The 144179-nt window shown below is 52.5% G+C and overlaps 1 protein-coding gene across 1 annotated transcript; it reads left to right on the top strand.

The window, feature by feature from the left end:
* Window positions 1-40326: 40326 nt before the first annotated feature.
* Window positions 40327-129059, top strand: LOC142468786 (zinc-alpha-2-glycoprotein-like). The gene is made up of 6 exons (XM_075575333.1): window positions 40327-40479; window positions 43626-43787; window positions 44158-44433; window positions 102707-102976; window positions 124795-124905; window positions 128697-129059. Exons 1-6 carry the CDS (start codon window positions 40425-40427, stop codon window positions 128723-128725), a joined length of 903 nt encoding a protein of 300 aa, XP_075431448.1. The 5' UTR covers window positions 40327-40424; the 3' UTR covers window positions 128726-129059.
* The last annotated feature ends 15120 nt before the right edge of the window (window positions 129060-144179 follow it).

Raw genomic sequence — 144179 nt, 5'->3', positions numbered from 1 at the left:
TACGATCGGACAGAAATTGATCAAGCATTAGCCAAAGCACGTTTACCAACAAGGGGTGATCTACTGAAACCTACGGTGACAACCAAGGAAAATGATCGGTTTCACATAGTAACAACATATAGTACTGCCTCAAGCCAGATACAACGCAGTATAAAGCAAAACTGGCACATTTTGGCGAATGATAAATGTATCGGAAAACATTTTGAGTCCCCACCCCTCTTTTGCTATCGGCGGGGTCGGAATGTGGGGGATTACCTCATAAAGGCGGACCCAGTGGATAAATATGCAGCGAAAACGACCTGGCTCACAAAGGCTCCGGGGGTGCACAAGTGTAGAGGTTGTGTAAATTGCCAGTATTTAATGCTGGGCAACACTTTTATGCATCCGCATAAAGGTTATCCAATTAAAATTGTGGATTTCTCAATTGTGACTCAAAATTTGTAGTCTACATTATCAAATGCCCCTGTGGGCTTCTTTACGTGGGCAAGACATCGCGTATGCTTAAGGAACGAATAGCAATGCATCGTTCCACAATACGCAAGGCCCTTGCTGACCCCACCAATTCTGATGATCTTAAGCTGTTACCAGTGGCAAGGCACTTTAAGCTTAAACAGCACAGCTTAGCCACCTTTCGCTGTATGCCCGTTGTACAAGCCCATACTCCAACCAGGGGAGGAAATAGACACAGGCTTTTGCTCCAGCTTGAGGCGAGGATGATTCACAGACTGGATTCTATGGCCCCCAAAGGCCTGAATGAGGACATGAACTTGGGTTGTTTTTTGTAATTTTTTGTAATTTTTTGTAATTATTACTGTTCAACATCAACTGTATGTATACATGGATCAGCGTAGTTCAAAATGATTAGTTTAAAAGGCATTTATTATACAGTATATTTTACTACAGCTTGTATATTCTTGTCGTTCAGCTTCTTCCATTGATTTTATTTTCCCCTCCCGGTTCTCTTCACTTTACCCTCACTGTGTATTGGGTGTTCTTTATTCCACATTTTTGCAGGTCCGTATATTGTATATTTATGTAGTTCTACAGACAGTATGTTCCTTTATTTGATCGCACTTTGTGCCTTTAGCAGTACTGGTATACTAGGGGTTAACTAGCAACCTATGTATATCCATGCAGCATGTGACGCCGACAGGTTTATTATGGGTTACCCGACTGGGATTACAGCGGGTTCCATCTGTCATAGGTTTCTACTGATATACGCATGCCAGTATCTGTTATTCTTAGGTGCTGTTTAGAAGTAAATTCATCACTGCTACAGCACATACACATTTGCAGTGGTGTATCTGTACACGTGCAGTACACATGACAACCACCGGTGTCTGCTGCCTTTAAAGAGTTGAGCACACATGTTGTTGCCTTGAAAACCGGGCCTGCTGATGCAGCATCAGTTTGCTTACATGCAATCACACTGACAGCTTGGGTTTGATCATGTGACTTGGATTCCCCAATAGGAGTACAGACATGGAGTTGGAGCATGATCTAATTAAATTGTATTATGCACAGCTGTTTTGTCGCCCGATGATGATGCTTTCTGATGATGTGGAGATGTTTATGTCACTTGGGTGTTGGGGTATATAAGTCACTCACTGTCCTGTGTCTGTTGCACCACCCTGAGGAAGATCCCCCTGTGGGATCGAAACGTTGGAGTTATGTGCTGTATTTAATACATTTATTTTCATTCACCTGAGTGCTGTCTCCCTTTTTGCTGCTATGCGGTAATGTATAATTTTATATATATATATACACACACACACATGATGAACCAATATACAAATAAATGTAGAAGGGTTATCAAAACCATACTGTACTACAAATAACAATTCTCCATAAAGACACACTACAATAAAATTAATTTCCTTTCATAATCCTAACTGATCTTACAATCACAATCATCAAATGCCAATCAAATACCTCTAATGCCAATCAACACATTGCATTTACATAGTATATATGATGCATCCAATCTATGCAGCATATACATTCTGCAAATGAATGTTAACAATAACATTGCAAGCAAAATATAAATACCTCCAAACAAGTAAACTATTTTATCCAATCCAGTAAACATAAATCAATTACCATTCATTAATGACATCCCTAAACAATTTACATTCCATCCCTAACAATTAAACAATTAACAATTTCAAGCCTTTAACATAACAATTTAGCCTGTGAAAAAATATATGTACCAACAAGAATACAAAATACAAAACGAAGCCTAACCCTGACCTCAAGAACACAATACAATATCAACAATTACATCTATCTAATTGTAAAATACTTTAAACACAATAAAGCATAGCAGCATAGACAAATTATTTAAAAACACATCAAATCAAGCTTTTAAAACAACATCATTTCTTACCCTGTATGTATATATCTCTCTAGACATACATACATACATACATACATACATACATACATACAGTGGCAAGAAATTATATACCACCAAAAAAAAAACACATGTTAAAAAAGCTTTTAAAAAAATTAGCAAGTTAAATAAAATACATTTCTTTAGTTCACTTACCATTACTTGGCCCCACCGACTCCCGTTGCGCACCTTACTCACGTACAAAACCACCAGGCACAGGAACCCATAAAATAAAAAACCATAAAAAAATAAACATTACACTAAAAATCCAAATCAATCCACGGGTCTTCTAATTGTAATCCATCTTCATCTGTATTCTTCTTTCTTCTATCTTCTTCCGGGGTCTTCTTCCCGTCTTCGGCCACGCCCTGTCCTTCTTCTTCTGTAGGAGGTCCTTCCTCCTCGGCGTCTGGCTTCAAAATGAGACGACATAGGCTTTTAAAGGCCTATGACGTCACATTTTCGTCATGGTTCCCACGGTCCTGATTGGGCCGTGAAAACCATGTGTTTTGGCCGATAAAAATAAAAATGATGACGTCACTTAAAGGCAATGAAAGCACAGCCAATCAGAATGGCTTTGCTTCAATTGCCTTTAAGATGACGTCATGAAAAGAAACATGGCCGTCCCCACATGGTACGGTAGCCAATCAGAGTGGGAACTCCATCCCTACTCTGATTTGCTCTAGTATACCATGTGACAGAGTCTTGGGGGAGAACGGATGTGACGTCATTGAAAGCCTGTCACATGGTACTAGAGCCAATCAGAGTAGGGATAGACTCCCCACGCACTGATTGGCCCCCGTACCATGTGACAGGCTTTCAATGACATCACATCCGTTCTCCCCCAAGTCTCTATCACATGGTATACTAGAGCCAATCAGAGTAGGGATGGAGTTCCCATGCTCTGATTGGCTACCGTACCATGTGGGGACGGCCATGTATCTTACCAACTCACCAATACATACAAACCTATGTGTGTTTCCCCTTCCAATTAGACATTAGCCACCTGAGCTACCAAATTTGCTCAGGATACAACTGCTTCACCTTAAGAGCATCTATTAGACCCATACCATTGCCTGTTTCCAACTATTGTGCTCCCCCATCCCCCTTTTTGTATTCATCATCTTAAAGGCAATTGAAGCAAAGCCATTCTGATTGGCTGTGCTTTCATTGCCTTTAAGTGACGTCATAATTTTTTTTTTATCGGCCAAAACACGTGGTTTTCACGGCCCAATCAGGACCGTGGGAACCATGATGAAAATGTGATGTTATGGGCCTTTAAAGCCTATGTCGTCTCATTTTGAAGCCAGGCGCCGAGGAGGAAGGACCTCCTACAGAAGAAGAAGGACAGGGCGTGGCCGAAGACGGGAAGAAGACCCCGGAAGAAGATAGAAGAAAGAAGAATACAGATGAAGATGGATTACAATTAGAAGACCCGTGGATTGATTTGGATTTTTAGTGTAATGTTTATTTTTTTATGGTTTTTTATTTTATGGGTTCCTGTGCCTGGTGGTTTTGTACGTGAGTAAGGTGCGCAACGGGAGTCGGTGGGGCCAAGTAATGGTAAGTGAACTAAAGAAATGTATTTTATTTAACTTGTTAATTTTTTTAAAAGCTTTTTTAACATGTGGTTTTTTTTTTGGTGGTATATAATTTCTTGCCACTTTATGTTTGTATGTATGTCTAGAGAGATATATACATACAGGGTAAGAAATTATGTTGTTTTAAAAGCTTGATTTGATGTGTTTTTAAATAATTTGTCTATGCTGCTATGCTTTATTGTGTGTTTAAAGTATTTTACAATTAGATAGATGTAATTGTTGATATTGTATTGTGTTCTTGAGGTCAGGGTTAGGCTTCGTTTTGTATTTTGTATTCTTGTTGGTACATATATTTTTTCACAGGCTAAATTGTTATGTTAAAGGCTTGAAATTGTTAATTGTTTAATTGTTAGGGATGGAATGTAATTTGTTTAGGGATGTCATTAATGAATGGTAATTGATTTATGTTTACTGGATTGGATAAAATAGTTTACTTGTTTGGAGGTATTTGTATTTTGCTTGCAATGTTATTGTTAACATTCATTTGCAGAATGTATATGCTGCATAGATTGGATGCATCATATATACTATGTAAATGCAATGTGTTGATTAGCATTAGAGGTATTTGATTGGCATTTGATGATTGTGATTGTAAGATCAGTTAGGATTATGAAAGGAAATTAGTTTTATTGTAGTGTGTCTTTATGGAGAATTGTTATTTGTAGTACAGTATGGTTTTGATAACCCTTCTACATTTATTTGTATATTGGTTCATCATGTGTGTGTGTATATATATATATATATATATATATATATATATATATATATATATATATATATATATATATATATATATATATATAATCTGTGTATATATATATATATATATATATATATATATATATATATTTGCATGATGAAGCCACTGTACAAATTCATGGGTGAAGGGTGGGTATCGGGCCAGTGTGGCTTAACCCCTTAATTACCTTTGCGGTTATTATCCGATAAGGTGTTTAAGGGGTTAATTGATATCTGAATGCAATTACAATTTATTGGCTTTGTTTTGGCTATGTATTTTGTGGGCTAGACAAGGATGTTGCTGGTGACGGAGACTTCTTATTGATGAGGTCAGTAGTACTTTATTTATTTGAATATGCTAGTTAATGTTTTTAATAATGGGCAAATAATCTATTATCCCTATCTGGATAATAGTTATTTTGCACATTATTGTACTGTTGGTGTCGGGGGGGGTGTATGTATTGAATGTATAGGCCAGGTTTATTTTTTTTACATTCAGGGTTTGTTCCGTGGTTCTGCGTGGGACCTCTGGAGACCACCTGCGGGTCTCCTCGGGTATCTCACGGGTACCAGGCTGGTGGTTCCACGGGTGACACATGCGGGGATGAAGCGGTGGCCTCACATCTGTGGGGGCACCGCGGACCCGTAGTCTGCGGGGATGAAGCTGTGTGGTCCCACTTCTGTGGGGGCACCGCCGACCCGTAGGTGCGGGGATGAAGATGTGTGGTCCCACTTCTGTGGGGGCACCGCGGACCCTTAGTGAGCACCCGTGAGTTCCCCAGACGCCCGTGGGAACCACCCGAGGCCCCGCAGACACCTGTGGGTCTGACCCGGGGCTCCCAGACATCCTTGGGCCTACCGTGGGGACCCAATTGTGGCCCACGGTGACCCAAGGAGACCACCTGGGGGCCATGGTGCTGGCGGGACCCACCAGCAGGCCTCCAGAACCTGTTTGAAAAGGGCTGCTGGTACCCTGTAGGTCTGTCAGGTGCCCCGCCAGCCCACCGGGGACTCGCGTGGGGCTGCGTTATGAACCCTGTTTGTAAAGGGATAAATGTTGTATTTATGGGGGGGCACAAGGGGTGGGTAATGTATTTATTAAATATTATGATGTTTATTGTGGGTCACTGTATTGTTTTTATTGTGGGTACTGGGGGTGGGGGGTGGGGTTCCCCAACAGTATGTGGGTAGGCCTCCCTTGTGGGTAGTGGGTGAGGGTGGTTAGGCCTCACGGGGTCGTGGGTTATTGTGGGATGGTATGTAGGCATCCCGAGTGGTGTGTGAGGGTGGGTTAACCCCTTAATGACTGTAGCGGTTAATAACCGCTATGGTGATTAAGGGGTTAGGGGACATTACATTGGATGTTTTCATTATTGTGTCTGTTTTGCAGCAGCGGAGGGGGCCATGGGCAGGATGAAGAGGAGGATGGCCTTCATCGTGGCAGCCGGACATGGGTGGTAAGTGCTATATGTATTTAATGTATTGATTGGTGTTTATGTATTTAAAATGGGCACATTCACTATTATCCCTTTGTGGATAATAGTAATTGTGGCCATTACTATACTGTATGTGTTAAGGGGGGGGGGGGTATTTCTTTATAAGTATGTATGTGTTTAGACATTAATTTGGGGGGGCACATAATTGGTACTGTAGGCCTGCGGGTAACACCCGAGGGCCCCCGCCGGCATATAGTATCATTGATGTGCATATATGTGTATGTTAGGGGTTGTTGGGTTATATATATATATATATATATATATGCAAATATAGCTGTATGCTCATCTGCATGTCTTAGGCAGGTCTGCAACCCCGCCTTTCCCCATTATCTGCCTAAGACATGCAGATGAGCATACAGCTATATTTGCATATTTGCTTTCCTGTGGAGGGTTTTTGTCACTTTTTTTACTCACCATAACTTAACTCAGTATTATGGTTTATATATATATATATATATATATTTTTTTTTTATATAGAGATATTTATTTATTTATTTAGATATATTTACTTATTTATTTAGTGTGGGGCTGCTGTGTGTGATTATTTTTTATTGTGGCTAGCGGGGGTGGGTGAAGGGGGTATTAGCCCCAATGGTGTTTGTTTTGGCCTTGTGGGGGGTAGCGGGAGGGCTTAACCCCGTCATGACCGTAGCGGTATTAACTGCTACGGTCGTGAAGGGGTTAAGTGCACCTGCAACCCCCCCGCAAGTCCTAAACTCACATCGAGGGCCAAATACCCCCTTCACCCACCCCCGCTAGCCACAATAAAGCTGGCACGGTGGGTTAACCCATTCATTGCCTTAGCGGTTAGCCGCTAAGGTAATGAAGTGGGCTGTACATGTCTTTTTCCTGCCTCGGATGCATGCCGGGGGGCTCCGGTGCGGGTATCAGCTCCGGAGACCCCCGACATCAATCACAGACAGGAAAAAGGCCTGATTTTTTCTAAGTGTCGCCCTTACCGATGCTTCTCCTTCACCAAGTTGCCAACTTTAGTTGGCGGGCTGGATTCCCGATAAACTCTCCATTCTGGAGTGCCGATCAGCACCGAAAAGCTGATCGGGGCTACCTGAATTCAGCCGGGTTCAAAAAGTGCCGATAAGTGGCTTATCGGCAGCCGGCTCCAGATAATTTTTTATCGGGAGGAAAAGTTGGCGATAATTCCCACTTATCAGCGCTTACTGAATCTGGAGGGCAAAAAATGGCGAAAAAATGACGAAAAAGCCTTATCGGGGCTTACTGCATGAGGCCCTTAGTACCAAATGTCCTGGAACTGTTTTTGGCTTGTAATCCCAGCTGCGACCGCTACATTCTATTCTCAGAACTTGGCCCCGAAAAGTGGGACTTATAAAATATTTTGCCTTGAAATTTCTGAAGCCTATTTCTTCGAGAGCATCTTTAGGGATTTTCAAATTTACCACTGCTGTTCTCACGCTTAGAATCTCTCGTCCGGATTGGCTGAGGCATCCTTCTAGTATTTAAGAGTCATTCATGAAATACAGCAGCCAATTCAAGCGTGGGAAGAATCCTACCAGTCTATTAGAGCGTTGTAAGTCTAAGCCGGGCAAGCGTGGATTCAGATTTTGACAAGGGCGTGCGCCTACTTTGCACCTCTGCACATTGTCAGTCAGAAACCACCTGCTGAGTTAGGCTCCTCAAAGTCTGGTCTGGGGAAAATGGTGGTCCGATGGCTTCCATTCATCCCAGGACGTGAGTATTTCAGCCTAACTCCGGTACCCAAAGGGCTTTCACACCTTGGCAACTTCTGAAGCTTTCATATCCGGGTCCCGAGCAGACTTGATGGCACCAAGCTTGGTAGCCACATGGTCTCTCAGAACCGTGGACCTGGAAGTCCCCAGCTCATGTACTGTGCACAAGCATTATACACTTTAAACATACTGTTTAATAAAATATGCTTTACACTTTTATACTGTCTAAGTCTTTTGGTTATGAGGCAGAGAATGGGAATCTGTACTTTTATTCCAACTAGCCATATCCCTCACACACTGCAAACCTGACTTAGCTTTTAAAATCCTCACAGCCTTATGTATAGCTGGAGCACCCCCATAACTCCTATATCAGGTTCTGGGTGATATGGGCATTAACTGGGTGAAACGTTGCTGACTGCAAAACAGGATACGGGCCCGCAGGGCAGAGGTATGGAGTAATACACCGACCTTGGCCTGGGATTAGAGGCCTGGGATGCAGGGGTAATTAGGTACATTCCTGTCACGCTTGTGCTCTCCTCACAAGCACAGGGAGAAAGGGAAGGACCCGGTAGCGAGGTGGGGAGGCCGCAGGGGATACGAAGGGAGTAAGTTGGCGCGCAGCTTGGGATCGGCGCACGTAGTCACGTGACCGTGCCGCGCGCATGAGAATTCGCGATGCGTCCGGAGGTGCGGTGCCTACTCAGAGACATGAGTGATCCAGCTGCATGTGCGCGCATGCTCTGACAGCAGAGCGGGAGTGCGTGCATTCTCAGGCACCAACGCGGGGGTTGTGGGAAACCAACGCTTCAGCCGGGAGTCTGGAAACGGAAACCAGGAACATGGAACAGGAACATGGGCATGGAGTCCAGAGCACAAGGTAACAACCAGAGAAGGATTTCTTCTTGGAGGACGTCCAGCCTCCTTAAAGGCATAGTGCCAGAAACAGCAAGGTGCAGCGAAACTAAACATAACATAAGGGTTCTTAGTCTAATCCATTGGCCAAGGAATTATAAGCCTGCTACCACGTCAAGGTGAACCCTACTAAGCAGGTACCTACACTACCCGACGGTAAACTAACCTCAGTAGTATGAGTGACTGTCCCAGTCTTCCGAAATCCAAAGGAGATAAGTAAAGGTCCCAAGGAGGTCCAGTCAGGAACAGTATGCAATGAGTACTAGCAGGCACCAGGGCAGGCAGCAAAAGACTAATAGCAGAGAGAAAGTCAAAGAGAGGCTTACTTCCTGACAGGAGGAAGAGGGCAGGGTTTGCCAGAAAGCAAGATGGCGTTGCTTGCTTCAGAATCCTTAAAGACACAGGATCTTGACTCGCAGCTAGAGGGCGGCGATCAGAAGTAAACAGGTAAGGAAGGAACACGCCGCAGGGGCCGTGTTCCGCGCATCGTTACAATTCCGGGGTCGAAGCAGGCAGCAGGCAAAGGGTAGTTAGGTCCGGTTCTGAGGTCGAGGCAGGCAGCAGGCAAAGGGTAGTCAGATTCAGTTCCAAAGTCAAGACAGGCAGCAGGCAAAACAAAGGAAACGGAGAGCTCAGACAGGACAAGGTAACCAATATTTTGCATGAGCAAAGACTTGTAGCAACTGGCTGCTATTTAAGGCCAGATGCAGCTGCTGGCAATGAGAGCCAAAGAGAGGCTGATTTCCTGTCAGGGGAGTAAGGGCAGGCTTTGCCATGAAGCAGGATGGCCATGGTAGCTCCGGACCAGCTGATGTCACTTCCTGGGTGTTCAGACAGATCCCTTATAGTATCCTCCCCTTCAGGGTCGAACTCTGGGGTGACCAGATCCTGGTTTTTCTTGCAGATGACGCTGGAAAGCCTTGACTAGAGCTGAATCATGAAGATCCTGAGACTTCACCCAGCTCCTTTCCTCAGGGCTGTAACAGGGACAAATCCCTGTTAAGAAACTTCCTCTAATCCAGCAGTGTGCTGGTTAATTGCACACCAGCAATTAAACAACTTCACCTCCCTAATCAGAGCTCTGTGAAATAGTGTCATGTGAGACGCAGCAAGAGGATTCCTAAGCTCACAGTTGGAGCTGACCCAGGAAGGACAGACAAGATAGTTCCCTAGTCCACAACTGGGTTTACCTGGGGAACAAACAGATGTCTTGAGCTGCAAAAACACTGCAGGCTGACAGCAAGACAAAGGGGAGAAGATTTGTAAACCTGGATCCTGATATTGCTATAGCACACAAGGGTGCAGACCCAGGAGACCAGAGATGCCTTCCCCTACAGCTACAAGATACAGATAAGACTTTCTTATGGGACTGTTATATATCTATAAGTATATATATTTTGCTGTCCCTTTCACACAGCAAAACATTCAAAATAAGCCCAAGAAAAACCTACTACGCTTTGGAGGATATCTACACATGTAGCCCAGCCCTCTCTAACTGGGTGGATATATATATATATATATATATTTGGGCTGGTAATTAGCTTAGCTAACAACCCAGTTAGAGAGGGCTGGACTACATGTGTAGATATCCTCCAACGCGTAATAGGTTTTTCTTGGGCTTATTTTGAATGTTTTGCTGTGTGAAAGGGACAGGCGCAATAAAGCCTAATTTTACTTTCACTTGAAATGGACTCCATTGCGTACCTCTGCACACGTCTATTACATATGGTGTCAGAAGTGGGATGAGAGGTGGCCCTTGAAGTTTAAAGGGGTCTGTAGAAGGACGTGTGCAGAGGTATGCAAGGGAGACTTGTTAAGGTCAAATTAAATAAGGCTTTTATTGCGCCTGTTTCCTTAACATAAGAAAATCATCCAAACACGGGGTCAAACAAAGCTTCTGTTCACTTGGGAGTATGTCTAGTGAAACCTATGCAGTCCACAACTCCCTTTTAAATTAGCATGTCTCCCAGCCCCAAACATATATCTTGATATGAGCAGATACAAAGTCTTATAAAGGAAAGTCTTATCTGTTTTCTTGTAGTTGGAGGGAAAGTCTTCTCTGTTCCTGGGTTGTTGCCTTTTTCCTTAGGCTATATCAGGATTCAGGTTCAGAAGTGCTTTCCCCTGTGTCTTGCAATAAGCGTGCAGTTTTTCTTCTGGCAGGCTCAAGACATCTGTCCCTATGGTCAGTCCCACAACTTGTGAGACTCAGGAACAATCTCACTTCCTGTGTCAAAGACAGGCTTTTCTAAGAAACCTAATCAGGCAGGTGGTGCTGGTTAATTGACTACCAGCAGTTAACCATCACACTGCTGGATTAGAGGCACATTTCCTGAACAGGGATAAATCCCCTGTTACATAGCTCCCCTGTTTGTGGGAAGCTCGGCTTGCCACGGCCGAAGCCCATCCTTCCACTCTCATTCTAGATATCTCTGTGACTTGAATAAGAGTGGATGGAGAAAGAGAACCCTCAGTCCTGCTGGGATTGAAGCCCTTTCTCCAGTTTATTCGTGTCTCCTCCCAAAGGTGCTTGAGCTCAGCACTCCTCAGTCGCTCGAGGAGGACTTTTTCTAAGTATAGTCTTTTTGCTACGTGTGCGGTCATGAGATTTCCCTCGTGTCGGGTGCTCGTCTTATTGTAGGCAGACTGTATGGCAGCAGTTGCAGAGCGTTTAAAAACAGTCTTTTGAGTTTTCCGCTCTTGAAGCTGTCTCTCTGCACTTTTCCCACTCAATGGAGTTGCTAGTTCAGCCTCTTTGGGATTAAGTTGCAATTCCACATCCACTTCCAGAGAATGTCCCATCTTTTCAGCTTTACCAGCTAAGGATTCTTCTGGTTTTGATTCAGCACGTGTACCTTCTTTTATTGCCTGTTGGGTGGCTGAAGGTTTTGCTAGTGCTTGTTTAGGTGGTTCAAATTTTGCAAACTTGTTTTTCAGACGAGCGGTATTCCCAGCTCTCACTGTATCCTTGTCTTCATGGGTTTTTGTGGCTATGGGATACTGACGCTTAGTCAGGGTCAATACTTGTCCTTGTAGGACTGTAATCTCATCCGCGAGAGATCCTTGTTTTCTGAGTGCGTCTTGCAAGTCTTTTCTCGGGGAATTTATCTGCACACTTTGCTTTCTCTGAGCTTGCTTCCACATTTTCACTGCATTGTGAAGCACTATGAATTTCTTTGCTCGGGCCACAGTTACTTGTCTCAGTTTCTGGACCTTCTTGTGTTCCCTTTTGTGCCGAGTCACCTGGGTTCTAAGTTTGGCATCTAGCGATGCTTTGGTGATGCTCAGGGTAGCCTTCAGTTTCTCATGCTGCTTTGCGGGGACATACTGGGTAATCAGACGTTCCTGCAGCACTTGTATTTCTTTAACAGCCTGTAGATTGTCTTCCTGCAGAGTTCGCTGCTTCTCCTCAGCCTTCTGGAGGTGCGTACGCAGACCTTGCAGTTGGTTCTGCAGTCGGTGCTCTGCTTCAAACTTCTCACCTTCCAAAAGTCTATTTATTTCTTTAAGCTCGTGCAGCTTTTCATTCTTTTCCTTGACGTCGTCTGTCAAATGAAAATTTTCTTCTTTCAGTTTTAAGTTTTCTCTTTTTAATCTTACATTTTCTCCTTTCTCAGTCTCTGTAATATTCAGGGCCTCCTTGCAGTCCTCCTTCCATTTACGCAAATCTGCTTTGAGAATGACAGTCTCCTGGCGTGAGACTTCCTTCTCTAGGTTGAGGGTCTGAAGCTCCTTCTGAGAGACTTTGAGATCTGTATCAAGATTACCAATAGTTTCTTTAGATATGTCCAGCTCCTCAGTGAGACTGTGTAGTTCCTTTCTGGAGACTTCCAGGTCTGTGCGGCAGCTGATGGTCTCAGGGTGTGAGGCATCCAGTGCTCTGCGGCGTGTCTGAACCTCTTTCTGAGATACGTCCACCTCTGTCCGCACACTGTTGACCTCCTGTTGTGAGGCATTCAGCACTACGCGAAGACTGTGTACCTCTTGCTGAAAGACTGTCATCTGCTTCAGTGCCTACTCATACTTCCGCTTCAGCTTAGCCATAATTTTATCAGATTGGCTCTGCTTTTCATCCATGGCGGAAATAGTAACGTTTGCAGTATCTAGCTCAGTCTTAAGATCGTCCAATTCTGTCCTGGCCAAAGAGTAAATTGTGAGCACATCTTTCTGTAGCTTCACGACATTTTTCTGTAGCTCTGTGTAACCATCTTTCTTTTGTTTCAATTGTTCACGGAGCATATCACAGTCATGCCTGGCATTTTTCAGGTCATCTTCAGGGCTGGTCAAGGGATCGACACTCACTGGTTCCGGCTCCACTTCCCTGGGATGGTTGGTTGAGGGTTCCTCACTGTTGGCACCGGAAAGACACTTCTTTGGGGTACACGACTTCTGCCTTGGGCCCTCTGGATATTCGGTTATCCGCTGGACGAATTCTCCATTTTCTCTAGGCTGCAGGGCAACTCGGTCCCCCTTTTCCTCCACAGGATCTGCGGACGTGTCTGTTCCTTCCACGGTAAGTGAAGAACCGCTTTTCTTTTTCTTTTTCCGCCTTTTTGTTTTGGATGACTCTGTCCCATCAGGAATACTGGGGTCTCCTTCTTTATTTGATACTTTAGCAGCTTCATTGTGTACGCCAGGCTTTTCTTGCAGTTGCGTTAGCTGACAGAAATATTTGGCGATCTGCTGCTCCCGCTATTTCTCCTGTTGATCATATTCATCATCATAGAGAGCGGTCTTTTCGGTTCGTGCCGAGTTCAGGCATCCCCACCATTCTTGGGGTGTTTTGTGGGTGTGACTCGGTTCGGGTTCCCCGTAAGAGATGTCTTCCTCTTTATTGGACTGGAAGGGCCACTCTTCCGTGGGGTAGGGTTCATTACAGGAACGCTGCATCTTGTCCTCCATTTTTGGGCTCTCAGGTGTAATTTTCTTCCTGACCTCAGGAGGCGCTATTGCAGCTGTTGCCACTGTATTTGCTAGAACCCCCAATTGTGGTAGTCCTACAGGTGGGCGTATTTTGCTTGTAGAGGTCGTAGCTCTCACAGGCATCTCTGTAAACTTTTTCTTTTTCTTGGGTAAGTTCTACAATATCAGCAGTCTGTGCACGCATTCTCTCTCATTAGGTATACTGGATGTGCAGTTGCTAGGTAAAAACTTCTGTTTGCTTTACACCATTTACTTGCTAGGTATAATCTCTCATTAGGTATACTGGCTGTGCAGTTGCTAGGTAAAAAACTTCTGTTTGCTTTACACCATTTACTTGCTAGGTAAAATCCCTCCGCTTTAGCAAAATAATGTGCTTCAGTTCAGTAATTTTCAGTCTCAACTTTGGGTATTATGGCATTCACTCTTCACACTTTGGGATACCTTTACACAGCTCAGCAATTCGTTTTTCCCCAGTAGGGCAATTTTACCCTCAGCACTTGTTTACTGAAATTCTCCTGCTTCAACACAGTCTTGCATCAATTTTCACACTTTTCTGCATATACTCCATTCACAGCTGGTAGTCTTATGCGGAGTGGCAGCCGTTACTTGCCGAATCAGTACCGCTTGTGGGTCACCATCTGTATTCACTGCTTCAGCGAAACATTTGAAAACAACAAACGCTTATCCCTTTTAAGGGCTAACTTACTTCTTGAACCCTGACTATGGCTGGAAGGCAAAACCCCTATTTCAATGACCATATTACACTTTATTGTGATAGGCAAATAAGGTTTACCTGCTTCAGCACAGTCTCTCTCTCTCCTTTTGGAATCGGGGAAAAGAGTCCATCTGTGGTTTTGTGGGTTTCAGTGCAGTGTAGATTTCCTGCCTGGGTGTGTATCCCTTTAACTCTGGTGTCTGCTGCATGAGAACTTTGTTTATGTTGCTCAGGCTGTTTGTAGGCAAAAAGCACAAAACAAAATTTCACAGGCAATCTCCGGGACCCCTTTTAACTTCAAAGGCCACCTCAGTCCCGATTCTGACACCATATGTAGGAGGACGTGCGCAGTGGTATGCAAGGGAGACTTGTTAAGGTCAAATTAAATAAGGCTTTTATTGCGCCTGTTTCCTTAACATAAGAAAATCATCCAAACAAGGGGTCAAACAAAGCTTCTGTTCACTTGGGAGTATGTCTAGTGAAACCTATGCAGTCCACAACTCCCTTTTAAATTAGCATGTCTCCCAGCCCCAAACATATATCTTGATATGTGCAGATACAAAGTCTTATAAAGGAAAGTCTTATCTGTTTTCTTGTAGTTGGAGGGAAAGTCTTCTCTGTTCCTGGGTTGCTGCCTTTTTCCTCAGGCTATATCAGGATTCAGGTTCAGAAGTGCTTTCCCCTGTGTCTTGCAATCAGCGTGCAGTTTTTCTTCTGGCAGGCTCAAGACATCTGTCCCTATGGTCAGTCCCACAACTTGTGAGACTCAGGAACAATCTCACTTCCTGTGTCAAAGACAGGCTTTTCTAAGAAACCTAATCAGGCAGGTGGTGTTGGTTAATTGACTTAACAGTTAACAGCAGCAGTTAACCACCACACTGCTGGATTAGAGGCACATTTCCTGAACAGGGATAACTCCCCTGTTACAGGGCCCCGGATACTGCCTGTGAACATTTTTGTGCGTTTGCCTGCATAGTTCCTGCAACAGTCTGAGCAACAAAACAAAGAATCACATGCAGCAGTGACCAGAATTAAAGAGCTACACATCCAGGCAGGAAAGATACACTGCACTGAAGAAAGCCACAATGCGACAGTTGAACTGGGATGACTGCGACAGACGGAGACCCACACAAGGGATAGATGCTGTGACCAGAGTCTACACCACCAATGGTGAAAAAAACAAAACTCCATGGAATTTAAAATGGCCGCCCAGCTGAAGTCAAATACAGACTCTGCAAGAATGGGGAAGAACATGTGTTCCTGGTGTAAATAGCCCAGCCACACAGAGCAGTGTCCCTTCAGGCCTTATTCAGACGAAGAGGATGGCCCCAACGTGGCACCAGAAAAAGGGCAGCAGTAGAGGACTATTTTTTTCAATGAGCCAAGGAACTGCAGCAGCAAGCAGTGCACTGTGGACCCAAGGAAGGTACAGAAGATTTACTTAGCAACTGCACATCCAGTATCACTGATGAGAGAGAATGTGTGCACAGTACTGCTGATGTTGTAAAACATACCAAAGTAAAGAAGAAGAAATAGTCTACAGAGACGCCTGTGAGAGCTACGAACTCTACAAGCAAAGTCTGCCCACCTGTAGAACTACCACAATTTGGTGTTCTAGTGACAACAGCTGCAATAGCGCCTCCTGAGGTCAGGAAGAAAAATACACCTGATAGCCCCAAAATGGAGGAGAAGATGCAGCGTTCCTGTAATGAACCCTACCCCACGGAAGAATGGCCCTTCCGGTCCGATAAGGAGGAAGACATCTCTTATGGGAAATCCGAACTGAGTCACACCCACAAAAAACCCCGAGAATGGTGGGGGTGCCTAAACTCGGTACGTACTGAACAAACAGGTCTCTATGACCCCGAATATTCCTGCCAGTTAACGCAAGAAAAGCCTGGCGGATACAGCGAAGCTTCTGAAGTTTCAAATAAAGACGGAGACCCCAGTATCCCTGAAGGGACGGAAAAAGAAAAGCGGTTCTTCACTTACCGTGGAAGGAATAGACACGTCCGGAGATCCCGCAGAGATAAAGGGGGTCCGAGATGCCCTGCAGTCTAGAGTAAATGGAGGACTCGTCACGTGGATGACAGAATATCTAGACGGCCCAAGTCAAAAGTCATGTAACCCAAAGAAGTGTCTGTCCGGTGCTAACAGTGAAGAACCCTCAACCAACCATCCCAGGGAAGCGGAGCTGGAACCAGTGAGTGACGATCCCTTGACCAGCCCTGGAGATGCACTGCAAGCTGCCAGGCATAACTGTGATCTTCTCCGGGAAGAATTGGAAATGGTGAGAGGAAATAATGCTGAGCTACAGAAGACTGTGCTCGCAATTTAGTCTGTGGCCAAGACCAAATTGGAGGATATCAAGACTGAGCTAGCCACTGCAAACACTACTAATGCCACCATGGTGGAAAAACAAAGCAAATCTGATAGAATGATTGCTATTCTGAAGCAGAAGTATGAGGAAGCACTGAAGGAGATTACAGTCTTTCAGCAAGAGGTTCGCAAGTTCCACAGAGAGGTGGAAGTCTCTCAGAATGAGGTTCACACTCTCCGCATAGAACTGAATGCCTCACTGCAGGAGGTCAACAATGTCCAGACAGAGGTTGACATAACCCAGAAGGAGGTTCATATTCTCCGCATAGCACTGGATGCCTCACACCAAGATAGCAGCAGTTGCCGCACAGAACTGGAAGTCTCTAAAAAGGAACTTCATAGTCTCGCTGAGTAAGCTGGACATCTCTCAAAAAACTATCCTCAGTCTTAATATGGATCTCAAAGTCTCTCAGAAGGAGCTTCAGACCCTCAACCTAGAGATGGAAGTCTCACGCCAGGAGACCGGGAGTCTCAAAGCAGAAGTGCGTAAATGGAAGGAGGACTACAAAAAGGCCCTGAGTATTACAGAGACTGCAAAAAGAGAAAGTTTAAGCCTGAAAGAAGAAAATTCAATTTCGTATTCAATTTTATCCTCAACATTTACTGGACTAGGAGGGGTGGATCCTCAGAAAAGCGATTCCTCACCACAGGTTTCAGGAAGAACACATGGAAAGTGGTGGGAATTTTTAAAGAGGAGGGGAGCTCCAGCTGAAAGGTGACTTAATTTATCTTCCGGATGATGATGTACAGACCAATGAACCGTGGTCCGAGTTTAGCAGAACACTGGTGTAAACGGATGTTTCACGTTGAAAGCCATACCTTCTCCCCGACGGAGTATGGGTGTGATGGCCTCCGGTGCTTATCCGCTGATTTATTTTGTCTCTCGGTAGCCAAGCGAAGGGTTGTTTGAATCCCTTTCCAAAGGTCCTGTAAATTCTTTGCCCTGGTATCTGCCGCTGGGACATCTACTGGTGGAGAAAGAAGGGGAGGGTATGGGGATGGTAACCCCAAGCTGCAAAAAATGGGGAACAGCCTCATTAAATTTTGTTACGGTACTATACCATTGGCATTTTTATTATTTTATACATATCCCGTGACTGTGATTGATCCTTGTGGAGAGGGCCACTCTCACCACCTGAAAACCCACCGCTTTCCAGTCGCATACACCAGAGCACCAGCTAAAGATACCTTTCAAGGCCTCTTGCTATCTACTTTCATGTAAGTAGTTAGCAGCTGTGTGGGTGAGATCTCCAGTATCAGAGAGTACTGCACAATGGTTCCTTTGTCTTGTCTGATTTCAGATACACATTCACCAGCAAAGAATTTCTGAAAGACCATCTGTGAGATCTACAAACTGTTCCTTTATTCAGAGAACTGGGAACATACCCATCAGGTTTAATATACCTGGTAGTGCGCTGAGGACTTTTTCTCTTTGTTTGCTTTTTTGTCTCCAGCCTCTTGGATACGCTTGTTGTATATTCCTAGGCAGCCCCCTCCCCCTCCCCCTCATTTACTCTTGGTGACTGTGGGGTCTTTTTGCTATATTGTTTATCCTTGCACAATTAGGGTTAATCAATTTCACAATATTTGTTATCATTACATTGATTTGCATTTATGTTTGTTGAATATCACGTTATGTAAATAGGTTGAGCGCTTAGTATATGTTTTAGGTTCTCTTTTCCTTCACCATAGCCCCATCGTGCCTGTTTCCACCTCAGTGCCAGAGAGGTCTGTTTATGTACATATCCTCAGATGCCTGCTCCTCTTCTTCCCGCTGCTCCGACACTCCCCGGTGATCAGCCGGGACACATCAAACATGAAACAAAGGAAGGAGCGCCGCAGAGAAGGCAGGGCGGCAGGGAGATAGTTCAAATTTATTATAACACAAAGAAACTTAAAAACTTACAGTGACATTTAGCCACTTGCTCAATCCGATTCCCCACGCACCGCCGACAACACCGCCACGAGAATCCCCCCTGCTCCAGCTAACCCAAGTCACCTCACGGCGGTAAAACCGGAAGTGATTCAGGTGCTGGCTGCTAGGAAGGGGCTGTTCCTCTCGGGAGAGCTGCGTGCCTAGCTATGGCAGCGCTCACACACGGGTTGTTTTTAGGGAGGATAAACGCTTGAACTTGTCCCACTGCCATATAAGATCTTGGTTTGTGGAGGCCATGGGATATCCCTCTACGCGTTTCATGCTAATAGCACTTCTTCAGGAGTGTGTCTGAACACCTTTTGGTTGTGTCCCTTAAATAGTGTCTACACAAATTACCCCAGGTGCTCAGATTAAGGTGCATGATAAAGACAATTGCTCTTAAGTACCAGGTGGATACTGAGGATACTAACACACATACATTTAAAAGTGACACAGATGTAACATGACAACGTTATACAACATAATAAAAAAACACATTCTTTAAAGATAAAAAGCTGATTTTAAAAACCCTAACTTATAAAAACATGTTAACTGCTTAAAATTCTTAAATCAGACATTTCAACATATAGGAACCAGGAGAACCCCAGATACCAAATGGTCAGAGGTAGCATGAATTAGAAAAAGAAGATTAAGCAAGTGAAAAAGGAGGGGCTCAATATATGTCAGAGCAAATGCAGCACACAATCTCATTCAATGCGTTTCGTATCAGGTGCTACTTCATCAGGGATTGATTGTATAGTGACAATGTGTGCTATTTAAATCCCTCTGTATGCAAAAAAATTCCAAAAGACCAAAACTGGGGCTTCAAAAATATAGCAACAAAACTTGCCTAAGCAAGTAAAAAGACGCCTTTTGAACTAGCACTGCTATACTTAAGTAATAATCCCCGAAGAACAGGGCATTACTGGCCAATAATGCCCTGTTCTGAGGGGATTGTTACTATTATAGGCTAAATGTAGGATTATTTTTAATTTTTCATAAAAAAGATACATTTTTGTAGCCATATTGATTTTTATCAGCATGATTGTCTACATTCTTATGCTTTTACTGCAAGTTTATTAAAAGTAAATTGTACAGACAGACACACAGACAGACACACAGACAGACACACAGACAGACACACAGACAGACACACAGACAGACACACAGACAGACAGACAGACAGACACACACACACACACACACACACACTGCAGCTCCCCCTCTACAAGAACAAAACACACACAGCAGAAACACACAAACAAGACTCTGCTGCCCCCTCTACGCCCACAAAACACACACCAACAGAAGACTCAGACTTCCCTGTTCTTCTCCTTGGGGACTTCAATTGCCACATTGATGACCCCTCTCTCCCTTGGGCTTCCCGCTTTCTTTCTCTCTAACCTCTTCGTTTGGCCTTCAACAGTGGACTGCAGACAGCACCCACAAGGACGGCCACTACTTAGACCTGGTTTTCACTAAAAACTTCTCTCTCTCTGATTTCTCCATTTCCCATTTTCCTCTCTCTGACCATCACCTCGTCTCATTCTCTCTCTCGCTTCTCCCCTTCTCCACCTCCATCTACCCCCCGGTTCTGCAGAAACCTGCGCTCTATTCACTTACCTGACTTTGAGTCCACTTTACGCCCCTCCCTCTCCTCTCTCAGCTCTGCCACAGACCCTGACAACCTGGTCAGGAACTACAACTCTGCCTTGTCCTCCTCTCTTGATCTACATGCCCCGCTTTCTCTCTGCCGCCCTCGCCCTTCTAACCCTAGACCCTGGCTAAATTCCCACACGCGCATGCTGCGTTCCTCCACTCGTTCCTCTGAACGCCTCTGGAGGAAATCTCATTACTCTCGCAGACTTCCTTCACTACAAATTTATGCTATCCTGTTTCAACTCTGCCCTCTCGCAAGCTAAACAAGCCTACTTTTCTTCACTAATCAACATGCACAATTCTAACCCACGCCGACTGTTCTCTGTCTTTGATACTCTACTCAAACCACCCTCAGCTGCCTCTCCTTCCTCCATCTCCGCTCAGGACTTTGCTGATTATTTTAAGGAAAAGGTGGAATCCATACGGCAGAACATCCCCTCTGTTTCTTCCTCCCATCCTACACCTCTTCCTAACTCTCCTCCTGCCTTCCTTGACTCTTTTTCCACTGTCTCAGAGGACGATGTGTCACTGTTCATCGCCTCTTCTCCCTCTACCACTTGCCCTCTTGACCCCATTCCCTCCCATCTCCTAAAACCTCTTGCTCCTACTATAATCCCTACGCTCACACACATTTTTAACTCCTCCCTCTGCTCTGGTACCTTTCCATCCTCCTTCAAACATGCAACAGTCATACCATTACTCAAAAACAGCAAGCTTGACCCTACCTATCTTTCTAACTATCGACCTGTCTCCCTCCTGCCTCTAAACTCCTTGCACGTCTTGTATTCTCTCGCTTGCTCCATTTTCTCAACACCTATTCTCTCCTAGACCCTCTACAATCTGGCTTCTGCACTGCTCACTCCACGGAAACAGCCCTCACTAAAATAACTGACGACCTCCATGCTGCCAAAGACAGAGGTCATTACACTCTGCTCATATTACTCGATCTCTCTGCAGCATTTGACACCGTGGACCACCCTCTTCTCATTCACATTCTCCATACTCTTGGTATTCGGAACAAAGCTCTATCCTGGATCTCATCCTACCTCTCCCATCGTACTTTCAGTGTCTCTTCTGTTAACACCTCCTCCTCCTCTATTGATCTCTCTGTGGGGGTACCCCAGGGCTCTGTCCTGGGACCTCTTCTCTTTTCTCTGTATACACTCTCTCTAGGTGACCTAATAACATCTTTTGGGTTAATTATCACCTCTATGCTGACGATACACAAATATACTTTTCAACACCCAACCTTACACCTGCTGTACAAACCAAAGTTTCTGAATGTCTCTCTGCTATATCATCCTGGATGGCCCTCCGCCGCCTAAAACTCAACATGGCTAAAACAGAGCTCCTCATACTTCCTCCCAAACCTGGCCCTACTACCTCCTTCCACATTACTGTTGGAACTATGATCATTCACCCAGTAGCCCAAGCACGCTGCCTAGGGGTCACACTCGACTCCTCTCTCACATTCGCCCCTCACATTCAAAACATTTCTAAAACCTGACACTTTTTCCTCCGCAATATAACTAAGATACGCCCTTTCCTCTGTTGCTCGACTGCTAAAACTCTGACTCAGGCCCTCATTCTTTGACGTCTTGATTACTGTAACCTCCTGCTGTCCGGCCTTCCTGCCTCTCACCTGTCTCCCCTACAATCTACACTGGCGACACACTTTATTCGAGCTCGGCTAGTCCCACGAATTCGGGTATACCCGGGTGTATTGAGGTTTGTGACTGTTTTCTGCCCGAGTGTATTGGGTTATTTTCCAGGCAGGGATTGAAGCATTTTATTCCCGCTGGCTGCAATACTGCACAGTATATATATATATACTGCATTACAATTCATGAATTTATGCCATCTGGTAGACACGCGAAGCATTGCAGCCTATTAAATCCTAATCATTATCATTTTACAGATCAGCCGCCCGTCAGCCAGGCATGAACCCAGGCTGGGAAGGCAAATGCAACGGGGCTTGTCAGAGGTGAGGAGCGGCGCATTCCAGGTATCTGCCAGGTACATACTGGGTATTTGCTCGAATAAAGTGTGTCGGTGCAGTATCCTAAACGCTGCTGCCAGAATCACTCTACTCTTTCCTAAATCTGTCTCAGCGTCTCCCCTCCTGAAATCCCTCTCCTGGCTTCCGATCAAATCCCGCATCTCACACTCCATTCTTCTCCTCACTTTTAAAGCGTTACACTCTTCTATCCCTCCTTACATCTCAGCCCTAATTTATCGTTATGCACCATCCAGACTCTTGCATTCTTCTCAAGGATGTCTTCTTTCTACCCCCTTTGTATCTAAAGCCCTCTCCCGCCTTAAACCTTTTTCACTGACTGCCCCTCACCTCTGGAATCCCCTTCCCCTCAATACCCGACTAGCACCCTCTCTATCCACCTTTAAGACCCACCTTAAGACACACTTGCTTAAAGAAGCATATGAATAGCACTGTGGATATTCTGAACACATGATACATAAAGCTTGGCCCCCTGCAGACGCACTTACCAGAACTCCCTCCTACTGTCTCTGTACGTTCTCCCTACCTACCAATTAGACTGTAAGCTCCTCGGAGCAGGGACTCCTCTTCCTTAGTGTTACTTTTATGTCTGAAGCACTTATTCCCATGATCTGTTATTTATATTATCTGTTATTTATTTGATTACCACGTGTATTACTGCTGTGAAGCGCTATGTACATTAATGGCGCTATACAAATAAAGACATACAATACAATACAATAAAACACTCTGCTACCCCCTTTACACCCACAAAACACACTCAGGAGACACACAAACCTTTCCCCTCACTCTCCTGTGCGGAGCTCTCTGCAGACAGGGTGGGGGAGGAGTCAGAGCCTTCTGTCCAATCACCTCCCCTGTCTAAGTGCAAATTTTTTTGAATGAAACCTGAAAGCTGATTAGCTGAAAAACTTGGCAAGCTGTCAAAAATTCTGGGCCATTACTGATTGGATAATGCCCGGAATTTTAACCAATCAGAGAGCAGGGATTTCAATAATGCCCTGAATTTACCAGCTTTAGCCTATAATTAGGGATAATGAGAGATTTAAAACTTAACCTTTAATGATTGTATATCTAAAATAAAACGAGACAAAACATAACATATATGACGCACTGAAAGATGAACAGCTAGTCACATAAATAGTGACATAAATTAAGAAACTATTAAATTAGCCTCACAGGTCTGGTCCCCACTAGTAAGTATGTATGTTACCCCTAGACAGAAACTAGGGAATACAATGGTGGAATTAAGCAATAGCGCCACCTAGTGACTAGATCTTGCTTATATTTAAGAAGTCAAACGGAAATCTTGCCAGTTGGCTAGTGAGTGTAAACACACTGATGTAATAGTGAGTGTAAACACACTGATGTAACAGTAAGTGTAAACACACCGATGTAATAGTGAGTGCAAACACACCGATGTAATAGTGAGTGTAAACACACTGATGTAATAGTGAGTGCAAACACACCGATGTAATAGTGAGTGTAAACACACCGATGTAATAGTGAGTGTAAACACACTGATGTAACAGTGAGTGTAAATGGAGCAGATATTCCAACCCCATATACAGTAGATAAGCAGAGATCAGCACTTGGGGATCAGAGGCAAGGAATATATACCCAATAGTGGCTGTTCGGTTACAGACTTCATACTGTTAGTATTTACCTGCAGATCTGGTCAACATGTGTACACCTCGTGAGAAATGAATTAAAATGTAACACACAACGCAGATTAGTACATCTGGATGTAGAGGAAGACTATACCTAGATGTAGCATTTGAGAACATACTGGCTTCATTTAATGTTAATATATTAACATAGGGGACACGTGCATATATTGCATATCATTAGTGTGTTTCTATTCCCTTATTTCAGTGTCTATAGTCAAAGCCCAGAGTTGAGAAGCCACAAACAGAGACTTATCTCGCTAATATCAAATAAATCTCCAACACCTTGATTACACGGTCATTAGTATATAGATAGACTGTGTATATTGCACCTGCAAATACAGATGCAGGAATGGCGCTACAGGTGGTGATTGCAATAGAAAGGCAGAGACACAGTGAGGTGGGGGAAATCTCAGAGTAGTGAACAAATTACCTCTAGTGGTGAAAAGTGAACACGACACTACTAGTGAGAAAATTTAGAACAGACTCAGAAGTGGCACTCATAAACCCACAGGGGCACCAAATAATCACAAAAAAATCACAAACAAGTAGACACCAAATCAGGGCCGTTTTAAGACCTTCGTAGGCCCTGGGCACTTTTATTTCTAGAGGCCTGTGTGTCCGATATTTTTACAAATTTTTACGCTAATTTCATCGTTTGCTTGTTTCTTTCGATACTAGCGATATTTGGTATCGATACTTCGAAGGCATTTGGAATTAAAATTTGCTGTTTTCACTTATTTTGTGATTTTTTTTTTATAGGTATTTTTTCAAGTGAAATATTGTAGGCCCTAAAAGGTTCGTAGGCCCTAAAAGGTTCGTAGGCCCTAAAAGGTTCGTAGGCCCAAGGCCCTGTGCCTAGTCGGCCTAATGTATAAAGTGGCCCTGCCCCAAATAATCACAAAAAATAACAAACAAGTAGTCCCACTCGACCTACGTACGGGGAAAAGTCTTCTTTTTCTTTAGAGAACATGGACCAGACAGCGTATGGGAGCGGGACACACCATATGTGAAAAGATAAATATAACAGTATATAGTGCAACACTGTATGTAACAAATGCTGGATCAGCTTCAGGAACCTCCAGTGGTTACACTCACATATGTGTGAGCTGACTGAGCATGTCACACACAATAGTTAGATGTGCAGGAACACGGGTCCTGGGTGAACCACGTAACCGCTGGGATGAGGGGCGCTGTAGGGTGTACACTGTACTATAGTAGAAAACAAGAGCGCACCATTGCGCAGACTGTACATGTATGTAACGGGTATTCCACCTCTCCCAAGAGCATATGGTATATGTATGCGGGGGAACCCAGTGTTACCTGGTGTGGTGCTTTACCTGTTAGGCTCACAGGGGGCCTAAGCCTCCGCCACGGGGAGCCGGGGGCACGTATAATAACAATAGGAGTAACCTCATACTCGGTGCAGCGCCTCCACCTGCGATGGCTCCCACCAGAGGGGGAGTGATCCTCGCAGGACAATTTATATATATCACACAGCAGCATGTAAACCAACCAATAACTTTACTTGTGATCATAGGAACGTACTTATGCATATAACATCAACAGGTGTCCCTCCCTAGAGGAGACACTACTACTGCGTCTCGCCGGACGCTCTCCCCCTACACTGGGTGATCCCACCCTGTGTCCAACAATCCCCACACAATGTCCCGCACTCTTTCAGAGAGAGGATATGTGTGACTGCGCAGTCACTAATGAATATAATAGGATCGTTGGTGCACTTGTTGATAAGGTTATCTGCCGAGCACTCCAGTACTCCGGCCTGCAACGGGACTTCACAAAGGATCAGACGAGTTCCTACACGACATCCAGGATCCACCCGCGTGGTGATCCGTCAGAGGCGATCCCACCCTGAAGATAGTCCAGCTCTCTTTAATGGCAGAGACTTGAGCCCAAGTCTCTCAGCAGGAAACGCAGCGTCCGCTGTGTCCCTAACTAGCAAATGGCTAATGGGGCAGGGTCCCTAACCTAGGGCCTGTCCCTATGGCACTTAGCTCCTGGTTACTCAGGGCTTATCTGGGGCCTAGGGGGCTGCTGGCCTAGTGCAGGGAGACACTGACTCCTGCACCCTACCTCCTTCCCCTATCTGCTCCGGTCACCAACTGCCAAACGTGCTGCAAGCCCGCGAAATGTATCAATTCTCCCTTGCAGGGAGATCCTGTGGCCCTATTGGCTCCCTGGGGTCATGTGGCCCGCTCCTAAGGTTCATGGGAGCTGTAGTCCCTCTCTAGAGCCCTCTCCCAATTGGCCAGCGTTCGCGCGTTATCATTGCGCATGCGCAATGTCTCTGGCTGGCCGCCGCATGAATTGTGGCACTGCGCATGCGCGAACTGAACAAAGATGGTGGTGCCCTGTTTGGGAGCCGCCAGGAACTCGGAGACGCCAAAAGCGCTCCCTGCACTCTCCCCCACCCTCCAGAAGTGCCGGCGGGTCTGTCGAGTGACCCCCGGTGGCGGAGGAAACAAGGGGAGGGTCGCGGGTCAGCAGGGATGCAGAGGGGACCTGGCTACATGTAGAAAATGTATTAAACAATAACCTCACAACTGCGCACTCACATGATGTGCAATAACACCAAGCATATAACTGTTATACCGGAGTGGGGACGATCTCACCACTCCTCTCTCACTGTGTCAGGTCCGCGCTGGTAGACACGAACATCGAGCGGGTGCTGCTCCATGATGCGGCCGCTAGAAGCAGCAGGACTGCTCCACGAGGCTCTATCCTGCGGTGGCTCCGTCTCCTCTCAGATTCTACGCGTTTCGCAATCTAAAAATTGCTTCGTCAGGAGTCCTACACCCACAGCAGCTGACTGCCCTAATAAAGGAAGACGGGGGTCCCCATTGGTTCCTGACCGCAGTTTCCCAAACGTTGATTGGCTGCCTCTGATTATTCTCACCAACAGCATCCTGGTATACAGAACACTGCACCAATCAGAAGGGGCCCCGGTCGGGACAACCACAACTAACCCTAGAACGGTGTACATTCCTTCCTCTATACTTACATCCCTAAGTGGGCGGGCAACATAAACAATGACACTCTTTATTGCAGTTCTACTTTTTCGTGACCCTAAAGATCATATAAACAGTCACTTATATCACAGAATCCTAAGTCACTCTATGTATATTATAATTTTGCAGGGAGTGAGGGATCTGGTACATATATTATATATCCTTCCTAGGCTGATTCGCATTGATAATACATATAAAAAAAACATAGCCCCAATCCTAAAATGTATACATATAAATAATAAAACACTTCACAATAAAAAACACTAACACAGGTGGGACAGACTCTCACACAATGTAGCACATTCATTGCCCTATCAATCTTCATAACTGTGTAACCCAAAACTTAAACTTAATATACAGAGCTTGTTGATATTCCAGCAGGGGGAGCCAGGCAAATGACATGTAGGATACACAAAGAGGTCAGATGTAAAATACATTGATATTAATAATACACAATCATTAGAGGATAAACAGACATCCCTATATTTATTTGTGTGTGTGTATATATATATATATATATGTAGCCCTGGTTCCTATCGAACGCAGACCACTACCATGTGCTATATAACCTGTAGGCTCACAGGGCCTAAGCCTCTGCCACGGAGAGCCTGGGGTGCTCACAATACTTATGACTTGGTGCAGCGCCTCCACCTGCGACAGCTTCCGCCCTAGGGGAAGTGGGTCTTCGCAGGAACTTATATACATGAACACACACAGCGATATACCTTAACCAATATACGTTTACTTGTAGCAACCAACAGCTTAATTAACAGGTTTCCCTCCCTAGAGGAGACACTACTACCAGCGTCCGCTGAACGCTCACTCTCCCTCTCCCTTCACCGGGTGATCCCACCCCGTGCCCAGTTCCCGCGTGGAATACGTTCCCCCACCCCCAAGTGAGTCAGTGGATGTATAAGTGTGTGACTGCGCAGCCACCGTGTCCCGGAGTGAGAATGATACCGTTGGTGCACTTGGAGTTTACCTGCCGGGGTCTCCTGTACCCAGTTCTGCAACTATCTTCACAAAGGATCGGCGTGGGCGTAGATGACGTCACCCGTAGGTGTCCGGGGCGATCCTACCCAGACACGCTGCGACTTAGTAGCGGGGCCTGGTCCCAGGCCTCCCGCTGATTTAGAACTGTCCCGGTAGCGGTCGTATCACAGAAGGGGGTCCGGAACCTGACTATGGCCAGTCCCTAGCTCAGCTGCACTCTACTGGGGCTCAGGGCCTAACTGGGTCAGGGCATGTGGCCTAGGTAGGGGTGGCCTGCCTCCCTACACCGGAGCTCCTTCTCCTCCCTCCGACAGCTAGCTCTGACTCCTCGTGCGCCCCACCACTTCCTTTTCCTCCCTATTCTCGTACCTGATTGGTTTTGCCGTGTCACGGGGGACTGCGGGGGCTGCTGGGACCCGTAGTCCCCTAACTCCCCTCCTCCCCGAGCTCTCCTCCTTCGCGGGCTTTGTTACCCTGACCTGCGCATGCGCAACCTTCTGCCGGACCAGGTCTGCGCCGTCGCCACCCTAAACATGGCGGCTCCCTTAACGCGGAACCTCCGTTATTGGAGCTTTTCCTAGGTGCGACATATCCCACCCCACACAACAATTGGGGGAGAAAACGGGGTCCAGGCTACATCCTCCCCCCTGTGGATTCCAACGGCCCCGCTTGGACAATACCTTTAAACTGGTATAACGTTTATATAATGAAAATTTGCATAACAACGACATTTCTCTTCTAAATCAGATTGTACATTTCGCTAAACATCACAATCACTGATTTCATGCGGCTGCGGGCCCACTGCTGAGCCTCATAGTGGGGTGCCCCAAACTGATCATAGGCCATCTTCATGGGAGGTTGCCCGTTCTTTTGGCTTCGCCTTAAGTGTTGCTCGGTCACTCCCTTGGGAGAGTTACTATCTTGGTCTTGAATCTCGAGTTCTTCCCTTGAGGGGGTTACTGTCTCTAAATTATCCTGACTTGGTACAAAGCACGGGCTCAGTGGGTCCAGTGACGAATTTTCCGGAGCCACCCCCTGGGGTGAATGCTCCCCGCGCCCTTTACCCGTAGCTCCGCCGGGAGGTGCGCTCTGTTGAGGGCCCCTTTGTGAGGTTCCCTCTTGTGGATCTTCCTGAAAGGTTGAGTTCCCTAGCGTGTCGTCTCCCAATGTCCCCTCCCCATCCAAAGAGGATGCAGGCCACTCCAAATCCCCCTCCTCCACTCGGGGAATAGGAAGCAAATGATTTCGGTGCCATGTCTTCACCCGACCCTCCGAGTCCTTAATGCGGTAGACCGGAAGGCCGGGCATTTGTGAGGCTACCTCGTACACTCCCTCCATCGGTCAGCCAATTTATGTTTTCCCGGCACTCCCAGGTTACGGAGGAGTACTGCGTCGCCTGGTTTAATGTCTCTGTGTTTCACTTTATGATCGTATCGCCGTTTATTCCCGGCGTTCAGTTTTTCGGTAGATTTCTCAGCTTGTACGTAGGCCCGTTGCAGATTCTCTTGCAATTGCTGTACATATCGGAAATGAGTAGTATTATGCACCCCATCGGTGGAGACTCTCAACCGTATATCCACCGGCAGTCGTGGGTTCGGCAGACTGTACGGCCACGCTGTGCACCGCTGGGTGGCCTTTTGTTATTTTATTCAAGTGTTCCACAATCATTATTAGGAGGAAATGTTTCTTTCTTGTTCCTGTGCACTCCTGCAGAAAGACCACAGAGATCGTTTGGCCATTTATAAAATGTGTCACAGAGAACGTCTCATTAGTAACACTAACCGTGTAAACATTGTTGAAAATTGGGTTCCAGCCAACTGTGCTGGAATTGGGCTTGTCAATGAACCCTTTGTAAAAGAGTTGGCTGTTGCTGGAGAGACACATACAACAAGCTGAAGAGAACAGAAGGCAAAACGCCCCAGTGCTGCTGTACATTCAATATGACAAAAGATATAGTTACATACGTATCTGTTTATCTTTTCATAACCGAGGGTCATTTATGTCAATTCTTTGGCCAAAGCATTATAAGCTTCTAAACAACGCCAAGGTACCCCCCTAACATCACTGCACCCGCAGAGGTCTCTTATACTGTAACCTCTGTACTGGAGGAAGAACTGTCCCAATAGACTGCTCATTCAGAGCTGTACAGCAAGAACTGTCCCAATAGACTGCTCATTCACAGGTGCACAGCAAGAACTGTCCCAATAGACTGCTCATTCACAGGTGCACAGCAAGAACTGTCCCAATAGACTGCTCATTCACAGGTGCACAGCAAGAACTGTCCCAATAGACTGCTCATTCAGAGCTGCACAGCAAGAACTGTCCCAATAGACTGCTCATTCACAGGTGCACAGCAAGAACTGTCCCAATAGACTGCTCATTCACAGGTGCACAGCAAGAACTGTCCCAATAGACTGCTCATTCAGAGCTGCACAGCAAGAACTGTCCCAATAGACTGCTCATTCACAGGTGCACAGCAAGAACTGTCCCAATAGACTGCTCATTCACAGGTGCACAGCAAGAACTGTCCCAATAGACTGCTCATTCACAGGTGCACAGCAAGAACTGTCCCAATAGACTGCTCATTCACAGGTGCACAGCAAGAACTGTCCCAATAGACTGCTCATTCAGAGCTGCACAGCAAGAACTGTCCCAATAGACTGCTCATTCACAGGTGCACAGCAAGAACTGTCCCAATAGACTGCTCATTCACAGGTGCACAGCAAGAACTGTCCCAATAGACTGCTCATTCACAGGTGCACAGCAAGAACTGTCCCAATAGACTGCTCATTCACAGGTGCACAGCAAGAACTGTCCCAATAGACTGCTCATTCACAGGTGCACAGCAAGAACTGTCCCAATAGACTGCTCATTCACAGGTGCACAGCAAGAACTGTCCCAATAGACTGCTCATTCACAGGTGCACAGCAAGAACTGTCCCAATAGACTGCTCATTCACAGGTGCACAGCAAGAACTGTCCCAATAGACTGCTCATTCACAGGTGCACAGCAAGAACTGTCCCAATAGACTGCTCATTCACAGGTGCACAGCAAGAACTGTCCCAATAGACTGCTCATTCACAGGTGCACAGCAAGAACTGTCCCAATAACCTGCTCATTCACAGGTGCACAGCAAGAACTGTCCCAATAGACTGCTCATTCACAGGTGCACAGCAAGAACTGTCCCAATAGACTGCTCATTCACAGGTGCACAGCAAGAACTGTCCCAATAGACTGCTCATTCACAGGTGCACAGCAAGAACTGTCCCAATAGACTGCTCATTCACAGGTGCACAGCAAGAACTGTCCCAATAGACTGCTCATTCACAGGTGCACAGCAAGAACTGTCCCAATAGACTGCTCATTCACAGGTGCACAGCAAGAACTGTCCCAATAGACTGCTCATTCACAGGTGCACAGCAAGAACTGTCCCAATAGACTGCTCATTCACAGGTGCACAGCAAGAACTGTCCCAATAGACTGCTCATTCACAGGTGCACAGCAAGAACTGTCCCAATAGACTGCTCATTCACAGGTGCACAGCAAGAACTGTCCCAATAGACTGCTCATTCACAGGTGCACAGCAAGAACTGTCCCAATAGACTGCTCATTCACAGGTGCACAGCAAGAACTGTCCCAATAGACTGCTCATTCACAGGTGCACAGCAAGAACTGTCCCAATAGACTGCTCATTCACAGGTGCACAGCAAGAACTGTCCCAATAGACTGCTCATTCACAGGTGCACAGCAAGAACTGTCCCAATAGACTGCTCATTCACAGGTGCACAGCAAGAACTGTCCCAATAGACTGCTCATTCACAGGTGCACAGCAAGAACTGTCCCAATAGACTGCTCATTCACAGGTGCACAGCAAGAACTGTCCCAATAGACTGCTCATTCACAGGTGCACAGCAAGAACTGTCCCAATAGACTGCTCATTCACAGGTGCACAGCAAGAACTGTCCCAATAGACTGCTCATTCACAGGTGCACAGCAAGAACTGTCCCAATAGACTGCTCATTCACAGGTGCACAGCAAGAACTGTCCCAATAGACTGCTCATTCACAGGTGCACAGCAAGAACTGTCCCAATAGACTGCTCATTCACAGGTGCACAGCAAGAACTGTCCCAATAGACTGCTAATTCACAGGTGCACAGCAAGAACTGTCCCAATAGACTGCTCATTCACAGGTGCACAGCAAGAACTGTCCCAATAGACTGCTCATTCACAGGTGCACAGCAAGAACTGTCCCAATAGACTGCTCATTCACAGGTGCACAGCAAGAACTGTCCCAATAGACTGCTCATTCACAGGTGCACAGCAAGAACTGTCCCAATAGACTGCTAATTCACAGGTGCACAGCAAGAACTGTCCCAATAGACTGCTCATTCACAGGTGCACAGCAAGAACTGTCCCAATAGACTGCTCATTCACAGGTGCACAGCAAGAACTGTCCCAATAGACTGCTCATTCACAGGTGCACAGCAAGAACTGTCCCAATAGACTGCTCATTCACAGGTGCACAGCAAGAACTGTCCCAATAGACTGCTCATTCACAGGTGCACAGCAAGAACTGTCCCAATAGACTGCTCATTCACAGGTGCACAGCAAGAACTGTCCCAATAGACTGCTCATTCACAGGTGCACAGCAAGAACCGCCATATAAAAGGTGGGATTCGTTCGCTTGAAACCAGTGAGGAGGGGTCACTAACCGCAAATTATTTACCGATTGAATTTTACAAACCCACACAACCCCTGTAAGCTCAGAACCCAAACCCAGCACCATCATATATATCTGTGTCAAGAAGGAGCGCTAGTGGCATTGTGACCTCTTGTGTAGAACAAAAGACAGGAAACCTCAGTGCTACATCCAACATGACACATTACATAGTTATATACTCATCTGGTTATCTTCTCATTGGCAATGATCATTTAGTAAAACTTTACATTTAAAGCTGTTAAACTTTTAAACTAACACAGTATAACTTTGTAGCTGTGAGCACAGCGGAGCCTTGTTACGTGGCAACATCTTCTACGCTGCCCCGCTCGGAGAGAGGACGTTAATAATAATAATAATAATAACTTTATTTCTATAGCGCTTTTCTTCCAATGAGACTCAAAGCTTCACAGTTACAGAAAGGGAAAAAGAAGAAAACATTTAAGGTTATAAACGATACCAAACACAAGAAAAGATACGATACAGGGTGGGACGGTGCTGTATCTATTACATGCTATTGATGGTGGGTTGTCCTATAGTCTGGATGACCTGCTGCCACCAGATACCGTGGTTGAGCCAGGGTGCAGGTCCTCAATGGCGTTCTGGATGACACAAACCAGCTGGTTGGTCTGGCTGATGAGGGCATTGATCATGGAATGCCCCATGGCCATGAGCTCATGGTGCTGCCTCCGTGAGTCCCGGAGTCCAAGGCGCATGTAGCAACTTTGCCACCTTTGGTGAGACCGACTCCGGTGCCTTTTCCTCACAGATTCTGTGCTGTACAGCGAGGTGCTGAAGCATCATGTGCCCCAGCTGGCGTGCCCACTTCTGCTTGCAGTGGTGCCATAGAGGGAGGCACAACTAAGGCCGCCACATCCATGGGCTCCGCTTCCTCCATCAATGCTGATGACCCCGTGTAAAGGTAAAAGTTACGAGAGGAATCACACTATTTACATGTATTAGTGGTGAGCTAAAATTATACACCGACTAAATCCTGGATTTCCTCTGTATACAATGTTTGCCCATTACGGTACCCTCCATACTGTGGTACTAGGGTTAATTTCCTCAAGCATTTCATAATATGAACGTATTTACTCGTCTGCTTACACCAGGGGTGACTTCATGAGCATGACATTAACAATTAAGGCCAATTATGTCAGTAAACAATAACTATATATGTTATTATTTTTTCATACGCGAGCAGCACTGTGTGTAACCTTGTCACGCTCTCTCTTCCTGAAATCACCGTATTGCACATTCAAAATGTGCAGTGTCACGTACTCCTACTGCATCCCGTGATGCAGTAGATATGTTTAAATGTTTATGTAACTTGGAAATCATTTAGAATGTGCTCTGATGTAATGTGTTTGGAGCTGATGCTACAGTACTGTACATCATTGAACATTGCTTTGACCCAGGACTTTGAATCACGGTATTGGGCCACACTGTAGATTACATCTTAGCATTCTAGGATATAGACTCAAGTCATAGTACTCACCTTCTTCAGGCTCAGCCTCACTGTGCCCAAGTCCAGCGGCAAGCCAAAGACTCCCTCCGACCTGAAGATGGAGCTCAGTCACTCCTCCATTGTGGTCAATTGCATGTGTCGGGGGGGGGGGGAGGTGAGCCTGTGTCACAGGAGACCAGGCAATTTACACCTTTATACCGAGATCATTCATTGAGCAAAACCAAGGAGTAAAACAAATTGTGTGTATTCCTTGGAAACAGACGTACTGCTGCGACACACTTTATTCGAGCAAATAACCAGTTTGTACCTGGCAGATACCTGGAATGCGCCGCTCCTCACCTCTGACAAGCCCCGTTGTGTTTGCCTTCCCAGCCACGGTTCATGCCTGGCTGACGGGCGGCTGATCTGTTATTTGATAATGATCTGGATTTAATAGGCTGCAATGCTTCGCGTGTCCACCAGATGGCATAAATTCATGAATTGTAATGCAGTATATATATATATACAGTACTGTATATACACAGTATATATATATATATATATATATATATATATATATATATATATACACTGTATAACAACAACCCCTATAACCCCTAACATACAGTACTGTACACATACAGTACTGTATATGCACATCAATGATACTATGGGCCGGCGGGGGCGAGATGTGTTTGCAGCAGAGAGAGATCCGCTGCTCTCTCTTTGCGCAAACATCGGCACATTAAAAATTATTTTAAATACATTTTTATTTATAGTGTAGATGTGCAGGGGGTCTCGGGAGCTGAACCGCACTGGTTTCAGGTCCGGGGACCCCCTGCTCCCCGAGATACAGACCACTTTATGAGGTGCCGGTATCCCTCTGCGTTTAAAGGGCCCGATCACGTGATCGCGGCCTGTAAACCAAGCAGAGCAGAGGGATACCGGCACCCCCTAAAGGGGCCTGTATCTAGGGTAGCAGGGGGTCCCCGGACCTAAAACCACAGCGGTTCTGCTCCGGAGACCCTCTGCACATGTACAGTATAACTGCCTTGTGTTAAATAGTCCCTTTCACCAATAAAAACGTTTCTCCACAGCTGTGTTTGGTTCCATTATTATCATTGGGCTGATCTCTATTACCTGGTGCAATACTGTAGCTAAACAGTAAAGCTAACTAAATGAATTAAAAGGATAAACATAAGAATAATACAAATACCTGCAAACAATCACTCATTAGAATTAAGTGATAGACACTGAAATAGACATAGAGTATAGAAGACATGCAAAGGCTAATTGCTGATATGCATAGATGGTATTAAGGTATAATTACTATTAATGGATGTTCCTAAATAATAGCAGATGACACATTAAATATATTCTTAATCGAAATCAATTGATATTATCATAAAAATAGCCCTGCATCAAACAAAGAAATTAACATACAATTTATTATTAGAGGACAACATTGTGTATATTAAATATTAGTATAAACCAGAAGTTTGTATTCAATTGAATTCATGGTTAGTTTCCCATAGATGTGACTCCAATGGATACTAGTATTTAAATTATGTAATTTGATTTAATTTAATCAAGCTTGAATAAGAGAATCAAATGCTCATTATCGTTTGAACTGGAAGAGATGAAAAAAGCAAGTTATATATAGTATTGGAAGTTAAGTCTAAAAATAGTATTAATATTAATATTAATTTCAATATATAACAAATGTATACAGTCTATTTTTAGACTTAACTTCCAATACTATATATAACTTGCTTTTTTCATCTCTTCCAGTTCAAACGATAATGAGCATTCAGGACTGCAATAGATGTATATATATATATATATATATACATATATGGGTGGATGATGTTAAGATGGATATTGATTATACATGACACCTATTGATGAATTACTGGGACCCAACTTTATGTCCCTAATGTTGGGAATACCAGCAGCCCTGAATGTACTCATCAACAATAATTGCACAATTGGACAACAATGATGTAAATTGCTATTTGGACTCCTAATTGTCCGGATTTAACCATCCAACCCTATCGGTATGAATGGAACCTCAGACATGGGCTATTAGGATCTGTATCAAGATATACTGTGATATAAAATGGAAGAAATTAATAACCTGGAAATAATAATTTGGGATGTAGATATAAATCAATTATTTAAATGATTATATAAATATTTGTATGTGAATATATGTATAAACTGTGGCAATAAACTTTGACCTCTCTATAAGTGACTAATATAAATCCTATAGGAAATTATGAGGATGGATGTATATTATGTGATATAATCAGCAAAAGACCAGGAGAACTGCAGAATGAGTGAATGGCGAATGAGTATACTCATTATATGCTTTTATTTATCCTTTGTTTGTGAGTTCGCATTTGTTGGTTCATTTATTTTTATTAAATTGTATTTTTTTTCATGCTGCACTAGGATCGGCGCTTTCTTTTCTTGTTGTTCATACATATATATATATATACATATTACATATACATATATATATACATATATATGCCTTAGCGGCTATCCGCTATGGTAATGAAGCAGCATTTCTGTATTTTTAATAATATTGAGCAGGAGCAAGGGGGCCCCCTGAGCATTAATTTCTGGCTCAGGGAACCCCCTGCTCACTGTACAATATTATTAAAAATACAGAAATGCTGCTTCTTTACCATAGCCGCTAAGGTAAAGAACGAGTGTTTATTGATATGTGTGTTTTATTTATACTGTACATGTGCAGAGGGTCTCCGGAGCAGAACCGCTGTGGTTTTAGGTCTGGGGACCCCCTGCTCCCCGAGATACAGGCCCCTTTAGGGGGTGCCGGTATCCCTCTGCTCTGCTTGGTTTACAGGCCGCGATCACGTGATCGGGCCCTTTAAACGCAGAGGGATACCGGCACCTCATAAAGGGGGCTGTATCTCGGGGAGCAGGGGGTCCCCCGACCTGAAACCAGTGCAGTTCAGCTCCGGAGACCCCCTGCACATCTACACTATAAATAAAAATGTATTTCAAATGTATTTATTTATAGTCATTTATTTATTTAGATTTATTTATTTATTTTTTGGCGGCTGCTGTGTGTGAGTTTTTTTTTTATTGTGGGTAGCGGGGTGGGTGAAGGGGGTATTAGCCCCAACGGTGCTTGTTTAGGGCTTGCGGGGGGGTAGCGGGAGGGCTTAACCCCTTCATGACCGTAGCGGTATTAACTGCTACGGTCGTGAAGGGGTTAAGTGCACCCGCAACCCCCCCGCAAGTCCTAAACTCACACCAAGGGCCAAATACCCCCTTCTCCCACCCCCGCTACCCACAATAAAGCGAGCACGGTGGGTTAACCCCTTCATTGCCTTAGCGGCTATCCGCTATGGTAATGAAGCAGCATTTCTGTATTTTTAATAATATTGAGCAGGAGCAGGGGGTCCCCTGAGTTTAGATTTCTGGCTCAGGGAACCCCCTGCTCACTGTACAATATTATTAAAAATACAGAAATGCTGCTTCTTTACCATAGCCGCTAAGGTAAAGAACGAGTGTTTATTGATATGTGTGTTTTATTTATACTGTACATGTGCAGAGGGTCTCCGGAGCAGAACCGCTGTGGTTTTAGGTCCGGGGACCCCCTGCTACCCGAGATACAGGCCCCTTTAGGGGGTGCCGGTATCCCTCTGCTCTGCTTGGTTTACAGGCCGCGATCACGTGATCGGGCCCTTTAAACGCAGAGGGATACCGGCACCTCATAAAGGGGGCTGTATCTCGGGGAGCAGGGGGTCCCCAGACCTGAAACCAGTGCGGTTCAGCTTCCGAGACCCCCTGCACATCTACACTATAAATAAAAATGTATTTAAAATAATTTTTAATGTGCCGATGTTTGTGCAGAGAGAGAGCAGCGGATCTCTCTCTGCTGCAAACACATCTCGCCCCCGCCGGCCCATAGTATCATTTATGTATGTGCATATACAGTACTGTATGTGTACAGTACTGTATGTTAGGGGTTATAGGGGTTGTTGTTATACAGTATATATATATATATATATACAGTATATATACTGCATTACAATTCATTATAGGGGACGGCTTCAAAGAGAACAGCTCGCAAGCGCCCCCATGTGTTTTCACACGGCATTGCAGTATTGCAGCCAGCCGGAATACAATGCTTCAATCCCTGCCGGGAAAATAACGCTATACACTCCGGCAGAAAACGATCACAAACCTCAATACACCCGAGTATACCCGAATTCGCAGGACTAGCCGAGCGAGAATAAAGTGTGTCGCCACTGTATACACAATGGATGTACAGAAGAAAACACACTTACTGGGGGATCTGGGATAACAACTAACCTTTCCTAGCTCAGATAGTCCTTAAAACAAAGTCTTTAGGTTACCGGGATGTAAACGCAAATGTCCTGGAACTCAATTCGGCATGAATTACCAGACGCCACCGCTGTATCTGCTCTGCAGCTGCTGAAATCCCTTGGCTGGTCCTGGTACTGGTACTGGTCCTGGTACTCTTTTCGGTTTATAGTTCCAGCCGCGACCGCTACGTTCTATTCTTACAATTTGTCCCTGGAAAGCTGGACTTAGAATAAGAAAGCTGGACTTAGAAAAATAAGGCTTACATAGGTGGCCATTTACCCAGATTTAGGGGTAGCTAGCTGGGCTTCATCCCAGTTTTGTGATGCCAGCTACCACTACCGTCACACCAGGATCATATCACTGAGCAAAACCAACGAGTAAAACAAATTGCCATTTATCCCTTAGAAACAGACGTACACACAGTGGATTACAATATACAGGAGAAAACACACTTACTGGGGGTCTGGGCTACAATGATAACCTTTCCTAGTTGCAATAGCACAGAAAACAAAGTCTTTACAAGTCCTTTAGATGACCGGGACTAAGCTTGAGAAGTCCTGGAACTGATCTCGGCGTGCAGTTCCTGCCGCCGCCACCGCTCTCTCCCCTCTGGAGGCGCTGAAATCCCTTGACCGGGAGCGAGTACCAAACATCCTGGTTCTTTTTTCAGCGTGTAGTTCCAGCCGTGACCGCTACGTTCCCTTTTCAGAACTTGGCCCCAAAAAGTGGGACTTAGAAAATGTCTTGCCTTGAAATGTCTGAAGCCGGCTCGCGTCTATTTCTCACAGAGCGTCTTTTGATCAGTTCAAATTTTCTGCTGCTGTCTTGGCGCTTAGAATCTCCTGAGCTGATTGGCTGCTAGGTTTCTTATAGGATTTCAGTCCCATTCACAGAATACCTCAACCAATTAGAACGTGGGAATTTCCCCACTAGCCTATCAGCGATTTGCCGGTACCCTGAAGCTGGGCGGGTGCGGATTTCAATTCTGCAAAGGGGCATGCGCCAACTGGGCACCTCTGACTCTTAGCATATTGAACCCCCCGCTGGGCCAGGCTCCTCGGTGTCTGGAGAAGGGCAAATGGTCGCCGGATAGCCCTTATTCATGTTTAGATGTAGGTACTCAAGCATATCTCCGGTTCTCCGCCCGCCCTAACATCTTGGCATCTCTGTGGCTTTCAAGTCCGGGACCCGAGCAGACTTAGTGGCACTCACTTGGTAGCCAGCTGGTCTGTCTGAACCATGGACTTGGAAATCCCCCAGCTCATATCAAGTGCATAAACATATATATCTTTATACACCATGTTAATAAAAATATCACAAAATTCTTCTAAGTCCCTCGATCTACTGAAAAGACGCTCACGTTCATTTTCAGAGCTCCTAGACCTTCCTATAAGAAGTTTGATAAAAAAAGTACTGTATATATAAATACAACCCCAGAGAGAGAACAATCCAGCCTGTATTTATCCGTATTACTCACAATCACAGGGAGAACAGACACAATACAGTCACTTATTTCTGTCTGCATCAGCCCGTTCCTCCTCCTCCTCCTCCTCCTCCTCCTCTGCGTCTATGTTCCCACTTTCTATCAATGTCTTATTCTTTCCCGTAATCTCTTTATTTCTTGTGACTGAATATTACACATTCAGAGAAAACCAATCCGAATAGAGACTAGAACCCCCCTGCTTTCATCTGTCCTGCCTGTGAACCCCTAACCGTGGCCCTCCCTGGGCCAACAAGCAAGGACTCGTGAGGATGGAGAGGCTTTTTCTGGTCCTTTTTACCGCCTGGATTTCACGGGTACACTCAGGTGAGGAGAGGGATCTGTTAGTACCTGTTACTGCCATGTGGAACCTCAGTGTGGTGCAAAGCAGCTATATATTGCTGTAATGTGCTAAATAATGCACTGCAGGCCCTTCCGAGATTGGGTTTAATTATCCCATAGTTGGCAAATTAAAATGCTCAACATTTCTCTGCCTATAGCGACTGACAGCCAGATACTAAATGACTACCTATGTATAGACATAGATACATTGAATTCACGAGTAGCAGAGATATTTAGTATGTGCTACATATGTTTCATTATCTGCCACCAGGCAGCAGCAGTGCTATCTCACCAGCAAACCTTATTGTAATGATTCAGCCGCACGTAGTCTCTTGTGACCCTCACTTTATCATATGAGTGTTTGTCACCTTATGTATTAAAAGTTTCCCTGTGTTATATTTCATATACAGATACCGTAGTATTTCTCAGACGTACAGTATCTGCACGCTCACACAGCTTGTTACCTGATTACCAGGCGAGAGATCCGTGTTTTACCAGACTGAGGTGAGAGAGAGAGACAGAGACAGAGAGAGACAGAGACAGAGACAGAGAGAGACAGAGAGACAGAGAGACAGAGAGACAGAGAGACAGAGAGACAGAGAGACAGAGAGACAGAGAGAGACGCTGACCATTAGTAATAGTGGATATATACTGTATATATAGCAAATGGAAATATAACTGTATGCTCATCTGCATGTCTTAGACAGGTCTGCAACCCCACCTTTCACCATTATCACCCAGCACTTCCACTGCAGCAAAGGATTCTGGGAAATGACATGCAAATGAGCACAGTTTTTGCTTCAAAACCATTTTTAACATGGTTCCCTAAATATATATATATATGCTAATTAGTGTGGTTATCGATTGAAAGGTCTCTCCTACTTGTGTGAAACTTACTCTAGTCTCGTGAAATATAGGAATCTGTACTTTCCTTGGTATCACTGTGATATAATATATACCAAAGTACAATCTGTATTAAAGGGATTAGTATAGGAGTGCAGCCACTCCCAAGGAGTTATGTTCTCCCATTTGTCTGTATAGCATTGGTCCTGTTTAGCTTCCTAGGAAGTGACGGTCCTCGAGCAGCCCCCTCTCAGTATACAGCGAGTGTAAATCTTCTATTGTTTCAAATGAGCCTTTACCATAAGTACAAGACCCCGTACAGGGCGGAGGTTCGGAGAGATTTAACGCATACGCCGGGACTCACTAACCACCAACACGCGTTGTCACACCGCGATCCCGCGGTAACTGCTGCTGATTGGAATATGGGTTTATGTGGTATTACGGTGTAATTACCCGCAACTTAGGTTAGTGAATCTCATCCCAATAATCCTCTTGTAATCTGCAAGCAGTTGGACACAAACTACCCTGTATTTCCTATAACCGGGGTGCGCAAACTTTTTCCTCCACGCCCCACTGCCTGGCCCCCCCTGCTTGCGCGCCCCACCCCCCCATTCTTATCTTGTCTTCTGCGTCACAACGTCACGTGACATCACATTGCCATGGCAATACGCCATCATTTGACGCGTTGCCATGGCGAAGAACGGCCAGAAGTCGCCGGAGACAAGATAAGGGAACTAACAGAGGCCTTGAGTGCGCTCCCCGGCATTTCATTGAAATGCTTCGGAGAAGAGCGCGGGACTCTGTAAGTGCCGCACCCCAGACAATCTCGTGCCCCCCAGTTTGCGCACCCCTGCCCTATAACCTCTAGGTGCAAATGTAATATGAACGTACTGATCGTAGCGATGAATATAATGTGTATCTGACGTGGTAAGAAAAAATGCACAGATGCGCACCAGGGATTAGTTAATGGTAATTTATTAAAAAATACACAGGTACTGAGGGGATCCAACCCCACCTCAGCTAAAAATACTATGCAACTGAAACTCAGTAATCATAGAGAGTAACCTCTGATGCTAACTAAGCCCTACGCGGCACAGCATACAAAATACAATAAAATGCATGTAATAAAAGAAACAAAATAATGAAACGTCTATCTAACAATTTGGAATGAAACCGCCATAGAAATATAAACAACTGGCAAGGGGAGACGGACGCTTACACTGAGGCAGAGAGCGGGTTCACGGTGACCGCAAAAGGATCCGGATCTCGGCACCGTGAAGATGGAACACACCGCTTGTGCCTCTTGCAGGCTCAGCTAGTCAGGAAACACGCGCAGGATGACCTGTCGTGACCTCTACGCGTTTCGCACCACGTGCTTCGTCAGGAGGTCACGTACAGCGTCATCCGCGCGCATTTATAGGCGGCACACAGTCAGATGGGACGGCCCCCAAAACTGACACCCTTAATATGCCTAATTGTTGCGATCGTGATAAAACCTCTTACTCTATACAAATGATAGAGATAAAGCAGATGATAAGCAACTAAGTGTTATAAAGCTCATACAAAAGGTACATAAATCGCTCATATTGTATAAAACATTCCATTTACAACAGAACCCTTATAATATGAAAAAATATATATAAATGACCTCTAGTACTATGTCTATGCCTTATATTAGTACAGGCAATGATGGAATTTAAGCAAAACATAGTACTGTTATATATATATATATAAAAAAAGAGGGAAAAAGAAGAAAAAGAAAATATGTATACATGTATAAATGAACCTCTAATACAAATTCAAGTTAAAAAAACATTATACATCATCTTAAAAAAGGAGTTAATTCAATAAGTTCATTGAAACCAGTAGGATGTCTAGTTAACATTTCATATATCCAAAATTGCTCACGTTTTAATAAATGATTTTCTCTATTTCCCTGTCTACTATTTAGTGATACACTTTCAAGTCCCTTGAATGTCTGACGTGGTATGAAGGACATTCCGTGCTATTCTGTAGTTAAGATAACATTGCTACAGGAAGCGTGTCTGCAGAATGACCAGACATACGTAAATACAGGACATGCGTACATACAGGACATGCGTACACACAGGACATGCGTACACACAGGACATGCGTACACACAGGACATGCGTACACACAGGACATGCGTACATTAGGCAGTTAAATCATTTCTAAGTGGCAATTAAAGTATATGAATGATATATAAACTGGTTATTATTCGTGCCGCGATTGTACATGAGTATCTTTGTGCTGATGTCCCCTGGCAGGCAGCTACTCTTTGCAGTACTGGTTTTCGTGCGTCTTCGATCCCATCGATGGGATACAGCAGTTTGCTATCGCTGGATACTTGAATGGGAAGCAGATCATGTCGTACGACCTGGACACCCACCGAGCACAGCCGCGAGCTGAGTGGATGGAGAATAATGCAGGTCCGGAATACTGGGAGAGAGAGACCCGGATCCTGAGAGGCTATGAAGAGATGTACAAACTCAACATGAAGAAAGATGAGATACAATTCAATGAGAGAGAGAGAGAGAGAGAGAGAGAGAGAGAGAGAGAGAGAGAGAGAGAGAGAGAGAGAGAGAGAGAGAGAGAGAGAGAGAGAGAGAGACCGTTTTATGGGTTTGGGGTTTGCACAAAAGTTAGAAATAAGTTGTGTTACAGAATCTGACCCACCGGGTTTCTCCCTTTAAAGTTTGTTTGTGGAAAAATGATAGAAAATAATCATTTGAAGAATTATATGGGTTGCTTGTGGCTTTCTGCGCGTCTTTTCTCACGGTTCTGATCCATTTGCCGTAGGATTGTTCGTAGTCCAGACACAGTACGGCTGTGAGCTGCGTGAGGACGGCAGCACCGGAGCGCATTACGTGTTTGGTTACAATGGAAGGGATTATATGATGTATGACAAGGAAACCCGCGCCTGGAAACCATTAGCGAAGGAAGCCGCGGCTGTGACAAGAACCTGGAACAATGACCGGATGTTTGCGGAGAGGCTAAAGAATTACTTGGAGCAGGGGTGCGTGGGGGAGCTGGAGACATTTGTCGGTTACGGAAAGGAGGCCCTGGATAGGAAAGGTAAGAATGTCATGTCGTTGGTGGGCGGGGAGGGGTCAGGTTTAATTCCCACCTCAGACACCTTGGAGGTTACATACTCTATCAAAGTTTCTCTTGTACAACATGGGGATAAAAACAGCAGCACATTTATGAAAAAAAAATTTAAAAAACGATCGCTGGTTTCAGATTTTCTCTTTCATTGATACACCTGGTGTCCATCTCCGAACCGGGCGTCTTCCATACGCAGCTTTCTCATTCTCACCGTATCCACAGACACTCGGTATCTGGGAACTAATATCTACCGGTCCTCTGTCCCATTTCCTGATATGTGACTGTGACGGGAGACGCGCTTAATAACACATTTATATTTCGTGGGTCCTGATTGAGCCGAACAGGTTGAGCAAAATAAACTGAGATTTATTCCCTTGATAGGCAAACACACGACAACTGCAGAATAAACTTAATAATTACACTCACGGGTAGAGAAACAGAGGATAATGTCCAGAAAGGTGCAAAACACCAGGAGATTGTCTTTTAAAATGTAGTCCCTTTGCAAGGGCACAAATTGCCAGCCCCAATCCTTCTGTGAATGTGCAAAGTCTTTTCTGGTTCTTTATGGGTTCGGTCTGGACTCCCCAGGGCTAACGAAATCCTGAAGCAGGACAAGTTTCCTTGTTGCGATGTTTTTTAACCCCTTGCGTTCTGGAATCGTAGCCGCTGTACATAGGTCTTATCCGCTTGAAGATATCAGGTAACAACAGCAGGAACAACAACAACACAGGAATGAGGGGTACAGGCCTTTTTAAGGACAAGGGCCTGTGAAGTGTTACATTAGCCTCATCCCATTGGCAAGGAATTATCTTCCTCCTATCAGAACCTGCCAGGTCACATGGGCAAATCCTACAGCCAGCTCAGGTAACTCTGAGCATGCTCAGTAAGCAGCTTGGTAGCACTGCTAAGTAAAAAGGGGCCATTCATTTCTGGGCACGCAATGTCTGGAGTTTGGTCCCAAGGTGTGAAATAGCCAGGATGAGTAACAGGACCTGCTACTCAGAAACATCCTGATTAAGTGACACTTTAAGAATCTGGGGTCTTTCATCTATGCATAACATTTGTTCCTTAATGCATTACAAAGGCAGGCAGAAAAAAACAGCATCCTGCCGGTACATTTTAACTGCCCCAGAAAGGCACTTCATCAAAAATATATGTTTCCCTTATGACAAAGTTATATTTTTAATATGTGTGTACTTGGGGGGTTACACTGAGATGGCACCCCAAAAATCAGGGTGCTGGCTCACTCCATTCCTAAATTAGCAGTCTTAAAAGGGGAACAGCATATAATATTAACCCCTTCATCCCCAATACGAAATAGGGGTAACCAGCCGAGCCCACTGCCTTTATTAATGCGCTGATTACCCCCCATTTTTCGCCACAGTGACACCCTGTTTCCACCACACGTATGGCCCCTAAAGCAGGGGAGCGTAAACTGGGGGGCGCGAGATCTTCACGGGGGGGAGGGGGAGGCAGTTACAGAGGTCCGGCGCTTCCACATAGGGGTTTAAATTAAATGCCGGGGGACCGCTCGAGGCCTCTGTAACACACTTACCTTGGCTTCCTGCCTTAGGTTTACGTGCCGCCACGTTACCATGACAACATGATGTCACATGACCCCGCTGCGTCATTTGATGCCGGAGGCAAGGTAAGGGGTGGGGCGTGAGCAGGGGGGGAACAGCATGCAGGGGGGAAAGTGTGTGCACCCCTACTCTAAAGTGTAACAGTGAAACATGGCTGCATCGTGTACAAACTTCCGTCTCTATGTAATACGCCATAATCAGCCATTAAAACCCCAACCCTAACCCATATCAAAGCAGGAATTGTATTGTATGTCTTTATTTATATAGCGCCAAAAGTGTACTCAGCGCTTCACAAAGAATACAGTACAGGGAATTATAATTATACAATAAGCGCAGCAAAAATCAGACAATGGGAAAGGAAATCCCTTCCCCCGAAGAGCTTACAATCTAAGAGGTTTGAGGGGAAACTTGCAGAGACAGCAGGTGAGGGAATAAGTGCTGTAGATGGGTGTGGTTGGTCACAATGGGTGGTATAAGTGACTGAGTGTGGGACAATAGCCATGAGTGCAGGCTGTTGGGATGCTTGATTTGTGGGGCAAGTTTTAAGGTTAGTCAGTGTTAAATGAAAAGGCTAACACCATTTACAGGAGAAGAGATGGCAGGGAGGTGTGGGTGACATCAGGTGAGTATGTCTGGCTTCAGGCTTAGGGGAGATCCCCAGCAGCAGGAAGGAGTAGATAGAGGGTGTGAATAGAGGATTTGTGTGGGTGTTTTTTTTATTGAGGGTTGTTGGGAGAGTGGTGTATAAATAATGGATCAGTGGGGAGTGGGGAAATTGGAGAGAACAGAGACATTCACCAAGGAGTGAGAAAACAGTAAACATAAAAAGCAATAGGGAGGGCATAGTGAGATACAGGAGGAGAGACATCCCAGTTATTGGAGGATAGTAAGAGTACAATTAATCACAGCTTTTAGAAAGTAAAGTTCTCACAGTTGTAAAGTTGTTGTTCAGAGTCCAGATCTTCCTCAAATCTTCACCTCCAATTTCAACTCCAAGATTAACTCTGCCACACACTTAAATGTTACACACAGCCATATGGCTTACAGCCAAGGTATCCTGCCTTAAGTATTCTAAAACACAGCCACATTGACTAATAATTAAGGGAGGGGTCTGCCTAATCAACTCAGACACACCAAATTGTTAATTAAATTTTAGGATCTTGGCAATTGATAGTAGAATCCAGCTCACACATACCTGTTTGAGTTGTATGAATTGTGCGAATAAGTTTAGCTTTAAAAAAATTAGCTTTTTTTTAGTTTAAAAAAATTGTGCGAATAAGTTTAGCTCAATCAAGAGTCATTCAATAGTAAAAAAAGTCAGTGAATTCCAAACAAGAGTTATGGAGTTACAAATGAATATAAATATATTATTAAACAAATGGATATATACTGTACATTATTATACAAATGGAAACCCATACACTGATTATTAGCTTTTAATAGGATCATGAGCATGTGCAGGTATGTACTGTATACAGTATATATTTCGTTATTTATATAGCGCCATCCGCGTACATAGCGCGTCACAGCAGTGATACGCGGGACATAATAATATAACACACAGTGGGAATAAGAGCTTCAGACATAAAAGTAACATTAGGAAAAGGGAATCCCTGCCCCGAGAAGCTTACAATCTAATGGCTATGTAGGGAGAACGTACAGAGACAGGAGGAGCGTGTTTTGGTAAGTGCTAAATTCTCAGAAATGAGGGGAGCAGAGGATGATGGGAGAGAAGAGAACAAGGAAAACCACTGGCGCAGAATCGCAGCACAAGGTGAGGGGTCTGTGGGACGTCTCGTGTTACTGGCGCAGTATCGCAGCACAAGGTGAGGGGTCTGTGGGGGCGTCTCGTGTTACTGGCGCAGTATCGCAGCACAAGGTGAGGGGTCTGTGGGGGCGTCTCGTGTTACTGGCGCAGTATCGCAGCACAAGGTGAGGGGTCTGTGGGGTCGTCTCGTGGTTACTGGCGCAGTATCGCAGCACAAGGTGAGGGGTCTGTGGTGACGTCTCATGTTACTGGCGCAGTATCGCAGCACAAGGTGAGGGGTCTGTGGGGGCGTCTCGTGTTACTGGCGCAGTATCGCAGCACAAGGTGAGGGGTCTGTGGGGACGTCTCGTGGTTACTGGCGCAGTATCGCAGCACAAGGTGAGGGGTCTGTGGGGGCGTCTCGTGTTACTGGCGCAGTATCGCAGCACAAGGTGAGTGGTCTGTGGGGGCGTCTCGTGTTAATGGCACAGTATCGCAGCACAAGGTGAGGGGTCTGTGGGGACGTCTCCTGGTTACTGGCGCAGTATCGCAGCACAAGGTGAGGGGTCTGTGGTGACGTCTCATGTTACTGGCGCAGTATCGCAGCACAAGGTGAGGGGTCTGTGGGGGCGTCTCGTGTTACTGGCGCAGTATCGCAGCACAAGGTGAGGGGTCTGTGGGGGCGTCTCGTGTTACTGGCGCAGTATCGCAGCACAAGGTGAGGGGTCTGTGGGGGCGTCTCGTGGTTTCTGGCGCAGTATCGCAGCACAAGGTGAGGGGTCTGTGGGGGCGTCTCGTGTTACTGGCGCAGTATCGCAGCACAAGGTGAGTGGTCTGTGGGGGCGTCTCGTGTTAATGGCACAGTATCGCAGCACAAGGTGAGGGGTATGTGGGGACGTCTCCTGGTTACTGGCGCAGTATCACAGCACAAGGTGAGGGGTCTGTGGGGGCGTCTCGTGTTACTGGCGCAGTATCGCAGCACAAGGTGAGGGGTCTGTGGGGACGTCTCGTGTTACTGGCGCAGTATCGCAGCACAAGGTGAGGGGTCTGTGGTGACGTCTCATGTTACTGGCGCAGTATCGCAGCACAAGGTGAGGGGTCTGTGGGGGCGTCTCGTGTTACTGGCGCAGTATCGCAGCACAAGGTGAGGAGTCTGTGGGGGCGTCTCGTGTTACTGGCGCAGTATCGCAGCACAAGGTGAGGGGTCTGTGGGGGCGTCTCGTGGTTACTGGCGCAGTATCGCAGCACAAGGTGAGGGGTCTGTGGGGGCGTCTCGTGGTTACTGGCGCAGTATCGCAGCACAAGGTGAGGGGTCTGTGGGGCGTCTCGTGTTACTGGCGCAGTATCGCAGCACAAGGTGAGGGGTCTGTGGGGGCGTCTCGTGTTACTGGCGCAGTAACGCAGCACAAGGTGAGGGGTCTGTGGGGGCGTCTCGTGGTTACTGGCGCAGTATCGCAGCACAAGGTGAGGGGTCTGTGGGGATGTCTCGTGTTACTGGTGCAGTATCGCAGCACAAGGTGAGGGGTCTGTGGGGGCATCTCGTGTTACTGGCGCAGTATCGCAGCACAAGATGAGGGGTCTGTGGGGACGTCTCGTGGTTACTGGCGCAGTATCGCAGCACAAGGTGAGGAGTCTGTGGGGACGTCTCGTGTTACTGGCGCAGTATCGCAGCACAAGGTGAGGGGTCTGTGGGGGCGTCTCGTGTTACTGGCGCAGTATCGCAGCACAAGGTGAGGGGTCTGTGGGGTCGTCTCGTGGTTACTGGCGCAGTATCGCAGCACAAGGTGAAGGGTCTGTGGGGACGTCTCGTGTTACTGGCGCAGTATCGCAGCACAAGGTGAGGGGTCTGTGGGGACGTCTCGTGTTACTGGCGCAGTATCGCAGCACAAGGTGAGGGGTCTGTGGTGACGTCTCATGTTACTGGCGCAGTATCGCAGCACAAGGTGAGGGGTCTGTGGGGGCGTCTCGTGTTACTGGCGCAGTATCGCAGCGCAAGGTGAGGGGTCTGTGGGGGCGTCTCGTGTTACTGGCGCAGTATCGCAGCACAAGGTGAGTGGTTTGTGGGGGCGTCTCGTGTTAATGGCACAGTATCGCAGCACAAGGTGAGGGGTCTGTGGGGACGTCTCCTGGTTACTGGCGCAGTATCGCAGCACAAGGTGAGGGGTCTGTGGTGACGTCTCATGTTACTGGCGCAGTATCGCAGCACAAGGTGAGGGGTCTGTGGGGGCGTCTCGTGTTACTGGCGCAGTATCGCAGCACAAGGTGAGGAGTCTGTGGGGGCGTCTCGTGGTTACTGGCGCAGTATCGCAGCACAAGGTGAGGGGTCTGTGGGGGCGTCTCGTGTTACTGGCGCAGTATCGCAGCACAAGGTGAGGGGTCTGTGGGGACATCTCGTGGTTACTGGCGCAGTATCGCAGCACAAGGTGAGGGGTCTGTGGGGACGTCTCGTGTTACTGGCGCAGTATCGCAGCACAAGGTGAGGAGTCTGTGGGGGCGTCTCGTGTTACTGGCGCAGTATCGCAGCACAAGGTGAGGGGTCTGTGGGGGCGTCTCGTGTTACTGGCGCAGTATCGCAGCACAAGGTGAGTGGTCTGTGGGGGCGTCTCGTGTTAATGGCACAGTATCGCAGCACAAGGTGAGGGGTCTGTGGTGACGTCTCATGTTACTGGCGCAGTATCGCAGCACAAGGTGAGGGGTCTGTGGGGGCGTCTCGTGTTACTGGCGCAGTATCGCAGCACAAGGTGAGGGGTCTGTGGGGGCGTCTCCTGGTTACTGGCGCAGTATCGCAGCACAAGGTGAGGAGTCTGTGGGGGCGTCTCGTGTTACTGGCGCAGTATCGCAGCACAAGGTGAGGGGTCTGTGGGGGCGTCTCGTGGTTACTGGCGCAGTATTGCAGCACAAGGTGAGGGGTCTGTGGGGGCGTCTCGTGGTTACTGGCGCAGTATCGCAGCACAAGGTGAGGGGTCTGTGGGGACGTCTCGTGTTACTGGCGCAGTATCGCAGCACAAGGTGAGGGGTCTGTGGGGGCGTCTCGTGTTACTGGCGCAGTATCGCAGCACAAGGTGAGGGGTCTGTGGGGTTGTCTCGTGTTACTGGCGCAGTATCGCAGCACAAGGTGAGGGGTCTGTGGGGACGTCTCGTGTTACTGGCGCAGTATCGCAGCACAAGGTGAGGGGTCTGTGGGGGCGTCACGTGGTTACTGGCGCAGTATCACAGCACAAGGTGAGGGGTCTGTGGGGACGTCTCTTGTTACTGGCGCAGTATTGCAGCACAAGGTGAGGGGTCTGTGGGGGCGTCGTGTGGTTACTGGCGCAGTATCGCAGGACAAGGTGAGGGGTCTGTGGGGGCGTCTCGTGTTACTGGCGCAGTATCGCAGCACAAGGTGAGGGGTCTGTGGGGGCGTCTCGTGGTTACTGGCGCAGTATCGCAGCACAAGGTGAGTGGTCTGTGGGGACGTCTCGTGGTTACTAGCGCAGTATCGCAGCACAAGGTGAGGGGTCTGTGGGGACGTCTCGTGTTACTGGCGCAGTATCGCAGCACAAGGTGAGGGGTCTGTGGGGACGTCTCGTGTTACTGGCGCAGTATCGCAGCACAAGGTGAGGGGTCTGTGGTGACGTCTCATGTTACTGGCGCAGTATCGCAGCACAAGGTGAGGAGGGGTCTGTGGGGGCGTCTCGTGTTACTGGCGCAGTATCGCAGCACAAGGTGAGGGGTCTGTGGGGGCGTCTCGTGTTACTGGCGCAGTATCGCAGCACAAGGTGAGGGGTCTGTGGGGGCGTCTCGTGTTACTGGCGCAGTATCGCAGCGCAAGGTGAGGGGTCTGTGGGGGCGTCTCGTGGTTACTGGCGCAGTATCGCAGCACAAGGTGAGGGGTCTGTGGGGGCGTCTCGTGGTTACTGGCGCAGTATCGCAGCACAAGGTGAGGGGTCTGTGGGGACGTCTCGTGTTACTGGCGCAGTATCGCAGCACAAGGTGAGGGGTCTGTGGGGGCGTCTCGTGTTACTGGCGCAGTATCGCAGCACAAGGTGAGGGGTCTGTGGGGTTGTCTCGTGTTACTGGCGCAGTATCGCAGCACAAGGTGAGGGGTCTGTGGGGACGTCTCGTGTTACTGGCGCAGTATCGCAGCACAAGGTGAGGGGTCTGTGGGGGCGTCACGTGGTTACTGGCGCAGTATCACAGCACAAGGTGAGGGGTCTGTGGGGACGTCTCTTGTTACTGGCGCAGTATTGCAGCACAAGGTGAGGGGTCTGTGGGGGCGTCGTGTGGTTACTGGCGCAGTATCGCAGGACAAGGTGAGGGGTCTGTGGGGGCGTCTCGTGTTACTGGCGCAGTATCGCAGCACAAGGTGAGGGGTCTGTGGGGGCGTCTCGTGGTTACTGGCGCAGTATCGCAGCACAAGGTGAGTGGTCTGTGGGGACGTCTCGTGGTTACTAGCGCAGTATCGCAGCACAAGGTGAGGGGTCTGTGGGGACGTCTCGTGTTACTGGCGCAGTATCGCAGCACAAGGTGAGGGGTCTGTGGGGACGTCTCGTGTTACTGGCGCAGTATCGCAGCACAAGGTGAGGGGTCTGTGGTGACGTCTCATGTTACTGGCGCAGTATCGCAGCACAAGGTGAGGAGGGGTCTGTGGGGGCGTCTCGTGTTACTGGCGCAGTATCGCAGCACAAGGTGAGGGGTCTGTGGGGGCGTCTCGTGTTACTGGCGCAGTATCGCAGCACAAGGTGAGGGGTCTGTGTGGGCGTCTCGTGTTACTGGCGCAGTATCGCAGCGCAAGGTGAGGGGTCTGTGGGGGCGTCTCGTGGTTACTGGCGCAGTATCGCAGCACAAGGTGAGGGGTCTGTGGGGGCGTCTCGTGTTACTGGCGCAGTATCGCAGCACAAGGTGAGGGGTCTGTGGGGACGTCTCGTGGTTACTGGCGCAGTATCGCAGCACAAGGTGAGGGGTCTGTGGGGGCGTCTCGTGTTACTGGCGCAGTATCGCAGCACAAGGTGAGGGGTTTGTGGGGGCGTCTCGTGTTACTGGCGCAGTATCGCAGCACAAGGTGAGGGGTCTGTGGGGGCGTCTCGTGGTTACTGGCGCAGTATCGCAGAACAAGGTGAGGGGTCTGTGGGGGCGTCTCGTGGTTACTCGCGCAGTATCGCAGCACAAGGTGAGGGGTCTGTGGGGACGTCTCGTGTTACTGGCGCAGTATCGCAGCACAAGGTGAGGGGTCTGTGGGGACGTCTCGTGTTACTGGCGCAGTATCGCAGCACAAGGTGAGGGGTCTGTGGGGGCGTCTCGTGTTACTGGCGCAGTATCGCAGCACAAGGTGAGGGGTCTGTGGGGACGTCTCGTGTTACTGGCGCAGTATCTCAGCACAAGGTGAGGGGTCTGTGGGGTAATCTCGTGATTACTGGCGCAGTATCACAGCACAAGGTGAGGGGTCTGTGGGGACGTCTCGTGTTACTGGCGCAGTATCGCAGCACAAGGTGAGGGGTCTGTGGGGGCGTCTCGTGGTTACTGGCGCAGTATCGCAGCACAAGGTGAGGGGTCTGTGGGGACGTCTCCTGGTTACTGGCGCAGTATCGCAGCACAAGGTGAGGGGTCTGTGGTGACGTCTCATGTTACTGGCGCAGTATCGCAGCACAAGGTGAGGGGTCTGTGGGGGCGTCTCGTGGTTACTGGCGCAGTATCGCAGCACAAGGTGAGGGGTCTGTGGGGGCGTCTCGTGTTACTGGCGCAGTATCGCAGCACAAGGTGAGGGGTCTGTGGGGACGTCTCGTGTTACTGGCGCAGTATCGCAGCACAAGGTGAGGGGTCTGTGGGGGCGTCTCGTGGTTACTGGCGCAGTATCGCAGCACAAGGTGAGGGGTCTGTGGGGACGTCTCGTGGTTACTGGCGCAGTATCGCAGCACAAGGTGAGGGGTCTGTGGTGACGTCTCATGTTACTGGCGCAGTATCGCAGCACAAGGTGAGGGGTCTGTGGGGGCGTCGTGTGGTTACTGGCGCAGTATCGCAGCACAAGGTGAGGGGTCTGTGGGGGCGTCTCGTGTTACTGGCGCAGTATCGCAGCACAAGGTGAGGGGTCTGTGGGGGCGTCTCGTGTTACTGGCGCAGTATAGCAGCACAAGGTGAGGGGTCTGTGGTGACGTCTCATGTTACTGGCGCAGTATCGCAGCACAAGGTGAGGGGTCTGTGGGGGCGTCTCGTGTTACTGGCGCAGTATCGCAGCACAAGGTGAGGGGTCTGTGGGGGCGTCTCGTGTTACTGGCGCAGTATCGCAGCACAAGGTGAGGGGTCTGTGGGGGCGTCTCGTGGTTACTGGCGCAGTATCGCAGCACAAGGTGAGGGGTCTGTGGGGGCGTCTCGTGGTTACTGGCGCAGTATCGCAGCACAAGGTGAGGGGTCTGTGGGGGCGTCTCGTGTTACTGGCGCAGTTTCGCAGCACAAGGTGAGGGGTCTGTGGGGGCGTCTCGTGTTACTGGCGCAGTATCGCAGCACAAGGTGAGGGGTCTGTGGGGGCGTCTCGTGTTACTGGCGCAGTATCGCAGCACAAGGTGAGGGGTCTGTGGGGACGTCTCGTGTTACTGGCGCAGTATCGCAGCACAAGGTGAGGGGTCTGTGGGGACGTCTCGTGTTACTGGCGCAGTATCGCAGCACAAGGTGAGGGGTCTGTGGGGGCGTCTCGTGTTACTGGCGCAGTATCGCAGCACAAGGTGAGGGGTCTGTGGGGACGTCTCGTGTTACTGGCGCAGTATCGCAGTACAAGGTGAGGGGTCTGTGGGGGCGTCTCTTGGTTACTGGCGCAGTATCACAGCACAAGGTGAGGGGTCTGTGGGGACGTCTCGTGTTACTGGCGCAGTATCGCAGCACAAGGTGAGGGGTCTGTGGGGGCGTCTCGTGTTACTGGCGCAGTATCGCAGCACAAGGTGAGGGGTCTGTGGGGACGTCTCGTGTTACTGGCGCAGTATCGCAGCACAAGGTGAGGGGTCTGTGGGGGCGTCTCGTGGTTACTGGCGCAGTATCGCAGCACAAGGTGAGGGGTCTGTGGGGGCGTCTAGTGGTTACTGGCGCAGTATCGCAGCACAAGGTGAGGGGTCTGTGGGGACATCTCGTGGTTACTGGCGCAGTATCGCAGCACAAGGTGAGGGGTCTGTGGGGGCGTCTCGTGGTTACTGGCGCAGTATCGCAGCACAAGGTGAGGGGTCTGTGGGGGCGTCTCGTGTTACTGGCGCAGTATCGCAGCACAAGATGAGGGGTCTGTGGGGACGTCTCGTGGTTACTGGCGCAGTATCGCAGCACAAGGTGAGGGGTCTGTGGGGACGTCTCGTGGTTACTGGCGCAGTATCGCAGCACAAGGTGAGGGGTCTGTGGGGACGTCTCGTGTTACTGGCGCAGTATCGCAGCACAAGGTGAGGGGTCTGTGGGGGAGGTCTCGTGTTACTGGCGCAGTATCGCAGCACAAGGTGAGGGGTCTGTGGGGACGTCTCGTGGTTACTGGTGCAGTATCGCAGCACAAGGTGAGGGGTCTGTGGGGGCGTCTCGTGGTTACTGGCGCAGTATCGCAGCACAAGGTGAGGGGTCTGTGGGGACGTCTCGTGGTTACTGGCGCAGTATCGCAGCACAAGGTGAGGGGTCTGTGGGGGCGTCTCGTGGTTACTGGCGCAGTATCGCAGCACAAGGTGAGGGGTCTGTGGGGGCGTCTCGTGGTTACTGGCGCAGTATCGCAGCACAAGGTGAGGGGTCTGTGGGGACGTCTCGTGGTTACTGGCGCAGTATCGCAGCACAAGGTGAGGGGTCTGTGGGGGCGTCTCGTGGTTACTGGCGCAGTATCGCAGCACAAGGTGAGGGGTCTGTGGGGGCGTCTCGTGTTACTGGCGCAGTATCGCAGCACAAGGTGAGGGGTCTGTGGGGGCGTCTCGTGGTTACTGGCGCAGTATCGCAGCACAAGGTGAGGGGTCTGTGGGGGCGTCTCGTGGTTACTGGCGCAGTATCGCAGCACAAGGTGAGGGGTCTGTGGGGACGTCTCGTGTTACTGGCGCAGTATCGCAGCACAAGGTGAGGGGTAGTGGGGACGTCTCGTTTTACTGGCGCAGTATCGCAGCACAAGGTGAGGGGTCTGTGGGGGCGTCTCGTGTTACTGGCGCAGTATCGCAGCACAAGGTGAGGGGTCTGTGGTGACGTCTCATGTTACTGGCGCAGTATCGCAGCACAAGGTGAGGGGTCTGTGGGGACGTCTCGTGTTACTGGTGCAGTGTCGCAGCACAAGGTGAGGGGTCTGTGGGACGTCTCGTGTTACTGGCGCAGTATCGCAGCACAAGGTGAGGGGTCTGTGGGGGCGTCTCGTGGTTACTGGCGCAGTATCGCAGCACAAGGTGAGGGGTCTGTGGGGGCGTCTCGTGGTTACTGGCGCAGTATCGCAGCACAAGGTGAGGGGTCTGTGGGGACATCTCGTGGTTACTGGCGCAGTATCGCAGCACAAGGTAAGGGGTCTGTGGGGACGTCTCGTGGTTACTGGCGCAGTATCGCAGCACAAGGTGAGGGGTCTGTGTGGGCGTCTCGTGGTTACTGGCGCAGTACCGCAGCACAAGGTGAGGGGTCTGTGGGGACGTCTCGTGTTACTGGCGCAGTATCGCAGCACAAGGTGAGGGGTCTGTGGGGACGTCTCGTGTTACTGGCGCAGTATCGCAGCACAAGGTGGGGGGTCTGTGGGGGCGTCTCGTGGTTACTGCCGCAGTATCGCAGCACAAGGTGAGGGGTCTGTGGGGGCGTCTCGTGGTTACTGGCGCAGTATCGCAGCACAAGGTGAGGGGTCTGTGGGGGCGTCTCGTGGTTACTGGCGCAGTATCTCAGCACAAGGTGACGGGTCTGTGGGGGCGTCTCGTGGTTACTGGTGCAGTATCGCAGCACAAGGTGAGGGGTCTGTGGGGGCGTCTCGTGGTTACTGGCACAGTATCGCAGCACAAGGTGAGAGGTCTGTGGGGGCGTCTCGTGTTACTGGAGCAGTATCGCAGCACAAGGTGAGGGGTCTGTGTGGGCGTCTCGTGGTTACTGGCGCAGTATCGCAGCACAAGGTGAGAGGTCTGTGGGGGCGTCTCGTGTTACTGGCGCAGTATCGCAGCACAAGGTGAGGGGTCTGTGGTGACGTCTCGTGGTTACTGGCGCAGTATCGCAGCACAAGGTGAGGGATCTGTGGGGGCGTCTCGTGGTTACTGGCGCAGTATCGCAGCACAAGGTGAGGGGTCTGTGGGGACGTCTCGTGTTACTGGCGCAGTATCGCAGCACAAGGTGAGGGGTCTGTGGGGGCTTCTCGTGGTTACTGGCGCAGTATCGCAGCACAAGGTGAGGGGTCTGTGGGGACGTCTCGTGGTTACTGGCGCAGTATCGCAGCACAAGGTGAGGGGTCTGTGAGGACGTCTCGTGGTTACTGGTGCAGTATCGCAGCACAAGGTGAGGGGTCTGTGGTTACTGGCGCAGTATTGCAGCACAAGGTGAGAGGTCTGTGGGGGCGTCTCCTGGTTACTGGCGCAGTATTGCAGCACAAGGTGAGGGGTCTGTGGGGACGTCTCGTGGTTACTGGCGCAGTATCGCAGCACAAGGTGAGGGGTCTGTGGGGACGTCTCGTGTTACTGGCGCAGTATCGCAGCACAAGGTGAGGGGTCTGTGGGGACGTCTCGTGTTACTGGCGCAGTATCGCAGCACAAGGTGAGGGGTCTGTGGGGGCATCTCGTGGTTACTGGCACAGTATCTCAGCACAATGTGAGGGGTTTGTGGGGACGTCTCCTGGTTACTGGCGCAGTATCGCAGCACAAGGTGAGGGGTCTGTGGGGACGTCTCCTGGTTACTGGCGCAGTATCGCAGCACAAGGTGAGGGGTCTGTGGGGGCGTCTCGTGGTTACTGGCGCAGTATCGCAGCACAAGGTGAGGGGTCTGTGGGGACGTCTCGTGTTACTGGTGTAGTATCGCAGCAGAAGGTGAGGGGTCTGTGGGGACGTCTCGTGTTACTGGCGCAGTATCGCAGCACAAGGTGAGGGGTCTGTGGGGACGTCTCGTGTAACTGGCGCAGTAACGCAGCACAAGGTGAGGGGTCTGTGGGGACTTCTCGTGTTACTGGCACAGTATCGCAGCACAAGGTGAGGGGTCTGTGGGGACGTCTCGTGTTACTGGCGCAGTATCGCAGCACAAGGTGAGGAGTCTGTGGGGGCGTCTCGTGTTACTGGCGCAGTATCGCAGCACAAGGTGAGGGGTCTGTGGGGACGTCTCGTGGTTACTGGCGCAGTATCGCAGCACAAGGTGAGGGGTCTGTGGGGACGTCTCGTGGTTACTGGCGCAGTATCGCAGCACAAGGTGAGGGGTCTGTGGGGCGTCTCGTGTTACTGGCGCAGTATCGCAGCACAAGGTGAGGGGTCTGTGGGACGTCTCGTGTTACTGGCGCAGTATCGCAGTACAAGGTGAGGGGTCTGTGGGGGCGTCTCTTGGTTACTGGCGCAGTATCACAGCACAAGGTGAGGGGTCTGTGGGGACGTCTCGTGTTACTGGCGCAGTATCGCAGCACAAGGTGAGGGGTCTGTGGGGGCGTCTCGTGTTACTGGCGCAGTATCGCAGCACAAGGTGAGGGGTCTGTGGGGACGTCTCGTGTTACTGGCGCAGTATCGCAGCACAAGGTGAGGGGTCTGTGGGGGCGTCTCGTGGTTACTGGCGCAGTATCGCAGCACAAGGTGAGGGGTCTGTGGGGGCGTCTAGTGGTTACTGGCGCAGTATCGCAGCACAAGGTGAGGGGTCTGTGGGGACATCTCGTGGTTACTGGCGCAGTATCGCAGCACAAGGTGAGGGGTCTGTGGGGGCGTCTCGTGGTTACTGGCGCAGTATCGCAGCACAAGGTGAGGGGTCTGTGGGGGCGTCTCGTGTTACTGGCGCAGTATCGCAGCACAAGATGAGAGGTCTGTGGGGACGTCTCGTGGTTACTGGCGCAGTATCGCAGCACAAGGTGAGGGGTCTGTGGGGACGTCTCGTGGTTACTGGCGCAGTATCGCAGCACAAGGTGAGGGGTCTGTGGGGACGTCTCGTGTTACTGGCGCAGTATCGCAGCACAAGGTGAGGGGTCTGTGGGGGAGGTCTCGTGTTACTGGCGCAGTATCGCAGCACAAGGTGAGGGGTCTGTGGGGACGTCTCGTGGTTACTGGTGCAGTATCGCAGCACAAGGTGAGGGGTCTGTGGGGGCGTCTCGTGGTTACTGGCGCAGTATCGCAGCACAAGGTGAGGGGTCTGTGGGGACGTCTCGTGGTTACTGGCGCAGTATCGCAGCACAAGGTGAGGGGTCTGTGGGGGCGTCTCGTGGTTACTGGCGCAGTATCGCAGCACAAGGTGAGGGGTCTGTGGGGGCGTCTCGTGGTTACTGGCGCAGTATCGCAGCACAAGGTGAGGGGTCTGTGGGGACGTCTCGTGGTTACTGGCGCAGTATCGCAGCACAAGGTGAGGGGTCTGTGGGGGCGTCTCGTGGTTACTGGCGCAGTATCGCAGCACAAGGTGAGGGGTCTGTGGGGGCGTCTCGTGTTACTGGCGCAGTATCGCAGCACAAGGTGAGGGGTCTGTGGGGGCGTCTCGTGGTTACTGGCGCAGTATCGCAGCACAAGGTGAGGGGTCTGTGGGGGCGTCTCGTGGTTACTGGCGCAGTATCGCAGCACAAGGTGAGGGGTCTGTGGGGACGTCTCGTGTTACTGGCGCAGTATCGCAGCACAAGGTGAGGGGTAGTGGGGACGTCTCGTTTTACTGGCGCAGTATCGCAGCACAAGGTGAGGGGTCTGTGGGGGCGTCTCGTGTTACTGGCGCAGTATCGCAGCACAAGGTGAGGGGTCTGTGGTGACGTCTCATGTTACTGGCGCAGTATCGCAGCACAAGGTGAGGGGTCTGTGGGGACGTCTCGTGTTACTGGTGCAGTGTCGCAGCACAAGGTGAGGGGTCTGTGGGACGTCTCGTGTTACTGGCGCAGTATCGCAGCACAAGGTGAGGGGTCTGTGGGGGCGTCTCGTGGTTACTGGCGCAGTATCGCAGCACAAGGTGAGGGGTCTGTGGGGGCGTCTCGTGGTTACTGGCGCAGTATCGCAGCACAAGGTGAGGGGTCTGTGGGGACATCTCGTGGTTACTGGCGCAGTATCGCAGCACAAGGTAAGGGGTCTGTGGGGACGTCTCGTGGTTACTGGCGCAGTATCGCAGCACAAGGTGAGGGGTCTGTGTGGGCGTCTCGTGGTTACTGGCGCAGTACCGCAGCACAAGGTGAGGGGTCTGTGGGGACGTCTCGTGTTACTGGCGCAGTATCGCAGCACAAGGTGAGGGGTCTGTGGGGACGTCTCGTGTTACTGGCGCAGTATCGCAGCACAAGGTGGGGGGTCTGTGGGGGCGTCTCGTGGTTACTGCCGCAGTATCGCAGCACAAGGTGAGGGGTCTGTGGGGGCGTCTCGTGGTTACTGGCGCAGTATCGCAGCACAAGGTGAGGGGTCTGTGGGGGCGTCTCGTGGTTACTGGCGCAGTATCTCAGCACAAGGTGACGGGTCTGTGGGGGCGTCTCGTGGTTACTGGTGCAGTATCGCAGCACAAGGTGAGGGGTCTGTGGGGGCGTCTCGTGTTACTGGAGCAGTATCGCAGCACAAGGTGAGGGGTCTGTGTGGGCGTCTCGTGGTTACTGGCGCAGTATCGCAGCACAAGGTAAGAGGTCTGTGGGGGCGTCTCGTGTTACTGGCGCAGTATCGCAGCACAAGGTGAGGGGTCTGTGGTGACGTCTCGTGGTTACTGGCGCAGTATCGCAGCACAAGGTGAGGGATCTGTGGGGGCGTCTCGTGGTTACTGGCGCAGTATCGCAGCACAAGGTGAGGGGTCTGTGGGGACGTCTCGTGTTACTGGCGCAGTATCGCAGCACAAGGTGAGGGGTCTGTGGGGGCTTCTCGTGGTTACTGGCGCAGTATCGCAGCACAAGGTGAGGGGTCTGTGGGGACGTCTCGTGGTTACTGGCGCAGTATCGCAGCACAAGGTGAGGGGTCTGTGAGGACGTCTCGTGGTTACTGGTGCAGTATCGCAGCACAAGGTGAGGGGTCTGTGGTTACTGGCGCAGTATTGCAGCACAAGGTGAGAGGTCTGTGGGGGCGTCTCCTGGTTACTGGCGCAGTATTGCAGCACAAGGTGAGGGGTCTGTGGGGACGTCTCGTGGTTACTGGCGCAGTATCGCAGCACAAGGTGAGGGGTCTGTGGGGACGTCTCGTGTTACTGGCGCAGTATCGCAGCACAAGGTGAGGGGTCTGTGGGGACGTCTCGTGTTACTGGCGCAGTATCGCAGCACAAGGTGAGGGGTCTGTGGGGGCATCTCGTGGTTACTGGCACAGTATCTCAGCACAATGTGAGGGGTTTGTGGGGACGTCTCCTGGTTACTGGCGCAGTATCGCAGCACAAGGTGAGGGGTCTGTGGGGACGTCTCCTGGTTACTGGCGCAGTATCGCAGCACAAGGTGAGGGGTCTGTGGGGGCGTCTCGTGGTTACTGGCGCAGTATCGCAGCACAAGGTGAGGGGTCTGTGGGGACGTCTCGTGTTACTGGTGTAGTATCGCAGCAGAAGGTGAGGGGTCTGTGGGGACGTCTCGTGTTACTGGCGCAGTATCGCAGCACAAGGTGAGGGGTCTGTGGGGACGTCTCGTGTAACTGGCGCAGTAACGCAGCACAAGGTGAGGGGTCTGTGGGGACGTCTCGTGTTACTGGCACAGTATCGCAGCACAAGGTGAGGGGTCTGTGGGGACGTCTCGTGTTACTGGCGCAGTATCGCAGCACAAGGTGAGGAGTCTGTGGGGGCGTCTCGTGTTACTGGCGCAGTATCGCAGCACAAGGTGAGGGGTCTGTGGGGACGTCTCGTGGTTACTGGCGCAGTATCGCAGCACAAGGTGAGGGGTCTGTGGGGACGTCTCGTGGTTACTGGCGCAGTATCGCAGCACAAGGTGAGGGGTCTGTGGGGCGTCTCGTGTTACTGGCGCAGTATCGCAGCACAAGGTGAGGGGTCTGTGGGACGTCTCGTGTTACTGGCGCAGTATCGCAGCACAAGGTGAGGGGTCTGTGGGGGCGTCTCGTGGTTACTGGCGCAGTATCGCAGCACAAGGTGAGGGGTCTGTGGGGGCGTCTCGTGGTTACTGGCGCAGTATCGCAGCACAAGGTGAGGGGTCTGTGGGGACGTCTCGTGGTTACTGGCGCAGTATCGCAGCACAAGGTGAGGGGTCTGTGGGGGCGTCTCGTGGTTACTGGCGCAGTATCGCAGCACAAGGTGAGGGGTCTGTGGGGACATCTCGTGGTTACTGGCGCAGTATCGCAGCACAAGGTGAGGGGACTGTGGGGACGTCTCGTGTTACTGGCGCAGTATCGCAGCACAAGGTGAGGTGTCTGTGGGGGCGTCTCGTGTTAATGGCACAGTATCGCAGCACAAGGTGAGGGGTCTGTGGGGACGTCTCGTGTTACTGGTGCAGTATCGCAGCACAAGGTGAGGGGTCTGTGGGGGCGTCTCGTGGTTACTGGCGCAGTATCGCAGCACAAGGTGAGGGGTCTGTGGGGGCGTCTCGTGGTTACTGCCGCAGTATCGCAGCACAAGGTGAGGGGTCTGTGGGGGCGTCTCGTGGTTACTGGCGCAGTATCGCAGCACAAGGTGAGGGGTCTGTGGGGACATCTCGTGGTTACTGGCGCAGTATCGCAGCACAAGGTGAGGGGTCTGTGGGGACGTCTCGTGGTTACTGGCGCAGTATCGCAGCACAAGGTGAGGGGTCTGTGGGGGCGTCTCGTGGTTACTGGCGCAGTATCGCAGCACAAGGTGAGGGGACTGTGGGGACGTCTCGTGTTACTGGCGCAGTACCGCAGCACAAGGTGAGGGGTCTGTGGGGACGTCTCGTGTTACTGGCGCAGTATCTCAGCACAAGGTGAGGGGTCTGTGGGGGCGTCTCGTTGTTACTGGCGCAGTATCGCAGCACAAGGTGAGGGGTCTGTGGGGACGTCTCGTGTTACTGGTGCAGTATCGCAGCACAAGGTGAGGGGTCTGTGGGGGCGTCTCGTGGTTACTGCTGCAGTATCGCAGCACAAGGTGAGGGGTCTGTGGGGGCGTCTCGTGTTACTGGCGCAGTATCGCAGCACAAGGTGAGGGGTCTGTGGGGACGTCTCGTGTTACTGGCGCAGTATCGCAGCACAAGGTGAGGGGTCTGTGGGGACGTCTCGTGTTACTGGCGCAGTATCTCAGCACAAGGTGAGGGGTCTGTGGGGGCGTCTCGTGGTTACTGGCGCAGTATCGCAGCACAAGGTGAGGGGTCTGTGGGGGCGTCTCGTGGTTACTGGCGCAGTATCGCAGCACAAGGTGAGAGGTCTGTGGGGCCGTCTCGTGTTACTGGCGCAGTATCGCAGCACAAGGTGAGGGGTCTGTGGGGGCGTCTCGTGGTTACTGGCGCAGTATCGCAGCACAAGGTGAGGGGTCTGTGGGGGCGTCTCGTGTTACTGGCGCAGTATCGCAGCACAAGGTGAGGGGTCTGTGGGGGCGTCTCGTGTTACTGGCGCAGTATCGCAGCACAAGGTGAGGGATCTGTGGGGACGTCTCGTGGTTACTGGCGCAGTATCGCAGCACAAGGTGAGGGATCTGTGGGGGCGTCTCGTGGTTACTGGCGCAGTATCGCAGCACAAGGTGAGGGGTAGTGGGGACGTCTCGTGTTACTGGCGCAGTATCGCAGCACAAGGTGAGGGGTCTGTGGGGGCTTCTCGTGGTTACTGGCGCAGTATCGCAGCACAAGGTGAGGGGTCTGTGGGGACGTCTCGTGGTTACTGGCGCAGTATCGCAGCACAAGGTGAGGGGTCTGTGGGGACGTCTCGTGGTTACTGGCGCAGTATCGCAGCACAAGGTGAGGGTTCTGTGGTTACTGGCGCAGTATCGCAGCACAAGGTGAGGGGTCTGTGGGGGCGTCTCGTGGTTACTGGCGCAGTATCGCAGCACAAGGTGAGGGGTCTGTGGGGACGTCTCGTGGTTACTGGCGCAGTATCGCAGCACAAGGTGAGGGGTCTGTGGGGACGTCTCGTGGTTACTGGCGCAGTATCGCAGCACAAGGTGAGGGGTCTGTGGGGACGTCTCGTGGTTACTGGCGCAGTATCGCAGCACAAGGTGAGGGGTCTGTGGGGACGTCTCCTGGTTACTGGCGCAGTATCGCAGCACAAGGTGAGGGGTCTGTGGGGACGTCTCGTGGTTACTGGCGCAGTATCGCAGCACAAGGTGAGGGGTCTGTGGGGACGTCTCGTGGTTACTGGCGCAGTATCGCAGCACCAGGTGAGGGGTCTGTGGGGACGTCTCGTGGTTACTGGCGCAGTATCGCAGCACAAGGTGAGGGGTCTGTGGGGGCGTCTCGTGTTACTGGCGCAGTATCGCAGCACAAGGTGAGGGGTCTGTGGGGCGTCTCATGTTACTGGCGCAGTATCGCAGCACAAGGTGAGGGGTCTGTGGGGACGTCTCGTGTTACTGGCGCAGTATCGCAGCACAAGGTGAGGGGTCTGTGGGGGCGTCTCGTGGTTACTGGCGCAGTATCGCAGCACAAGGTGAGGGGTCTGTGGGGGCGTCTCGTGTTACTGGCGCAGTATCGCAGCACAAGGTGAGGGGTCTGTGGGGATGTCTCGTGGTTACTGGCGCAGTATCGCAGCACAAGGTGAGGGGTCTGTGGGGACATCTCGTGGTTACTGGCGCAGTATCGCAGCACAAGGTGAGGGGACTGTGGGGACGTCTCGTGTTACTGGCGCAGTATCGCAGCACAAGGTGAGGTGTCTGTGGGGGCGTCTCGTGTTAATGGCACAGTATCGCAGCACAAGGTGAGGGGTCTGTGGGGACGTCTCGTGTTACTGGTGCAGTATCGCAGCACAAGGTGAGGGGTCTGTGGGGGCGTCTCGTGGTTACTGGCGCAGTATCGCAGCACAAGGTGAGGGGTCTGTGGGGGCGTCTCGTGGTTACTGCCGCAGTATCGCAGCACAAGGTGAGGGGTCTGTGGGGGCGTCTCGTGGTTACTGGCGCAGTATCGCAGCACAAGGTGAGGGGTCTGTGGGGACATCTCGTGGTTACTGGCGCAGTATCGCAGCACAAGGTGAGGGGTCTGTGGGGACGTCTCGTGGTTACTGGCGCAGTATCGCAGCACAAGGTGAGGGGTCTGTGGGGGCGTCTCGTGGTTACTGGCGCAGTATCGCAGCACAAGGTGAGGGGACTGTGGGGACGTCTCGTGTTACTGGCGCAGTACCGCAGCACAAGGTGAGGGGTCTGTGGGGACGTCTCGTGTTACTGGCGCAGTATCTCAGCACAAGGTGAGGGGTCTGTGGGGGCGTCTCGTTGTTACTGGCGCAGTATCGCAGCACAAGGTGAGGGGTCTGTGGGGACGTCTCGTGTTACTGGTGCAGTATCGCAGCACAAGGTGAGGGGTCTGTGGGGGCGTCTCGTGGTTACTGCTGCAGTATCGCAGCACAAGGTGAGGGGTCTGTGGGGGCGTCTCGTGTTACTGGCGCAGTATCGCAGCACAAGGTGAGGGGTCTGTGGGGACGTCTCGTGTTACTGGCGCAGTATCGCAGCACAAGGTGAGGGGTCTGTGGGGATGTCTCGTGTTACTGGCGCAGTATCTCAGCACAAGGTGAGGGGTCTGTGGGGGCGTCTCGTGGTTACTGGCGCAGTATCGCAGCACAAGGTGAGGGGTCTGTGGGGGCGTCTCGTGGTTACTGGCGCAGTATCGCAGCACAAGGTGAGAGGTCTGTGGGGCCGTCTCGTGTTACTGGCGCAGTATCGCAGCACAAGGTGAGGGGTCTGTGGGGGCGTCTCGTGGTTACTGGCGCAGTATCGCAGCACAAGGTGAGGGGTCTGTGGGGGCGTCTCGTGTTACTGGCGCAGTATCGCAGCACAAGGTGAGGGGTCTGTGGGGGCGTCTCGTGTTACTGGCGCAGTATCGCAGCACAAGGTGAGGGATCTGTGGGGACGTCTCGTGGTTACTGGCGCAGTATCGCAGCACAAGGTGAGGGATCTGTGGGGGCGTCTCGTGGTTACTGGCGCAGTATCGCAGCACAAGGTGAGGGGTAGTGGGGACGTCTCGTGTTACTGGCGCAGTATCGCAGCACAAGGTGAGGGGTCTGTGGGGGCTTCTCGTGGTTACTGGCGCAGTATCGCAGCACAAGGTGAGGGGTCTGTGGGGACGTCTCGTGGTTACTGGCGCAGTATCGCAGCACAAGGTGAGGGGTCTGTGGGGACGTCTCGTGGTTACTGGCGCAGTATCGCAGCACAAGGTGAGGGTTCTGTGGTTACTGGCGCAGTATCGCAGCACAAGGTGAGGGGTCTGTGGGGGCGTCTCGTGGTTACTGGCGCAGTATCGCAGCACAAGGTGAGGGGTCTGTGGGGACGTCTCGTGGTTACTGGCGCAGTATCGCAGCACAAGGTGAGGGGTCTGTGGGGACGTCTCGTGGTTACTGGCGCAGTATCGCAGCACAAGGTGAGGGGTCTGTGGGGACGTCTCGTGGTTACTGGCGCAGTATCGCAGCACAAGGTGAGGGGTCTGTGGGGACGTCTCCTGGTTACTGGCGCAGTATCGCAGCACAAGGTGAGGGGTCTGTGGGGACGTCTCGTGGTTACTGGCGCAGTATCGCAGCACAAGGTGAGGGGTCTGTGGGGACGTCTCGTGGTTACTGGCGCAGTATCGCAGCACCAGGTGAGGGGTCTGTGGGGACGTCTCGTGGTTACTGGCGCAGTATCGCAGCACAAGGTGAGGGGTCTGTGGGGGCGTCTCGTGTTACTGGCGCAGTATCGCAGCACAAGGTGAGGGGTCTGTTGGGCGGCTCATGTTACTGGCGCAGTATCGCAGCACAAGGTGAGGGGTCTGTGGGGACGTCTCGTGTTACTGGCGCAGTATCGCAGCACAAGGTGAGGGGTCTGTGGGGGCGTCTCGTGGTTACTGGCGCAGTATCGCAGCACAAGGTGAGGGGTCTGTGGGGACATCTCGTGTTACTGGCGCAGTATCGCAGCACAAGGTGAGGGGTCTGTGGGGATGTCTCGTGGTTACTGGCGCAGTATCGCAGCACAAGGTGAGGGGTCTGTGGGGGCGTCTCGTGTTACTGGCGCAGTATCGCAGCACAAGGTGAGGGGTCTGTGGGGACGTCTCGTGGTAACTGCCGCAGTATCGCAGCACAAGGTGAGGGGTCTGTGGTGACGTCTCATGTTACTGGCGCAGTATCGCAGCACAAGGTGAGGGGTCTGTGGGGACGTCTCGTGGTAACTGCCGCAGTATCGCAGCACAAGGTGAGGGGTCTGTGGGGACGTCTCGTGTTACTGGCGCAGTATCGCAGCACAAGGTGAGGGGTCTGTGGGGGCGTCTCGTGGTTACTGGCGCAGTATCGCAGCACAAGGTGAGGGGTCTGTGGGGGCGTCTCGTGTTACTGGCGCAGTATCGCAGCACAAGGTGAGGGGTCTGTGGGGGCGTCTCGTGTTACTGGCGCAGTATCGCAGCACAAGTTGAGGGGTCTGTGGGGACGTCTCGTGGTTACTGGCGCAGTATCGCAGCACAAGGTGAGGGGTCTGTGGGGACGTCTCGTGTTACTGGCGCAGTATCGCAGCACAAGGTGAGGGGTCTGTGGGGGCGTCTCGTGTTACTGGCGCAGTATCGCAGCACAAGGTGAGGGGTCTGTGGGGACGTCTCGTGTTACTGGCGCAGTATCGCAGCACAAGGTGAGGGGTCTGTGGGGGCGTCTCGTGGTTACTGGCGCAGTATCACAGCACAAGGTGAGGGGTCTGTGGGGACGTCTCGTGTTACTGGCGCAGTATCGCAGCACAAGGTGAGGGGTCTGTGGGGGCGTCTCGTGTTACTGGCGCAGTATCGCAGCACAAGGTGAGGGGTCTGTGGGGACGTCTCGTGGTTACTGGCGCAGTATCGCAGCACAAGGTGAGGGGTCTGTGGGGGCGTCTCGTGGTTACTGGCGCAGTATCGCAGCACAAGGTGAGGGGTCTGTGGGGACGTCTCGTGGTTACTGGCGCAGTATCGCAGCACAAGGTGAGGGGTCTGTGGGGGCGTCTCGTGGTTACTGGCGCAGTATCGCAGCACAAGGTAAGGGGTCTGTGGGGGCGTCTCATGTTACTGGTGCAGTATCGCAGCACAAGGTGAGGGGTCTGTGGGGACGTCTCGTGGTTACTGGCGCAGTATCGCAGCACAAGGTGAGGGGTCTGTGGGGACGTCTCCTGGTTACTGGCGCAGTATCGCAGCACAAGGTGAGGGGTCTGTGGGGACGTCTCGTGGTTACTGGCGCAGTATCGCAGCACAAGGTGAGGGGTCTGTGGGGACGTCTCGTGGTTACTGGCGCAGTATCGCAGCACAAGGTGAGGGGTCTGTGGGGACGTCTCGTGGTTACTGGCGCAGTATCGCAGCACAAGGTGAGGGGTCTGTGGGGACGTCTCGTGGTTACTGGCGCAGTATCGCAGCACAAGGTGAGGAGTCTGTGGGGACGTCTCGTGGTTACTGGCGCAGTATCGCAGCACAAGGTGAGGGGTCTGTGGGGACGTCTCGTGGTTACTGGCGCAGTATCGCAGCACCAGGTGAGGTGTCTGTGGGGACGTCTCGTGGTTACTGGCGCAGTATTGCAGCACAAGGTGAGGGGTCTGTGGGGACGTCTCGTGGTTACTGGCGCAGTATCGCAGCACAAGGTGAGGGGTCTGTGGGGACGTCTTGTGGTTACTGGCGCAGTATCACAGCACAAGGTGAGGGGTCTGTGGGGGCGTCTCGTGTTACTGGCGCAGTATCGCAGCACAAGGTGAGAGGTCTGTGGGGGCGTCTCGTGTTACTGGCGCAGTATCGCAGCACAAGGTGAGGGGTCTGTGGGGGCATCTCGTGGTTACTGGCGCAGTATCGCAGCACAAGGTGAGGGGTCTGTGGGGGCGTCTCGTGTTACTGGCGCAGTATCGCAGCACAAGGTGAGGGGTCTGTGGGGGCGTCTCATGTTACTGGCGCAGTATCGCAGCACAAGGTGAGGGGTCTGTGGGGACGTCTCGTGTTACTGGCGCAGTATCGCAGCACAAGGTGAGGGGTCTGTGGGGGCGTCTCGTGGTTACTGGCGCAGTATCGCAGCACAAGGTGAGGGGTCTGTGGGGACGTCTCGTGGTTACTGGCGCAGTATCGCAACACAAGGTGAGGGGTCTGTGGGGGCGTCTCGTGTTACTGGCGCAGTATCGCAGCACAAGGTGAGGGGTCTGTGGGGACGTCTCGTGGTAACTGCCGCAGTATCGCAGCACAAGGTGAGGGGTCTGTGGTGACGTCTCATGTTACTGGCGCAGTATCGCAGCACAAGGTGAGGGGTCTGTGGGGACGTCTCGTGGTAACTGCCGCAGTATCGTAGCACAAGGTGAGGGGTCTGTGGGGACGTCTCGTGTTACTGGCGCAGTATCGCAGCACAAGGTGAGGGGTCTGTGGGGGCGTCTCGTGGTTACTGGCGCAGTATCGCAGCACAAGGTGAGGGGTCTGTGGGGGCGTCTCGTGTTACTGGCGCAATATCGCAGCACAAGGTGAGGGGTCTGTGGGGGCGTCTCATGTTACTGGCGCAGTATCGCAGCACAAGGTGAGGGGTCTGTGGGGACGTCTCGTGGTTACTGGCGCAGTATCGCAGCACAAGGTGAGGGGTCTGTGGGGACGTCTCGTGTTACTGGCGCAGTATCGCAGCACAAGGTGAGGGGTCTGTGGGGGCGTCTCGTGTTACTGGCGCAGTATCGCAGCACAAGGTGAGGTGTCTGTGGGGACGTCTCGTGTTACTGGCGCAGTATCGCAGCACAAGGTGAGGGGTCTGTGGGGACGTCTCGTGTTACTGGCGCAGTATCGCAGCACAAGGTGAGGGGTCTGTGGGGGCGTCTCGTGTTACTGGCGCAGTATCGCAGCACAAGGTGAGGGTTCTGTGGGGACGTCTCGTGTTACTGGCGCAGTATCGCAGCACAAGGTGAGGGGTCTGTGGGGGCGTCTCGTGGTTACTGGCGCAGTATCGCAGCACAAGGTGAGGGGTCTGTGGGGGCGTCTCGTGGTTACTGGCGCAGTATCGCAGCACAAGGTGAGGGGTCTGTGGGGACATCTCGTGGTTACTGGCGCAGTATCGCAGCACAAGGTGAGGGGTCTGTGGTGACGTCTCATGTTACTGGCGCAGTATCGCAGCACAAGGTGAGGGGTCTGTGGGGGCGTCTCGTGGTTACTGGTGCAGTATCGCAGCACAAGGTGAGGGGTCTGTGGGGGCGTCTCGTGTTACTGGCGCAGTATCGCAGCACAAGGTGAGGGGTCTGTGGGGACGTCTCGTGGTTACTGGCGCAGTATCGCAGCACAAGGTGAGGGGTCTGTGGGGACGTCTCGTGTTACTGGCGCAGTATCGCAGCACAAGGTGAGGGGTCTGTGGGGGAGGTCTCGTGTTACTGGCGCAGTATCGCAGCACAAGGTGAGGGGTCTGTGGGGGAGGTCTCGTGTTACTGGCGCAGTATCGCAGCACAAGGTGAGGGGTCTGTGGGGACGTCTCGTGGTTACTGGTGCAGTATCGCAGCACAAGGTGAGGGCGTCTCGTGGTTACTGGCGCAGTATCGCAGCACAAGGTGAGGGGTCTGTGGGGACGTCTCGTGGTTACTGGCGCAGTATCGCAGCACAAGGTGAGGTGTCTGTGGGGACGTCTCGTGTTACTGGCGCAGTATCGCAGCACAAGGTGAGGGGTCTGTGGGGGCGTCTCGTGGTTACTGGCGCAGTATCGCAGCACAAGGTGAGGGGTCTGTGGGGACGTCTCGTGTTACTGGCGCAGTATCGCAGCACAAGGTGAGGGGTCTGTGGGGGCGTCTCGTGTTACTGGCGCAGTATCGCAGCACAAGGTGAGGGGTCTGTGGGGACGTCTCGTGTTACTGGCGCAGTATCGCAGCACAAGGTGAGGGGTCTGTGGGGGCGTCTCGTGGTTACTGGCGCAGTATCGCAGCACAAGGTGAGGGGTCTGTGGGGACGTCTCGTGTTACTGGCGCAGTATCGCAGCACAAGGTGAGGGGTCTGGTGGGGCGTCTCGTGGTTACTGGCGCAGTATCGCAGCACAAGGTGAGGGGTCTGTGGGGACATCTCGTGGTTACTGGCGCAGTATCGCAGCACAAGGTGAGGGGTCTGTGGTGACGTCTCATGTTACTGGCGCAGTATCGCAGCACAAGGTGAGGGGTCTGTGGGGGCGTCTCGTGGTTACTGGTGCAGTATCGCAGCACAAGGTGAGGGGTCTGTGGGGGCGTCTCGTGGTTACTGGCGCAGTATCGCAGCACAAGGTGTGGGGTCTGTGGGGGCGTCTCGTGGTTACTGGCGCAGTATCGCAGCACAAGGTGAGGGGTCTGTGGGGACATCTCGTGGTTACTGGCGCAATATCGCAGCACAAGGTAAGGGGTCTGTGGGGACGTCTCGTGGTTACTGGCGCAGTATCGCAGCACAAGGTGAGGGGTCTGTGGGGACATCTCGTGGTTACTGGCGCAGTATCGCAGCACAAGGTGAGGGGTCTGTGGTGACGTCTCATGTTACTGGCGCAGTATCGCAGCACAAGGTGAGGGGTCTGTGGGGACATCTCGTGGTTACTGGCGCAATATCGCAGCACAAGGTGAGGGGTCTGTGGGGACATCTCGTGGTTACTGGCGCAGTATCGCAGCACAAGGTGAGGGGTCTGTGGTGACGTCTCATGTTACTGGCGCAGTATCGCAGCACAAGGTGAGGGGTCTGTGGGGGCGTCTCGTGGTTACTGGTGCAGTATCGCAGCACAAGGTGAGGGGTCTGTGGGGGCGTCTCGTGGTTACTGGCGCAGTATCGCAGCACAAGGTGTGGGGTCTGTGGGGGCGTCTCGTGGTTACTGGCGCAGTATCGCAGCACAAGGTGAGGGGTCTGTGGGGACATCTCGTGGTTACTGGCGCAATATCGCAGCACAAGGTAAGGGGTCTGTGGGGACGTCTCGTGGTTACTGGCGCAGTATCGCAGCACAAGGTGAGGGGTCTGTGTGGGCGTCTCGTGGTTACTGGCGCAGTACCGCAGCACAAGGTGAGGGGTCTGTGCGGACGTCTCGTGGTTACTGGTGCAGTATCGCAGCACAAGGTGAGGGGTCTGTGGGGGCGTCTCGTGGTTACTGGCGCAGTATCGCAGCACAAGGTGAGGGGTCTGTGGGGACGTCTCGTGGTTACTGGCGCAGTATCGCAGCACAAGGTGAGGGGTCTGTGGGGGCGTCTCGTGGTTACTGGCGCAGTATCGCAGCACAAGGTGAGGGGTCTTTGGGGGCGTCTCGTGGTTACTGGCGCAGTATCGCAGCACAAGGTGAGGGGTCTGTGGGGACGTCTCGTGGTTACTGGCGCAGTATCGCAGCACAAGGTGAGGGGTCTGTGGGGGCGTCTCGTGGTTACTGGCGCAGTATCGCAGCACAAGGTGAGGGGTCTGTGGGGGCGTCTCGTGGTTACTGGTGCAGTATCGCAGCACAAGGTGAGGGGTCTGTGGGGACGTCTCGTGTTACTGGCGCAGTATCGCAGCACAAGGTGAGGGGTCTGTGGGGGCGTCTCGTGGTTACTGGCGCAGTATCGCAGCACAAGGTGAGGGGTCTGTGGGGGCGTCTCGTGGTTACTGGCGCAGTATCGCAGCACAAGGTGAGGGGTCTGTGGGGACGTCTCGTGTTACTGGCACAGTATCGCAGCACAAGGTGAGGGGTAGTGGGGACGTCTCGTTTTACTGGCGCAGTATCGCAGCACAAGGTGAGGGGTCTGTGGGGGCGTCTCGTGTTACTGGCACAGTATCGCAGCACAAGGTGAGGGGTCTGTGGTGACGTCTCATGTTACTGGCGCAGTATCGCAGCACAAGGTGAGGGGTCTGTGGGGACGTCTCGTGTTACTGGCGCAGTGTCGCAGTACAAGGTGAGGGGTCTGTGGGACGTCTCGTGTTACTGGCGCAGTATCGCAGCACAAGGTGAGGGGTCTGTGGGGGCGTCTCGTGGTTACTGGCGCAGTATCGCAGCACAAGGTGTGGGGTCTGTGGGGGCGTCTCGTGGTTACTGGCGCAGTATCGCAGCACAAGGTGAGGGGTCTGTGGGGACATCTCGTGGTTACTGGCGCAGTATCGCAGCACAAGGTGAGGGGTCTGTGGGGGCGTCTCGTGGTTACTGGCGCAGTATCGCAGCACAAGGTAAGGGGTCTGTGGGGACGTCTCGTGGTTACTGGCGCAGTATCGCAGCACAAGGTGAGGGGTCTGTGTGGGCGTCTCGTGGTTACTGGCGCAGTACCGCAGCACAAGGTGAGGGGTCTGTGGGGACGTCTCGTGTTACTGGCGCAGTATCGCAGCACAAGGTGAGGGGTCTGTGGGGACGTCTCGTGTTACTGGCGCAGTATCGCAGCACAAGGTGAGGGGTCTGTGGGGGCGTCTCGTGGTTACTGCCGCAGTATCGCAGCACAAGGTGAGGGGTCTGTGGGGGCGTCTCGTGGTTACTGGCGCAGTATCGCAGCACAAGGTGAGGGGTCTGTGGGGGCGTCTCGTGGTTACTGGCGCAGTATCTCAGCACAAGGTGAGGGGTCTGTGGGGGCGTCTCGTGGTTACTGGTGCAGTATCGCAGCACAAGGTGAGGGGTCTGTGGGGGCGTCTCGTGGTTACTGGCACAGTATCGCAGCACAAGGTGAGAGGTCTGTGGGGGCGTCTCGTGTTACTGGAGCAGTATCGCAGCACAAGGTGAGGGGTCTGTGGGGGCGTCTCGTGGTTACTGGCGCAGTATCGCAGCACAAGGTGAGAGGTCTGTGGGGGCGTCTCGTGTTACTGGCGCAGTATCGCAGCACAAGGTGAGGGGTCTGTGGTGACGTCTCGTGGTTACTGGCGCAGTATCGCAGCACAAGGTGAGGGATCTGTGGGGGCGTCTCGTGGTTACTGGCGCAGTATCGCAGCACAAGGTGAGGGGTCTGTGGGGACGTCTCGTGTTACTGGCGCAGTATCGCAGCACAAGGTGAGGGGTCTGTGGGGGCTTCTCGTGGTTACTGGCGCAGTATCGCAGCACAAGGTGAGGGGTCTGTGTGGACGTCTCGTGGTTACTGGCGCAGTATCGCAGCACAAGGTGAGGGGTCTGTGAGGACGTCTCGTGGTTACTGGTGCAGTATCGCAGCACAAGGTGAGGGGTCTGTGGTTACTGGCGCAGTATTGCAGCACAAGGTGAGAGGTCTGTGGGGGCGTCTCCTGGTTACTGGCGCAGTATTGCAGCACAAGGTGAGGGGTCTGTGGGGACGTCTCGTGGTTACTGGCGCAGTATCGCAGCACAAGGTGAGGGGTCTGTGGGGACGTCTCGTGTTACTGGCGCAGTATCGCAGCACAAGGTGAGGGGTCTGTGGGGACGTCTCGTGTTACTGGCGCAGTATCGCAGCACAAGGTGAGGGGTCTGTGGGGGCGTCTCGTGTTACTGGCACAGTATCTCAGCACAATGTGAGGGGTTTGTGGGGACGTCTCCTGGTTACTGGCGCAGTATCGCAGCACAAGGTGAGGGGTCTGTGGGGACGTCTCCTGGTTACTGGCGCAGTATCGCAGCACAAGGTGAGGGGTCTGTGGGGGCGTCTCGTGGTTACTGGCGCAGTATCGCAACACAAGGTGAGGGGTCTGTGGGGACGTCTCGTGTTACTGGTGTATTATCGCAGCACAAGGTGAGGGGTCTGTGGGGACGTCTCGTGTTACTGGCGCAGTATCGCAGCACAAGGTGAGGGGTCTGTGGGGACGTCTCGTGTTACTGGCGCAGTATCGCAGCACAAGGTGAGGAGTCTGTGGGGGCGTCTCGTGTTACTGGCGCAGTATCGCAGCACAAGGTGAGGGGTCTGTGGGGACGTCTCGTGGTTACTGGCGCAGTATCGCAGCACAAGGTGAGGGGTCTGTGGGGACGTCTCGTGGTTACTGGCGCAGTATCGCAGCACAAGGTGAGGGGTCTGTGGGGCGTCTCGTGTTACTGGCGCAGTATCGCAGCACAAGGTGAGGGGTCTGTGGGACGTCTCGTGTTACTGGCGCAGTATCGCAGCACAAGGTGAGGGGTCTGTGGGGGCGTCTCGTGGTTACTGGCGCAGTATCGCAGCACAAGGTGAGGGGTCTGTGGGGGCGTCTCGTGGTTACTGGCGCAGTATCGCAGCACAAGGTGAGGGGTCTGTGGGGACGTCTCGTGGTTACTGGCGCAGTATAGCAGCACAAGGTGAGGGGTCTGTAGGGACGTCTCGTGGTTACTGGCGCAGTATCGCAGCACAAGGTGAGGGGTCTGTGGGGGCGTCTCGTGTTACTGGCGCAGTATCGCAGCACAAGGTGAGGGGTCTGTGGGGACGTCTCGTGGTTACTGGCGCAGTATCGCAGCACAAGGTGAGGGGTCTGTGGGGCGTCTCGTGTTACTGGCGCAGTATCGCAGCACAAGGTGAGGGGTATGTGGGACGTCTCGTGTTACTGGCGCAGTAACGCAGCACAAGGTGAGGGGTCTGTGGGGGCGTCTCGTGGTTACTGGCGCAGTATCGCAGCACAAGGTGAGGGGTCTGTGGGGGCGTCTCGTGGTTACTGGCGCAGTATCGCAGCACAAGGTGAGGGGTCTGTGGTGACGTCTCATGTTACTGGCGCAGTATCGCAGCACAAGGTGAGGGGTCTGTGGGGACGTCTCCTGGTTACTGGCGCAGTATCGCAGCACAAGGTGAGGGGTCTGTGGGGGCGTCTCGTGGTTACTGGCGCAGTATCGCAGCACAAGGTGAGGGGTCTGTGGGGGCGTCTCGTGTTACTGGCGCAGTATCGCAGCACAAGGTGAGGGGTCTGTGGGGACGTCTCGTGGTTACTGGCGCAGTATCGCAGCACAAGGTGAGGAGTCTGTGGGGGCGTCTCGTGTTACTGGCGCAGTATCGCAGCACAAGGTGAGGGGTCTGTGGGGACGTCTCGTGGTTACTTGCGCAGTATCGCAGCACAAGGTGAGGGGTCTGTGGGGACGTCTCGTGGTTACTGGCGCAGTATCGCAGCACAAGGTGAGGGGTCTGTGGGGCGTCTCGTGTTACTGGCGCAGTATCGCAGCACAAGGTGAGGGGTCTGTGGGGGCGTCTCGTGGTTACTGGCGCAGTATCGCAGCACAAGGTGAGGGGTCTGTGGTGACGTCTCATGTTACTGGCGCAGTATCGCAGCACAAGGTGAGGGGTCTGTGGGGACGTCTCCTGGTTACTGGCGCAGTATCGCAGCACAAGGTGAGGGGTCTGTGGGGGCGTCTCGTGGTTACTGGCGCAGTATCGCAGCACAAGGTGAGGGGTCTGTGGGGGCGTCTCGTGTTACTGGCGCAGTATCGCAGCACAAGGTGAGGGGTCTGTGGGGACGTCTCGTGGTTACTGGCGCAGTATCGCAGCACAAGGTGAGGAGTCTGTGGGGGCGTCTCGTGTTACTGGCGCAGTATCGCAGCACAAGGTGAGGGGTCTGTGGGGACGTCTCGTGGTTACTTGCGCAGTATCGCAGCACAAGGTGAGGGGTCTGTGGGGACGTCTCGTGGTTACTGGCGCAGTATCGCAGCACAAGGTGAGGGGTCTGTGGGGCGTCTCGTGTTACTGGCGCAGTATCGCAGCACAAGGTGAGGGGTCTGTGGGGACGTCTCGTGGTTACTGGCGCAGTATCGCAGCACAAGGTGAGGGGTCTGTGGGGCGTCTCGTGTTACTGGCGCAGTATCGCAGCACAAGGTGAGGGGTCTGTGGGACGTCTCGTGTTACTGGCGCAGTATCGCAGCACAAGGTGAGGGGTCTGTGGGGGCGTCTCGTGGTTACTGGCGCAGTATCGCAGCACAAGGTGAGGGGTCTGTGGGGGCGTCTCGTGGTTACTGGCGCAGTATCGCAGCACAAGGTGAGGGGTCTGTGGGGACGTCTCGTGGTTACTGGCGCAGTATCGCAGCACAAGGTGAGGGGTCTGTAGGGACTTCTCGTGGTTACTGGCGCAGTATCGCAGCACAAGGTGAGGGGTCTGTGGGGGCGTCTCGTGTTACTGGCGCAGTATCGCAGCACAAGGTGAGGGGTCTGTGGGGACGTCTCGTGTTACTGGCGCAGTAACGCAGCACAAGGTGAGGGGTCTGTGGGGGCGTCTCGTGGTTACTGGCGCAGTATCGCAGCACAAGGTGAGGGGTCTGTGGGGGCGTCTCGTGGTTACTGGCGCAGTATCGCAGCACAAGGTGAGGGGTCTGTGGTGACGTCTCATGTTACTGGCGCAGTATCGCAGCACAAGGTGAGGGGTCTGTGGGGACGTCTCCTGGTTACTGGCGCAGTATCGCAGCACAAGGTGAGGGGTCTGTGGGGGCGTCTCGTGGTTACTGGCGCAGTATCGCAGCACAAGGTGAGGGGTCTGTGGGGGCGTCTCGTGTTACTGGCGCAGTATCGCAGCACAAGGTGAGGGGTCTGTGGGGACGTCTCGTGGTTACTGGCGCAGTATCGCAGCACAAGGTGAGGAGTCTGTGGGGGCGTCTCGTGTTACTGGCGCAGTATCGCAGCACAAGGTGAGGGGTCTGTGGGGACGTCTCGTGGTTACTGGCGCAGTATCGCAGCACAAGGTGAGGGGTCTGTGGGGACGTCTCGTGGTTACTGGCGCAGTATCGCAGCACAAGGTGAGGGGTCTGTGGGGCGTCTCGTGTTACTGGCGCAGTATCGCAGCACAAGGTGAGGGGTCTGTGGGACGTCTCGTGTTACTGGCGCAGTATCGCAGCACAAGGTGAGGGGTCTGTGGGGGCGTCTCATGGTTACTGCCGCAGTGTCGCAGCACAAGGTGAGGGGTCTGTGGGGGCGTCTCGTGGTTACTGCCGCAGTATCGCAGCACAAGGTGTTGGGTCTGTGGGGACATCTCGTGGTTACTGGCGCAGTATCGCAGCACAAGGTGAGGGGTCTGTGGGGACGTCTCGTGGTTACTGGCGCAGTATCGCAGCACAAGGTGAGGGGTCTGTGGGGGCGTCTCGTGGTTACTGGCGCAGTATCGCAGCACAAGGTGAGGGGACTGTGGGGACGTCTCGTGTTACTGGCGCAGTACCGCAGCACAAGGTGAGGGGTCTGTGGGGATGTCTCGTGTTACTGGCGCAGTATCGCAGCACAAGGTGAGGTGTCTGTGGGGGCGTCTCGTGTTAATGGCACAGTATCGCAGCACAAGGTGAGGGGTCTGTGGGGACATCTCGTGTTACTGGTGCAGTATCGCAGCACAAGGTGAGGGGTCTGTGGGGACATCTCGTGGTTACTGGTGCAGTATCGCAGCACAAGGTGAGGGGTCTGTGGGGGCGTCTCGTGGTTACTGCTGCAGTATCGCAGCACAAGGTGAGGGGTCTGTGGGGGCGTCTCGTGTTACTGGCGCAGTATCGCAGCACAAGGTGAGGGGTCTGTGGGGACGTCTCGTGTTACTGGCGCAGTATCGCAGCACAAGGTGAGGGGTCTGTGGGGACGTCTCGTGTTACTGGCGCAGTATCTCAGCACAAGGTGAGGGGTCTGTGGGGGCGTCTCGTGGTTACTGGGCAGTATCGCAGCACAAGGTGAGGGGTCTGTGGGGGCGTCTCGTGGTTACTGGCGCAGTATCGCAGCACAAGGTGAGGGGTCTGTGGGGATGTCTCGTGTTACTGGCGCAGTATCGCAGCACAAGGTGAGGGGTCTGTGGGGACGTCTTGTGTTACTGGCGCAGTATCGCAGCACAAGGTGAGGGATCTGTGGGGGCGTCTCGTGGTTACTGGCGCAGTATCGCAGCACAAGGTGAGGGGTCTGTGGGGACGTCTCGTGGTTACTGGCGCAGTATCGCTGCACAAGGTGAGGGTTCTGTGGGGACGTCTCGTGGTTACTGGCGCAGTATCGCAGCACAAGGTGAGGGGTCTGTGGGGGCGTCTCGTGTTACTGGTGCAGTATCACAGCACAAGGTGAGGGGTCTGTGGGGACGTCTCGTGTTACTGGCGCAGTATTGCAGCACAAGGTGAGGGGTCTGTGGGGACGTCTCGTGTTACTGGCGCAGTATCGCAGCACAAGGTGAGGGGTCTGTGGGGACGTCTCGTGTTACTGGCGCAGTATCGCAGCACAAGGTGAGGGGTCTGTGGGGACGTCTTGTGGTTACTGGCGCAGTATCGCAGCACAAGGTGAGGGGTCTGTGGGGCCGTCTCGTGTTACTGGCGCAGTATCGCAGCACAAGGTGAGAGGTCTGTGGGGGCGTCTCGTGTTACTGGCGCAGTATCGCAGCACAAGGTGAGGGGTCTGTGGGGGCATCTCGTGGTTACTGGCGCAGTATCGCAGCACAAGGTGAGGGGTCTGTGGGGGCGTCTCGTGTTACTGGCGCAGTATCGCAGCACAAGGTGAGGGGTCTGTGGGGGCGTCTCATGTTAGTGGCACAGTATCGCAGCACAAGGTGAGGGGTCTGTGGGGGCGTCTCGTGGTTACTGGCGCAGTATCGCAGCACAAGGTGAGGGGTCTGTGGGGTTGTCTCGTGGTTACTGGCGCAGTATCACAGCACAAGGTGAGGGGTCTGTGGGGGCGTCTCGTGGTTACTGGCGCAGTATCGCAGCACAAGGTGAGGGGTCTGTGGGGGCGTCTCGTGTTACTGGCGCAGTATCACAGCACAAGGTGAGGGGTCTGTGGGGACGTCTCCTGGTTACTGGCGCAGTATCGCAGCACAAGGTGAGGGGTCTGTGGGGACGTCTCGTGGTTACTGGCGCAGTATCGCAGCACAAGGTGAGGGGTCTGTGGGGACGTCTCGTGGTTACTGGCGCAGTATCGCAGCACAAGGTGAGGGGTCTGTGGGGACGTCTCCTGGTTACTGGCGCAGTATCGCAGCACAAGGTGAGGGGTCTGTGGGGACGTCTCGTGGTTACTGGCGCAGTATCGCAGCACAAGGTGAGGGGTCTGTGGGGGCGTCTCGTGTTACTGGTGCAGTATCACAGCACAAGGTGAGGGGTCTGTGGGGACGTCTCGTGTTACTGGCGCAGTATTGCAGCACAAGGTGAGGGGTCTGTGGGGACGTCTCGTGGTTACTGGCGCAGTATCGCAGCACAAGGTGAGGGGTCTGTGGGGACGTCTCGTGTTACTGGCGCAGTATCGCAGCACAAGGTGAGGGGTCTGTGGGGACGTCTCGTGTTACTGGCGCAGTATCGCAGCACAAGGTGAGGGGTCTGTGGGGACGTCTTGTGGTTACTGGCGCAGTATCGCAGCACAAGGTGAGGGGTCTGTGGGGCCGTCTCGTGTTACTGGCGCAGTATCGCAGCACAAGGTGAGAGGTCTGTGGGGGCGTCTCGTGTTACTGGCGCAGTATCGCAGCACAAGGTGAGGGGTCTGTGGGGGCATCTCGTGGTTACTGGCGCAGTATCGCAGCACAAGGTGAGGGGTCTGTGGGGGCGTCTCGTGTTACTGGCGCAGTATCGCAGCACAAGGTGAGGGGTCTGTGGGGGCGTCTCATGTTAGTGGCGCAGTATCGCAGCACAAGGTGAGGGGTCTGTGGGGGCGTCTCGTGGTTACTGGCGCAGTATCGCAGCACAAGGTGAGGGGTCTGTGGGGTTGTCTCGTGGTTACTGGCGCAGTATCACAGCACAAGGTGAGGGGTCTGTGGGGGCGTCTCGTGGTTACTGGCGCAGTATCGCAGCACAAGGTGAGGGGTCTGTGGGGGCGTCTCGTGTTACTGGCGCAGTATCGCAGCACAAGGTGAGGGGTCTGTGGGGACGTCTCGTGGTTACTGGCGCAGTATCGCAGCACAAGGTGAGGGGTCTGTGGGGGCGTCTCGTGTTACTGGCGCAGTATCGCAGCACAAGGTGAGGGGTCTGTGGGGACGTCTCGTGTTACTGGCGCAGTATCGCAGCACAAGGTGAGGGGTCTGTGGGGACGTCTCGTGGTTACTGGCGCAGTATCGCAGCACAAGGTGAGGGGTCTGTGGGGACGTCTCGTGTTACTGGCGCAGTATCGCAGCACAAGGTGAGGGGTCTGTTGGGGCGTCTCGTGGTTACTGGCGCAGTATCGCAGCACAAGGTGAGGGGTCTGTGGGGGCGTCTCGTGTTACTGGCGCAGTATCGCAGCACAAGGTGAGGGGTCTGTGGGGATGTCTCGTGGTTACTGGCGCAGTATCGCAGCACAAGGTGAGGGGTCTGTGGGGACATCTCGTGGTTACTGGCGCAGTATCGCAGCACAAGGTGAGGGGTCTGTGGGGGCGTCTCGTGGTAACTGCCGCAGTATCGCAGCACAAGGTGAGGGGTCTGTGGTGACGTCTCATTTTACTGGCGCAGTATCGCAGCACAAGGTGAGGGGTCTGTGGGGACGTCTCGTGGTAACTGCCGCAGTATCGCAGCACAAGGTGAGGGGTCTGTGGGGGCGTCTCGTGTTACTGGCGCAGTATCGCAGCACAAGGTGAGGGGTCTGTGGGGACGTCTCGTGGTTACTGGCGCAGTATCGCAGCACAAGGTGAGGGGTCTGTGGGGACGTCTCGTGGTTACTGGCGCAGTATCACAGCACAAGGTGAGGGGTCTGTGGGGGCGTCTCGTGTTACTGGCGCAGTATCGCTGCACAAGGTGAGGGGTCTGTGGGGACGTCTCGTGTTACTGGCGCAGTATCGCAGCACAAGGTGAGGGGTCTGTGGGGGCGTCTCGTGGTTACTGGCGCAGTATCACAGCACAAGGTGAGGGGTCTGTGGGGACGTCTCGTGGTTACTGGCGCAGTATCGCAGCACAAGGTGAGGGGTCTGTGGGGACGTCTCGTGTTTACAGGTGCAGTATCGCAGCACAAGGTGAGGGGTCTGTGGGGGAGGTCTCGTGTTACTGGCGCAGTATCGCAGCACAAGGTGAGGGGTCTGTGGGGGCGTCTCGTGTTACTGGCGCAGTATCGCAGCACAAGGTGAGGGGTCTGTGGGGACGTCTCGTGTTACTGGCGCAGTCTCGCAGCACAAGGTGAGGGGTCTGTGGGGACGTCTCGTGGTTACTGGCGCAGTATCACAGCACAAGGTGAGGGGTCTGTGGGGACGTCTCGTGTTACTGGCGCAGTATCGCAGCACAAGGTGAGGGGTCTGTGGGGGCTTCTCGTGGTTACTGGCGCAGTATCGCAGCACAAGGTGAAGGGTCTGTGGGGACGTCTCGTGGTTACTGGCGCAGTATCGCAGCACAAGGTGAGGGGTCTGTGGGGACGTCTCGTGGTTACTGGCGCAGTATCGCAGCACAAGGTGAGGGGTCTGTGGGGCCGTCTCGTGTTACTGGCGCAGTATCGCAGCACAAGGTGAGGGGTCTGTGGGGGCGTCTCGTGGTTACTGGCGCAGGATCGCAGCACAAGGTGAGGGGTCTGTGGGGGCGTCTCGTGGTTACTGGCACAGTATCGCAGCACAAGGTGAGGGGTCTGTGGGGGCGTCTCGTGTTACTGGCGCAGTATCGCAGCACAAGGTGAGGGGTCTGTGGGGACGTCTCGTGTTACTGGCGCAGTCTCGCAGCACAAGGTGAGGGGTCTGTGGGGACGTCTCGTGGTTACTGGTGCAGTATCACAGCACAAGGTGAGGGGTCTGTGGGGACGTCTCGTGTTACTGGCGCAGTATCGCAGCACAAGGTGAGGGGTCTGTGTGGGCGTCTCGTGTTACTGGCGCAGTATCGCTGCACAAGGTGAGGGGTCTATGAGGCCGTCTCGTGTTACTGGCGCAGTATCGCATCACAAGGTGAGGGGTCTGTGGGGATGTCTCGTGGTTACTGGCGCAGTATCGCAGCACAAGGTGAGGGGTCTGTGGGGGCGTCTCGTGTTACTGGCGCAGTATCGCAGCACAAGGTGAGGGGTCTTTGGGGACATCTCGTGTTACTGGCGCAGTATCGCAGCACAAGGTGAGGGGTCTGTGGGGACGTCTCGTGGTTACTGGCGCAGTATCGCAGCACAAGGTGAGGGGTCTGTGGGGGCGTCTCGTGGTTACTGGCGCAGTATCGCAGCAAGAGGTGAGGGGTCTGTAGGGGCGTCTCGTGGTTACTGGCGCAGTATCGCAGCACAAGGTGAGGGGTCTGTGGGGCTGTCTCGTGTTACTGGCGCAGTATCGCAGCACAAGGTGAGGGGTCTGTGGGGACGTCTCGTGGTAACTGCCGCAGTATCGCAGCACAAGGTGAGGGGTCTGTGGTGACGTCTCATGTTACTGGCGCAGTATCGCAGCACAAGGTGAGGGGTCTGTGGGGACGTCTCGTGGTAACTGCCGCAGTATCGCAGCACAAGATGAGTGGTCTGTGGGGACGTCTCGTGTTACTGGCGCAGTATCGCAGCACAAGGTGAGGGGTCTGTGGGGGCGTCTCGTGGTTACTGGCGCAGTATCGCAGCACAAGGTGAGGGGTCTGTGGGGACGTCTCGTGGTTACTGGCGCAGTATCACAGCACAAGGTGAGGGGTCTGTGGGGGCGTCTCGTGTTACTGGCGCAGTATCGCTGCACAAGGTGAGGGGACTGTGGGGACGTCTCGTGTTACTGGCGCAGTATCGCAGCACAAGGTGAGGGGTCTGTGGGGGCGTCTCGTGTTACTGGCGCAGTATCGCTGCACAAGGTGAGGGGACTGTGGGGACGTCTCGTGTTACTGGCGCAGTATCACAGCACAAGGTGAGGGGTCTGTGGGGGCGTCTCGTGTTACTGGCGCAGTATCGCTGCACAAGGTGAGGGGACTGTGGGGACGTCTCGTGTTACTGGCGCAGTATCGCAGCACAAGGTGAGGGGTCTGTGGGGACGTCTCGTGGTTACTGGCGCAGTATCGCAGCACAAGGTGAGGGGTCTGTGGGGACGTCTCGTGTTACTGGCGCAGTATCGCAGCACAAGGTGAGGGGTCTGTGGGGGCGTCTCGTGGTTACTGGCGCAGTATCACAGCACAAGGTGAGGGGTCTGTGGGGACGTCTCGTGGTTACTGGCGCAGTATCGCAGCACAAGGTGAGGGGTCTGTGGGGCCGTCTCGTGTTACTGGCGCAGTATCGCAGCACAAGGTGAGGGGTCTGTGGGGGAGGTCTCGTGTTACTGGCGCAGTATCGCAGCACAAGGTGAGGGGTCTGTGGGGACGTCTCGTGGTTACTGGCGCAGTATCGCAGCACAAGGTGAGGGGTCTGTGGGGCCGTCTCGTGTTACTGGCGCAGTATCGCAGCACAAGGTGAGGGGTCTGTGGGGGCGTCTCGTGGTTACTGGCGCAGTATCGCAGCACAAGGTGAGGGGTCTGTGGGGGCGTCTCGTGGTTACTGGCGCAGTATCGCAGCACAAGGTGAGGGGTCTGTGGGGGCGTCTCGTGTTACTGGCGCAGTATCGCAGCACAAGGTGAGGGGTCTGTGGGGACGTCTCGTGTTACTGGCGCAGTCTCGCAGCACAAGGTGAGGGGTCTGTGGGGACGTCTCGTGGTTACTGGCGCAGTATCGCAGCACAAGGTGAGGGGTCTGTGTGGGCGTTTCGTGTTACTGGCGCAGTATCGCTGCACAAGGTGAGGGGTCTATGAGGCCGTCTCGTGTTACTGGCGCAGTATCGCATCACAAGGTGAGGGGTCTGTGGGGATGTCTCGTGGTTACTGCTGCAGTATCGCAGCACAAGGTGAGGGGTCTGTGGGGGCGTCTCGTGTTAATGGCACAGTATCGCAGCACAAGGTGAGGGGTCTGTGGGGACGTCTCGTGTTACTGGTGCAGTATCGCAGCACAAGGTGAGGTGTCTGTGGGGGCGTCTCGTGGTTACTGCTGCAGTATCGCAGCACAAGGTGAGGGGTCTGTGGGGGCGTCTCGTGTTACTGGCGCAGTATCGCAGCACAAGGTGAGGGGTCTGTGGGGACGTCTCGTGTTACTGGCGCAGTATCGCAGCACAAGGTGAGGGGTCTGTGGGGACGTCTCGTGTTACTGGCGCAGTATCTCAGCACAAGGTGAGGGGTCTGTGGGGGCGTCTCGTGGTTACTGGCGCAGTATCGCAGCACAAGGTGAGGGGTCTGTGGGGGCGTCTCGTGGTTACTGGCGCAGTATCGCAGCACAAGGTGAGAGGTCTGTGGGGCCGTCTCGTGTTACTGGCGCAGTATCGCAGCACAAGGTGAGGGGTCTGTGGGGGCGTCTCGTGGTTACTGGCGCAGTATCGCAGCACAAGGTGAGGGGTCTGTGGGGGCGTCTCGTGTTACTGGCGCAGTATCGCAGCACAAGGTGAGGGGTCTGTGGGGACGTCTCGTGGTTACTGGCGCAGTATCGCAGCACAAGGTGAGGGATCTGTGGGGGCGTCTCGTGGTTACTGGCGCAGTATCGCAGCACAAGGTGAGGGGTAGTGGGGACGTCTCGTGTTACTGGCGCAGTATCGCAGCACAAGGTGAGGGGTCTGTGGGGACGTCTCGTGGTTACTGGCGCAGTATCGCAGCACAAGGTGAGGGGTCTGTGGGGACGTCTCGTGGTTACTGGCGCAGTATCGCAGCACAAGGTGAGGGGTCTGTGGGGATGTCTCGTGGTTACTGGCGCAGTATCGCAGCACAAGGTGAGGGTTCTGTGGTTACTGGCGCAGTATCGCAGCACAAGGTGAGGGGTCTGTGGGGGCGTCTCGTGGTTACTGGCGCAGTATCGCAGCACAAGGTGAGGGGTCTGTGGGGACGTCTCGTGGTTACTGGCGCAGTATCGCAGCACAAGGTGAGGGGTCTGTGGGGACGTCTCCTGGTTACTGGCGCAGTATCGCAGCACAAGGTGAGGGGTCTGTGGGGACGTCTCGTGGTTACTGGCGCAGTATCGCAGCACAAGGTGAGGGGTCTGTGGGGACGTCTCGTGGTTACTGGCGCAGTATCGCAGCACAAGGTGAGGGGTCTGTGGGGACGTCTCCTGGTTACTGGCGCAGTATCGCAGCACAAGGTGAGGGGTCTGTGGGGACGTCTCGTGTTACTGGCGCAGTATCTCAGCACAAGGTGAGGGGTCTGTGGGGGCGTCTCGTGGTTACTGGCGCAGTATCGCAGCACAAGGTGAGGGGTCTGTGGGGGCGTCTCGTGGTTACTGGCGCAGTATCGCAGCACAAGGTGAGGGGTCTGTGGGGCCGTCTCGTGTTACTGGCGCAGTATCGCAGCACAAGGTGAGGGGTCTGTGGGGGAGGTCTCGTGTTACTGGCGCAGTATCGCAGCACAAGGTGAGGGGTCTGTGGGGATGTCTCGTGGTTACTGCTGCAGTATCGCAGCACAAGGTGAGGGGTCTGTGGGGGCGTCTCGTGTTAATGGCACAGTATCGCAGCACAAGGTGAGGGGTCTGTGGGGACGTCTCGTGTTACTGGTGCAGTATCGCAGCACAAGGTGAGGTGTCTGTGGGGGCGTCTCGTGGTTACTGCTGCAGTATCGCAGCACAAGGTGAGGGGTCTGTGGGGGCGTCTCGTGTTACTGGCGCAGTATCGCAGCACAAGGTGAGGGGTCTGTGGGGACGTCTCGTGTTACTGGCGCAGTATCGCAGCACAAGGTGAGGGGTCTGTGGGGACGTCTCGTGTTACTGGCGCAGTATCTCAGCACAAGGTGAGGGGTCTGTGGGGGCGTCTCGTGGTTACTGGCGCAGTATCGCAGCACAAGGTGAGGGGTCTGTGGGGGCGTCTCGTGGTTACTGGCGCAGTATCGCAGCACAAGGTGAGAGGTCTGTGGGGCCGTCTCGTGTTACTGGCGCAGTATCGCAGCACAAGGTGAGGGGTCTGTGGGGGCGTCTCGTGGTTACTGGCGCAGTATCGCAGCACAAGGTGAGGGGTCTGTGGGGGCGTCTCGTGTTACTGGCGCAGTATCGCAGCACAAGGTGAGGGGTCTGTGGGGACGTCTCGTGGTTACTGGCGCAGTATCGCAGCACAAGGTGAGGGATCTGTGGGGGCGTCTCGTGGTTACTGGCGCAGTATCGCAGCACAAGGTGAGGGGTAGTGGGGACGTCTCGTGTTACTGGCGCAGTATCGCAGCACAAGGTGAGGGGTCTGTGGGGACGTCTCGTGGTTACTGGCGCAGTATCGCAGCACAAGGTGAGGGGTCTGTGGGGACGTCTCGTGGTTACTGGCGCAGTATCGCAGCACAAGGTGAGGGGTCTGTGGGGACGTCTCGTGGTTACTGGCGCAGTATCGCAGCACAAGGTGAGGGTTCTGTGGTTACTGGCGCAGTATCGCAGCACAAGGTGAGGGGTCTGTGGGGGCGTCTCGTGGTTACTGGCGCAGTATCGCAGCACAAGGTGAGGGGTCTGTGGGGACGTCTCGTGGTTACTGGCGCAGTATCGCAGCACAAGGTGAGGGGTCTGTGGGGACGTCTCCTGGTTACTGGCGCAGTATCGCAGCACAAGGTGAGGGGTCTGTGGGGACGTCTCGTGGTTACTGGCGCAGTATCGCAGCACAAGGTGAGGGGTCTGTGGGGACGTCTCGTGGTTACTGGCGCAGTATCGCAGCACAAGGTGAGGGGTCTGTGGGGACGTCTCCTGGTTACTGGCGCAGTATCGCAGCACAAGGTGAGGGGTCTGTGGGGACGTCTCGTGTTACTGGCGCAGTATCTCAGCACAAGGTGAGGGGTCTGTGGGGGCGTCTCGTGGTTACTGGCGCAGTATCGCAGCACAAGGTGAGGGGTCTGTGGGGGCGTCTCGTGGTTACTGGCGCAGTATCGCAGCACAAGGTGAGGGGTCTGTGGGGCCGTCTCGTGTTACTGGCGCAGTATCGCAGCACAAGGTGAGGGGTCTGTGGGGGAGGTCTCGTGTTACTGGCGCAGTATCGCAGCACAAGGTGAGGGGTCTGTGGGGACGTCTCGTGGTTACTGGCGCAGTATCGCAGCACAAGGTGAGGGGTCTGTGGGGCCGTCTCGTGTTAGTGGCGCAGTATCGCAGCACAAGGTGAGGGGTCTGTGGGGGCGTCTCGTGTTACTGGCGCAGTATCGCTGCACAAGGTGAGGGGTCTGTGGGGGCGTCTCGTGGTTACTGGCGCAGTATCGCAGCACAAGGTGAGGAGTCTGTGGGGACGTCTCGTGTTACTGGCGCAGTATCGCAGCACAAGGTGAGGGGTCTGTGGGGACGTCTCGTGTTACTGGCGCAGTATCGCAGCACAAGGTGAGGGGTCTGTGGGGACGTCTCGTGTTACTGGCGCAGTATCGCAGCACAAGGTGAGGGGTCTGTGGGGGCGTCTCGTGTTACTGGCGCAGTATCTCAGCACAAGGTGAGGGGTCTGTGGGGGCGTCTCGTGTTACTGGCGCAGTATCGCAGCACAAGGTGAGGGGTCTGTGGGGACGTCTCGTGGTTACTGGCGCAGTATCGCAGCACAAGGTGAGGGGTCTGTGGGGACGTCTCGTGTTACTGGCACAGTATCGCAGCACAAGGTGAGGGGTCTGTGGGGACGTCTCGTGGTTACTGGCACAGTATCGCTGCACAAGGTGAGGGGTCTGTGGGGGCGTCTCGTGGTTACTGGCGCAGTATCGCAGCACAAGGTGAGGGGTCTGTGGGGGCGTCTCGTGGTTACTGGCGCAGTATCGCAGCACAAGGTGAGGGGTCTGTGGGGGCGTCTCGTGGTTACTGGCGCAGTATCGCAGCACAAGGTGAGGGGTCTGTGGGGGCGTCTCGTGTTACTGGCGCAGTATCGCAGCACAAGGTGAGGGGTCTGTGTGGGCGTCTCGTGTTACTGGCGCAGTATCGCTGCACAAGGCGAGGGGTCTATGAGGCCGTCTCGTGTTACTGGCGCAGTATCGCATCACAAGGTGAGGGGTCTGTGGGGATGTCTCGTGGTTACTGCTGCAGTATCGCAGCACAAGGTGAGGGGTCTGTGGGGGCGTCTCGTGTTACTGGCGCAGTATCGCAGCACAAGGTGAGGGGTCTGTGGGGACGTCTCGTGTTACTGGTGCAGTATCGCAGCACAAGGTGAGGGGTCTGTGGGGGCGTCTCGTGGTTACTGCTGCAGTATCGCAGCACAAGGTGAGGGGTCTGTGGGGGCGTCTCGTGTTACTGGCGCAGTATCGCAGCACAAGGTGAGGGGTCTGTGGGGACGTCTCGTGTTACTGGCGCAGTATCGCAGCACAAGGTGAGGGGTCTGTGGGGACGTCTCGTGTTACTGGCGCAGTATCTCAGCACAAGGTGAGGGGTCTGTGGGGGCGTCTCGTGGTTACTGGCGCAGTATCGCAGCACAAGGTGAGGGGTCTGTGGGGGCGTCTCGTGGTTACTGGCGCAGTATCGCAGCACAAGGTGAGAGGTCTGTGGGGCCGTCTCGTGTTACTGGCGCAGTATCGCAGCACAAGGTGAGGGGTCTGTGGGGGCGTCTCGTGGTTACTGGCGCAGTATCGCAGCACAAGGTGAGGGGTCTGTGGGGGCGTCTCGTGTTACTGGCGCAGTATCGCAGCACAAGGTGAGGGGTCTGTGGGGACGTCTCGTGGTTACTGGCGCAGTATCGCAGCACAAGGTGAGGGATCTGTGGGGGCGTCTCGTGGTTACTGGCGCAGTATCGTAGCACAAGGTGAGGGGTAGTGGGGACGTCTCGTGTTACTGGCGCAGTATCGCAGCACAAGGTGAGGGGTCTGTGGGGACGTCTCGTGGTTACTGGCGCAGTATCGCAGCACAAGGTGAGGGGTCTGTGGGGACGTCTCGTGGTTACTGGCGCAGTATCGCAGCACAAGGTGAGGGGTCTGTGGGGACGTCTCGTGGTTACTGGCGCAGTATCGCAGCACAAGGTGAGGGTTCTGTGGTTACTGGCGCAGTATCGCAGCACAAGGTGAGGGGTCTGTGGGGGCGTCTCGTGGTTACTGGCGCAGTATCGCAGCACAAGGTGAGGGGTCTGTGGGGACGTCTCGTGGTTACTGGCGCAGTATCGCAGCACAAGGTGAGGGGTCTGTGGGGACGTCTCCTGGTTACTGGCGCAGTATCGCAGCACAAGGTGAGGGGTCTGTGGGGACGTCTCGTGGTTACTGGCGCAGTATCGCAGCACAAGGTGAGGGGTCTGTGGGGACGTCTCGTGGTTACTGGCGCAGTATCGCAGCACAAGGTGAGGGGTCTGTGGGGACGTCTCCTGGTTACTGGCGCAGTATCGCAGCACAAGGTGAGGGGTCTGTGGGGACGTCTCGTGTTACTGGCGCAGTATCTCAGCACAAGGTGAGGGGTCTGTGGGGGCGTCTCGTGGTTACTGGCGCAGTATCGCAGCACAAGGTGAGGGGTCTGTGGGGGCGTCTCGTGGTTACTGGCGCAGTATCGCAGCACAAGGTGAGAGGTCTGTGGGGCCGTCTCGTGTTACTGGCGCAGTATCGCAGCACAAGGTGAGGGGTCTGTGGGGGCGTCTCGTGGTTACTGGCGCAGTATCGCAGCACAAGGTGAGGGGTCTGTGGGGGCGTCTCGTGTTACTGGCGCAGTATCGCAGCACAAGGTGAGGGGTCTGTGGGGACGTCTCGTGGTTACTGGCGCAGTATCGCAGCACAAGGTGAGGGATCTGTGGGGGCGTCTCGTGGTTACTGGCGCAGTATCGCAGCACAAGGTGAGGGGTAGTGGGGACGTCTCGTGTTACTGGCGCAGTATCGCAGCACAAGGTGAGGGGTCTGTGGGGACGTCTCGTGGTTACTGGCACAGTATCGCAGCACAAGGTGAGGGGTCTGTGGGGACGTCTCGTGGTTACTGGCGCAGTATCGCAGCACAAGGTGAGGGGTCTGTGGGGACGTCTCGTGGTTACTGGCGCAGTATCGCAGCACAAGGTGAGGGTTCTGTGGTTACTGGAGCAGTATCGCAGCACAAGGTGAGGGGTCTGTGGGGGCGTCTCGTGGTTACTGGCGCAGTATCGCAGCACAAGGTGAGGGGTCTGTGGGGACGTCTCGTGGTTACTGGCGCAGTATCGCAGCACAAGGTGAGGGGTCTGTGGGGACGTCTCCTGGTTACTGGCGCAGTATCGCAGCACAAGGTGAGGGGTCTGTGGGGACGTCTCGTGGTTACTGGCGCAGTATCGCAGCACAAGGTGAGGGGTCTGTGGGGACGTCTCGTGGTAACTGCCGCAGTATCGCAGCACAAGGTGAGGGGTCTGTGGGGACGTCTCCTGGTTACTGGCGCAGTATCGCAGCACAAGGTGAGGGGTCTGTGGGGACGTCTCGTGGTTACTGGCGCAGTATCGCAGCACAAGGTGAGGGGTCTGTGGGGACGTCTCGTGTTACTGGCGCAGTATCGCAGCACAAGGTGAGGGGTCTGTGGGGGCGTCTCGTGGTTACTGGCGCAGTATCGCAGCACAAGGTGAGGGGTCTGTGGGGACGTCTCGTGGTTACTGGCGCAGTATCACAGCACAAGGTGAGGGGTCTGTGGGGGCGTCTCGTGTTACTGGCGCAGTATCGCTGCACAAGGTGAGGGGTCTGTGGGGACGTCTCGTGTTACTGGCGCAGTATCGCAGCACAAGGTGAGGGGTCTGTGGGGGCGTCTCGTGGTTACTGGCGCAGTATCACAGCACAAGGTGAGGGGTCTGTGGGGACGTCTCGTGGTTACTGGCGCAGTATCGCAGCACAAGGTGAGGGGTCTGTGGGGACGTCTCGTGTTTACAGGTGCAGTATCGCAGCACAAGGTGAGGGGTCTGTGGGGGAGGTCTCGTGTTACTGGCGCAGTATCGCAGCACAAGGTGAGGGGTCTGTGGGGACGTCTCGTGGTTACTGGCGCAGTATCGCAGCACAAGGTGAGGGGTCTGTGGGGCCGTCTCGTGTTACTGGCGCAGTATCGCAGCACAAGGTGAGGGGTCTGTGGGGGCGTCTCGTGGTTACTGGCGCAGTATCGCAGCACAAGGTGAGGGGTCTGTGGGGGCGTCTCGTGGTTACTGGCGCAGTATCGCAGCACAAGGTGAGGGGTCTGTGGGGGCGTCTCGTGTTACTGGCGCAGTATCGCAGCACAAGGTGAGGGGTCTGTGGGGACGTCTCGTGTTACTGGCGCAGTCTCGCAGCACAAGGTGAGTGGTCTGTGGGGACGTCTCGTGGTTACTGGCGCAGTATCACAGCACAAGGTGAGGGGTCTGTGGGGACGTCTCGTGTTACTGGCGCAGTATCGCTGCACAAGGTGAGGGGTCTATGAGGCCGTCTCGTGTTACTGGCGCAGTATCGCATCACAAGGTGAGGGGTCTGTGGGGATGTCTCGTGGTTACTGGCGCAGTATCGCAGCACAAGGTGAGGGGTCTGTGGGGGCGTCTCGTGTTACTGGCGCAGTATTGCAGCACAAGGTGAGGGGTCTGTGGGGACATCTCGTGTTACTGGCGCAGTATCGCAGCACAAGGTGAGGGGTCTGTGGGGACGTCTCGTGGTTACTGGCACAGTATCGCAGCACAAGGTGAGGGGTCTGTGGGGGCGTCTCGTAGTAACTGCCGCAGTATCGCAGCACAAGGTGAGGGGTCTGTGGTGACGTCTCATGTTACTGGCGCAGTATCGCAGCACAAGGTGAGGGGTCTGTGGGGACGTCTCGTGGTAACTGCCGCAGTATCGCAGCACAAGGTGAGTGGTCTGTGGGGACGTCTCGTGTTACTGGCGCAGTATCGCAGCACAAGGTGAGGGGTCTGTGGGGGCGTCTCGTGGTTACTGGCGCAGTATCGCAGCACAAGGTGAGGGGTCTGTGGGGACGTCTCGTGGTTACTGGCGCAGTATCACAGCACAAGGTGAGGGGTCTGTGGGGGCGTCTCGTGTTACTGGCGCAGTATCGCAGCACAAGGTGAGGGGTCTGTGGGGACGTCTCGTGGTTACTGGCGCAGTATCGCAGCACAAGGTGAGGGGTCTGTGGGGGCGTCTCGTGTTACTGGCGCAGTATCGCAGCACAAGGTGAGGGGTCTGTGGGGACGTCTTGTGGTTACTGGCGCAGTATCACAGCACAAGGTGAGGGGTCTGTGGGGGCGTCTCGTGTTACTGGCGCAGTATCGCAGCACAAGGTGAGAGGTCTGTGGGGGCGTCTCGTGTTACTGGCGCAGTATCGCAGCACAAGGTGAGGGGTCTGTGGGGGCATCTCGTGGTACTGGCGCAGTATCGCAGCACAAGGTGAGGGGTCTGTGGGGGCGTCTCGTGTTACTGGCGCAGTATCGCAGCACAAGGTGAGGGGTCTGTGGGGGCGTCTCATGTTACTGGCAGAGTATCGCAGCACAAGGTGAGGGGTCTGTGGGGACGTCTCGTGTTACTGGCGCAGTATCGCAGCACAAGGTGAGGGGTCTGTGGGGGCGTCTCGTGGTTACTGGCGCAGTATCGCAGCACAAGGTGAGGGGTCTGTGGGGGCGTCTCGTGTTACTGGCGCAGTATCGCAGCACAAGGTGAGGGGTCTGTGGGGATGTCTCGTGGTTACTGGCGCAGTATCGCAGCACAAGGTGAGGGGTCTGTGGGGACGTCTCGTGGTTACTGGCGCAGTATCGCAGCACAAGGTGAGGGGTCTGTGGGGGCGTCTCGTGGTAACTGCCGCAGTATCGCAGCACAAGGTGAGGGGTCTGTGGTGACGTCTCATGTTACTGGCGCAGTATCGCAGCACAAGGTGAGGGGTCTGTGGGGACGTCTCGTGGTAACTGCCGCAGTATCGCAGCACAAGGTGAGGGGTCTGTGGGGACGTCTCGTGTTACTGGCGCAGTATCGCAGCACAAGGTGAGGGGTCTGTGGGGACGTCTCGTGGTTACTGGCGCAGTATCACAGCACAAGGTGAGGGGTCTGTGGGGGCGTCTCGTGTTACTGGCGCAGTATCGCTGCACAAGGTGAGGGGTCTGTGGGGACGTCTCGTGTTACTGGCGCAGTATCGCAGCACAAGGTGAGGGGTCTGTGGGGGCGTCTCGTGGTTACTGGCGCAGTATCACAGCACAAGGTGAGGGGTCTGTGGGGACGTCTCGTGGTTACTGGCGCAGTATCGCAGCACAAGGTGAGGGGTCTGTGGGGGAGGTCTCGTGTTACTGGCGCAGTATCGCAGCACAAGGTGAGGGGTCTGTGGGGACGTCTCGTGGTTACTGGCGCAGTATCGCAGCACAAGGTGAGGGGTCTGTGGGGCCGTCTCGTGTTACTGGCGCAGTATCGCAGCACAAGGTGAGGGGTCTGTGGGGGCGTCTCGTGGTTACTGGCGCAGTATCGCAGCACAAGGTGAGGGGTCTGTGGGGGCGTCTCGTGGTTACTGGCGCAGTATCGCAGCACAAGGTGAGGGGTCTGTGGGGGCGTCTCGTGTTACTGGCGCAGTATCGCAGCACAAGGTGAGGGGTCTGTGGGGACGTCTCGTGTTACTGGCGCAGTCTCGCAGCACAAGGTGAGGGGTCTGTGGGGACGTCTCGTGGTTACTGGCGCAGTATCACAGCACAAGGTGAGGGGTCTGTGGGGACGTCTCGTGTTACTGGCGCAGTATCGCAGCACAAGGTGAGGGGTCTGTGTGGGCGTCTCGTGTTACTGGCGCAGTATCGCTGCACAAGGTGAGGGGTCTATGAGGCCGTCTCGTGTTACTGGCGCAGTATCGCATCACAAGGTGAGGGGTCTGTGGGGATGTCTCGTGGTTACTGGCGCAGTATCGCAGCACAAGGTGAGGGGTCTGTGGGGGCGTCTCGTGTTACTGGCGCAGTATCGCAGCACAAGGTGAGGGGTCTGTGGGGACATCTCGTGTTACTGGCGCAGTATCGCAGCACAAGGTGAGGGGTCTGTGGGGACGTCTCGTGGTTACTGGCGCAGTATCGCAGCACAAGGTGAGGGGTCTGTGGGGGCGTCTCGTGGTTACTGGCGCAGTATCGCAGCAAGAGGTGAGGGGTCTGTGGGGGCGTCTCGTGGTTACTGGCGCAGTATCGCAGCACAAGGTGAGGGGTCTGTGGGACTGTCTCGTGTTACTGGCGCAGTATCGCAGCACAAGGTGAGGGGTCTGTGGGGACGTCTCGTGGTAACTGCCGCAGTATCGCAGCACAAGGTGAGGGGTCTGTGGTGACGTCTCATGTTACTGGCGCAGTATCGCAGCACAAGGTGAGGGGTCTGTGGGGACGTCTCGTGGTAACTGCCGCAGTATCGCAGCACAAGGTGAGTGGTCTGTGGGGACGTCTCGTGTTACTGGCGCAGTATCGCAGCACAAGGTGAGGGGTCTGTGGGGGCGTCTCGTGGTTACTGGCGCAGTATCGCAGCACAAGGTGAGGGGTCTGTGGGGACGTCTCGTGGTTACTGGCGCAGTATCACAGCACAAGGTGAGGGGTCTGTGGGGGCGTCTCGTGTTACTGGCGCAGTATCGCTGCACAAGGTGAGGGGTCTGTGGGGACGTCTCGTGTTACTGGCGCAGTATCGCAGCACAAGGTGAGGGGTCTGTGGGGGCGTCTCGTGGTTACTGGCGCAGTATCACAGCACAAGGTGAGGGGTCTGTGGGGACGTCTCGTGGTTACTGGCGCAGTATCGCAGCACAAGGTGAGGGGTCTGTGGGGACGTCTCGTGTTTACAGGTGCAGTATCGCAGCACAAGGTGAGGGGTCTGTGGGGACGTCTCGTGGTTACTGGCGCAGTATCGCAGCACAAGGTGAGGGGTCTGTGGGGCCGTCTCGTGTTACTGGCGCAGTATCGCAGCACAAGGTGAGGGGTCTGTGGGGGCGTCTCGTGGTAACTGCCGCAGTATCGCAGCACAAGGTGAGGGGTCTGTGGTGACGTCTCATGTTACTAGCGCAGTATCGCAGCACAAGGTGAGGGGTCTGTGGGGACGTCTCGTGGTAACTGCCGCAGTATCGCAGCACAAGGTGAGGGGTCTGTGGGGACGTCTCGTGTTACTGGCGCAGTATCGCAGCACAAGGTGAGGGGTCTGTGGGGACGTCTCGTGGTTACTGGCGCAGTATCACAGCACAAGGTGAGGGGTCTGTGGGGGCGTCTCGTGTTACTGGCGCAGTATCGCTGCACAAGGTGAGGGGTCTGTGGGGACGTCTCGTGTTACTGGCGCAGTATCGCAGCACAAGGTGAGGGGTCTGTGGGGGCGTCTCGTGGTTACTGGCGCAGTATCACAGCACAAGGTGAGGGGTCTGTGGGGACGTCTCGTGGTTACTGGCGCAGTATCGCAGCACAAGGTGAGGGGTCTGTGGGGGAGGTCTCGTGTTACTGGCGCAGTATCGCAGCACAAGGTGAGGGGTCTGTGGGGACGTCTCGTGGTTACTGGCGCAGTATCGCAGCACAAGGTGAGGGGTCTGTGGGGCCGTCTCGTGTTACTGGCGCAGTATCGCAGCACAAGGTGAGGGGTCTGTGGGGGCGTCTCGTGGTTACTGGCGCAGTATCGCAGCACAAGGTGAGGGGTCTGTGGGGGCGTCTCGTGGTTACTGGCGCAGTATCGCAGCACAAGGTGAGGGGTCTGTGGGGGCGTCTCGTGTTACTGGCGCAGTATCGCAGCACAAGGTGAGGGGTCTGTGGGGACGTCTCGTGTTACTGGCGCAGTCTCGCAGCACAAGGTGAGGGGTCTGTGGGGACGTCTCGTGGTTACTGGCGCAGTATCACAGCACAAGGTGAGGGGTCTGTGGGGACGTCTCGTGTTACTGGCGCAGTATCGCAGCACAAGGTGAGGGGTCTGTGTGGGCGTCTCGTGTTACTGGCGCAGTATCGCTGCACAAGGTGAGGGGTCTATGAGGCCGTCTCGTGTTACTGGCGCAGTATCGCATCACAAGGTGAGGGGTCTGTGGGGATGTCTCGTGGTTACTGGCGCAGTATCGCAGCACAAGGTGAGGGGTCTGTGGGGGCGTCTCGTGTTACTGGCGCAGTATCGCAGCACAAGGTGAGGGGTCTGTGGGGACATCTCGTGTTACTGGCGCAGTATCGCAGCACAAGGTGAGGGGTCTGTGGGGACGTCTCGTGGTTACTGGCGCAGTATCGCAGCACAAGGTGAGGGGTCTGTGGGGGCGTCTCGTGGTTACTGGCGCAGTATCGCAGCAAGAGGTGAGGGGTCTGTGGGGGCGTCTCGTGGTTACTGGCGCAGTATCGCAGCACAAGGTGAGGGGTCTGTGGGACTGTCTCGTGTTACTGGCGCAGTATCGCAGCACAAGGTGAGGGGTCTGTGGGGACGTCTCGTGGTAACTGCCGCAGTATCGCAGCACAAGGTGAGGGGTCTGTGGTGACGTCTCATGTTACTGGCGCAGTATCGCAGCACAAGGTGAGGGGTCTGTGGGGACGTCTCGTGGTAACTGCCGCAGTATCGCAGCACAAGGTGAGTGGTCTGTGGGGACGTCTCGTGTTACTGGCGCAGTATCGCAGCACAAGGTGAGGGGTCTGTGGGGGCGTCTCGTGGTTACTGGCGCAGTATCGCAGCACAAGGTGAGGGGTCTGTGGGGACGTCTCGTGGTTACTGGCGCAGTATCACAGCACAAGGTGAGGGGTCTGTGGGGGCGTCTCGTGTTACTGGCGCAGTATCGCTGCACAAGGTGAGGGGTCTGTGGGGACGTCTCGTGTTACTGGCGCAGTATCGCAGCACAAGGTGAGGGGTCTGTGGGGGCGTCTCGTGGTTACTGGCGCAGTATCACAGCACAAGGTGAGGGGTCTGTGGGGACGTCTCGTGGTTACTGGCGCAGTATCGCAGCACAAGGTGAGGGGTCTGTGGGGACGTCTCGTGTTTACAGGTGCAGTATCGCAGCACAAGGTGAGGGGTCTGTGGGGGAGGTCTCGTGTTACTGGCGCAGTATCGCAGCACAAGGTGAGGGGTCTGTGGGGACGTCTCGTGGTTACTGGCGCAGTATCGCAGCACAAGGTGAGGGGTCTGTGGGGCCGTCTCGTGTTACTGGCGCAGTATCGCAGCACAAGGTGAGGGGTCTGTGGGGGCGTCTCGTGGTTACTGGCGCAGTATCGCAGCAAAAGGTGAGGGGTCTGTGGGGGCGTCTCGTGGTTACTGGCGCAGTATCGCAGCACAAGGTGAGGGGTCTGTGGGGGCGTCTCGTGTTACTGGCGCAGTATCGCAGCACAAGGTGAGGGGTCTGTGGGGACGTCTCGTGTTACTGGCGCAGTCTCGCAGCACAAGGTGAGGGGTCTGTGGGGACGTCTCGTGGTTACTGGCGCAGTATCGCAGCACAAGGTGAGGGGTCTGTGTGGGCGTCTCGTGTTACTGGCGCAGTATCGCTGCACAAGGTGAGGGGTCTATGAGGCCGTCTCGTGTTACTGGCGCAGTATCGCATCACAAGGTGAGGGGTTTGTGGGGATGTCTCGTGGTTACTGGCGCAGTATCGCAGCACAAGGTGAGGGGTCTGTGGGGGCGTCTCGTGTTACTGGCGCAGTATCGCAGCACAAGGTGAGGGGTCTGTGGGGACATCTCGTGTTACTGGCGCAGTATCGCAGCACAAGGTGAGGGGTCTGTGGGGACATCTCGTGTTACTGGCGCAGTATCGCAGCACAAGGTGAGGGGTCTGTGGGGACGTCTCGTGGTTACTGGCGCAGTATCGCAGCACAAGGTGAGGGGTCTGTGGGGGCGTCTCGTGGTTACTGGCGCAGTATCGCAGCACAAGGTGAGGGGTCTGTGGGGGCGTCTCGTGGTTACTGGCGCAGTATCGCAGCACAAGGTGAGGGGTCTGTGGGGCTGTCTCGTGTTACTGGCGCAGTATCGCAGCACAAGGTGAGGGGTCTGTGGGGACGTCTCGTGGTTACTGGCGCAGTATCGCAGCACAAGGTGAGGGGTCTGTGGGGACGTCTCGTGTTACTGGCGCAGTATCGCAGCACAAGGTGAGGGGTCTGTGGGGGCGTCTCGTGGTTACTGGCGCAGTATCGCAGCACAAGGTGAGGGGTTTGTGGGGGCGTCTCGTGGTTACTGGCGCAGTATCGCAGCACAAGGTGAGGGGTCTGTGGGGGCGTCTCGTGGTTACTGGCGCAGTATCGCAGCACAAGGTGAGGGGTCTGTGGGGCTGTCTCGTGTTACTGGCGCAGTATCGCAGCACAAGGTGAGGGGTCTGTGGGGGCGTCTCGTGGTTACTGGCGCAGTATCACAGCACAAGGTGAGGGGTCTGTGGGGACGTCTCCTGGTTACTGGCGCAGTATCGCAGCACAAGGTGAGGGGTCTGTGGGGGCGTCTCGTGGTTACTGGCGCAGTATCGCAGCACAAGGTGAGGAGTCTGTGGGGACGTCTCGTGGTTACTGGCGCAGTATCGCAGCACAAGGTGAGGGGTCTGTGGGGACGTCTCGTGGTTACTGGCGCAGTATCGCAGCACAAGGTGAGGGGTCTGTGGGGACGTCTCGTGGTTACTGGCGCAGTATCGCAGCACAAGGTGAGGGGTCTGTGGGGGCGTCTCGTGGTTACTGGCGCAGTATCGCAGCACAAGGTGAGGGGTCTGTGGGGGCGTCTCATGGTTACTGGCGCAGTATCGCAGCACAAGGTGAGGGGTCTGTGGGGACGTCTCGTGTTACTGGCGCAGTATCGCAGCACAAGGTGAGGGGTCTGTGGGGGCGTCTCGTGGTTACTGGCGCAGTATCTCAGCACAAGGTGAGGGGTCTGTGGAGGCGTCTCGTGTTACAGGCGCAGTATCGCAGCACAAGGTGAGGGGTCTGTGGTGGTCTCTCTTGGTTACTGGCGCAGTATCGCAGCACAAGGTGAGGGGTCTGTAGGGAAGTCTCGTGTTACTGGCGCAGTATCGCAGCACAAGGTGAGGGGTCTGTGGGGGCGTCTCGTGGTTACTGGCGCAGTATCGCAGCACAAGGTGAGGGGTCTGTGGGGACGTCTCGTGTTACTGGCGCAGTCTCGCAGCACAAGGTGAGGGGTCTGTGGGGGCGTCTCGTGGTTACTGGCGCAGTATCGCAGCACAAGGTGAGGGGTCTGTGGGGACGTCTCGTGTTACTGGCGCAGTATCGCAGCACAAGGTGAGGGGTCTGTGGGGACGTCTCGTGGTTACTGGCGCAGTATAGCAGCACAAGGTGAGAGGTCTGTGGGGACGTCTCGTGGTTACTGGCGCAGTATCGCAGCACAAGGTGAGGGGTCTGTGGGGGCGTCTCGTGGTTACTGGCGCAGTATCGCAGCACAAGGTGAGGGGTCTGTGGGGACGTCTCGTGGTTACTGGTGCAGTATCGCAGCACAAGGTGAGGGGTCTGTGGGGACGTCTCGTGTTACTGGCACAGTATCGCAGCACAAGGTGAGGGGTCTGTGGGGGCGTCTCGTGGTTACTGGCGCAGTATCGCAGCACAAGGTGAGGGGTCTGTGGGGACGTCTCGTGGTTACTGGCGCAGTATCGCAGCACAAGGTGAGGGGTCTGTGGGGACGTCTCGTGGTTACTGGCGCAGTATCGCAGCACAAGGTGAGGGGTCTGTGGGGGCGTCTCGTGTTACTGGCGCAGTATCGCAGCACAAGGTGAGGGGTCTGTGGGGACGTCTCGTGTTACTGGCGCAGTATCGCAGCACAAGGTGAGGGGTCTGTGGGGACGTCTCATGTTACTGGCGCAGTATCGCAGCACAAGGTGAGGGGTCTGTGGGGGAGTCTCGTGTTACTGGTGCAGTATCGTAGCACAAGGTGAGGGGTCTGTGGGGGTATCTCGTGGTTACTGGCGCAGTATCGCAGCACAAGGTGAGGGGTCTGTGGGGACGTCTCGTGGTTACTGGCGCAGTATCGCAGCACAAGGTGAGGGGTCTGTGAGGACATCTCGTGGTTACTGGCGCAGTATCACAGCACAAGGTGAGGAGTCTGTGGGGACGTCTCGTGGTTACTGGCGCAGTATCGCAGCACAAGGTGAGGGGTCTGTGGGGATATCTCGTGGTTACTGGCGCAGTATCGCAGCACAAGGTGAGGGGTCTGTGGGGATATCTCGTGGTTACTGGCGCAGTATCACAGCACAAGGTGAGGGGTCTGTGGGGACGTCTCGTGGTTACTGGCGCAGTATCGCAGCACAAGGTGAGGGGTCTGTGGGGATATCTCGTGGTTACTGGCGCAGTATCGCAGCACAAGGTGAGGAGTCTGTGGGGACGTCTCGTGGTTACTGGCGCAGTATCGCAGCACAAGGTGAGGGGTCTGTGGGGGCGTCTCGTGTTACTGGCGCAGTATCGCAGCACAAGGTGAGGGGTCTGTGGGGACGTCTCGTGTTACTGGCACAGTATCGCAGCACAAGGTGAGGGGTCTGTGGGGGCATCTCGTGATTACTGGCGCAGTATCGCAGCACAAGGTGAGGGGTCTGTGGGGGCGTCTCGTGGTTACTGGCGCAGTATCGCAGCACAAGGTGAGGGGTCTGTGGGGACGTCTCCTGGTTACTGGCGCAGTGTCGCAGCACAAGGTGAGGGTTCTGTGGTTACTGGCGCAGTATCGCAGCACAAGGTGAGGGGTCTGTGGTGGCGTCTCGTGTTACTGGCGCAGTATCGCAGCACAAGGTGAGGAGTCTGTGGGGACGTCTCGTGGTTACTGGCGCAGTATCGCAGCACAAGGTGAGGGTTCTGTGGTTACTGGCGCAGTATCGCAGCACAAGGTGAGGGGTCTGTGGTGGCGTCTCGTGTTACTGGCGCAGTATCGCAGCACAAGGTGAGGAGTCTGTGGGGACGTCTCGTGGTTACTGGCGCAGTATCGCAGCACAAGGTGAGGGGTCTGTGGGGACGTCTCGTGGTTACTGGCGCAGTATCGCAGCACAAGGTGAGGGGTCTGTGGGGACGTCTCCTGGTTACTGGCGCAGTGTCGCAGCACAAGGTGAGGAGTCTGTGGGGACGTCTCGTGGTTACTGGCGCAGTATCGCAGCACAAGGTGAGGGGTCTGTGGGGACGTCTCGTGTTACTGGCGCAGTATCGCAGCACAAGGTGAGGGGTCTGTGGGAATATCTCGTGGTTACTGGCGCAGTATCGCAGCACAAGGTGAGGGGTCTGTGGGGGCATCTCGTGATTACTGGCGCAGTATCGCAGCACAAGGTGAGGGGTCTGTGGGGACGTCTCGTGGTTACTGGCGCAGTATCGCAGCACAAGGTGAGGAGTCTGTGGGGACGTCTCGTGGTTACTGGCGCAGTATCGCAGCACAAGGTGAGGGGTCTGTGGGGGCGTCTCGTGGTTACTGGCGCAGTATCGCAGCACAAGGTGAGGGGTCTGTGGGGACGTCTCCTGGTTACTGGCGCAGTGTCGCAGCACAAGGTGAGGAGTCTGTGGGGACGTCTCGTGGTTACTGGCGCAGTATCGCAGCACAAGGTGAGGGGTCTGTGGGGACGTCTCGTGTTACTGGCGCAGTATCGCAGCACAAGGTGAGGGGTCTGTGGGGACGTCTCGTGGTTACTGGCGCAGTATCGCAGCACAAGGTGAGGGGTCTGTGGGGACGTCTCGTGTTAGTGGCGCAGTATTGCAGCACAAGGGGTGGGGTCTGTGGGAACGTCTCGTGGTTACTGGCGCAGTATCGCAGCACAAGGTGAGGGGTCTGTGGGGACGTCTCGTGTTACTGGCGCAGTATCGCAGCACAAGGTGAGGGGTCTGTGGGGGCGTCTCGTGTTACTGGCGCAGTATCGCAGCACAAGGTGAGGGGTCTGTGGGGGCGTCTCGTGGTTACTGGCGCAGTATCACAGCACAATGTGAGGGGTCTGTGGGGACGTCTCGTGTTTACTCACATCCTGAGCGGAGTAATAAAGCAAATCCCACCTGGCGGAAACTTTAGGGTCTCGGGGGAAATGAGATTTTTGAGTATCTACGTGTTTGGCAGCAAAGAGACGCTTTGTTTATATCAATTTATTAACTGTTTGTTAAGGTTTATTGCACTTTAATTTTCACCTAATATATTATACATTTATATTTCTATAGTCACAGAGAAGTATTTCTTTTCATTCATGTCACAATCTATTAGATCACATCAATAATATCATTTTAATGCAGTTTATTAATGAATGCGCTGGGGAAGCGCAGACTAAGACCTCTTTTTATATGACTTGTTCTGGTAGATGCGCCAGCCCGAAGCCACGGTCCCTGCACACGCCACGTATAGTATCAGCCATTTAGCGGACCTAAAGCTGGAGACAGGGTGCTAGCTGGATGTAGAGAGGTGACAGGTGGGAGGCAGGAAGTCCGGTCTGTTGAAGGTTACAATAGTCGAGACGGGTGAGAATGAGGGCCTGTGTTAGAGTTTTAGAAATAGTGACAGGAGGCAAACCAGAAGACACCATTTAAGTGTAAGTGCTACGGAATATGGCTGTTTAATAAAATCTCCATCTCCTCTTTGGTCAGTGCGCCCAGCGGTCAAGGTTTGGAGTAAAGAATCCCCTGGACACACACAGCTTCACTGCCTCGCGTACGGGTTCTACCCGAGAGATGCGGATGTTACGTGGACTCTAGAAAGCCAAGAGATTCAACCCATGGAGGCCAAGCAGATCCTCCCTAACCCAGATGGCACCTACCAGATCCGAGTCACGGTGGAGGTGACACCGGAGGACCGGCAGAATTACACGTGTCACGTGGAGCATGACAGCCTGCCAGAGATGCTCCATGTGCTTTGGGGTGAGTGTCACCCTTTCGGGTTCAAGGTGATTTGGTTTATTGAAAATGGTGACAGATAAAGTTCTACAATCACACACAGCCTTCCCATACAGGACTGGTCCACTTCCAGCACTCAGTCACTAGCTGCATTATCCCTTCTCTTGTATATAATACTATTATATATTATATTCGCTGTATACATTGATATGCTTCGGGGTCTTTGCAGCTTATAAACACGACCCCAAACACAATGAGAATATAATTTATACACAAAGTAGAAAATGTTTCCTTATTACTTAGTTACATAGTAGATGAGGTTGAAAAAAGATGTACGTCCATCAAGTTCAACCTACATGTATGAACCTTATCTCTTTCTTTTGGATAGTTGAGCCTACATCTGTGTTTTTCCCACTAGAAGGAGCAGGGGGGAAGGAGGAGAGTTTTAATCACTGTGTTTAATATCTCACGAAGTTGTAACACACGGAGACATAGAAATGAATGGAAGATCTGAACCATGGCTCATTTCCCTCCGTATTGTAAAACCTCAGGCTGTATTTGATCCCTCGCTTGTTTCATATTCAGACTATACTGTATGTCTATCCGAAGCATGTTATTCTGAAAGCCAGGGTCATATGTAAGATGATTTAGCCCATATAGTGTCAACTCGGCCCTCTTTTCCAAGCACAACAAGTCTGTTTCTTTTCTTTACTTTATTTGTGGAAAGCAGGTAAAAAACAGGAACTTGTGTAGAGAAGTAGGTGTTGGGATAATGTCTCTCTGTGGGTGCTTGGTAGTTAAAGTCAGGTGAAAAAGATAATCCTACCAGTACAGGAGTTTACAGTAGAGTGCTCACTCATCCAGAGGTTATGGTGGAAAATGAAGTGAGGGGCAGTGTGGGTAAAGGGAATAGTCTTGGGACAGACTATCTTTGAACAAACAGAAGGTGGGGCAGACTAGCCCATTCTGGTGAGGATCTCAGAGGCTGCAGTAGCAGCTCACTGATGTCATGCCCAGAGGCAAGAAATGCAACACTGTTACATGTCACACAGGCACAGTATGTGTGTGCAAACTCCATGCAGCTGAGAATAAGAACTGACAGGCAGAAGCTGCAAAGGAGAGAGGGGGTGAATCAGAAATGCAGTTCTTGTTCCATGACACATGTTTTATTTCCTTTGCGTGTTGCCTGTGGTCCCTGCTACCTCTGCTGCGAGGCACTTTCCCGTATCCCCCACCCTGTCTGTAATAAGGAGTTCCTCGCGTCGCCGCTTAACCTGCCACCTCCAGCATCAGAGGAAGATTATTGGGCAAACACTTCTTTTTCTCTGAAGTATTATTCACTCCGGCACCATCCGGGTGCTGCTAATACCTCTCCCTATACACCCTAACATCCTGCTGCTAATACCCCTCCTACTGCACCCTAACACCCCGCTCCTAATACCTCTCCCTATACACCCTAACATCCTGCTGCTAATACCCCTCCTACTGCACCCTAACACCCCGCTCCTAATACCTCTCCCTATACACCCTAACACCCCGCTGATAATACCTCTCCTTATACACCCTAACATCCCGCTGATAATACCTCTCCCTATACACCCTAACATCCCGCTGCTAATACCTCTCCCTATACACCCTAACATCCCGCTGCTAATACCTCTCCCTATACACCCTAACATCCTGCTGCTAATACCTCTCCCTATACACCCCAACATCCCGCTGCTAATACCTCTCCCTATACACCCTAACATCCCGCTGCTAATACCTCTCCCTATACACCCTAACACCCCGCTGCTAATAACTCTCCCTATACACCCTAACACCCCGCTGCTAATACCTCTCCCTATACACCCTAACATCCTGCTGCTAATACCTCTCCCTATACACCCTAACATCCTGCTGCTAATACCTCTCCCTATACACCCTAACACCCCGCTGCTAATACCTCTCCCTATACACCCTAACATCCCGCTGCTAATACCTCTCCCTATACACCCTAACATCCCGCTGCTAATACCCCTCCTACTGCACCCTAACACCCCGCTGCTAATACCCCTCCTAATGCACCCTAACATCCCGCTGCTAATACCTCTCCCTATACACCCTAACATCCCGCTGCTAATACCTCTCCCTATACACCCTAACACCCCGCTGATAATACCTCTCCTTATACACCCTAACACCCCGCTGCTAATAACTCTCCCTATACACCCTAACATCCCACTGCTAATACCTCTCCCTATACACCCTAACACCCCGCTGCTAATAACTCTCCCTATACACCCTAACACCCTGCTGCTAATACCTCTCCCTATACACCCTAACATCCCGCTGCTAATACCTCTCCCTATACACCCCAACATCCCGCTGCTAATACCTCTCCCTATACACCCTAACATCCCGTTGCTAATACCTCTCCCTATACACCCTAACACCCCGCTGCTAATACCTCTCCCTATACACCCTAACATCCTGCTGCTAATACCTCTCCCTATACACCCTAACATCCCGATGCTAATACCTCTCCCTATGCACCCTAACACACCGCTGCTAATACCTCTCCCTATAAACCCTAACACCCCGCTGCTAATACCTCTCCCTATACACCCTAACATCCTGCTGCTAATACCTCTCCCTATACACCCTAACATCCTGCTGCTAATACCTCTCCCTATACACCCTAACACCCCGCTGCTAATACCTCTCCCTATACACCCTAACATCCCGCTGCTAATACCTCTCCCTATACACCCTAACATCCTGCTGCTAATACCTCTCCCTATACACCCTAACATCCTGCTGCTAATACCTCTCCCTATACACCCTAACATCCTGCTGCTAATACCTCTCCCTATACACCCTAACATCCCGCTGCTAATACCTCTCCCTATACACCCTAACATCCCGCTGCTAATACCTCTCCCTATACACCCTAACACCCTGCTGCTAATACCTCTCCCTATACACCCTAACATCCCGCTGCTAATACCTCTCCCTATACACCCTAACATCCCGCTGCTAATACCTCTCCCTATACACCCTAACATCCCGCTGCTAATACCTCTCCCTATACACCCTAACACCCTGCTGCTAATACCTCTCCCTATACACCCTAACATCCCGCTGCTAATACCTCTCCCTATACACCCTAACACCCTGCTGCTAATACCTCTCCCTATACACCCTAACATCCCGCTGCTAATACCTCTCCCTATACACCCTAACATCCCGCTGCTAATACCTCTCCCTATACACCCTAACATCCTGCTGCTAATACCTCTCCCTATACACCCTAACATCCCGCTGCTAATACCTCTCCCTATACACCCTAACACCCTGCTGCTAATACCTCTCCCTATACACCCTAACATCCCGCTGCTAATACCTCTCCCTATACACCCTAACACCCTGGTGCTAATACCTCTTCCTATACACCCTAACACCCTGCTGCCAATACAGTACCTCTCCCTATACACCCTAACATCCCGCTGCTAATACCTCTCCCTATACACCCTAACACCCTGCTGCTAATACCTCTCCCTATACACCCTAACATCCCGCTGCTAATACCTCTCCCTATACACCCTAACATCCCGCTGCTAATACCTCTCCCCATACACCCTAACACCCCGCTGCTAATACCTCTCCCTATACACCCCAACACCCTGCTGCTAATACCTCTCCCTATACACCCTAACATCCTGCTGCTAATACCTCTCCCTATACACCCTACCATCTCGCTGCTAATACCTCTCCCTATACACCCTAACACCCTGCTGCTAATACCTCTCCCTATACACCCTAACATCCCGCTGCTAATACCTCTCCCTATACACCCTACCATCTCGCTGCTAATACCTCTCCCTATACACCCTAACACCCCGCTGCTAATACCTCTCCCTATACACCCTAACATCCCGCTGCTAATACCTCTCCCTATACACCCCAACATCCCGCTGCTAATACCTCTCCCTATACACCCTAATACCCTGCTGCTAATACCTCTCCCTATACACCCTAACATCCTGCTGCTAATACCTCTCCCTATACACCCTAACACCCTGCTGCTAATACTTCTCCCTATACACCCTAACATCCCGCTGCTAATACCTCTCCCTATACACCCTAACATCCCGCTGCTAATACCTCTCCCTATACACCCTAACATCCCGCTGCTAATACCTCTCCCTATACACCCTAACACCCTGCTGCTAATACCTCTCCCTATACACCCTAACATCCCGCTGCTAATACCTCTCCCTATACACCCTAACACCCTGCTGCTAATACCTCTCCCTATACACCCTAACATCCCGCTGCTAATACCTCTCCCTATACACCCTAACATCCCGCTGCTAATACCTCTCCCTATACACCCTAACATCCTGCTGCTAATACCTCTCCCTATACACCCTAACACCCCGCTGCTAATACCTCTCCCTATACACCCTAACATCCCGCTGCTAATACCTCTCCCTATACACCCTAACATCCCGCTGCTAATACCTCTCCCTATACACCCTAACATCCTGCTGCTAATACCTCTCCCTATACACCCCAACATCCCGCTGCTAATACCTCTCCCTATACACCCTAACATCCCGCTGCTAATACCTCTCCCTATACACCCTAACACCCCGCTGCTAATACCTCTCCCTATACACCCTAACACCCCGCTGCTAATAACTCTCCCTATACACCCTAACACCCCGCTGCTAATACCTCTCCCTATACACCCTAACATCCTGCTGCTAATACCTCTCCCTATACACCCTAACATCCTGCTGCTAATACCTCTCCCTATACACCCTAACACCCCGCTGCTAATACCTCTCCCTATACACCCTAACATCCCGCTGCTAATACCTCTCCCTATACACCCTAACATCCCGCTGCTAATACCCCTCCTACTGCACCCTAACACCCCGCTGCTAATACCCCTCCTAATGCACCCTAACATCCCGCTGCTAATACCTCTCCCTATACACCCTAACATCCCGCTGCTAATACCTCTCCCTATACACCCTAACACCCCGCTGATAATACCTCTCCTTATACACCCTAACACCCCGCTGCTAATAACTCTCCCTATACACCCTAACATCCCACTGCTAATACCTCTCCCTATACACCCTAACACCCCGCTGCTAATAACTCTCCCTATACACCCTAACACCCTGCTGCTAATACCTCTCCCTATACACCCTAACATCCCGCTGCTAATACCTCTCCCTATACACCCCAACATCCCGCTGCTAATACCTCTCCCTATACACCCTAACATCCCGATGCTAATACCTCTCCCTATACACCCTAACACCCCGCTGCTAATACCTCTCCCTATACACCCTAACATCCTGCTGCTAATACCTCTCCCTATACACCCTAACATCCCGATGCTAATACCTCTCCCTATGCACCCTAACACCCTGCTGCTAATACCTCTCCCTATACACCCTAACACCCTGCTGCTAATACCTCTCCCTATACACCCTAACACACCGCTGCTAATACCTCTCCCTATAAACCCTAACACCCCGCTGCTAATACCTCTCCCTATACACCCTAACATCCTGCTGCTAATACCTCTCCCTATACACCCTAACATCCTGCTGCTAATACCTCTCCCTATACACCCTAACACCCCGCTGCTAATACCTCTCCCTATACACCCTAACATCCCGCTGCTAATACCTCTCCCTATACACCCTAACATCCTACTGCTAATACCTCTCCCTATACACCCTAACATCCTGCTGCTAATACCTCTCCCTATACACCCTAACATCCTGCTGCTAATACCTCTCCCTATACACCCTAACATCCCGCTGCTAATACCTCTCCCTATACACCCTAACATCCTGCTGCTAATACCTCTCCCTGTACACCCTAACATCCCGCTGCTAATACCTCTCCCTATACACCCTAACATCCCGCTGCTAATACCTCTCCCTATACACCCTAACATCCCTCTGCGAATACCTCTCCCTATACACCCTAACACCCTGCTGCTAATACCTCTCCCTATACACCCTAACATCCCGCTGCTAATACCTCTCCCTATACACCCTAACACCCTGCTGCTAATACCTCTCCCTATACACCCTAACATCCCGCTGCTAATACCTCTCCCTATACACCCTAACATCCCGCTGCTAATACCTCTCCCTATACACCCTAACATCCCGCTGCTAATACCTCTCCCTATACACCCTAACACCCTGCTGCTAATACCTCTCCCTATACACCCTAACATCCCGCTGCTAATACCTCTCCCTATACACCCTAACACCCTGCTGCTAATACCTCTCCCTATACACCCTAACATCCCGCTGCTAATACCTCTCCCTATACACCCTAACATCCCGCTGCTAATACCTCTCCCTATACACCCTAACATCCTGCTGCTAATACCTCTCCCTATACACCCTAACATCCCGCTGCTAATACCTCTCCCTATACACCCTAACATCCTGCTGCTAATACCTCTCCCTATACACCCTAACACCCCGCTGCTAATACCTCTCCCTATACACCCTAACACCCCGCTGCTAATACCTCTCCCTATACACCCTAACATCCCGCTGCTAATACCTCTCCCTATACACCCTAACACCCTGCTGCTAATACCTCTCCCTATACACCCTAACATCCCGCTGCTAATACCTCTCCCTATACACCCTAACACCCTGCTGCTAATACCTCTCCCTATACACCCTAACACCCTGCTGCCAATACAGTACCTCTCCCTATACACCCTAACACCCCGCTGCTAATACCTCTCCCTATACACCCTAACATCCCGCTGCTAATACCTCTCCCTATACACCCTAACACCCTGCTGCTAATACCTCTCCCTATACACCCTAACATCCCGCTGCTAATACCTCTCCCTATACACCCTAACATCCCGCTGCTAATACCTCTCCCTATACACCCTAACATCCCGCTGCTAATACCTCTCCCTATACACCCTAACACCCTGCTGCTAATACCTCTCCCTATACACCCTAACATCCCGCTGCTAATACCTCTCCCTATACACCCTAACATCCCGCTGCTAATACCTCTCCCCATACACCCTAACACCCCGCTGCTAATACCTCTCCCTATACACCCCAACACCCTGCTGCTAATACCTCTCCCTATACACCCTAACATCCTGCTGCTAATACCTCTCCCTATACACCCTAACACCCCGCTGCTAATACCTCTCCCTATACACCCTACCATCTCGCTGCTAATACCTCTCCCTATACACCCTAACACCCTGCTGCTAATACCTCTCCCTATACACCCTAACATCCCGCTGCTAATACCTCTCCCTATACACCCTACCATCTCGCTGCTAATACCTCTCCCTATACACCCTAACACCCCGCTGCTAATACCTCTCCCTATACACCCTAACATCCCGCTGCTAATACCTCTCCCTATACACCCCAACATCCCGCTGCTAATACCTCTCCCTATACACCCTAATACCCTGCTGCTAATACCTCTCCCTATACACCCTAACATCCTGCTGCTAATACCTCTCCCTATACACCCTAACACCCTGCTGCTAATACTTCTCCCTATACACCCTAACATCCCGCTGCTAATACCTCTCCCTATACACCCTAACATCCCGCTGCTAATACCTCTCCCTATACACCCTAACATCCCGCTGCTAATACCTCTCCCTATACACCCTAACATCCCGCTGCTAATACCTCTCCCTATACACCCTAACACCCTGCTGCTAATACCTCTCCCTATACACCCTAACATCCCGCTGCTAATACCTCTCCCTATACACCCTAACACCCTGCTGCTAATACCTCTCCCTATACACCCTAACACCCTGCTGCCAATACAGTACCTCTCCCTATACACCCTAACATCCCGCTGCTAATACCTCTCCCTATACACCCTAACACCCTGCTGCTAATACCTCTCCCTATACACCCTAACATCCCGCTGCTAATACCTCTCCCTATACACCCTACCATCTCGCTGCTAATACCTCTCCCTATACACCCTAACACCCCGCTGCTAATACCTCTCCCTATACACCCTAACATCCCGCTGCTAATACCTCTCCCTATACACCCCAACATCCCGCTGCTAATACCTCTCCCTATACACCCTAATACCCTGCTGCTAATACCTCTCCCTATACACCCTAACATCCTGCTGCTAATACCTCTCCCTATACACCCTAACACCCTGCTGCTAATACTTCTCCCTATACACCCTAACATCCCGCTGCTAATACCTCTCCCTATACACCCTAACATCCCGCTGCTAATACCTCTCCCTATACACCCTAACATCCCGCTGCTAATACCTCTCCCTATACACCCTAACATCCCGCTGCTAATACCTCTCCCTATACACCCTAACACCCTGCTGCTAATACCTCTCCCTATACACCCTAACATCCCGCTGCTAATACCTCTCCCTATACACCCTAACACCCTGCTGCTAATACCTCTCCCTATACACCCTAACACCCTGCTGCCAATACAGTACCTCTCCCTATACACCCTAACATCCCGCTGCTAATACCTCTCCCTATACACCCTAACACCCTGCTGCTAATACCTCTCCCTATACACCCTAACATCCCGCTGCTAATACCTCTCCCTATACACCCTAACATCCCGCTGCTAATACCTCTCCCCATACACCCTAACACCCCGCTGCTAATACCTCTCCCTATACACCCCAACACCCTGCTGCTAATACCTCTCCCTATACACCCTAACACCCTGCTGCTAATACCTCTCCCTATACACCCTAACATCCCGCTGCTAATACCTCTCCCTATACACCCTAACATCCTGCTGCTAATACCTCTCCCTATACACCCTAACATCCCGCTGCTAATACCTCTCCCTATACACCCTAACACCCTGCTGCTCATACCTCTCCCTATACACCCTAACATCCCGCTGCTAATACCTCTCCCTATACACCCTAACATCCCGCTGCTAATACCTCTCCCTATACACCCTAACATCCCGCTGCTAATACCTCTCCCTATACACCCTAACATCCCGCTGCTAATACCTCTCCCTATACACCCTAACATCCCGCTGCTAATACCTCTCCCTATACACCCTAACATCCCGCTGCTAATACCTCTCCCTATACACCCTAACATCCCGCTGCTAATACCTCTCCCTATACACCCTAACACCCTGCTGCTAATACCTCTCCCTATACACCCTAACATCCTGCTGCTAATACCTCTCCCTATACACCCTAACACCCTGCTGCTAATACCTCTCCCTATACACCCTAACATCCCGCTGCTAATACCTCTCCCTATACACCCTAACACCCTGCTGCTAATACCTCTCCCTATACACCCTAACATCCCGCTGCTAATACCTCTCCCTATACACCCTAACATCCCGCTGCTAATTCCTCTCCCTATACACCCTAACACCCTGCTGCTAATACCTCTCCCTATACACCCTAACACCCTGCTGCTAATACCTCTCCCTATACACCCTAACATCCCGCTGCTAATACCTCTCCCTATACACCCTAACACCCTGCTGCTAATACCTCTCCCTATACACCCTAACATCCCGCTGCTAATACCTCTCCCTATACACCCTAACACCCCGCTGCTAATACCTCTCCCTATACACCCTAACACCCTGCTGCTAATACCTCTCCCTATACACCCTAACACCCCGCTGCTAATACCTCTCCCTATACACCCTAACATCCCGCTGCTAATACCTCTCCCTATACACCCTAACACCCCGCTGCTAATACCTCTCCCTATACACCCTAACATCCCACTGCTAATACCTCACCCTATACACCCTAACATCCTGCTGCTAATATCTCTCCCTATACACCCTAACATACCGCTGCTAATACCTCTCCCTATACACCCTAACACCCTGCTGCTAATACCTCTCCCTATACACCCTAACACCCTGCTGCTAATACCTCTCCCTATACACCCTAACACCCCGCTGCTAATACCTCTCCCTATACACCCTAACATCCCGCTGCTAATACCTCTCCCTATACACCCTAACACCCCGCTGCTAATACCTCTCCCTATACACCCTAACATCCCACTGCTAATACCTCTCCCTATACACCCTAACATCCTGCTGCTAATATCTCTCCCTATACACCCTAACACCCCGCTGCTAATACCTCTCCCTATACACCCTAACATCCCACTGCTAATACCTCTCCCTATACACCCTAACATCCTGCTGCTAATACCTCTCCCTATACACCCTAACATCCCACTGCTAATACCTCTCCCTATACACCCTAACACCCTGCTGCTAATACCTCTCCCTATACACCCTAACACCCTGCTGCTAATACCTCTCCCTATACACCCTAACATCCCGCTGCTAATACCTCTCCCTATACACCCTAACATCCCGCTGCTAATACCTCTCCCTATACACCCTAACATCCCGCTGCTAATACCTCTCCCTATACACCCTAACACCCCGCTGCTAATACCTCTCCCTATACACCCTAACATCCCACTGCTAATACCTCTCCCTATACACCCTAACATCCTGCTGCTAATACCTCTCCCTATACACCCTAACATCCCGCTGCTAATACCTCTCCCTATACACCCTAACATCTAGCTGCTAATACCTCTCCCTATACACCCTAACATCCCGCTGCTAATACCTCTCCCTATACACCCTAACATCCCGCTGCTAATACCTCTCCCTATACACCCTAACATCTCGCTGCTAATACCTCTCCCCATACACCCTAACACCCGCTGCTAATACCTCTCCCTATACACCCCAACACCCTGCTGCTAATACCTCTCCCTATACACCCTAACATCCTGCTGCTAATACCTCTCCCTATACACCCTACCATCTCGCTGCTAATACCTCTCCCTATACACCCTAACACCCTGCTGCTAATACCTCTCCCTATACACCCTAACATCCCGCTGCTAATACCTCTCCCTATACACCCTAACATCCTGCTGCTAATACCTCTCCCTATACACCCTAACATCCCGCTGCTAATACCTCTCCCTATACACCCTAACACCCTGCTGCTAATACCTCTCCCTATACACCCTAACATCCTGCTGCTAATACCTCTCCCTATACACCCTAACACCCTGCTGCTAATACCTCTCCCTATACACCCTACCATCTCGCTGCTAATACCTCTCCCTATACACCCTAACACCCTGCTGCTAATACCTCTCCCTATACACCCTAACATCCCGCTGCTAATACCTCTCCCTATACACCCTAACATCCTGCTGCTAATACCTCTCCCTATACACCCTAACATCCCGCTGCTAATACCTCTCCCTATACACCCTAACACCCTGCTGCTAATACCTCTCCCTATACACCCTAACATCCCGCTGCTAATACCTCTCCCTATACACCCTAACATCCCGCTGCTAATACCTCTCCCTATACACCCTAACACCCTGCTGCTAATACCTCTCCCTATACACCCTAACATCCCGCTGCTAATACCTCTCCCTATACACCCTAACATCCCGCTGCTAATACCTCTCCCCATACACCCTAACACCCCGCTGCTAATACCTCTCCCTATACACCCCAACACCCTGCTGCTAATACCTCTCCCTATACACCCTAACATCCTGCTGCTAATACCTCTCCCTATACACCCTAACACCCCGCTGCTAATACCTCTCCCTATACACCCTACCATCTCGCTGCTAATACCTCTCCCTATACACCCTAACACCCTGCTGCTAATACCTCTCCCTATACACCCTAACATCCCGCTGCTAATACCTCTCCCTATACACCCTACCATCTCGCTGCTAATACCTCTCCCTATACACCCTAACACCCCGCTGCTAATACCTCTCCCTATACACCCTAACATCCCGCTGCTAATACCTCTCCCTATACACCCCAACATCCCGCTGCTAATACCTCTCCCTATACACCCTAATACCCTGCTGCTAATACCTCTCCCTATACACCCTAACATCCTGCTGCTAATACCTCTCCCTATACACCCTAACACCCTGCTGCTAATACTTCTCCCTATACACCCTAACATCCCGCTGCTAATACCTCTCCCTATACACCCTAACATCCCGCTGCTAATACCTCTCCCTATACACCCTAACATCCCGCTGCTAATACCTCTCCCTATACACCCTAACATCCCGCTGCTAATACCTCTCCCTATACACCCTAACATCCCGCTGCTAATACCTCTCCCTATACACCCTAACACCCTGCTGCTAATACCTCTCCCTATACACCCTAACATCCCGCTGCTAATACCTCTCCCTATACACCCTAACACCCTGCTGCTAATACCTCTCCCTATACACCCTAACATCCCGCTGCTAATACCTCTCCCTATACACCCTAACACCCTGCTCCTAATACCTCTCCCTATACACCCTAACATCCCGCTGCTAATACCTCTCCCTATACACCCTAACATCCCGCTGCTAATACCTCTCCCTATACACCCTAACATCCTGCTGCTAATACCTCTCCCTATACACCCTAACATCCCGCTGCTAATACCTCTCCCTATACACCCTAACACCCTGCTGCTAATACCTCTCCCTATACACCCTAACATCCCGCTGCTAATACCTCTCCTTATACACCCTAACACCCTGCTGCTAATACCTCTCCCTATACACCCTAACATCCCGCTGCTAATACCTCTCCCTATACACCCTAACATCCTGCTGCTAATACCTCTCCCTATACACCCTAACACCCTGCTGCTAATACCTCTCCCTATACACCCTAACATCCCGCTGCTAATACCTCTCCCTATACACCCTAACATCCCGCTGCTAATACCTCTCCCTATACACCCTAACATCCTGCTGCTAATACCTCTCCCTATACACCCTAACATCCCGCTGCTAATACCTCTCCCTATACACCCTAACACCCTGCTGCTAATACCTCTCCCTATACACCCTAACATCCCGCTGCTAATACCTCTCCCTATACACCCTAACACCCTGCTGCTAATACCTCTCCCTATACACCCTAACACCCTGCTGCCAATACAGTACCTCTCCCTATACACCCTAACATCCCGCTGCTAATACCTCTCCCTATACACCCTAACACCCTGCTGCTAATACCTCTCCCTATACACCCTAACATCCCGCTGCTAATACCTCTCCCTATACACCCTAACATCCCGCTGCTAATACCTCTCCCCATACACCCTAACACCCCGCTGCTAATACCTCTCCCTATACACCCCAACACCCTGCTGCTAATACCTCTCCCTATACACCCTAACACCCTGCTGCTAATACCTCTCCCTATACACCCTAACATCCCGCTGCTAATACCTCTCCCTATACACCCTAACACCCTGCTGCTAATACCTCTCCCTATACACCCTAACATCCCGCTGCTAATACCTCTCCCTATACACCCTAACATCCCGCTGCTAATACCTCTCCCTATACACCCTAACATCCTGCTGCTAATACCTCTCCCTATACACCCTAACATCCCGCTGCTAATACCTCTCCCTATACACCCTAACACCCTGCTGCTCATACCTCTCCCTATACACCCTAACATCCCGCTGCTAATACCTCTCCCTATACACCCTAACATCCCGCTGCTAATACCTCTCCCTATACACCCTAACATCCCGCTGCTAATACCTCTCCCTATACACCCTAACATCCCGCTGCTAATACCTCTCCCTATACACCCTAACATCCCGCTGCTAATACCTCTCCCTATACACCCTAACATCCCGCTGCTAATACCTCTCCCTATACACCCTAACATCCCGCTGCTAATACCTCTCCCTATACACCCTAACACCCTGCTGCTAATACCTCTCCCTATACACCCTAACATCCTGCTGCTAATACCTCTCCCTATACACCCTAACACCCTGCTGCTAATACCTCTCCCTATACACCCTAACATCCCGCTGCTAATACCTCTCCCTATACACCCTAACACCCTGCTGCTAATACCTCTCCCTATACACCCTAACATCCCGCTGCTAATACCTCTCCCTATACACCCTAACATCCCGCTGCTAATACCTCTCCCTATACACCCTAACACCCTGCTGCTAATACCTCTCCCTATACACCCTAACACCCTGCTGCTAATACCTCTCCCTATACACCCTAACATCCCGCTGCTAATACCTCTCCCTATACACCCTAACACCCTGCTGCTAATACCTCTCCCTATACACCCTAACATCCCGCTGCTAATACCTCTCCCTATACACCCTAACACCCCGCTGCTAATACCTCTCCCTATACACCCTAACACCCTGCTGCTAATACCTCTCCCTATACACCCTAACACCCCGCTGCTAATACCTCTCCCTATACACCCTAACATCCCGCTGCTAATACCTCTCCCTATACACCCTAACACCCCGCTGCTAATACCTCTCCCTATACACCCTAACATCCCACTGCTAATACCTCACCCTATACACCCTAACATCCTGCTGCTAATATCTCTCCCTATACACCCTAACATACCGCTGCTAATACCTCTCCCTATACACCCTAACACCCTGCTGCTAATACCTCTCCCTATACACCCTAACACCCTGCTGCTAATACCTCTCCCTATACACCCTAACACCCCGCTGCTAATACCTCTCCCTATACACCCTAACATCCCGCTGCTAATACCTCTCCCTATACACCCTAACACCCCGCTGCTAATACCTCTCCCTATACACCCTAACATCCCACTGCTAATACCTCTCCCTATACACCCTAACATCCTGCTGCTAATATCTCTCCCTATACACCCTAACACCCCGCTGCTAATACCTCTCCCTATACACCCTAACATCCCACTGCTAATACCTCTCCCTATACACCCTAACATCCTGCTGCTAATACCTCTCCCTATACACCCTAACATCCCGCTGCTAATACCTCTCCCTATACACCCTAACATCTAGCTGCTAATACCTCTCCCTATACACCCTAACATCCCGCTGCTAATACCTCTCCCTATACACCCTAACATCCCGCTGCTAATACCTCTCCCTATACACCCTAACATCTCGCTGCTAATACCTCTCCCCATACACCCTAACACCCGCTGCTAATACCTCTCCCTATACACCCCAACACCCTGCTGCTAATACCTCTCCCTATACACCCTAACATCCTGCTGCTAATACCTCTCCCTATACACCCTACCATCTCGCTGCTAATACCTCTCCCTATACACCCTAACACCCTGCTGCTAATACCTCTCCCTATACACCCTAACATCCCGCTGCTAATACCTCTCCCTATACACCCTAACATCCTGCTGCTAATACCTCTCCCTATACACCCTAACATCCCGCTGCTAATACCTCTCCCTATACACCCTAACACCCTGCTGCTAATACCTCTCCCTATACACCCTAACATCCTGCTGCTAATACCTCTCCCTATACACCCTAACACCCTGCTGCTAATACCTCTCCCTATACACCCTAACATCCCGCTGCTAATACCTCTCCCTATACACCCTAACATCCCGCTGCTAATACCTCTCCCTATACACCCTAACATCCTGCTGCTAATACCTCTCCCTATACACCCTAACACCCTGCTGCTAATACCTCTCCCTATACACCCTAACATCCTGCTGCTAATACCTCTCCCTATACACCCTAACATCCCGCTGCTAATACCTCTCCCTATACACCCTAACATCCCTCTGCGAATACCTCTCCCTATACACCCTAACATCCCGCTGCTAATACCTCCCCCTATACACCCTAACACCCTGCTGCTAATACCTCTCCCTATACACCCTAACATCCTGCTGCTAATACCTCTCCCTATACACCCTAACATCCTGCTGCTAATACCTCTCCCTATACACCCTAACATCCCGCTGCTAATACCTCCCCCTATACACCCTAACACCCCGCTGCTAATACCTCTCCCTATACACCCTAACATCCTGCTGCTAATACCTCTCCGTATACACCCTACCATCTCGCTGCTAATACCTCTCCCTATACACCCTAACACCCCGCTGCTAATACCTCTCCCTATACACCCTAACATCCCGCTGCTAATACCTCTCCCTATACACCCTAACACCCTGCTGCTAATATCTCTCCCTATACACCCTAACATCCTGCTGCTAATACCTCTCCCTATACACCCTAACACCCTGCTGCTAATACCTCTCCCTATACACCCTAACATCCTGCTGCTAATACCTCTCCCTATACACCCTAACATCCCGCTGCTAATTCCTCCCCCTCTACACCCTAACACCCTGCTGCTAATACCTTTCCATGGCTCCTGGGGGTACAGTGTGGCTCCTAGGGGCACAGTGCAGCTCCTGGGGGTACAGTGTGGCTCCTGGGGGCATAATGCATCTCCTGGAGGTACAGTGTGGCTCCTGGGGATATAATGCGGCTCCTTGGGGTATGTACAGTGCAGCTCCTGGGGTTACAGTGTAGCTACTTGTGGTACAGTGTGGCTCTGGGGGTTACACTGTGGCACCTGGGGTACAGTGCGGCTTCTGAGGGTACAGTTTGGCTCCTGGGGTACAGTGTGGCTCAAGAGCATAAAGTGTGGCTCCTGGGGATACAATGTGTCTCCCGAGGATACATTGCAGCTCCTGGGGGTACAGTGTGGCTGCTGGGGGTTCAGTGTGGCTCTTGGGGGTAGAGTTTGGTTCCTTGGGGTACTGTGTGGCTCCTGGGCATACAGTGCGGCTCCTGGAGATACAGTGCGGCTCCTGGGGGTACAGTGCGGCTCCTGGGGGTACAGTGCGGCTCCTGGGGGTACAGTGTGGCACTGGGGGTACAGTGTGGCACCTGGTGGTACAGTGTGGCTCCTAGGTGTACAGTGTGGCTCTTGGGGGTACAGTGTGGCTTCTGGTGGTACAGTGTGGCTTCTGGGGGTACAGTGTGGCTCCTGGGCGTACAGTGTGGCTCCTGGGGGTACAGTGTGGCTCTTGGGGGTACAGTGTGGCTCCTGGGGGTACAGTGTGGCTCCTGGGGGTACAGTGCGGATCCTGGGAGTATAGTGCGGCTCTTGGGGGTACAGTGCGGCTCTTGGGGGTACAGTGTGGCTCCTAGGTGTACAGTGTGGCTCCTAGGTGTACAGTGTGGCTGCTAGGTGTACAGTGTGGCTCTTGGGGGTACAGTGTGGCTCTTGGGGGTACAGTGGGGCTCTTGGGGGTACAGTGTGGCTCCTGGGGGTTGTGTGGCTGCTGGGGGTACAGTGTGGCTGCTGGGGTACAGTGGGGCTCCTGGGAGTACAGTGCGGCTCTTGGGGGTACAGTGCAGCTCTTGGGGGTACAGTGTGGCTCCTAGGTGTACAGTGTGGCTCCTAGGTGTACAGTGTGGCTCCTAGGTGTACAGTGTGGCTCTTGGGGGTACAGTGTGGCTCTTGGGGGTACAGTGCGACTCCTGGGGGTACAGTGTGGCTTCTGGGGGTACAGTGTGGCTCCTGGGTGTACAGTGTGGCTCCTGGGGGTACAGTGTGGCTCCTGGGGGTACAGTGTGGCTCCTGGGGGTACAGTGGGGCTCTTGGGGGTACAGTGCGGTTCCTGGGAGTACAGTGCGGCTCTTGGGGGTACAGTGCGGCTCTTGGGGGTACAGTGCGGCTCTTGGGGGTACAGTGTAGCTCCGGGGGGTACAGTGTGGCTCCTAGGTGTACAGTGTGGCTCCTAGGTGTACAGTGTGGCTCTTGGGGGTACAGTGTGGCTCTTGGGGGTACAGTGTGGCTCTTGGGGGTACAGTGTGGCTCTTGAGGGTACAGTGTGGCTCCTGGGGGTTCAGTGTGGCTCCTGGAGGTACAGTGTGGCTCCTGGAGGTACAGTGTGGCTCCTGGGGGTACAGTGTGGCTCCTGGGAGTACAGTGCGGCTCTTGGGGGTACAGTGCAGCTCTTGGGGGTACAGTGTGGCTCCTAGGTGTACAGTGTGGCTCCTAGGTGTACAGTGTGGCTCTTGGGGGTACAGTGCGGCTCCTGGGGGTACAGTGTGGCTTCTGGGGGTACAGTGTGGCTCCTGGGTGTACAGTGTGGCTCCTGGGGGTACAGTGTGGCTCCTGGGGGTACAGTGTGGCTCCTGGGGGTACAGTGTGGCTCCTGGGGGTACAGTGCGGGTGCTGGGAGTACAGTGTGGCTCCGGGGGGTACAGTGTGGCTCCTAGGTGTACAGTGTGGCTCCTAGGTGTACAGTGTGGCTCTTGGGGGTACAGTGTGGCTCTTGGGGGTACAGTGTGGCTCTTGGAGGTACAGTGTGGCTCTTGGGGGTACAGTGTGGCTCTTGGGGGTACAGTGTGGCTCCTGGGGTTTCAGTGTGGCTCCTGGAGGTACAGTGTGGCTCCTGGGGTACAGTGTGGCTCCTGGGAGAACAGTGCGGCTCTTGGGGGTACAGTGCAGCTCTTGGGGGTACAGTGTGGCTCCTAGGTGTACAGTGTGGCTCCTAGGTGTACAGTGTGGCTCTTGGGGGTACAGTGTGGCTCTTGGGGGTACAGTGCGAATCCTGGGTGTACAGTGTAGCTTCTGGGGGTACAGTGTGGCTCCTGGGTGTACAGTGTGGCTCCTGGGTGTACAGTGTGGCTCCTGGGGGTACAGTGTGGCTCCTGGGGGTACAGTGGGGCTCTTGGGGGTACAGTGCGGTTCCTGGGAGTACAGTGCGGCTCTTGGGGGTACAGTGTAGCTCCGGGGGGTACAGTGTGGCTCCTAGGTGTACAGTGTGGCTCCTAGGTGTACAGTGTGGCTCTTGGGGGTACAGTGTGGCTCTTGGGGGTACAGTGCGGCTCTTGGGGGTACAGTGCGGCTCCTGGGGGTACAGTGTGGCTCTTGGGGGTATAGTGCAGCTCTTGGGGGTACAGTGCGGCTCCTGGGGGTACAGTGCGGCTCCTGGGGGTACAGTGTGGCTTCTGGGGGTACAGTGGCTCCTGGGGGTACAGTGTGGCTCCTGGGGGTACAGTGTGGCTCCTGGGGGTACTGTGTGGCTCTTGGGGGTACTGTGTGGCTCTTGGGGGTACAGTGCGGCTCTTGGGAGTACAGTGCAGCTCTTGGGGGTACAGTGTGGCACCTGGTGGTGCAGTGTGGCTCCTGGGTGTACAGTGTGGCTCTTGTGGGTACAGTGTGGCTCCTGGGGATACAGTGTGGCTTCTGGGGGTACAGTGTGGCTTCTGGGGGTACAGTGTGGCTCCTGGGTGTACAGTGTTGCTCCTGGGGTACAGTGTGGCTCCTGGGGGTACAGTGCGGTTCCTGGGAGTACAGTGCGGCTCTTGGGGGTACAGTGTGGCTCCGGGGGGTACAGTGTGGCTCCTAGGTGTACAGTGTGGCTCTTGGGGGTACATTGTGGCTCTTGGGGGTACAGTGTGGCTCCTGGGGGTACAGTGTGGCTCCTGGAGGTACAGTGTGGCTCCTGGAGGTACAGTGTGGCTCCTGGGGGTACAGTGTGGCTCCTGGGGGTACAGTGCGGCTCTTGGGGTTACAGTGCAGCTCTTCGGGGTACAGTGCAGCTCTTGGGGGCACAGTGTGGCTCCTAGGTTTACAGTGTGGCTCCTAGGTGTACAGTGTGGCTCTTGGGGGTACAGTGTGGCTCTTGGGGGTACAGTGTGGCTCTTGGGGGTAAAGTGTGGCTCTTGGGGGTACAGTGTGGCTCCTGGGGGTACAGTGCGACTCCTGGGTGTACAGTGTGGCTCTTGGGGGTACAGTGTGGCTCCTGGGGGTACAGTGTGGCTTCTGGGGGTACAGTGTGGCTTCTGGGGGTACAGTGTGGCTCCTGGGTGTACAGTGTTGCTCCTGGGGTACAGTGTGGCTCCTGGGGGTACAGTGCGGTTCCTGGGAGTAGAGTGCGGCTCTTGGGGGTACAGTGTGGCTCCGGGGGGTACAGTGTGGCTCCTAGGTGTACAGTGTGGCTCTTGGGGGTACAGTGTGGCTCTTGGGGGTACAGTGTGGCTCCTGGGGGTACAGTGTGGCTCCTGGAGGTACAGTGTTGCTCCTGGAGGTACAGTGTGGCTCCTGGGGGTACAGTGTGGCTCCTGGGGGTACAGTGCGGCTCTTGGGGGTACAGTGCAGCTCTTCGGGGTACAGTGCAGCTCTTGGGGGCACAGTGTGGCTCCTAGGTTTACAGTGTGGCTCCTAGGTGTACAGTGTGGCTCTTGGGGGTACAGTGTGGCTCTTGGGGGTACAGTGTGGCTCTTGGGGGTAAAGTGTGGCTCTTGGGGGTACAGTGTGGCTCCTGGGGGTACAGTGCGGCTCTTGGGGGTACAGTGCAGCTCTTGGGGGTACAGTGCGGCTCTTGGGGGTACAGTGCGGCTCTTGGGGGTACAGTGCGGCTCTTGGGGGTACAGTGCGGCTCTTGGGTGTACAGTGCGGCTCATGGGGGTACAGTGCGGCTCTTGGGGGTATAGTTTGGCTCTTTGGGGTACAGTGCGGCTCCAGGGGGTACAGTGCGGCTCTTGGGGGTACAGTGCGGCTCCTGGGGGTACAGTGTGGCTCTTGGGGGTACATTGTGGCTCTTGGGGGTACAGTGCGGCTCTTGGGGGTACAGTGCGGCTCCTGGGGGTACAGTGTGGCTCCTGGGGGTACAGTGCGGTTCTTGGGGGTACAGTGTGGCTCTTGGGGGTACAGTGTGGCTCTTGGGGGTACAGTGTGGCTCTTGGGGGTACAGTGCGGCTCTTGGGGGTACAGTGCGGCTCTTGGGGGTACAGTGCGGCTCATGGGGGTACAGTGCGGCTCTTGGGGGTATAGTTAGGCTCTTTGGGGTACAGTGCGGCTCCAGGGGGTACAGTGCGGCTCTTGGGGGTACAGTGCGGCTCCTGGGGGTACAGTGTGGCTCTTGGGGGTACATTGTGGCTCTTGGGGGTACAGTGCGGCTCTTGGGGGTACAGTGCGGCTCTTGGGGGTACAGTGCGGCTCCTGGGGGTACAGTGTGGCTCCTGGGGGTACAGTGCGGTTCTTGGGGGTACAGTGTGGCTCTTGGGGGTACAGTGTGGCTCCTGGGGGTACAGTACTCCACAGGTCACTTTCCCTTTTATGAATTCACTCCATTTACCCCAACTCTCTATCCCAATCCCAAGCATTGCAGCTTATTTATCAGTCTTCTACGTGGGACAGTGTCATAGCTATACTCTTACTGTAATCTAGCTAAACTACATGCACTTCTCCACCCAGATTATATTGTATGTCTTTATTTATATAGCGCCAAAAGTGTACTCAGCGCTTCACAAAGAATACAGTACAGGGAATTATAATAATACAATAAATGCAGCAAAATCAGACAATAGGAAAGGAAATCCCTGCCCCGAAGATCTTACGATCTAAGAGGTTTAATGGGAGAGTTACAGAGACAGCAGGTGAGGGAATAAGTGCTGTATTATCTATTAGATCTATTACCTTAGTCACCCAGTCAATACAATCCATTAGATTTGTTTGCCGGGTCTCCCCCAGTAATCCCCCTGCTGCCTGGGATCTTGTGGGTTGTTGGACTTTAGGTAGTGAACAACATTCAGCAATGTTTCCATTAATGTCCCCACTACTTATATCAGGCTCACTGGCCTGTACTTACCCGCCTCTTCCCTACCTCTCCTCCCTGTAATGTGGGACTATGGCTGCTGTTACTGGCAAACGCTGCATTCTTTTTCATGGAGACTGATGTGTGTAGCAGTATCTCCGAGACATCAGAAATAACAGCTAGGCAGTACGGAGTGGGCATCACTGCACTTGACCACTTGTGGTGAATGTAGGGGTGACACGTCCTGCTCTTGCCATGCCGGTTGCTCACGAGTTATGGATTTGGTATGATGACTTCCTGCCCTTACAGATTGCAATCTTTCCTTTGCTTTCTTTGCTATCACAGATCCTCCAGAGGCCAAAAGGGCTTCTACTGCAATCATGATCGGGCTCATCACGGTGCTACTGCTGGTCGCTGCAGGAGGAATCTTTCTGCACTTGTGCAAGGAGAGCCCAGGTAACAACCACCCAATCTGGGATATAATGATATATACAGTGCTATGACACAGCAGCAATCCATGCCAGATTACACAACTGGAAGCAACACCATTGTGTGGTTATTGCATGAGTCAACCCCATTATTATCCATGTATAAAACCTTACAGAGCTGCTTTCTGTCACAGGGACATGCGAGGAAATGTTACTTAATGATAAACTTTCCAAAGTGCGCTACAAAGTGATGACTTGGGGGCAATGTGCGGACTTCCTACTATAGAGAGAGGTTACACCGCACGTGTGCTCCTCTCTGACCTCACATGAGAGGGGAGATAGGAGGACGCAAGCAAAGCAAGAAACAAAGCAAGAAACACCGCACCCGTAACCGGCGTTAATGACCATTTAAGTGGATGGGAGTTGACGCCCGTTTCGGGGCAGAGTCCTGTAACAGAGCTGGGTGAATCTGAGTGAGAATGTCCACACTTTGGTTTGTAGCATTTTCAGAAAGTGGAGACAGGAGGCGGAAGCTTCTCATAGAACCAACATGTTACAGTCATTTACATGTAGAGATACTGTATGTGGGTGGGTGTAGCGCTCCAAAAAGATGCATATAAATGCAAATAAATGCGATACTTGCGCAAATCCGGAGCTCCTGGTTCAGGGATGGCTATCTGCAGCAACAAGAGAGAAGGTCCAGGGCGCCACGGAGTTTTATTTCCAACTTTGTCCTAGATAAGTATTTCCTAAACCTAATGCAGGCCGGGACCTTTCCCAAGAAGAGAAGGAGAGGGTAATGAGGAGAGACACACACACACACACACACACATATACACACACACACACACACACACACACACATACACACACACACACACATACACACACACACACACACACACAGGATTGGAAGGGGGGCAGAGGAAAACAAACAAGAGAAACATGAAGAGACACATAACTATGAGAAATAATATTTATTATATTAAACAGAAATTAGTTCCCCAAAAATATAAAATCCCAGTATGGGTACTATAAAAACCAAGGTGAGGGGGTAACAGCGTAAGGAGAGGAGGATGGGAGAGGCATCACAAGGGGTCCATGGGGGGGGGGGGGGATCTAGGGATCAGACGCCTCTGGAAATTGGGGGTAAACCCTGGGAAACGCTGCTGGGGTCCTCCATTCTGCTTGACCCACCAATGTACATTGCATCCCAGAGTGACCATGGTCTCACAGTGAGGGTGATTCTTGACACCAAGAGGGACTTGAGAGTAACAGACTGTCAGGAATCTGGGCACGCGCCGCCCTTGGCGCTGCCCTTCCCTACCTCTCCCGCTGGCTGCGGTCTCCTCCCCCGCTCTACATCGCGGCCCGTTCCTCCGCCCCCCCGCGGCTCTCCCACATGCCGCCAACGTCACTGCCGGACGCGCGCCCGCTTCCATTACAGGGGGCACGCCACACGACTTAATTTATTCACTGCACAAGCAGTGTAGCTCCGCCCTCCGGCCGTCTCAGCTCTCAGTCTCACGCCCTCATACTGTGCACCTGCAACAAACCCGGACATTAACCCCTGCCCCATCACAAAGGGTTCCTGGGCTTGCCTCTGCTCTGCCCACTCCTCCCATTGGTCCTCCTCACTTTATTACCCCTGTGATTCCTCTCCAACATCGCTCTGCATAGTTCGTCTGCCTTGTGCTGTTGGATTCTGTGCCCAGCTCTCTCTGTTTCAGCTTCGTTATCGATCCGGCTCGTCTATCTACCCTCTCTGGCTCCCCGACCTCGGCTTCCACTCGACTATGCTTACCTCTCGTACCCCTTGAACACGGCACTTGGACCCCTACTACCCGGAACTCCGTTACCCTCGACCCTTGGCTTTGGAACCTACTACGGCATCTTCTCTACGCCCGGATCTGGCAAGTACCTTATCTACCCTGGTACACCTGGCCTAGTTCACGCAACCCAATCCACACTCCGGGCATGCTCTCTCTACTGTGGGTGCGTGGTTACTCCCTCTCCACCTCAGTATAGGGGGTTAACCTGGTCTGCGGGCAAAACAGCGTGACACAGACCTAATCCTTAAATATTCAGACTTGCCCACCGCACCCCAGAGATACAGTATATTGCACTAAGTGCATAACAGATGGGTTCCCTTGGGCATTCCCTGGACCAGTTACCTCTGTTGCGACCTCCAGACTGCTTGTGCTTCCTCATCCTGGACCTACACATCCCCACCTGGTGAAGCTTCCAGAACATAAGCAGAAGCAGCCGTCGAGATGCTGGTTGTAGCTGACTCAGGTGGTGCAACTGAAACCATATCCAGGGCCACAGTGTCTAAACCTGATATGATGTTCCACACCAGATTAGAACTGGGCCCTGATCCGGCAACCTCAACAGCAGACTGACCTGCAAGGGCACACAATACCTGCGGAGGCATCTGCTCCTCAGGGTGCACCTGTTCAAGCATCAGTTGGTCCTGTCTGTGTGCTGGAAGCCTCAACAACAGTCTCTGACACTGTCAGAAAGGAATCAGGTGAGATCAATGATGATGACAATGAGCAAATAGCTGGGGACAAAGATGACACTGACATCCGATTTTCAAACAAAGAGTCACCAAATAAACCCAAATCAACGCTACCACCTGCTTTGCGAAAACAGGGCTACTTTCTACAACACCCTGTCCCCTGAAACAGGCTGACGGTTCCTGAGGCACCCTCCCAACTGGGGTGGAAGCAGGTCCAGTGCTACGCCTACTCTGGTGACTGGTGCCAACAGGAACATCACTGGTCACTGGTACATCAACCTCTGCTAAGGCTCTTCCACCCTCAGGCAGGACGGCCAAAGGCGAGGCCAGACAATAGTCCAAACGTGTAGTTTCAGGTTAAAGCAAATGTTAAGTGGTTTTATTTCTCCACAGCAGTACTAAACATTTGGGCACACTGTCCCTTTAAGGCAACACAAAACTTAGCAAAATAACACCTACTCCACATTGGGAGAACTTACTAACAATCCAAGCCTTATCTATCAGGCTGGCTATCTCCAGTTCCCAACCTTTTAACATACACAACATCAGTCAGGAAACAATATTAAAGTTCTTACTGTGTTTTAGAGAGAGGGTTGGAAATCCATCTGGCTAGCAGCTTGCAGAGACAGCCACCTTCCACAAGCATTACATTCCTTATCAAGGGTGGCTGTCAGCTGTCTCCGCTTACTTCCTGATTGCCCATCCATTCTTCCTGGGTTAACCCTCTGAGTGCTGGATGAAGGACTCAGATGTATGTTTCTCAGGCATTACTATCAGTACCTGACTTCACACTGTCACACACCCGCACAGCCAACTGAGCATAAAACGGATGACTCTGACCTCCTCAGCCTCACAGGAGGGGCACGGTGATGGTGAGAGCACATCCTGCCCTGCCTGCCACATCCACCACTCAAAATGTAAATAAACAAAACAAATGGAACAAACTAAAACAAATCAGACAATAATATTTCTAGGAAAGAATGTAAAATAATAAAAAATGTCTGTGTTGTGTGTTGTGTTTTTGTGTGACTGTGTGTCTCTCTGTCTCTCACACACTCTCAGGCTCCTGTCTCACACTCTCCTCTCTCAAACGGTTCTGCAGATAAGTGCAAGTGGTTCGGTGGCCACGTGGCATTATGTCGCTCTGTTTGTGATTTCTAACGACGGATTAAACATTTCGGATTAACCTGTCGTACTTTATTCCTAACATACTGTAGAGACAATGGTAAGGGGGGTAAAGCTATTCTGAGAGATGATCTGTTTACTACAGTATATATAATTTATTGTATTATTTCCAGTCCCTATTCCAGACAGGGATGTAGTGTGAAGACCCTCCTCTACCACCCGGCGACCTCTGCACTGAACAGCATGGTGACCTCTGCACTAACCGCACGGTGACCTCTGCACTGAACCTCACTGTGACCTCTGCACTGAACCTCACTGTGACCTCTGCACTGAATAGCACAGAAATGCCAATTCAGGCCGCGTCTGATGATGACAATGGGGTTTTTCCTTCCTCCTCTTCATGCAATTATCTTTAACGTGTTATTTAGAAAATGTTTTATGACATAAATAAGTCTCTTGTGGAAGAAATAATAAGAATCATGTTTTCCCGAATTTCATGTAGTGCTGATATTTACAATGTTACAGATACAAGGAACTTTCTGTTTTACAAATCCTTTTTGGATTCTTCTGTCTTAGCACAAACTTTGCCTTTTGTTATTATACATGTTACACTCTTACTAGGGAAGGAGATAATATTGTGTGGAGGCAACACACATATATTCTTTTATATACCTCGGTTTCTTAATCGTGTTGTTCACATTAAACGTACAATACACATTTCATCCTTCATTTGCAGCCAGCGGGAAAGCACTCACACAAGGGACACCTTTCTCTAGGACCAGAATAACACTGCAGTGATTACAAAATGCCAAAATGCCACAATTGCAGGGCCTTGGAGGGTTTATTTTGTAGTGGGACGTACTAAGTTTGTGTGGTGTTATAGCAGGCAGGAGGTGGTGTCTCTGTAAGGGTTAATCTAATCCCTTCATGTGTTTAAAGATGTAAGCACGTACTTCACCTTTCTAGAGGATTACGAATTTAAAGCTAGAATTTCCTTTTTCTATATAGTTTGCCTGACACGGAGACCGGCAATTTACACCTTTTATACCGGGATCATATCACTGAGCAAAACCAAGGAGTAAAACAAACTGCATTTATTCCTTGGAAACAGACGTACACACAATGGGTTACAATAAACATGAGAAAACACACTTACTGGGGGGTCTGGGAAACAGACGTACACACAATGGGTTACAATAAACATGAGAAAACACACTTACTGGGGGGTCTGGGAAACAGACGTACACACAGTGGGTTACAATAAACATGAGAAAACACACTTACTGGGGGGTCTGGGAAACAGACGTACACACAGTGGGTTACAATAAACATGAGAAAACACACTTGCTGGGTGGTCTGGGAAACAGACGTACACACAGTGGGTTACAATAAACATGAGAAAACACACTTACTGGGTGGTCTGGGAAACAGACGTACACACAGTGGGTTACAATAAACATGAGAAAACACACTTACTGGGGGGTCTGGGAAACAGACGTACACACAGTGGGTTACAATAAACATGAGAAAACACACTTACTGGGGGGTCTGGGAAACAGACGTACACACAGTGGGTTACAATAAACATGAGAAAACACACTTACTGGGGGGTCTGGGAAACAGACGTACACACAGTGGGTTACAATAAACATGAGAAAACACACTTACTGGGGGGTCTGGGAAACAGACGTACACACAGTGGGTTACAATAAACATGAGAAAACACACTTACTGGGGGGTCTGGGAAACAGACGTACACACAGTGGGTTACAATAAACATGAGAAAACACACTTACTAGGGGGTCTGGGAAACAGACGTACACACAGTGGGTTACAATAAACATGAGAAAACACACTTACTGGGGGGTCTGGGAAACAGACGTACACACAGTGGGTTACAATAAACATGAGAAAACACACTTGCTGGGGGGTCTGGGAAACAGACGTACACACAGTGGGTTACAATAAACATGAGAAAACACACTTGCTGGGTGGTCTGGGAAACAGACGTACACACAGTGGGTTACAATAAACATGAGAAAACACACTTACTGGGTGGTCTGGGAAACAGACGTACACACAGTGGGTTACAATAAACATGAGAAAACACACTTACTGGGGGGTCTGGGAAACAGACGTACACACAGTGGGTTACAATAAACATGAGAAAACACACTTACTGGGGGGTCTGGGAAACAGACGTACACACAGTGGGTTACAATAAACATGAGAAAACACACTTGCTGGGTGGTCTGGGAAACAGACGTACACACAGTGGGTTACAATAAACATGTGAAAACACACTTACTGGGGGGTCTGGGAAACAGACGTACACACAGTGGGTTACAATAAACATGAGAAAACACACTTACTGGGGGTCTGGGAAACAGACGTACACACAGTGGGTTACAATAAACATGAGAAAACACACTTACTGGGGGGTCTGGGAAACAGACGTACACACAGTGGGTTACAATAAACATGAGAAAACACACTTACTGGGGGGTCTGGGAAACAGACGTACACACAGTGGGTTACAATAAACATGTGAAAACACACTTACTGGGGGGTCTGGGAAACAGACGTACACACAGTGGGTTACAATAAACATGAGAAAACACACTTACTGGGGGGTCTGGGAAACAGACGTACACACAGTGGGTTACAATAAACATGAGAAAACACACTTGCTGGGGGGTCTGGGAAACAGACGTACACACAGTGGGTTACAATAAACATGAGAAAACACACTTACTGGGGGGTCTGGGAAACAGACGTACACACAGTGGGTTACAATAAACATGAGAAAACACACTTGCTGGGTGGTCTGGGAAACAGACGTACACACAGTGGGTTACAATAAACATGAGAAAACACACTTACTGGGGAGTCTGGGAAACAGACGTACACACAGTGGGTTACAATAAACATGAGAAAACACACTTACTGGGGGGTCTGGGAAACAGACGTACACACAGTGGGTTACAATAAACATGAGAAAACACACTTACTGGGGGGTCTGGGAAACAGACGTACACACAGTGGGTTACAATAAACATGAGAAAACACACTTGCTGGGGGGTCTGGGAAACAGACGTACACACAGTGGGTTACAATAAACATGAGAAAACACACTTGCTGGGTGGTCTGGGAAACAGACGTACACACAGTGGGTTACAATAAACATGAGAAAACACACTTACTGGGGGGTCTGGGAAACAGACGTACACACAGTGGGTTACAATAAACATGAGAAAACACACTTACTGGGGGGTCTGGGAAACAGACGTACACACAGTGGGTTACAATAAACATGAGAAAACACACTTACTGGGGGGTCTGAGAAACAGACGTACACACAGTGGGTTACAATAAACATGAGAAAACACACTTACTGGGGGGTCTGGGAAACAGACGTACACACAGTGGGTTACAATAAACATGAGAAAACACACTTACTGGGGGGTCTGGGAAACAGACGTACACACAGTGGGTTACAATAAACATGAGAAAACACACTTACTGGGGGGTCTGGGAAACAGACGTACACACAGTGGGTTACAATAAACATGAGAAAACACACTTACTGGGGGGTCTGGGAAACAGACGTACACACAGTGGGTTACAATAAACATGAGAAAACACACTTACTAGGGGGTCTGGGAAACAGACGTACACACAGTGGGTTACAATAAACATGAGAAAACACACTTACTGGGGGGTCTGGGAAACAGACGTACACACAGTGGGTTACAATAAACATGAGAAAACACACTTGCTGGGGGGTCTGGGAAACAGACGTACACACAGTGGGTTACAATAAACATGAGAAAACACACTTGCTGGGTGGTCTGGGAAACAGACGTACACACAGTGGGTTACAATAAACATGAGAAAACACACTTACTGGGTGGTCTGGGAAACAGACGTACACACAGTGGGTTACAATAAACATGAGAAAACACACTTACTGGGGGGTCTGGGAAACAGACGTACACACAGTGGGTTACAATAAACATGAGAAAACACACTTACTGGGGGGTCTGGGAAACAGACGTACACACAGTGGGTTACAATAAACATGAGAAAACACACTTGCTGGGTGGTCTGGGAAACAGACGTACACACAGTGGGTTACAATAAACATGTGAAAACACACTTACTGGGGGGTCTGGGAAACAGACGTACACACAGTGGGTTACAATAAACATGAGAAAACACACTTACTGGGGGTCTGGGAAACAGACGTACACACAGTGGGTTACAATAAACATGAGAAAACACACTTACTGGGGGGTCTGGGAAACAGACGTACACACAGTGGGTTACAATAAACATGAGAAAACACACTTACTGGGGGGTCTGGGAAACAGACGTACACACAGTGGGTTACAATAAACATGTGAAAACACACTTACTGGGGGGTCTGGGAAACAGACGTACACACAGTGGGTTACAATAAACATGAGAAAACACACTTACTGGGGGGTCTGGGAAACAGACGTACACACAGTGGGTTACAATAAACATGAGAAAACACACTTGCTGGGGGGTCTGGGAAACAGACGTACACACAGTGGGTTACAATAAACATGAGAAAACACACTTACTGGGGGGTCTGGGAAACAGACGTACACACAGTGGGTTACAATAAACATGAGAAAACACACTTGCTGGGTGGTCTGGGAAACAGACGTACACACAGTGGGTTACAATAAACATGAGAAAACACACTTACTGGGGAGTCTGGGAAACAGACGTACACACAGTGGGTTACAATAAACATGAGAAAACACACTTACTGGGGGGTCTGGGAAACAGACGTACACACAGTGGGTTACAATAAACATGAGAAAACACACTTACTGGGGGGTCTGGGAAACAGACGTACACACAGTGGGTTACAATAAACATGAGAAAACACACTTACTGGGGGCCTGGGATAAAACACTAACTTTTCCTAGCTCAGATAGTCCGTAAAACAAAGTCTTTAGGTTACCGGGAGTTACCCGCAAAAGTCCTGGAACTCAAGTCGGCATGAATTACCAGTCGCCACCGCTGTATCTGCTCCGCAGCTGCTGAAATCCCTTTACCGGGAGCGAGTACCAAACGTCCTGGTACTCTTTTCGGCGTGTATCTCCAGCCGCGGCCGCTACGTTCTGTTCTGAGAACTTGTCCCCGGAAAGTGGGACTTAGAGAATTTCTTGACTTGAAGATCTCTGAAGCCAGCTCGCGTCCATTTCTCACAGAGCATCTTCTGGTGATTTTAAATCTGCCGCTGCTGTCTTGGCGCTTAAAATCTGAGCTCCGGATTGGCTGCTGGCTTTCTTATAGTATTTCAGATTCATTCGTGGAATACTACAGCCAATCCAAGCGTGGGGATTTTACAACCAGCCAATCAGCTGCCTGTCAGTCTCCCAAAGCCGGGCAGTGGGTTCCTCAGAATGGGATAAGGGCATATGCGTGAGTTTGCCACAATAGCCACTTGTTATTCCGAAGCCACCCGCGGGGCTAGGTGCCTCTACGTCTAGAGAGGTGACTACATGCCGGAACTGCTCGTATTCATCCCAGGACGTGGACACTTCACCCAACCATCCTGCTCTAATGGCTTTCCCACCTCTGTGGGCAAGTGTGTTACTTTGAAGTCCGGACCTAGCCCAGACCTGCTGGCACCAACTTGGTAGCCATTTGGTCTCTCAGGTTCTTCCAGAGTACAGTGCAGCTCTTCTAGCAAGGAGACTCAATCGCCACCCCCCCCCCCTCCTAAGATACCTGCCAGCTATACTGATGAGGGTAGTGCAGGGCTGCAAGGCACAGAGCCCTAGAGTCCTAAAGCACAGTCTCATACACAAAGTCCTGGGGAATAAAATCCTTGTCCTGCTGTGAAAACCTGTCCTGATGCTGATCGCAGCAGCGCCTCCATCTGTTGCACCTGCTCCCCCACTCTACGTGAGATCATCTGGCTACCTGGTGTTGCTGGTGCGGTACATAACTGTTTGGCTGGAAAAGGAGGCTCTGAGTGCTCCACAGTGGTGTGGGGAGATACCAGGACAGGGTTTCAGGGTGATTCATCTCTGGTGAACAGCACCTCCAGCCAGAAAGGATCCTAGTGTACCAGGATGGTCCATGCTAGCCCTTGTCAGATGACCAGACAGTAAGCCACACTCAGGATGGTTCAACTGGATCTTTATTGTCTTTACCCAGCATGTCAGACAGATGTCACAGCCTTCCTCTGATAATAAAGCCTTGCAAGCCCCATCCAGCTGCTTATCCTTGATGATGCAAAGGATACACACAGTACCACTCCTCAGGCGGAGGCAGGGCTGTCTCTCTGACTTCTGGGAGGGAGTCAGTATATACCATGGGGTTGGGCTTGAAACCCTGCCCCATAACACGACAGGTCTGATACTGATTGGGTCACATGTGGTTAATGTGATGCCTACCAGTATCCTCCCCAGGATGACACTCTCAGGTTGTTGCTAGGCCCGCCCCTGGATACAGTAACATGCATTCACGCTGCAATAGCAAGCTAGGCCTTCACGAGAGAGTTAACCCCTCACATTGCCTGTACCTACCAGGACTTACACTGTGGGGACCCAACAGAAGCATAACGGCCGGAGGCTATGTTATATTTGTGTAGCCAGGGCTGGTTTCTGGCTTGCAAGGCTGGTTTCTGGCTACTAGCCTGCCCTCACTGGCAGTAAGCCCTGGTAAAAGCAGGCCTGCCAGTAGTAATCATGGGTTTTCCCCACTCCCTGTAGTACCCTTGAGTGACAGGGGGAGGAGGTGGAACTAGGCCTGAGTATAACCAATCATGGGTCAGACCTGGTGCCCTCCTCCTAGCTGTACTTAAGGGGTATTGCCGCCCAAATGTAGTAGTACTTCTCCCAACTGAGAGAGGCAGATCACACAGCAGAGTGCCTGAGCATTGGGCCTCTTCTGTTCCTCTTCCCCTCAGGGGAGAGTGAGTGTGCCTCTGTTAGGTAGGAAGAGCAAGGACAGCTGCAGGGGCCCTTGACCCGTAGTGGATGTCCAGGAATCATCCTACAGCTGGGTAGCCGACTCTGAGACTGTGTTGGGCAGGCCACCCGTTCCTGTTCATATACCTCCTGCCTGGTGTGTGATCACACTGGGGAAGGAGAGGGAGTATTTCTACTGTAGGAGATCACCTCCATTTATCTGGAGCCCACGGCAGAGGCGCTGCACTGCAAGCGAACCACATACGGTATGTACCCCATAAACCTGTCCTGTGCCCCACAACCATCGGAGGACACCTCAGCCCTCCTGCTTACCAACAGGTAGCATGCACCACACACGCTGTAATGGCAGAATCTCCCATTGAGTGGGGGAATCCCTGTAACATTTGTATTACATTTCATGGTCAATTTAGGCATCTTATATATGTACAATTTAATTTACATTTAATTGTGCTAATCATCTGTCTTTTGTCTTTTATTTTTATTCAATAGAATTTCAATTTTTTGCTATTTTGAGAATGTTCTAACAAGTTATTTATAATTCTCAATCATATAACATGGATTTTTTATTTACATTTTATAATATTATATACATTTGTGCTTCATATTGTTTTATTTTGAGAGAGGTAGTATTATGTAATTCCCCTTTCTTGTCATTCCTATGTATACATTCCCATTGGATATCCTGTGTAAACCACACAGGTTCACTTTTACCTTTCTTCATAAGTAACAACACCTGGTATTTCTACCAATCACTGCATACAGAGGGATTTAAATAGCACACACTCTCACTATACAATCAAACCCTGATGAAGTATCACCTGCTACGAAACGCGCTGGGTGAGATTGTGTGCTGCATTTGCTCTGACTTATATATTGAGCCCCTCCTTGATTAGTGACATTTTACCTATTCATGTTACCTGCAACCTTTTTGTATCTGGGCTTCTCCTGGGCGGTGACATCACCCTCGGATGTCTGAGTCTCAGCTGCTCCCTGAACGAAGGTGGTTCCATGGATACCTGTGTGTTTTTGTGGAGCGTGGGGTGTGTACAACTTGGACCGGGAGCAGGGGCTTTCCGCGCCAGAGTCTAAGTCCAGATTTTTGGGGCCAAGTTCTCAGAATCGAACGTAGCGGACGCGGCTCGGATTTTATGCCGATTTCAGTTATAGGAGATTTGACTAACGTTTTCAGAAAAGAACGTACCGGTGGCGTATGGAATTTTATGCCGAAATCACACCTACCCCCATAAGATGAAGGCTCTGGAGCAGTCACCGTCACGGGATACTAGGAATTTACACCTTTATACCGGGGTCATAACACTGAGCAAAACGAATAAATAAATTGCCTATTTTAAGTGAATAAACCACAAACACAAAATACATGAGAAAGACACACTCACTGGGGGTCTGGGCTACAAAACTAGACTTTCCTAGTTGAAATAAATGAAGAACAAAAGTTTAGCTGACCGGGACTCAGCCCGGAATGTCCTGGAACTCAAATCTTCATGAAGTTCCTGACGCCACCCTCTCTTTCTGCCGGAGGTGCTGAAATACCATGACCATGGGAAGGACCATGGGAAGGACCACGGGAGTTCCTTCCAAACGTGCCTTGAAATTTCTGAAACCGGCTCGCTGCTATTTCTCCGAGAGCATCTTTTCATACATTCAAATCTGCCGCTGGTGTTCTGGCGCTTAGAATCTGCTCTCCGGATTGGCTGAGGGATTCTTATAGTATTTCAGAGCTTATTCATGAAATACTGCAGCCAATCCGAGCGTGGAAATATTCCTACCAGCCAATCAGAGCGATGCCAGTCTTCTGAAGCCGGGTAAGCGGATCTTCTGCATCAGCCAAGGGCATGCGTAAGATTGCCACCTCAGCCACTTGGTATGCAGAAGCCACCCGCTGGTTGAGGCTCCTCACAGTCTGGGAAACAAATGGTAGTCCAGAGGGCTTCCATTCATCCCGGGATGTGGGTGCTAAGCCTAAACCTCCTGCCCAAATGTTCATACCTCTGGCATCCTCTGTGGCTTTCATGTCCAATGTCTGAGTAGACACACTGGCAGGGCCGCCAACAGCGGGGAACAGAGGGTACTAGTGTCCCGGGCCCTGTGAATCAGGGGGCCCGGCCACCAGAGCCCCCTGCGCGGCCCCACGATAAATTCCGTCGCCCGGTCTCCACGGGGTGACAGGATTTGGCGCGCTCGCGATGTACCAGGCAGCGCGCGCTTCTCTGCAAAGAGAAGAAGAAAAAAAAACACCCCCTCTCCTGATTGGCTGGCGCGTGTAGGCATGTTGCCAGGGGGATCCCCCTGGCTCCAATTCCCCCCCGCTCTGACCCCCCCGTTCCGAGTCCCCCCCTCAGTTCCGATTCCCCCCACCCGTTCCCATCTCCACCCCTGGCTCCGATTCACCCCCCCCCCACCCGTTCCGATTTCCCCCGTGTGTATGTGAGTGTCTGAGTGTGTGTGTATGTGTTGTGTGAGTGTGTGTGTGTGTTGTGTGTGTGTGTGTGTGTGTGTGTGTGTCTGAGTGTGTGTGTGTGTGTGTGTGTTGTCTAAGTGTGTGTGTGTGTTGTCTGAGTGTGTGTGTGTGTTGTCTGAGTGTGTGTGTGTGTGTGTGTGTGTGTGTGTGTGTGTGTGTGTGTGTGTGTGTGTGTGTGTGTGTGTGTGTGTGTGTGTGTGTCAATGTGTCTGAGAGAGAGAGAGTGTCTGAGAGAGAGAGTGTCTGAGAGTCAGAGAGAGAGTCAGAGTGAGAGTCAGAGAGAGAGAGTTATTACACTTTCCCTTCCCCTGACACGTTATTGCGCTTTCCCTTCCCCTGACACGTTATTACACTTTCCCTTCCCTGACACGTTATTGCGCTTTCCCTTCCCCTGACACGTTATTCCGCTTTCCCTTCCCCTGACACGTTATTGCGCTCTCCCTTCCCCTGACACTTTATTGCACTTTCCCTTCCCCTGACGCGTTATTGCGCTTTCCCTTCCCCTGACACGTTATTGCGCTTTCCCTTCCCCTGACACGTTATTGCGCTTTCCCTTCCCCTGTCACGTTATTGCGCTTTCCCTTCCCCTGACGCGTTATTGCGCTTTCCCTTCCCCTGACACGTTATTGCGCTTTCCCTTCCCCTGACACGTTATTGCGCTTTCCCTTCCCCTGACACGTTATTGCGCTTTCCCTTCCCCTGACACGTTATTGCGCTTTCCCTTCCCCTGACACGTTATTGCGCTTTCCCTTCCCCTGACGCGTTATTGCGCTTTCCCTTCCCCTGACACGTTATTGCGCTTTCCCTTCCCCTGACACGTTATTGCACTTTCCCTTCCCCTGACACGTTATTGCGCTTTCCCTTCCCCTGACACGTTATTACACTTTCCCTCCCGCTGACACGTTATTACACTTTCCCTTCCCCTGACACGTTATTGCGCTTTCCCTTCCCCTGACACATTATTGCACTTTCCCTTCCCCTGACACGTTATTGCGCTTTCCCTTCCCCTGACACGTTATAGCGCTTTCCCTCCCCTGACACGTTATTGCGCTTTCCCTTCCCCTGACACGTTATTGCGCTTTCCCTTCCCCTGACACGTTATTGCACTTTCCCTTCCCCTGACACGTTATTGCGCTTTCCCTTCCCCTGACACGTTATTACACTTTCCCTTCCCCTGACACGTTATTGCACTTTCCCTTCCCCTGACACGTTATTGCGCTTTCCCTTCCCCTGACACGTTATTGCACTTTCCCTTCCCCATGACACGTTATTACGCTTTCCCTTCCCCTGACACGTTATTGCGCTTTCCCTTCCCCTGACACGTTATTGCACTTTCCCTTCCCCATGACACGTTATTGCACTTTCCCTTCCCCTGACACGTTATTGCGCTTTCCCTTCCCCTGACACGTTATTGCGCTTTCCCTTCCCCTGACACGTTATTGCACTTTCCCTTCCCCTGACACGTTATTGCGCTTTCGCTTCCCCTGACACGTTATTGCACTTTCCCTTCCCCTGACACGTTATTGCACTTTCCCTCCCCCTGACACGTTATTGCGCTTTCCCTTCCCCTGACACGTTATTGCACTTTCCCTTCCCCTGACACATTATTGCACTTTCCCTTCCCCTGACGCGTTATTGCGCTTTCCCTTCCCAGACACGTTATTGCGCTTTCCCTTCCCCTGACACGTTATTGCACTTTCCCTTCCCCTGACACATTATTGCGCTTTCCCTTCCCTGACACATTATTGCGCTTTCCCTTCCCCTGACACGTTATTGCGCTTTCCCTCCCCTGACACATTATTGCGCTTTCCCTTCCCCTGACACGTTATTGCACTTTCCCTTCCCCTGACACGTTATTGCGCTTTCCCTTCCCCTGACACGTTATTGCACTTTCCCTTCCCCTGACACGTTATTACACTTTCCCTCCCCTGACACGTTATTGCACTTTCCCTTCCCCTGACACGTTATTGCGCTTTCCCTTCCCCTGACACGTTATTGCACTTTCCTTTCCCCTGACACGTTATTACACTTTCCCTTCCCCTGACACGTTATTGCACTTTCCCTGACACGTTATTGCACTTTCCCTTCCCCTGACACGTTATTGCGCTTTCCCTTCCCCTGACACGTTATTACGCTTTCCCTTCCCCTGACACGTTATTGCGCTTTCCCTTCCCCTGACACGTTATTGCGCTTTCCCTTCCCCTGACACGTTATTGCGCTTTCCCTTCCCCTGACACGTTATTACGCTTTCCCTTCCCCTGACGCGTTATTGCACTTTCCCTTCCCCTGACACGTTATTGCGCTTTCCCTTCCCCTGACACGTTATTGCACTTTCCCTTCCCCTGACACGTTATTGCGCTTTCCCTTCCCCTGACACGTTATTGCGCTTTCCCTTCCCCTGACACGTTATTGCACTTTCCCTTCCCCTGACACGTTATTGCGCTTTCCCTTCCCCTGACACGTTATTGCGCTTTCCCTTCCCCTGACACGTTATTGCGCTTTCCCTTCCCCTGACACGTTATTGCGCTTTCCCTTCCCCTGACACGTTATTACGCTTTCCCTTCCCCTGACACGTTATTGCGCTTTCCCTTCCCCTGACACGTTATTGCGCTTTCCCTTCCCATGACACGTTATTGCGCTTTCCCTTCCCCTGACACGTTATTGCGCTTTCCCTTCCCCTGACACGTTATAGCACTTTCCCTTCCCCTGACACGTTATTACACTTTCCCTTCCCCTGACACGTTATTGCGCTTTCCCTTCCCCTGACAAGTTATTGCGCTTTCCCTCCCCTGACACGTTATTGCACTTTCCCTTCCCCTGACACGTTATTGCGCTTTCCCTTCCCCTGACACGTTATAGCGCTTTCCCTTCCCCTGACACGTTATTGCGCTTTCCCTTCCCCTGACACGTTATTACGCTTTCCCTTCCCCTGACACGTTATTGCGCTTTCCCTTCCCCTGACACGTTATTGCGCTTTCCCTTCCCATGACACGTTATTGCGCTTTCCCTTCCCCTGACACGTTATTGCGCTTTCCCTTCCCCTGACACGTTATAGCACTTTCCCTTCCCCTGACACGTTATTACACTTTCCCTTCCCCTGACACGTTATTACACTTTCCCTTCCCCTGACACGTTATTGCGCTTTCCCTTCCCCTGACAAGTTATTGCGCTTTCCCTTGCGCTTTCCCTTCCCCTGACACGTTATTACACTTTCCCTTCCCCTGACACGTTATTGCGCTTTCCCTTCCCCTGACAAGTTATTGCGCTTTCCCTTCCCCTGACACGTTATTGCGCTTTCCCTTCCCCTGACACGTTATTGCGCTTTCCCTTCCCCTGACACGTTATTGCGCTTTCCCTTCCCCTGACACGTTATTGCGCTTTCCCTTCCCCTGACACGTTATTGCACTTTCCCTTCCCCTGACACGTTATTGCGCTTTCCCTTCCCCTGACAAGTTATTGCGCTTTCCCTTCCCCTGACACGTTATTGCGCTTTCCCTTCCCCTGACACGTTATTGCACTTTCCCTTCCCCTGACACGTTATTGCACTTTCCCTTCCCCTGACACGTTATTGCACTTTCCCTTCCCCTGACACGTTATTGCGCTTTCCCTTCCCCTGACACGTTATTACGCTTTCCCTTCCCCTGACACGTTATTGCACTTTCCCTTCCCCTGACACGTTATTGCGCTTTCCCTTCCCCTGACACGTTATTGCACTTTCCCTTCCCCTGACACGTTATTGCACTTTACTTTCCTCTGACACGTTATTGCGCTTTCCCTTCCCCTGACACGTTATTGCGCTTTCCCTTCCCCTGACACGTTATTGCTCTTTCCCTTCCCCTGACACGTTATTGCACTTTCCCTTCCCCTGACACGTTATTGCACTTTCCCTTCCCCTGACGCGTTATTGCACTTTACTTTCCTCTGACACGTTATTGCGCTTTCCCTTCCCCTGACACGTTATTGCGCTTTCCCTTCCCCTGACACGTTATTGCACTTTCCCTTCCCCTGACACGTTATTGCACTTTACTTTCCTCTGACACGTTATTGCGCTTTCCCTTCCCCTGACACGTTATTGCGCTTTCCCTTCCCCTGACACGTTATTGCACTTTCCCTTCCCCTGACACGTTATTGCACTTTCCCTTCCCCTGACACGTTATTGCGCTTTCCCTTCCCCTGACACGTTATTACACTTTCCCTTCCCCTGACACGTTATTGCGCTTTCCCTTCCCCTGACACGTTATTGCGCTTTCCTTTCCTCTGACACGTTATTGCGCTTTCCCTTCCCTGACACGTTATTGCACTTTCCCTTCCCCTGACACGTTATTGCGCTTTCCCTTCCCCTGACACGTTATTGCGCTTTCCCTTCCCTGACACGTTATTGCACTTTCCCTTCCCCTGACACGTTATTGCGCTTTCCCTCCCCTGACACGTTATTGCACTTTCTCTTCCCCTGACACGTTATTGCACTTTCCCTTCCCCTGACACGTTATTGCACTTTCCCTTCCCCTGACACGTTATTGCACTTTCCCTTCCCCTGACACGTTATTGCGCTTTCCCTTCCCTGACACGTTATTGCACTTTCCCTTCCCCTGACACGTTATTGCGCTTTCCCTCCCCTGACCGTTATTGCACTTTCTCTCCCCTGACACGTTATTGCACTTTCCCTTCCCCTGACACGTTATTGCGCTTTCCCTTCCCCTGACACGTTATTGCACTTTCCCTTCCCCTGACACGTTATTGCGCTTTCCCTTCCCCTGACACGTTATTGCGCTTTTCCCTTCCCCTGACACGTTATTGCACTTTCCCTTCCCCTGACACGTTATTGCGCTTTCCCTCCCCTGACACGTTATTGCACTTTCTCTTCCCCTGACACGTTATTGCACTTTCCCTTCCCCTGACACGTTATTGCACTTTCCCTTCCCCTGACAAGTTATTGCGCTTTCCCTTCCCCTGACACGTTATTGCACTTTCCCTTCCCCTGACACGTTATTGCGCTTTCCCTTCCCCTGACACGTTATTGCACTTTCCCTTCCCTGACACGTTATTGCACTTTCCCTTCCCCTGACACGTTATTGCACTTTCCCTTCCCCTGATACGTTATTGCGCTCTCCCTTCCCCTGACACGTTATTGCGCTTGTCCCACCCTTGCCCCGTTATTAAGTCCACAGACAGGGTGTGAGGGATATTTGGGGGCAGCAGAATTCAGGCTCAGGGCTCTGATAAGAACTTTACAGCTCTGCTCAGTGTCAGATCCCTGGTGGGGGGAGGGGGGGTTCTGTGTGGGGAGCAGGGGGAGCTCTGTGCGCGGTGCAGGGGGGTTCAGATAAATGCGGGCTCAGAGTGGTGAGCAGGGGAGCTCTGTGAGGGGAGCGGGGGGGGGTGCCTCTGTGTAAGGGGCCCTGTCAGACCCCCAGGGTCTCTGTGTGAGGAGGCAGGGTGGCTCTTTGAGGGGGGCTTTGTGAGGGGGAGCAGGGGGGGCTCTCTGTGAGGAGTAGGGGGGCTCTGTGAGGGGAACGGGGGGGCTGTGTGGGGAGCAGGGGGGCTCTGTGAGGGGAGTGGTGGGGGGCTCTTTGAGGGGAGTGGTGGGGGATCTGTGAGTGGAGCAGGTGGGCCCTGTGAGGGGAGCAGGGGGGCCTGTGAGGGGAGCAGGGGGGCCTGTGAGGGGAGCAGGGGGGCTCTGTGTCAGACCCCGGGGTCTCTGTGTGAGGAGCAGGGTGGCTCTTTGAGGGGAGCTCTGTGAGGGGACCAGGGGGGTCTTTGTGTCAGATCCCCGTGGGTTTGTTATTTTCTCAGCTTCAACTTGAAAAAGATATGAGGAAATCAGAGCAATCTGCACTACAGAGGCAAAACCAACAGTCCTGCCTGTTACTGCCCCAGCCCTGCCTGTTACTGCCCCAGCCCTGTCTTTTACTGCCCCAGTCCCTGTGAGAAAGGGAGGGGGAAGACAGAGAGAACAGGTGTATATAGTGTGCGTGTGTGTGCGTGCGTGTATATATATATAAATAAAAGTTTGGTCCTTTAGCTGTATTACAACCTCAGGGGTTATGTTACCCCCAGGTACCTCCTTCCTATCACTGGCAGTGAGGGAGCAGGCGGTGTATACACCGCTACATGCAGAAGTAACTCTCTCTCCCTAGCACAGTGTCTGGGAAATGTTACTGTGCTGCTTCTATGTGTCACTGGTACTGAAGGCTAGA

Source organism: Ascaphus truei, chromosome 1 (genome assembly GCF_040206685.1).
Source record: "Ascaphus truei isolate aAscTru1 chromosome 1, aAscTru1.hap1, whole genome shotgun sequence".
In the NCBI taxonomy this organism is placed as follows: domain Eukaryota; kingdom Metazoa; phylum Chordata; class Amphibia; order Anura; family Ascaphidae; genus Ascaphus; species Ascaphus truei.
The sequence above is the reverse complement of the archived record's forward strand: the minus strand, read 5'-3'. Positions and strand labels throughout refer to the sequence as shown.

Bases quoted from the DNA above. Each gene is read 5' to 3' on its own strand.
- LOC142468786 (XM_075575333.1), top strand. From the start codon at position 40,425: ATGGAGAGGCTTTTTCTGGTCCTTTTTACCGCCTGGATTTCACGGGTA. The intron at 44,434-102,706 runs GTAAGAATGTCA...CTCTTTGGTCAG, and splicing joins GGAGGCCCTGGATAGGAAAG to TGCGCCCAGCGGTCAAGGTT. The intron at 102,977-124,794 runs GTGAGTGTCACC...TTGCTATCACAG, and splicing joins GATGCTCCATGTGCTTTGGG to ATCCTCCAGAGGCCAAAAGG.